Source organism: Mus pahari, chromosome 15 (genome assembly GCF_900095145.1).
Source record: "Mus pahari chromosome 15, PAHARI_EIJ_v1.1, whole genome shotgun sequence".
NCBI classification, from domain to species: domain Eukaryota; kingdom Metazoa; phylum Chordata; class Mammalia; order Rodentia; family Muridae; genus Mus; species Mus pahari.
Window position 1 is genome coordinate 25,599,718 of NC_034604.1, and position 134,713 is coordinate 25,734,430.

The 134,713-nt window shown below is 41.5% G+C and overlaps 1 protein-coding gene across 1 annotated transcript; it reads left to right on the top strand.

Moving 5' to 3' along the window:
* Positions 1–13,015: 13,015 nt before the first annotated feature.
* Pik3c3 (phosphatidylinositol 3-kinase catalytic subunit type 3) lies at positions 13,016–89,709 on the top strand. Its single transcript, XM_021214144.2, has 25 exons — positions 13,016–13,169; positions 15,225–15,413; positions 18,138–18,281; positions 23,141–23,270; positions 30,211–30,297; positions 31,856–31,951; positions 32,901–32,972; positions 33,456–33,560; positions 34,177–34,269; positions 38,257–38,442; positions 41,076–41,230; positions 41,722–41,812; positions 42,936–43,003; positions 48,952–49,057; positions 50,371–50,487; positions 54,779–54,910; positions 60,440–60,568; positions 61,132–61,201; positions 63,063–63,127; positions 64,442–64,526; positions 65,466–65,540; positions 75,818–75,986; positions 77,678–77,768; positions 85,460–85,585; positions 89,304–89,709. The coding sequence occupies exons 1-25, from the start codon at positions 13,102–13,104 to the stop codon at positions 89,316–89,318; spliced, it is 2,664 nt and encodes an 887-aa protein (XP_021069803.1). The 5' UTR covers positions 13,016–13,101; the 3' UTR covers positions 89,319–89,709.
* Positions 89,710–134,713: the final 45,004 nt, after the last annotated feature.

The following is a 134,713-nucleotide window of genomic DNA, read 5'->3' on the forward strand; positions in this document are numbered from 1 at the left end:
GGAGGAAGGAAGGAAGGAGGGAAGGAAGGAAAGAAGGAAGGAAGGAAGGAAGGAAAGGAAGGAAGGAAAGAAGGAAAGAAGGAAAGAAGGAAGGAAGGAAGGAAGGAAGGAAGGAAGGAAGGAAGGAAGGAGGAAGGAAGGAAGGCTGTGTATGAGAAAGACAGCTCTGATCAGATTATACAGCAGAACAGCACAGAGATTAGAAGCCGGTCAGAAGTGAGGCACAGCCTTCTATTTTTAACAGAGCACAGTTCCAGAAGGCTCCTTAAAGGCATGAGAGGGAAAGAAAGAGGCAGGTGGAAGGGCCCTGAGTCAAATCAAGGACAGCACAGTCAAGTGGACAGGAGAATGCAGTAATAATGGATGTAAGTGCTAAGAGAAAGAATAAAAAGGAGGAAGAGTGAAAATATTTCACTCCAGAGCCTCCAATTTCAGTTATGTGTCTCTTTAAGAATTTCCACAGACCCTGGGCTAGGTGTGGGCTTTGGAACTTCCAAGCTCAGGTCCAGAGACACACTTGCTCCAACAAGTCACATCTACTCCAAACAAGGCCACATCCTTCTCCAATAATGTCATTCCCTAGTGACTAAACATCCAACTGTATGAGCCTATGGAGGCCATTATTCAAACAGCCACATGGACCTCATCTGTGTTTCATTAAAGCCTCTTCATTAATATATACTATTGATTAATTAATGCTTTGCTCATGATCACCAGTGCTGTAACTACCAACTTAAGAAAATTTATCCAACTCAGAAATTTCTGCATAAAGTGCATCATAGCTTCCACATTTTTAAGAACCACATAAAACAATCTTTAAAGTTTGAATACATAAACATAAAGCAGGAACTTGTAAATGCACAGTATCCAATAAAACACAAAAGGGACACTTGTTTACAGAATGAAAGCTGAAGAGGGAAGATCCAGAGTTTAACCTCTGCTAAAAATGTATGATCCTTATATCTGCCAGTTCTCTCCTTGAACCTCTTAGCTTCAAATTCTCACCCATCTCTCCAGGGCATACTCCCTCTTTCCCATCTCTCTAGCACATATTTTCTTACAGGGCAGGTGCTTGGGTGCCTCTCTTTGGATGGTGGTGAGGATCCAGTATTGACAGTGTAGCAGAAGCCAGAGGCCTCAAACTGGATCAATGACTAATGATAACAAACATTTGTTTGTAAAGGGTATACTGTGTGACACTCTATGATACACCTAACCTATGCCAAGTTTTTTTTCATTTTTTCCTTGTTTGTTTTATTTTATTTTATTTTGGAGGGGGTTGCACAGAAATGGAAGGAAAGGACATCCAGAGACTGGCCCATCTAGGAATCCTATCCCATCTAGTTAAGGCAAGAACTGTAGGAGCTGAAGAGGTTTGCGACCTCATAGGAAGAATAAAAATATCAACCAACCAACCCCACCCCCACCCCCACCCCCACCAAAGCTTCCAGGGACAAACCACCAACCAAAGAGTACACAGGGGGTACCCATAGCTCCAGCTGGATATGTAGCAGAGGACTGACTTATTTGGCATCACTGGGAAGGGAACCCCTTGGTCCTGTGGAAGCTTGATGACCCAAGATATGGGAATACCAGGCTGCTGAAGCAGGAGTTGGTGGACACGTGGGGGAGCACCCTCATAGAGGCAGGAATTGGGAGGAGGGGAAAGGGTGCTTGTGGAGGGGAAACTGGGAAAGGGGATAACATTTGAAATGTGAATAAAATAACCAATAAAAAGGGGGGGGGAGAAGAGAGAGGTAAGGGGATTGGGGTATGTATGTGAAATTCATGAAGAATCAACAAAAGGTTTCGAAAAGATTGTGCAATCCAGCCTTGATGTTTTTCCATTCGGCATTAGTGTTGATTTGGGGCTGCGAATACATTTAATCATGAAGAAAAATTTGCAGTAGTAGCATCCTCAAATAATGGCAATCAACAGTATTTTTCCTCAGAAGGAACCATGATCCACCAGATGTGACCCACTAGAAGTTCTTACAGAAAAGAGAATCATGATCTCATAGGTATGGATTTATTCCATAAGCAAAACTCTTCATTTTTCATGAACAAAGCTCAAACTGCCTTGAGCATTAGATTCCTAATTTCTTGTCATTTGCAGCTTCAGAAATTTAATCCTGTACCAAGTACAGTAAGTTGCCCATGGTCATTCTGGTAATGATAGAATTATAGAGTTGCAACTTCAATACAGTTCCCATATATTTCACTCAAATGATGCTGCTCTGAGATGCTCCAGGACCTGAGTAGTTATGGTTCAAGCAACCCTGGGGGCTGTGGTTTGTCCTGGCAGTTTTTTGATTCTGTCTTTCTCTATACTTATATTAGTCAGGGCTCTCTAGACTCACAGAACTTATGAAATGTCTCTATATATTAAAGGAAATTATTGAAATGACTTACAGTCTGCAGTCCAACTAACCCAACAATGGTCAACTGTGAATGGAAAGTTCAAGAACTCTGTAGTTGCTCAGTTACAGGAGTGTAGGTATTTCTCCTGGTCTTCTGTATAAGATGGAATCCTGAAAAAGTAGGTTCCAACAGATATACTGACAAGAAAGTAAGTGCAAGCAGGCAGAGACGAGTGATTTTTTTTCTTCTTCCAATGTCCTTATGTAGGCCTCCAGCAGAAGGTATGGCTCAGATTAAATGTGTACATCACCAGGCCTGGATTTGGAACTTGTTCTCTCCCAGACTGGCCTTTAATTCAAGAGACCTGCTTGCCTCTGTCTCCTGGGAATAAAGGATTATATCACATTGCCTTGGCCTAAACTTTTCATGACCTCTACACCTCAAGATCTGGATCAAAAGCTTGTGTCCTCCCATTTCAAGATTGGGATCAGAAGTCTGTGTCTTCCAGTCTCAAGATCTGGATCACAGGTGTATCCTCCTTTTCTGAATTGTAGTTTATTTCAGATGTAGTTATGCTACATCCACTCCAGTAGTGACATTCATTACAGACCTGAAATCCTGGAAACAGTCCTGAGGCAGGGATTTTCAAGGAAACTTTGCCTCCAGGAACCTTGGCATTCCCGTAGCCTATATACTCAAAACCTGTCCCTGCATTAGTCTGGTGTTTGGATCTGTGTGCTCTCTTTCAGTATTGTTTTATTATAAGTGCCTTTAAGGATTGACTTTGACATATAGCTAAGCCTCCACCAGCGTTCCAATGGTTCCTAGAAAATCCTTGAAGCCGAACCTGAACTTGGAATTCAGTTAGAATGTTACCTATTCAGTAACATTCAAATTCACTTCTAGTAGAGACAGTGAAAATAATCAGGCATTACTATTTACTTGAACAGAGCTAGAAAAGCTCAGGGCTGGTCTGCATAGTAGTTACTTAGGACAATAGCTGAGTCACACCCAAACACAGGAATACACAATGGTCTAGGAAATAGGTAGGTTGTCACATGAAAGGGTTAGTAGAAGGGAGTTCCCCTCCTGTAGGTTTTTTTCACTAGGCCAAGAGGAATAGCATAATCAGGTATTTACTAAAGAACCCTTGGTGGCAGGTTTAACAATAGGCTAACATTGCAGCAGAGCATTCACCTGGCTCCTGTGTTTAGCTGATCCTAATTAGGGTTGTTCCTATTCTCAGTGGTAAATGTGGCCTGGCTCCCGCCATCTTTTTATGTATGCATCTTTTTGTTTTGTGTCAATGTAACTTGGTGGATGTGTTGGCCTGGCTTTCTTGTTTTTCTTCTGTATTAAAAGTCTGGTGCTCATTTGGACAAAATACATTAAAATTCAGCTCTCCCTTGAGAATTGACATCTGTCTGTCAATTCTCAGAGACCCTTGCTCACCTGCAACCTGAAACCCATTCCCTACAGATCAGAGACCCAATAGAGGCTAGTCTATGGCATAGTCAAGTTGGCAATCAGGAATAGCCATCAAAATACTTTGTTAAAGACATTTGTAAGATATCTTCTTGCATTTCTTAAATGCCTTCAAGACTTTCTAACAAGCTCTGAGAAGAGGTAATTCCATTCTTCATATGTCCTTTAAACGCTCTATTCTCTTCCAAAAATCCGTCCCCCTTTCTAATTGTGTTACTTATTTCCATAATTAACTCATTTTTTTAGCCCCCCCCCTTCATCTTCAGACACAACTGTTCCAAACTCTTAGGTATCCCTGAAATCTCTACACTTATTGATATGAATATATCTGCGCTGTCATCTTAGGTAGATGGCTGGGAGCCAAAATTAATTTATCTTTGTATTCTCCACCCCAGAACAGCATGCATATTTATTGTTGCACCTGACATCTATTAACAATTTTCAGCAGATATTTATTGGACATCTGCCACAAGCTAGACATACTGCTGGAGAAAAAGAAAATACTCCAAAATACAGCCTCTGCCTTGTCTGAGTTCAGTCGCACAGGGAAGGCAATTAAACAACAACCAAAAACATGCAGTCACGTATCAGTAATGTGGATGTGTTCTTCTGTCCTTTGCAGGCATGTCCACATACTGTCATCAATACAAATAAATAAAAAAATCTTGTGAAAAAAAGAGTTACATCAATCATTTATTGAAATCATTAAATAAAACTATATCAATGCAAGTGTTTTCCAAGTGCTATCTTGTTTCCTCCTTCTTTATCTTCATCATGTTCTCTGAACTGAAGTAGGCAATAGGGTGTTGTGGTATCTTAGTTGTAAATCACTTCTGTTTGTTGTCTTACCCACAACAGCTATGGATGCTGGAAACATGATATCACTGGATCAGGAGTAAATTACTTTACAGGTTGCACTCTACCAACTCTCATGTCTTCTCATAACAAGAGTGCCAGAGGGTTCTTTGGCCTCTTCTATATTCTCATTTATAAGTGCTCTAATCTCCTTCATGAAGATTCTACCCTCATAACCCAGTGTTTATTCACTTTTGTATCAGTACTTTGAACCAGCTTAACAGTTTTAGAACCACAACATTGCTTTCACAAAAATATGTAAACAAAATTGGTTTTTAAATCAAAATTTAGAGTTTTGTAATGAGGGAAAGTTATCAACCAAAATTTTATTATAGTATCTTTGAAGTACTGTGAAAAATAAATACCCTGAGTAACCTTTTGTCTTTTTAAGATAGGGCTTTGAGCTTGTGACTTCTTGCTTCTGTCTCTTTCATGCTGAGTTTACAGGACTGTTATCTGACACACACGAAGGAATAGATTTTTTTTGTTTTTGTTTTTCTTCTTGTTTTTGTTTTTTTTGTTTTTTGTTTTTTGTTTTTTGTTTTTGTACTATTTATTAATGTCGAGCTGATATAGAACCAAGAATCTTGGACTGACCATTTAAAAAGTCTGACAGAAGTTTCTTTGGTGGGAGTGAGGGATCACATGGATCTCAAGGCTCACCGTAATTGGAAGATCTGGTCTTAATGATGTTTGGAGATTTTCATTAAACCAAAGCAAGTACCTAAAGAAGGCAGCCAGTGTTAGAATGTAACATATCCTTTAATGCTCTATTAAGATTAGTAAGCTTTTATCTATAGTAACAAAAAAATAAAGTGACTTAACTTCAAATATAATCATGATTTACCTCATAAGAAATCTAGATGCAAACAAATGTGACATTATTTGGTGATCCCATTATGCTACCAAAGGCATAGGGACCCCAATTTCTTCCCTTCTGCCAACTCTAATTTTTAACTTGTGATATCAAATCACATCTGAAGTTCCCCATATGGCTGTCACTTTATCATGACATCCTTCTATGTGAGAAGAGAGAATGAGCACAATTATTTCCAAATTAAATTCAAGCTCTGCTAGAAAAGGAATAGAGTGCTTTAAAATGGGGGTGCATAGATAGTGGAAACTCATGTTCACATTGTGTTGAGAACTTTGGAGTTTGTTCTGAAGAGGCATAGCAAATGAAAAAGGCCAGAAATTATACAGAACGACTCTGATCCATTCTGCACCAGCCAGTCCAGGAGGCCAGACAAAGCCTTGATAGCTGCCTGATTGAAATGACCATAGTCAAGTAACTACTAGCCTTTATAGCTCCACCCCCCCCTATCTTCTAATTTTGGACCAACCAGAGAAAAGCAAGTATGATATAACATCCAGTCACAAACCATGTCTTGTATTGAGCTGGCCCCAGCTTCTGCTTGCCAACAACATCCATTCATGGCATGCTAAAAGCTTTCCTTTTTCTCAGTCTTAAACTTTTACATTTCTGGAATTGCATTTGGTATTCCACTAAGCATAAATAGAAGTGGTTAACATTTTTCGCTATGTCAAGTGCACAAAGTGCCTTTATAACCTCTAATAAAAATGAGCCTTCGCTTGCTGCCACATCCTAAAGATTTTAAGGAGTCTTAATCAGTGAAATAACATAAAGGTGCAAAGAAAAGGGTATTAGCCAAGCAATTAGAAAATATATTAGCTAGTGTAGCTGAGGATCCTAATATTATAACCCAGAACTTCACTACTTAGCAACATGAAATATATTTTTAATTTATATCAGAGTCCAGATAGGTGTTTTTGTCCCAAGCAGTTATTTAGAGATGGAGAGATTTCCTGTACTGTGGCTTGCTTACTTTTGGAGCGTTACTTAACTCTGCACGACTTCTGTATCCACCTAGTGTTCAAAACACAGATAGAGTGTGATAAATGGCATTGAGATTTGATGGCCAAGACTGCAAGCTATGTTCTTTCATTTCTCCAGATTTCACCTTCCAGATTGAGTTTCATGGCTTTATTCTGGATTGAGAAATGTGGTCTTCCAGATGCTTCAAGGAATATGATGAATTTCAGCATTTACACAATGTCACCTTTGCCACAGAAAGGCACAGAAAAAGAAATATTGGTTCCTGGATGAAAATGGAGACAAGTCAAAGTATATGATGTATATTGTGATAATGAGTCTACAATATGATCCTAGTTTTATAATGATGTGTTGGTGATAAAAATGAGGAAACTTATTTGTTTAAATGGAAACAGTTTTATAATGATGTTGGTGATAAGAATGAGGAAACTTATTTGTTTAAAGACTTAGGCAAGATAAAATATAACAAAGTACCTAGATGGAGGTGAAAAGCCAATATATGACCACAAATTTTGTAATAAGGTGATAATGTAATAATTAATAGCTGTAACCCTGTAGTGATACTGTTAAGAAAGCAACATGCAAAAGTCAGGACTGGGGAACGAGTCACAAAGTCATAGAGAAAGTGAAACAGAACTTGTACAAACTGTGTGTTCAGAAGAACTTGGGGTCTCTTAATCTGTAATTATAACCACCAGTCATGTCGTGACTTTTCTCCATGAATTCTATACTGCTGGAGACTTAATATAGCCAGAGGTGACCACATTGCACTTCTCAGAGCCTGTATTTTACCAGGGTATTCTGTTCAAAGAGAAGAAAAGAGGGCACAGTTAATCATTAGTCACAAATATACAATGCCCGGGGATGTAGATAAAACTGGCCCTGTCTCTGGTAGCTCAGGGTGTTAGAAATGAGAAGGTATGCCACTTTTGAGCCAGAAAGAGAATATGGAAAGGCAAATTATAATCAGATGGAAGCTATAGAGCATTGTAATAGCAAAAGGGATGTTGGTGTTAATACTGTTTACAGAACATGCTTAGTATAACAACTAGTGAAAAGCTCTTTATGTGTCAATTAACTAAGTGAAGAAAATAAGTGAAAGTTTCATAACTCTAAAACACAGAATTGGAGGTTTACTGTATAAAGGGCTTGCTGTTTAAGCATCAGAATCTAAATTCAAATCCCCAGGAATCATATAAAATTGGGCAAAGTATCATGTGTCTTCAAGTCTAGAACTGGAAGGGTGAAGCCAGGTGAATCCCAATGACTCTGTGGCCAAAAGAGCAGAGAGCAATACAAGGAGACACACAGCATTGATCTCTAGGTCTACATGTGTGCATACAGTTGCCACCTACAAACATATATCTCCACACATTCCTACAAAACACACACACACACACACACACACACACACACACACCTAGTAAAGCAAAATGTATATTAAATAAAAAAGTAAAACATTACTGCAACAGTGAAAATAACAAGATATTTTCCATGCTTGTTTTCAATCCTACTTCCTGGGGTCTGAGTACTAGAGATCACTCCTATATTGCAGAGAAGGGAGGCACCAAGAGATCTGTCCATAATACTCCCACACCCTCCCTCCCTCCCTTCTGTATTGTGTGTGTGTGTGTGTGTGTGTGTGTGTGTGTGTGTGTGTGTGTGTGGCCAAGTGTTTAAGTGCATGCATTTGGAGGCTGGACATCAACTTTAGGCATATTCCCCAGAATGACCATGCAGTTTAGTTTTAAAGACAGGCTCTATCATCTATGGCTATACCATGCTGCCACACCCACTCCAGTGAAGTCTGAGTGACAATTCCAAAAGCTTGGCCACAGTCTTAAGACAAAAAGTTTCACTGAAACTTGTGTCCTGGAGAGTCTCTGGTGTCCCATAACCAGATTTGTCCTTGTGATAGTCTGGTGAAGGGTCTTGCATGCTTTCCTTCAGTATTTTACTGGATAAGAGCTAGAAATCTCAGGGCTAGTTCAACAAAGTAAACTTAGAATAACAGCTGAGTCACTCCTATATGCAGGAATTTACAGTGGTCTAGGAAGAAGGAGGGTTGTGGCTTAAGGAGTAACTAGAGTATTGCATTACTTTTTTTTTTTTTACAGTTTATTTTTATTATTATTGGATATTTTCTAATACCCCTTTAGCTCCTTGGGTACTTTCTTTAGCTCCTTCATTGGGGGCCCTGTGTTCCATCCANTAGACGACTGTGAGCATCCACTTCTGTATTTGCCAGGCACTGGCATATCCTCACAAGAGACAGCTATATCAGGGTCTTGTCAGCAAGATCTTGCTGGCATATGCAATAGTGTTGGGTTTGGTGGTTGTTTATTGGATGGATCCCCAGGTGGGACAGTCTCAGGATGGTATTATTCATGAAAAGGTTAGCAAAAGCAGAAACCCCCTGGTGGTGGGTTATACAATAGATTAGAATTGTGACTAGGGTGGCAAATCCTCACCTGGCTCCTAGAATAGCTGACTTTAGATAGGGCCACTTTTTATCTTAGTTGTAATCACTGCCTGGTTCCTGCAAGTCCTTTATGTATACATTTCTCTGTTTTGTGTCATTATACATGGGATACCTTCAATGTACCTTGACTGATGTAACACTTAACTTCCTTGTTTTCTTCTGTAATATAAGTCTGATGCTCACCTTGAGAAATTACATTCAGATACAGCACTCCCTTGTGTCCATATCTGTTTGTCATTTCGCAGACTCCTTGCCCACCTGAGTACTGGGACCCTGAATTCTCCCGCAGGTTGAGGGACCGACTGAGTCCAGCCCACAGCACCACAATGAATGTGCCTGATTTCATCTGTGCCAGGCTTTCTCAGTAGTTTGGTGCTTACCAATCAGTCTAGACTGGTTAACCACCAAGCATCAGTATCCCCTGCCTCCATCTCCAAGGCTCTTGAATTACAAGCACAAACCCTTGTGTCCAGCATTTTACACAGGTTCTGGGGGTTCAAACTCAAGTACTCATCTTGCATGACAAGATGCATGCCATGTACTTCACTGGATGAGCCATCTTCCCATTTCCATAACCAAAGTCTTCTAATTATACTTTCTAGGGAAATAAATGTCATTCTATTCCTGCTTCACAGCTGAGATGTTTGCAAATCCAGGTCTTCTTTTCTCACTCACCATGGAGAAGACAGTTTCTTCTTCAAGATATGACATGATGGCAAAGGAATTTGCACTTAAGCATGATTTCATATGTTCACAATAACTCATTTTTTATCTTTACCTTTTTTATAGCTAATGTAAATTGTATTCTTGAATGGAATCCCCTGGGTCTTGGGGGTTCATTCACTAACTAGTGGATATTTATTAAGTCCATGTTTTCACATATTGTCACTTAAAAAATTGTCAACATCTTAAATTAGGGTTAGACTTTTAGCATTTCTTAGCACTATTGTATATTCTATTGAGTTATTGAATTTTAAAATACTTCAGGGTATTAAAAACTTATAAGAAAAAATTTAATTAGAGCAAAAGGATTTGTGAGTCACTCTTAATCTTTCAGTATCATAATTTGTTCATGATGCAAGCCCAATAATAGATAGTTGCCTTTAAAGCTCTAATTGCATTTTTTAAAATTATAAGCTAGAGAGAATAAATTGGATCTTGGAAATGGGAAAAAGCTAAAGTGATTATCACTGTGAGTCATGAGCAATTGGAGGAAGAGATCACAATGAACAAATTTCTAAACCATTATTAAAAACTGCTATTAGAATAATTAAACATGAAATTGAAATGAAATGGAAAACAAAAACAAAATAAAAACTGCACCTCCAAAGGAAAATTAAATGCCAGATCACATAGTCAATGGGACAGGCTATTAAACAAAGAAAGCATTCACAGCTGTAAGCTATTTCTCTACAGACAGGCAATTGTGGTTGCTTGCAGTACAAATTGTGTTGCATAATTATTAGTATGTGTTATATTCATGAGTGGAAAGAAAAAATAATTATTTTCAGAGTGAAGATGCCTGAGGCTCTTATAATCCCTGAGGATGTATCTTGCCAATTAGATGTCTAAAATCCACCAATAATCTGACTTATGTGTAGTTTAGAAGAGACACTATCAGCTTGAGTTTATGGGACCCTTACCATGCATAAATGGATTACCAAGACAATCCTTAATACTGGCTTTGCTTTTCTTGAATAATTAATACATTTAGTATTGTGTTGTGTTCATAATTATATAGGGTTCAGTTACTATTGTTTTAATTCTTATAAGCTACCTGGAGAGGGATAGAGTTAGAATTTAAAAAAACATAATTTGGAGACAAAGTAAAGCCAAATAATACCATGATTATAAAACTACTGATATGTCATATTAATTTAAATAGAAAAATGGAAGTTTCTCGGTGTAATACTAAGCAAACTTGCTAAATTTTAAAGAGCCAGTTCAGTAGGATTAGTCAGTATTGGATGCCATACATGCTGCAGACTATAGAGTTCCAACAAAAAAATTGTAACTTACTAAATTCCAGATTGGAAGATGTATATTTAATTACATCTATTTGGTTTTATATATATTTAATTATAATTAGTGTGTGTGTGCAAAATGTATACACGTATATATGTTATAATATATGAGTTAAATTTCATTATTCCAAGAGGAAGTTAATCTCTAGATCCAGACAGTTCAACTATATTCACATGCCAGATTCCATAGTGTTAGATAGAGGGCCCAGTGATGAAAAGCATTTGTTGCTCTTCCAGAGGATCTGAGTTCAGCTCTGAGATCCACATGGGGGGTGGGGAAGCTCATAATATTCTGTGACTCCACATCCAGGGGTTATGGCAATCTTTTCTGGCTTCCATAGGCACCTGCATTCTCATGACAAATACTCATGTGGACACATACACACATTTTCAAAAATAAAAATTCACTAATGTTTAAACAATATGATTCAAAACCAACTTTATAATCTCTGTCAAAAGTATGCCAAAAATATAGCACTTGTGGCTATTTGCTTTACTCTTGCACAGCTCTGGTGTATACAACTTCCTATTTTATTGTTGAAAGCATGTTTTCTGTAATTCATAAATATTTGGTGGTACTTATATCTAGACAAAAGTCAAATTTGTTCTTTTTGTTTAAATCTTCCCATTCTTATCAAACTTTTTTTTTTGTATTTTAATCTTACCACTCAAAATTCTAAATAACATGAATTTGTGACTACTTGGACATTTTTGTTTTAAAATGTGGTGCTTAGAAATAATTATACAGGGCCAGCAAGATGATTCGTTAGGTAAAGGCATTTCCTAGCCAATCTCACAACCTAAGCTCTGATTCCCAGAATCCACAAGTGGAAGGAGAAAACCAGCTCCCTGAAGAGTAATTTTCATATTTGTTCTTGGTGAACTTGCACAAGCACTCACTCTTTCTGACATAACATGTTGTGCAGGCTTTTGTGTGTGTGTGCATGTACATGTGCGTGTGCGTGTGTGTGTAAAATTGAGAAATATCCAGAAAAGAAAGAATTTTGATATAACCTATGATAATAAATTGGAATTATTAAAGTCAGTAGTATATTAGGCTCTGAGGAAACAGAAAAAAGAAACATATGACAAAATATAATTGCTTTCAAAGAATTTTTAAGTACATTTGTAAACTGAGATCATATTATTAGAGCATGTTAAACGTTACAAGAATAAATTACAGGTACTCAGAAGGTTCAAAACCACCGGGCAGTGGTGGCGTATGCCTTTAATCCTAGCACTTGGGAGGCAGAGGCAGGCGGATTTCTGAGTTCGAGGCCAGCCTGGGCTACAGAGTCAGTTCCAGGACAGCCAGAGCTACACAGAGAAACCCTGTCTCGAAAACACACACACACACACACACACACACACACACACACACACACACACACACGAAGAAGATTCAAACCCCGATTTCCAGTTATTGTTGGCAACTTCTAAGCAAGAGCTGTAGTTTTGTGCAGAATCACACATTAAATCAGAATATACCCAATACGAAACACTGAAGCAGTAATATTGGTAGTGCCAAAATGAAACTCGTGTCTTTCTCAGTCTTTGTCTAGTCTTTTTTTTTTTTTCCATCCTTTTCATGACACAAAAAGGACTTCTGCTAGAAGCAGCCAATTAATAATCAAATCTCGTTTTTAATGGAAACTAGATTGTAAATTGGCCAAAATAGTCTTGTGTTTCTTCTTTATTTGGCTTGCACCATGTGAACGTTATTACACTAATTTTCAGCCGAATTTCCCTGTCTCAATCAAAGAAGGAGAAGAAAAAAAAAAAAGTTTGGTCAAAGCAGGAAGACTGGAATGTAACCTCCTCATTTGCCCTTAAGCAAGATGGCTGGTTCCATTTGCACATGCGTCCAGCAGCCCGCCCTGGGGCTGTTCCGTCGCGTTTGCTGTCGTTACGCGCGGGGATTGCTCGGCTACGGCAGATGGGCGGAACAGGAAGTTTTCGTGTTTTGAGGCAGAGGCGGATTCTGCCTGGAGTCTTCCGCGTCTCCGGCTGTCACTGTGGCGTCTGGGCTCCGAGCTGTCATGGGGGAGGCGGAGAAGTTCCACTACATCTATAGCTGTGACCTGGACATCAACGTGCAGCTGAAGATGTGAGAGCTGAGCGGGAGGGCGGGCGGCCAGGGGCGGGGGATTGCCGGGAGAGGGGCTGCTCCTTGAAGGGAATCGGCAGAACGACCCACGGCGAAGCCCCCCGAGGGGTACGGAGCCCTTTGCATGTTCCGCTTTTGTGGGAATCCTGCGATCTAATTTTACCCAGGAAAGCCTTAGGAAACAAATCCCCCCGCCTAAGAGAGAGGAAGAAAGTGAAGGTCTTCCCTTTGTTGCGGAGATGGAAGGTGGAATGGGGAGTTCGGAAATCGTGAAGGTGGGATAACTGAGCCAATGGGTGCAGCTTTAATTACACACGAAGCGAACTTTTGGACAGTTTAACATTTTATTTTTTTATTAGATCTTTTCTTCATTTACTTTTCAAATGCTATCCCGAAAGTCCCCTATACCCTCCCCCTGCCCTGCTCCCCACTCCCCCCACCCCCCACCCCCGCTTCCTGACCCTGGCATTCCCCTGTACTGGGGCATAGAATCGTCACAAGACCAAGGGCCTCTCTTCCCATTAATGGCCTACTAGGCCACCCCAGTTTAACATTTTAAAGGCAAGAGATGTCGAGAGGGAATAGGAGACCATGTCAGTTATACAGGAATCAAGAAGGTGGGAAGAAAGAGGTTTTTAGTAAAACCTCGGGGCACCATGTTTAAAATAAAGACTCAGAGCGTGGCGGCGTTTTGAAATGAGAACCCTGGTGGGAAAGAAGAGTGGTTCCCAAAGTTGCTAACTTCAGACTAGAAGAAACATTTGCGTAAGCAGGGAAGCTCACCCTTCCAGACAAGAGCAGTTTTGCTATGTAGTTTCCATATTGTCAGAACTGACCTGTGTCATTTCTCAGGGATAGGGAGAGAAATTTGAGGGCCGTGCCTTGTGGGAGCCTTCTTGCTGGTGAGGACAGGACGTCAGACTCCTGCCTGGAGAGAACACACTGTGTATGCTTTTCTTTACTTCATTTGCTCCTATCTCCTACATGCCATTAATTAGGCTTAATTCAGGCATCTGTGTAAGAGATGGAGAGGCCACGTTGGGCACTCATGTGGTGGGAAGACAGTTGACTTTGGACTCTGTACTGGCTAGTTTTGTGTCAACTTGACACAGGCTGGAGTTATCACAGAGAAAGGAGCTTCAGTTGGGGAAATGCTTCCATGAGATCTAGCTGTAAGGCATTTTCTCAATTAGTGATCAAGAGGGGAAGTCCCCTTGTGGGTGGTGCCATCTCTGGACTGGTAGTCTTGGTTCTATAAGAGAGCAAGCTGAGCAAGTCCGCGGAAGCAAGCCAGTAAAGAACATCCCTCATGGCCTCTGCATCAGCTCCTGCTTCCTGACCTGCTTGAGTTCTAGTCCTGACTTCCTTGGGGATGAACAGCAGTGTGGAAGTATAAGCTGAACAAACCCTTTCCTCCCCAACTTGCTTCTTGGTCATAATGTTTGTGCAGGAATAGAAACCCTGACTAAGACAGACTCCTTGCTCTGGTCCACAGTCTCAGCTGTTCACTTTCCTGTCTTAGGTCATGAGCCAGAGACACACAGCACTCTGTGTAGATCTGGCTGTCTCTGCCTCCTGAGTTCTAGAACTAAAGATGTGCAGTAGCGTAAAGACTGGGTAATAAGTTGTCTATTTGAAGTCACCATTTATTTATTTATTATTTATTTATTCACAGAAGGGTTTCTCTGTGTAGCCCTGGTTGTCCTGGAACTCTCTTTGGAGACTAGGCTGAACTTGAACTCAGAGATCGGCCTACTTCTGCCTACCCCCTAAGTGCTAGTAAATCAGTAAAGTTTATCTTAAGGCCTGGATCAAGTAGGTGACAGAGTTTAACATAAAGAAGCCCAAAGATGAGAATTTTTTAATGAAGACAAAATGCGTTTAGCAGTGTTAGGATTTTCAGAGTTTCTTATAACATATAACAGTGACATTACTTTTAAACATAGGAAGGCATTATCTTCAGGTAGTTTATGGTTACTTAAACAGAGAATCAGCTTGTTAGCTCTTTATGTATCTGTGTGTGTGTGAAAGTAAACATTGTGTCTGTGCTTTCAGAGGGAGCTTGGAAGGGAAGAGAGAACAAAAGAGCTACAAAGCTGTCCTAGAAGATCCCATGTTAAAGTTTTCTGGGCTATACCAAGAGACATGCTCTGATCTCTATGTGACTTGTCAAGTGTTTGCTGAAGGGAAGCCTCTGGCCTTACCAGTCAGAACATCCTACAAGGCGTTTAGTACAAGATGGAAGTAAGTTGTTTGGGGGGCAGAGGGTTTGTTATTACTGGTTGTCTTGTTTTTGTTTTTGTTTTTTGCTGTTGTTGTTTTGTTTTGTTTTTACCATATGAAAGATTCTAGAGTGTCTTCCCATTGCCTTACTAGTGTTATAAGTACAGACAGTTTTTCAGGGATTACTATAAACATTAGGCAGACTGTTGAAAATACATATTACACATGTGAACGAAGTTGTATTGATGTAGTAGTGACTTTATGTTTGTATTTAGTATGTTGACATTTTGCAGAGTAAATATTTTACTCATTTACAACGTGAACTAGAAAACAAACATGGTTGGACTCTGTCTGTCTGTTATAATTTGAAATGGCCAACCTGCTGTTCGGATCTTTAGAAGTAGATCATATATCATATGTGATATGTATATATGTGTGTGTATCTTTTTTTCCAAATGAAACTTTATTTTTATGTTCATAGTTTATTCATGTATTTACATGACATAATATCAACACATTGTTGAGGTACAGAGTCAGTGTAAGATAACATGAAATTATGTATTATGGATCCTTGATCTAATGTCTTGATACTTCTTATCTGATAGACTTTATGGGGCATTTCTAATGTTCAGTCAGTGTACTTCTTAACAGGTTTCGTGCAGTCAGCTGTTAGTATTTGAAAGGTGCATCTGTTGCCTAACTCCTAAAATAAAATAATGGATCAGCACTTTACACTTAAACATTTCTCACTTCCATTGTCCTGTATAAGTCATTACCTACCAGAAGTAGTCTATAAACTGGGAAAAAGTTACTTTGTAAAGGACTTCTTGCTATGTTAATTTTTGTATCTCCTTGGTTTAAATCATATATTTAGAGGAACTATGAGGTACTAGTATCTAAATGTCCAATTGTGACCTGTGTGAGTTCTGGTGATAAGAAATTCACCCCAGATGTATCCAGGTCTATCTTAATCTGTACTCTTCTGCCATGTACAGTAAGATCTCCTAGTGAAGGAGGGTGTGGCTCAGTGAGAAAGGCACTGTCCTCCAAACCTGACATTCTGAGCTCTATCCCTCGAAGGAGAGAATGGTCTCCTGAAAGTTGTTCTCTGATCTTAATCACAGCTCATGCAGATTTGCACAGAGAATGCAAGGTCTTGTTTTTAGTTTTCTGTAATTCAGATTAAGAAAGTTGTTGTTGTTCCTGTCCTTTAGGCAGGGTTGTTTTGTTTTGTTTTGTTTTTTCTTTCTTTTCCTAAACAATGCTGGAGATCGAACTCATAACCTTGTGCATGCTAGGTAGGCACTCTTCCAATGAACTTGACTGCCACTTCAACTTTTTAGGCTATCGAGATTATATCTTCTTCTCTAAAACATTTGAAAGAGAGATAGCTTGGAGGGGGATATTAATTTAGTAATTTTTAATTTTAAAGTGTATTCATCTGCCCAGAGAGTCAAGTCCACTGAGCTCGTGGTGGGAGTCCAGTGTCAGGTTTTGTAATCTTTGGAGGGGATTATCACGGATCGGGCAAGCACCAATGGATGGGGAGGAAGATGACCAAACAATGTTGAGAACACACAGCCTTTGGTGTTTGAATTGATCCCTTCATTGATTTTGGAATGTTGAGAGTAGTTTTTTCATGTGTTAGCTGAAAGACCACTTCCCACTAGAGAACAGCTTGTAAAACAGGTTGAACCATAGTTGCTTTGATTTAAGGAGACCTTGGGCCCAGGAGTTAGAGAGCAGAAGACTTGAGGAGAAGGATCACTTGCTCAAGGTACTGTCTCTCAGAATGTAAGGGTAGACAACAAGATGAAAACGTCCATAGATTAATTTGGATATTGTCACTAGGTTTTCTCTTTAACTTTACCTCATGTTAATTGGCTCCATGTCTATCAACTCCTGTAGTTTCTTCATCCACAAATAATAATACTGTTCAGTATTTATTTATCAGTCTGTTTTGTCATGTGAGTAGTAATTTACTAAGTTGTGTATATTCATCTATAGCATCTCTTAAACATGCAATTTGGTTTCTTAAAGAACTTTAAAGGAAAAAAAGGTTTGATAATATTTTACTTCTAATCAAAATTGATGGCATCTCTTTTCCTGGAGTTTCAGAATTTGCAGTGGTCATAAATAACATTTTTGTTGTCTTTGAAAATTCTGTTGTTTCTTACTGATGCACATGTAGTTGATCTAGAGATATGCTGCTTTGAGAGTAAGCATGAATAATAGAATTCTGTCTGCCTTTTGAGTATTCATGGTTTTTATGTGGGATTCTTTTGGGATACTAAAAGCCGTGTACTTGAAAGAGTGGAAATAATCAAGTGAGTCCATTTTAAATGCAGAAGATTATTTACAAAAATGAGTATAGCATAAGAAATTGCTGGTTATTTCTGTATCCTGTATTATTAACAAATACACATTAACAAGTTATTTGCACACATTCTTAGGGAGCATTCAGTGCTAACAGCTAAGTATCACCAGTGCCAGTGAAATAAGTCGAAGTGCAATGATCAAAATATATTACGAAAAAAATTTAATAAAATTGAACTTGATGAGATAGAACAGATGTGCAAGTTGGTACTGTTCAAGTGTTACAAAAACAAGCAAAATTGAAGGGTTTCCACAAGTTTTAGCATATAAACCTAATCTTTTTAGAGCCTTCTCATCTGTCTGAACCATCTTTTACGGGTTAATTTGAAAGAAAGATATGTATGTATTCTGTTGACTTTGTTCCCATAGTTGGAATGAGTGGCTGAAACTTCCTGTGAAGTACCCTGACCTGCCCAGGAATGCCCAAGTGGCCTTGACTATATGGGATGTGTATGGACCTGGAAGAGCTGTGCCAGTGGGAGGAACAACCGTGTCACTCTTTGGAAAATATGGGTAAGCATTCTGCCCACTACTGCCCAGAGGGTTGCCTCTTTTCTTTCCCAGAGAGCTTTGATTATTTATGTAATGTGGTTTTATCCTGTGAAAACCAACTAGGTCCATGGGCCTTACACATCGTTGAGATTGAATCTGAAATGGATTTCCTAATATGCTGCATTAGCATTTTTTTTCATTGCTATATCAGTGACAAATTGCTGACAGCAGCACCTGATGGGATCACGAAGGGCTCAGCCCATCGTGGGTGGGGAGGGCATGGCTGCAGAGTGAGGCAGCTGGTCCCATGGCAGCTGCAGTCAGAAGCAGAGATCGGCAGCTTGCTTTCCCTCTGCCCATGTCGTCAAGGATACCAGCTTCGAGAGCATCACTGCCTACGTTAGGGTGGGTTGCTGTTGTTAACCCAGTCTTAGACACTGCCTCAACACATGTCCCAAAGTTTGGCTCTTAGGAGGTTCAACATCCTACAAATTTGACAATCCGAGTTAACTGCCATCGCAGCTAAATGAAAAGAAACACACTTTGTGCTATTCTACTGTTAGTGAATACTAGTGTTGTTTCTATTAGAAAGATGGAGTTTTGAGGCGTGAGAACCTGGGTGCAGATCTGGAAACTGAAAGCTGTAGTGCCTTTTGGTGGAACGTGGTAATGGCTCTCACTAGCTGGCTGCTACCAGATGCCTTAGTTTTTGTCCTTTTAAAGTTTAAGCGTGTTAATTTACACATCATTAAATGTAAATGAGAGTTATCATTTTCATAGGTTTCTTCACTATTTTCTGTAAATTGCTTCAGTGGTATCTTTTGCCCATTTTCTTTTTCACACAACAACTCTTTTTGATGTTGATAAGACAGGATCTGACTGTAGCCCCGGCTAGCCGAGAACTCATTGTATAAATCTGTCTGGGCTTGAAGTCATAAAGATCTGCCTGCCTCTGCCTCCTGAATGCCAGGATTAAAGGCATGTACCACCATGCCCATGCCTTCTTTTTAATGGTTCATTTCTTAGTGATGTCTGAGGAGTGTTTGTACATGGAGGAAATTGACTATTTGTGTACTGTGTTAAACAGTTACTTTGAAAATACTATGTTTCTTTTTTTTTGGTGGGGCGGGTTTGGTTCTTTTATACGTATATATGTATGTATGCATGTATGTATGCATACACACACATATGCACTAGATTGGATTTATGGAAGCATTTCTTTCATTACACCTTTATTCCTTTATATTTAAATCTACAAACTTTTGTGGACAGAGTGATCATTATGTATCAACTTTAACAACAAAAGCTTGTCTTTTATACCTGTGTCTCAATTCCTTTACATATACTGTCTTCTCTGATAATTTAAAAGAATTCTGTCATTATATCCTGAACCTCAGAAAAACAGCATAGTAAGGTAGTGGAGTCTGAGGGAGAGGGTCAAGACAGTTACCTGGATCGGGTGCGTTCTTTCCTTTTTCAGCATCTGGTCTCCTAGGGTGAGTTAGTGAATAGTCTGTTTCTTCTTCTGTAAAATGAAATCATATCCACTTCATAGTTATGGTGATTATTTAAGTATATTTAATAAGCCTAGTGAGGATTTTATTTACAAATAGTACCTGTGATAGCTCATTGTAGATGGTGCCAGCCCGGGGCAGGTGAGCCCGAGCTGTATCATAAAGTAGGCTGAGCAAGCCAGAAGGAGCAGGCTAGCCAGCAGCTGTCCCCCATGGCTTCTGCTGGGTACAGTGGCTTAATTTGCATGGGATGAGCCTGGAGGTTGTGGGCAGGTTAGTTGGGTCCTGATAGATGACGAGGGTGTATAAGGGCACTGGGTGTTTGACCTGGGCTAGATCTAGGGCTTAGGAGAGAGTCCGTGGAGGGGAGGATCAGGCAGACTCACTGAACCCAGGCAGACCATGTCTGTAATTCTTTGTGTAGCTCACTGAGTGAAAATTTCTTTGCTTCCCATCCAAAGAAAGTGGAAAGTGTGCCGACAGACAAATTAAGTCACATAGATTGCCAAGAAATTGGTACTAATTCGGAGTTAAATTTGTTTGCTTGAAATGAGCTAAGATGTTTAAATCTTGTAAAAAATCTGTTCATGCTATTGATCCATGTCCTGTGCCACCACAGTTCTGTGATTTGGGAAACACTGCTGGGGCCTTAGTTTTCTCACATGTTTCTTTAGCAATACAATGTCATCCGTGGCCTCTTCCAAGGATCCTGGTATGCCCTTACTAAAGTAGCCTATAAAAGTGTTCCTCAAAGCTTCTAATACCGGAAGATGGTACAGTGACTGCCAAGTTGTGCTCTTTCCCAACATCTGTGTTGTATATGTGAGTCATTATGAGGGAGAACTTCTTAGATAGGGTTCTAATGAATAATTCAGAGACGTTTCATACAGTAGCTCTGCCACAGCAAACACTCTTTTATTTGAACATCTAGCTTCGGAGATTTCTAAGTAGCTTAAGAGCTAATTGGTCATTACTTGAATTGGTAGAACCACAGGCAGATGATGTGCAGGTGTGTATGAATTCTAAAGCCAGGGCAGTGTTTATCACAGTGGCCTGGCCCTTCCAGCCAGAGCCGCAGTGGCAGCTGGTATTGGGCCTCTGATGGAGCTGAAGGAGGGCCTGCTGCACTGTTCTTCTCTGTCGTCTGTTTGGCTTAATTTCCCAAGTGGACGCAAGGCTCTGCACGTTGTCTGACTCACCACCTGGGGCCTGTGTAATTTTCGGCAAGTTGCCGTTAGTGTCCAGAGAAAGGATTTGATCACTTGATCATCACCCGCTCAGCATCCCCCGTCCCCTATGCCCTGCCCTAAACTTCTCTAGATGTATCCCAAGTCCCATAAATCATTTAGTAAGCTGACTTCCTGCCATCTCTGGCTGTTGGTTTTTAGTTCATTTCAGCCAGAGTGTTCACTGAGGGGTGCAGAGGTAGACAGAAGGAAGGGGACGCCACGTGCTGTGCTGCAGGGGTGTGTGAGGACACACAACAGCACGTGCTGTGCTGCAGGGCTGTGTGAGGACACGCACTTTTAGGAGTGATGTTAGTTATCTCACTGTGACCAGTTCCTTAGAGACTGCTATAAGGTTGCTCTGTGTTCTCTTTTGTTTTATTTGAGACAAGGTCTCATTCGATGACCTGCACTAGTCTAGAATCTGCGATCCTCCAGCCTCTGTGCTGTCTGATCTGTTTGATTTCAAAAGAAAGAAAACCTTACAAAGAGGTTGTATTTGCATGTTTTTGTAGTAGCCATTAATTACAACATAATGTTTGTAATAATGAGAAAACTGATATATACCAAGGAGTCACATTATTTATTCATGGTCACAGCCACACCTGCTGTAGGTGCTACAACTATTACCCAGACCCAGACAAGCTTACAGAAAAGTTATGTAACTAACAGTTTGGATTTCCATCCAGTGGTTGTGGATTTCTCTTGGCTAGAAGTGCAGTGTCTGCTATTCTAAGATGGCTGCTGAAGTGGTGTTGAGTGCTGTCCTCCCACCAGCAGACACCATTTTCATCTGGACATTGGTGAATACTCACAGGGGTCCCTGTGAATGGCCTTGTTGACTTGGCTCTCTTCTGAGAAGGAGGGTGTAGGAGCATCACTGGACCCTTTTGTACTTTCCAGCTACTTGTGTACATTTCTGCCTAAATTGTATGTGGCCTTATTTTTATCAGGAGGTGCTGGCTTATGTGCACTAGCAAGTTAACAGTCATCGGTTCTGGGATGAGACTTGCCCATGTTTAGCTGCCTTGCAGTCACCTGAGTTTCGGTAGTAACTGCTCACTTATGCTCTGAATTTTACCTTGGTCTGCCACGCCACTAGAGTCATCTAAGAAAGTGGTGAATACTTGCTTAAGTCTGTCCAGCAACGAGTTCCCTCAACAGTGATAACATGTACATTTGGTTGTATTTTATTTCTTTTTTCTTTATTTTTTAACACTATTTTTTATTAGATATTTGCTTCATTTACATTTCAAATGCTATCCCAAAAGTCCCCTATACCCTCCCCCCACCCTGCTCTCCAACCCACCCACTCCCGCTTCCTGGCCCTGGCATTGCCCTGTACTGGGGCATATAATCTTTGCAAGACCAAGGGCCTCTCATCCCATTGATGGCCAACTAGGCCATCCTCTGCTACATATGCAACTAGAGATACAAGCTCTGGGGGATACTAGTTAGTTCATATTGTTGTTCCTCCTATAGGGTTGCAGACCCCTTCAGGTCCTTGGGTACTTTCTCTAGCTCCTCCATTGGTGGCCCTGTGTTCCATCCAATAGATGACTGTGAGCATCCACTTCTGTATTTTCCAGGAACTAGAAAAGCCTCACAAGAGATACCTATATTATGGTCCTGTCAGCAAAATCTTGTTGGCATATGCAATAGTGTCTGGGTTTGGTGGTTGTTTATGGGATGGATCCCCAGGTGGGGTAGTCTCTGGATGGTTCTTCCTTCTGTCTCAGCTCCGAACTTTGTCTCTGTAATTCCTTCCATGGGTATTTAGTTCCTCATTCTAAGAAGGAACGAAGTAGCCACACTTTGGTCTTCCTTCTTCTTGAGTTTCTAGTGTTTTGCAAATTGTATCTTGGATATTCCATTTCTCAGCTAATATCCACTTATCAGTGAGTGCATATCATGTGAGTTCTTTTGTGATTGGGTTACCTCACTCAGGATGTATTTCTATAGGCTGCTCTCATTCCCTAAAGGAGAAAACAGTGGCCTGGAGAAGTTTGTGGTTTTAGCCGCTTAGCTCATTGTTGCACAAACCATGAGGGGTCTCAGAGCTTAGCAAGCATGTGTGGCATGTATTCCTTTATGATGAACTGTGTTAGTTCACTTCTACTCTGAACTTTTTTTCTCATAGCATGTTTCGCCAAGGAATGCACGACTTGAAGGTCTGGCCTAACGTGGAGGCAGATGGTTCTGAACCTACAAGAACTCCCGGCAGAACAAGCAGCACGCTCTCAGAAGATCAGATGAGCCGCCTCGCCAAGGTACACGGGCTTCAAAGACAAGCAGAGCTCTGAGCAGAGCGGATCCTAGGGTACTTGATGTTGTGAATCCTACTGGTTGTCTTGTCAATTTAAATTCACCTTTAGTAGCAGTTTTGAGATATGATTCATGTGTCTTCACTCTCGAAAGGTGTATGATCCATAGCCTTTATAGTCATCCTCGCAGTATGACTTTAGGACATTTTCACCTCTGAAAGCTCCATATACTCAGTAGTCACTCCTCAGTCTTCCCTCCCTGGGCTCCCTGCTGGGCCACTGCCTATCTGTGCACTTCTGCATGCATAGAATCACGCTCAGTATGGCCTTTTGTCTAGACTTGCATCAGATTTGGAAATGTGGGTCTCTGGTATTTTCATATCATATCTGTTTTCTATATTGCTCTTTTAAGTGGAAAAGATGGCATAAGTCCTGGGTAAATGTATTGTTTGGTATACTCTTTTGAGCTTACTTTCTCCAAATGAATAAAACTTAAGATGTGCTTCAGTTGCTCATTTCTAGGTCTTACTTGTGTTCTTACTGGGTATATAAGATAGTTCACAAGCTTTCCTTATGTTTGCCCTTCTTTAAGAGTCTTTATTATTATTATTATTATTATTATTATTATTATTATTAGGTATTTTCTTTTCAAATGTTATCCCCTTTCCTGGTTTCCCCTCTGAAACTCCCCCATCCCACCCCTCCCCCCCTTCTCACCTACCCACTGAACTACCCACCCACTCCCTCTTCCCTATCCTGGCATTCTCCTACACTGGGGCATCCAGCCTTCTCAGGACCAAGGGCCTCTCCTGTTGATGTGCAACAAGGCTATCCTCTGCTTCATATGACTCTTTAAGAATCTATTAACAGTGAACTTTGATTTAGCTGCTTCTATGATTGAACAATTAACAGATTTTTTATTAGAGTCATCCATAGTCTGTGGTCTACTAAAATTTGAAAGATTTGATTTTTAAGGATCAGAAGAATATAGTTTCACTCTGGCTGCCTAAGGATAATGGGAATGTGATGTGAAGACCAACCACTTAAATAGCCCGTACAAAAATGGTATTGGGTAATTATTAAACAGGAGATATCACCTCCTAGTTGGACTTAATGCGTTTGCTCTGATTGGTTACTTAGGTATGGAAGATAAATTCTGACTATGATATGAATAAGTAACATCTAAAAGCCTGCTTTCCAAATTTACCTCTTTAAAAACAGTTCTTTCAGAGTGGTTTTAAAGGAATACATCTCTCTAACGATTTAGACTGTTTTATAAACCTGCCTAGTTTTCCTTTGAGGGACAATGGCTGTGAGAAGAGGAAATAACACTGTATTTGCTCAGCTTAGGTCTCCTCTTTGTTTGTTTATTATTGTTTGGTTTTGTTTTGTAAATGCATATGAGTATATTATAGCTATCTTCAGACACACCAAAAGAGGCCATTACAACCCACAACGCATGGTTGTGAGACACCCTATGTGGTTGCTGGGAATTGAACTCGGGACTTCTGGAAGAACAGTCAGTGAGTGCTCTTAACTACTGAGCCATCTCCCCAGGGCTGTAGGTCTCATTTTTTATACGTTGGATTTCCTAGAGTTTTAATAAGGTACAGAAGGAAATGTATGTGTTAAAATATTCTCATTCCTACATCTTGCTTATTGTCCTTTTCTTCTCCATCTTTAAACATTTTCAAGTAGTGCTTACTTCTGTTTCAACTGATACGTAAACATAGTGAGAGGCCAGACTTAAAGACGGTCTGTTAACTTTGACCCTCTGGGCCAGCCTCTTGGTAATGGTGGCCAGTGTCTACACTGTTTCCTTCACCTCTGTTTTCCAGCTTGCCATAGTGTAAGAATTGTATGGTAGGTTGCACGCCGTCCCGGGGCATTGGATGTGATCCCTGTGCTCTGGCATCTGACGTATATTGAATCTGTATCTTGAGACTTGAAAGGTTAGCACAGAGCATGCTCTCCCCTGCCTCCTCCTCATTTCCCAGCCCGGCTGGATGCCGCTGCAGTGTGCTTTCCTTTCTGTCAGGTTGATTAAGAGGAGGCAAAGGGAAGGGAAAAAGTAGATGGAGCGTGTTTTTGGTCTGTGTGGAGCTATTGGAAGGTGTGGGGAGCTGAGCACTGAAGCCGCCGGGCGGGAAGCCATGAAACTTAGAGTGCTACATCTGGTCCCTGTGGGTTAGAGTCTGGATCTCAGGCGTAGGGCAACAGGAAGCAGAGGACAGAAGGTGAACGTGATACACAGAAGAAACAGGATGGACTAAATAACTGTCCTGACATATGCTGCCTGCACGTGGCTTGTAGCCTCTAGAAAGGCTACTTATGTCTACCTGCTGTCTGTACTTACCTGTAGTACTGCACTGCGCATGCTCTTCACATCATAACTTGGGAATGTATAAAAGAACTGACCGGAAGGCAGAATGCCTTTAGTCACACGCCTCAGTACAACACAGTGGGACATAACACTTGAAAGAGGGACAACTGTCTCAGTTAAAATCTAGATCATTACCTGACCACACAGTGGACATAACACTTGAAAGAATGAGAACTGTGTACACAAATGGGGACCTAATGAAGTGTAGACATTGCTTACAAAGAATGCCACATTTTTAAGGAACACGTGGACACAGAAAAGAGCCAATTGAAAGTACTATTAGGAAGTTAGTCCCAATATAGACTTGACTGTATACAGTAATAAATACACTGCAGATAATCTCATTGCCCTGGAATAGTAACATAGTAATGGACTTTATTCACATGAGCAAGCACAACTGCTGTCTTCTTAAACTGCTTATCTTACAGAGGAAAATTATTGCTGATTAATCAGAGCTCACAGAGAAATCCATTGCTGTACAAATGGGAACATACACTCCTGGCCCTAGCATTTAGGTGGTGGAAAGAGGCTCGTGTTGTTTCATTTACCTGTTTAGATATTTTTTAAATGACAGTATTACAAAATAGAATTATGGTAATTTTGTGGTTTGCGTGAGAAGATATATAGTCTCATATATTTGAATACTTGGTCCTCAGTTGGTGGGACTGTTTGAGGAGGAGTAAGAGGTATGGCCTTGATTGAGAGGGTGTGTCATTTGGGGCAAGTTTAGAGATTTCAAAAGCCCACATCATTTCTAGTTATCTCTCTCTTGACTCGTACTTGCAGATGAAAATGTAAGCTCTCAGATGTTTAGCACACTGTTCTTGCTCTACCATCATGAGCTCTGCCTCTCTGAAACTGTAAACCCAGATTAAATGATTTCCTGTATAAGTTGCCTTGGTCATTGTATTTTAGCATAGCATAGAAAAGTAACTAAGGCAATTGCTGTAATTCTTCAAGGCTCTCGAAATTTCTACACACCCACCATTCCCACCATGATGTGCAACCTTCACTGAAGCCATACTGGTTGCTCCAGATCTGGACATGTGTCTCTCAAGACCATGGAAAATAATGAAGGGAATGGTGTCAGCCTCTGACTGGGCATACTTTCTATGATAGGTAAATTGGGTAAATGCCCAGAAGCTGTTTGCAGTGGCCACTATTCAGTTCTGCAGAAATTTGTAACTAAACTGAGAAATATCTAGAATAGAATTTCTTTAAATATCGAGATGTCATCTCGGTGGCTATTGAATAGTCATCATAACATATGCAAATAGCTCTTGATTGTTGGAAGTCATCATTATATCTCTCTGGTGATGCATGCAGCCATGCCCAGTGTTTCTGTTTGCAGCGTTGGTAGTGTAAGCGTCCCAGTACTTACTGAACAGCTCCCACAGTTGAGGTCTGAAAGGTAATTTACACTCAGCTTTTGTGGTGGCTTTACCACAGTCACTATGGCTTCTGTAATAGCTGTTCAAAAGATTGAGACAGGTCATATTTGGTATCCAGCTAAGAGGAGGAAAAAAGGGGGGCCTAGCATGTGTAGGGAGTGACGTGTATCAGCCACGACAAAAAGTCAGCTGGTACTGAGGCTGCAGAAAGTCCCCAGTGCACATTGGAGAAGAAGTAAGCCCCACTTTAGTGTCCCCATCAAGATTCACCTCACCATTGCCCGTTCTTCCCTCCTAGCAAGTCCTTGCAGGAACCAGCTGCTGGGGCACAAACACAGAACTAATGTTTAGTAAATAATGGAAATTAGAGGAGCCGAAAGTGCACAGTGACAGTGTGATGACTCAAAGTGAGTCACAGGCAGGTGGGGGGTGGAGCCTCCCTCATAGCACTTCATACCAGCTTTTACAGTAGAAAATATTAAAGGGATATTGTTTTGTTTGTATGAACAAAGTAATAGGAGAAATCAGTTTGAATGTATATGCTCTTTAAAGAAGGGGGAAAAAAAGACACATTACAGTCTTAGTAACTATATAGAATGATAGCACCTGTAATATTTTGCATCTACTTGCATATTTGGGCACAAAGAGAAGATATTTTTTACCAGCATGGGCTCAAAAGTGACAAGAGTTTGAAAAGCATCAGTCAGTGTGAGAACCAGCTCTCCAGCTTGCAATTTGACACTCTCCTATAAATCACACTGCTTGGCCTTTGGTCCTTTTTGATTGTTTCTTCTTCTTGATGTAGCTCATGTATTCATCTGATACTTTACCAGCACTAATGACATATCTAGCCCTCTTTTTGTTAATTGTTTTAGTATGAAAAGGTCACGTGTTTCAAGTCAGCATTTCTGCACATTGTACCTTAGGCTATTCTCCCTCTGCCTTCTCTTTCACTTCCCACTTCTGACTTACTCATTGCCTCTCTTCTCCCAAGAAGATGGCCCCTTTGCTTTTGTGCCACACAGGTTCCGTTATCTTTTCTCTGCCCCCTCTCCTATTTAAAGATCTCTTCTTGTCTCAGTCCACCTTCTACTTTGAGATCTCTCTCTCTCTCTCTCTCTCTCTCTCTCTCTCTCTCTCTCTCTCACACACACACACACACACACACACACACACACACACACACACACCCCTAGATTCATCAGCATTTATCCAGATCTGTAGGATAATCTACTTCCATCCTTTTCTTGAAGGTGTGATTTCATTCTTTACAGCTGGAAAAAAATGCCTGTGTGATATATGCATATCATATTTTCTTTATGTGTTTATCTTTCATAAATGATAGATGTTTAGACTAGATCTGTTTCTTAGCTGTTATGACTGACAAAGCTATAAGCATGAATAGCAGTTACTAATATCTCTATATCTATTTTCATTTTAGTGATTACCATGAGGGAAAAACAGTGCTGTTTGCTATGCAAAAGCAAGTTGGTTATTTCTTCAATAGTACTTTTGTATTACAGTTGATCTCAAACTCCTTTTTAGAAGGTTTTGTTATATATGGATGAGTGTTTTGCCAGTATACATAGAAATGAACCACATGTAGGCCTGCTGTTCACAGAAACCAGAGGAGGGCATTGAGTTCCTTGGACCTGGAGTTATGGATGGTAGTTACTCTGTGCATTCTGGGAATGGAACCATGATCCTCTGCAGTTGCTGCAGATGTTCTTAACCACTGAGCTATCTTTCTAGCCCCAGAACCTCACATGTTTTGCATAAGGTTAACACTTTTGATTTCTGAAGTACTGCAGAGGTATGGGTGAGATGTTACCAAGGAAGATAAAGAGTCCTAGTGGTAGGCTTTCAGATCTGAGTGAGGTGTTAATTACTGGCATTATTTGCTGCCCTTGTGGGAATACTGCCATTGAGTGGGCAGTGGAGAGGAAACCGATGAGCTAAGAGAAGTGTGGATAGAACATTTTGATGTCCAGTTGCGCTTCATTTTATGAATTTGTTAAAAACGGGTTTTGATAAGTAAATAACGCTGATGTTTAGAATATACATTGTCAGGAACAAAGTGAATTCTAACCTGAGGCCCTTGCAGCTTATTGTGATTTCTCTGTGAATTGGAAAAGCCAGTATGATGTAATTTCTGAAACTTTGCCAAGATTAGTGTGTAAGACCTCGGTGGACTCAAACATCAGCAGTGTTAGAAATTTAAATCCTTTATCATTGTTTCCTAAAATAAGGCACACATGCATGTGTCTGTAAATAAGCCTTAAAGTGCAGATTTGTTGGCCCCCAAGAATTACCTTTGCATAAGTCATTTTTTTCAGAATGTTACATTAAAAGTGGGAAGAATAGATAAAAGACGATGTATTATTCCTTAGAGGATCTACTCTTACTATAATTTCATTTATGATAGTTAAAACATAAGAACTGTAAAACATGCAGGTAACATGCGGGGAGGACTTCACTCTGCTTTTGGCAAGACTGCAGGCTTGATTTTAATACCTTTTCTTTTTTTTTAAAATAATTTTCATTTTTAGAAAAAGGTTTGTCCCTTGCTTCGTTTCTTATTCTGATATAGTATGCAGTTTTGGTATGTAATAGTGCTTTCTATGTGGGAATCCTAAGAGTAGGAATCTTTCACATGTTGAGTCTAATGTCCTAAGTATGAAGATTTATGTGTAGACTCCAATGTGTAGGATTTCTTCATATGTGTAATCTGGTGTGTAGGAATACTTTGTATGTGGAATTGGATATGTAGAAGCGCTGATGAGGAGTTGATACTATAGACTCAGCATCTTTCAGTTTAGCTCTTTAGAACCCAAAAGTGTTCTGAATCTTGGCTCATTTTAGAATTTGAAGTATTTGTGTATACTTGATTAGATATCTTGAGAGTAGGCTCCAAATATAAGCATAAAATTTCACTTGTTTTTCATGTATATTATATTGTCTTAAGTAGTGTCAGAATTATTTTTAGTGTCCTGTGTACAGTGACCCTTCCTATGAGGCCGATGGGGCGTTCTCCCATTGTGGCCTGAAATGCTTTGGATTGCATAGTGTTACAGACGCTTGATTTTCACGTCAGGATTGAGCGATGAGTTGCCGTCCTCGTCCTTCTTGGTTGGATCTGTGCTGAGATTAACCCTGTTGTACTTTCCTGCAGCTCACCAAGGCTCATCGGCAAGGACACATGGTGAAAGTGGATTGGCTGGACAGATTAACATTTAGAGAGATAGAAATGATAAATGAGGTGAGTTGCTTCCTTTCTCACATCAGGAAAAATTCTGAAGGTGACTAAGCTAACATTCTTTTTTTAAAAATAATTTTTTTATTGTCAGTTCACAGTCAGATATGGACTTCCTTTAGGTACTGTGAGTTTTATAGTAATAAGTAATAAACCTGGCCTTTTTAAAGTATTAATGTCAGCTGAACCATTAGCAGGGCTACCTACCTATCATATGTGATGACCTAGCACCTCACATGTGTTGCCATGTTGGTCAAGTTCCTTTGACCTTTTGTTGAGTCTCCATCAGCAGTACTGTCTCCTCTGAGGTCACCACATGCCATCTGTCCAGCCCACGCCTCTGTTTCAGTGCTCCGTTTACTACTCCCTGGGTGTTGTAACCCCTGTAAGGACTCCATTATATATAGTTTACCTTTTCTTGACCTTATGTATTGAGCCATTGTAAATATTTAATTAAAAGATAACTTCAATGAGTCTTTAAAAAGTTGTATTTACTAAAGCTGGTTGTATTTCTTAGGTTTGAGAATACCGTAGGTTTGATGTAAGAATTTGTGACTAGAAAATGGAAACCACTTTATGAATCAAATTCCAAGAGGAGACTATCACTGTCTAGCTGATAATGACCATTGTGGTGTACACATCACATGACTTAAACCTCCACAGGTTCTTAGCAGGGGAGAAGGAAAGGGAGGAGGGAGAAAGATAATGGAGACCTAGTGTTCCATCCCCTTCTTCTTAAATGAATCTTGTTGTGTGTACAGTTGAGATCCTTTCTAAATGTATTCACATGTTTACAACACAGACAACTAGAAGAGTTAGCTTTTGCACTTTTAATAATAGATCCACGAGAAAAATAGTTTATTCCAAACCCCACTGTTTTCTTCCAGGTCAGTGCTTTGTGTAGAGAAGTAGCGTTGGGTGTGCTTCCCCGCCTTGGCTGTGTTGCCCTTCCTCTCTGCTTGTCACCACACAGTAGACAGTACTTTATGGGGCTGCACACTTTAAGTGACCTTGGCGTTGTGCACCATGTGCATGCAGTGGCAGTAGAAGCTAGAAGAGAGGATCCTGATAAAAGCTGCTAATGACAAGTTATCTTAGGAGCGTTCAGAAATTGTGAACATTTTATAAAAATTACTTAAGCCTCTTACCTTTGATTACAAACTTAAAAAAAAAGATTACTTTCCTACATACATCATAATTCCTGATATGAGTTAATTAATGTAGTTTAAAAGTGAAATTACTGAAAGTTGTTACAAGTACAAACTGGCATCTTTATTTTTGAAAAAAAAAATAAAATAAGACACTTTCAAGTTTTAAAATCATAAACTCTTAAGGTGCTGAGTAAGCCAAATGTTTTATTGAGTCTGGAGATGGTCTGCAGATGGAGTAATGTCCCCTTCTAGATGAAACAGTGGTGCTCTCTGGCTGTTACATGTGGATTGTAACAAGAGTTATATTTTAAGGAGTAGTCATTGTTTCCCATATTGCTGAGTTGTGGTGAAGACCCTTATTTAAGAAAGTTTGAAAGTTGTCATTTATCACTCTCTCTATTTTTCTTTTTTAGAGTGAGAAACGGAGCTCTAATTTCATGTACTTGATGGTTGAGTTTCGCTGTGTCAAGTGCGATGACAAGGAGTATGGCATCGTTTACTATGAAAAGGTATTTTCCTTTCCACTCTGTGCTTTCTGCTGTCAAGGGCTGGCCACCAGTGACTGTTCTTCCTGCTTAGACACATGCTTTGGTTGCAGAAGAACAACCAACCAACAGCTTTCAGCCTCAGCTGCTTCTGCATACACAACCATACCACAAAGCTGCAGCCCAGGCGGGTCATGTGGGTCTGGGCTACAAGTTCAATAAGTATGCAAGTGATTAAGAGTTTCTGATTAAAATTGTTCTGCAAACCTGTGAGTATGACACCAAGTAATAGCATTATTTACAATTATGCATTTGCACAATAAATAGGAAATTATTATGTTTCCTTGGCAAGACTTTGAGGGTTCAGGTGTCTATAGCAGTGCTAGGGACACAGTCACAAGGGATGAGTGTCGATCATAACTAGCCTATGGCAGTAATTTTGCAGAGTTGGATTAAAAACAAAAGCTCATTCGTAAGGAATGATGATGCCAACAAGGTAAGGCAGCTTTAATCCTTAACATATGTCAAGGGTTACTTTTGTCCCTGTGAAGGCTTGTTTTGTCCCCTGAGATGCCTGCCCTGTTGTTGCAATCTCTCACTGGCCAGAAATGTGACCTACACTTGAGTGGGTAACATCTGGACTGATTTAAGTTAAGATTGGACTGTTTTCTTATCCATTGCCGTAATAAACCAAGATTTAACAATTGTAGTCACAAATGATAAAAAAAAAACAAAACTGTTTGTTTCTTGATTTCATATCTTTACAGCTATAATATTTTTTTTACTTATTTTCCAAAAAATTATTAGCAATAGAAATAAAAAACAAATGTGGAATTGAAAGAAGATAAGAATTTATAAACAATGATGTTTTAAAAGTTGAATGTAACTATATTAGCATTTTATAATATTATGTCCACTTACCATCTGGATAAATGTCTTCCTTTTTTATCGTTTAAACCCTGCACTCTCCTAGGATGGTGATGAATCATCTCCAATTTTAACAAGTTTTGAGTTAGTAAAAGTTCCTGATCCTCAAATGTCTATGGTAAGCTGCTTTACACAGCTTTTAAGAATAATGATCTGTGGAATGGACACAAACCCATGTAATATATTTTAAAATTGCAATACATATACCTGACGTATCCAGACATGTTCACTTATAATAAGTGCTCTTCAGCTATTGGGGATTAGATTTAATGGATGCTTATAAGGAACACTGGCATCCTAAGAGCGAGGTCTGACTAATGCAGGAGTGGCTGTGCAGTGATGTCATAGGCTGGGAGTGACTGGGAGGTTTTGTCTGCTGAGGTAGATAATGGTGTGAAAGTGGTGATCCTTAAGGATTTGGGTGTGGGGGAGCCCGAGGAAGTCAGGTGTCATATGCATGTTCCACTACTGGAACCTGACTCACGTAGTTTCACAGCCGTGGTTCCTGGGGACTGAAGTGGCACCAGGACTTTGCTGTTTGTGACTACTGAAGCTAACCTTTTGTAAGGTTTACATTCTCTGTATATCTAAACATTTAAAGGAGAATTTAGTGGAGAGCAAACACCACAAGCTTGCTCGGAGCTTAAGAAGTGGACCATCTGACCACGATCTCAAACCCAATGCTACCACAAGAGATCAGCTAAATGTAAGAGAACATACAGACTGGATAAGAACAACTATAAGTGGACATTTTATTACAGACAGTACTGTATGTATGTCATTTCAAAGTTTCCTGAATTCTGTAACTTAATGGTTTCAAGTTTCATGCTTTCTGCAAAATGGTTTGGTTTGGTTTTTAAATTGTTTTGGGACTTTTAGTAATTCTGTCTCTGTGGAGACATAACTAGAAAATTGTAAATATTTTCACAGTTTAGTGTTCTTAGAAATGAGCTATGAAGTGTTCCTTAAGAAGGCCGGCATGTAAGCACTGAGTGCTGATTTGACAAGAGGGGGACTCATTTTGTTTCTTGTGATTTTATGGTGAAGGACATTGCCACTTTGGCTTCCTTCCTGTCTAGTTGAATTAAATCAACTCTGAAATCATATGCTCATATAGAGCACGGCCGTCTCATTGTGCCTTCAATGTCCTAGTGAGTTGCTGTGTAAATTGAAGCCTCAGCACATACTGAGCCTTAATTGCCTTCCCCCGCCTTATGTAATAATTATGTTATAGAAATATTAAGCACATGAAATAGTATGTGAAATGGAAATAGGTATTAAGTGTATGTTTGACAAATATAATTCTTTTTCTTTTATTTTAGATTATTGTGAGTTACCCACCAACCAAGCAGCTCACATATGAAGAACAAGATCTTGTTTGGAAATTTAGATATTATCTTACCAATCAAGAAAAGGTGAGTTTTTTGAATACTTGATGCATCAAATTTACTTATAGCCTTTTTTTACTAATGATCAAAGGAAAGTAAACTTACACTAAACATACAGCTATGGTCAGGCAATCTTGCTACACAACAATATACTGGCTACACTGGTGTTTGTAAGCACAGGAAAAGGTGCATGCACAGAAACACATATTCCTGTGCGTTAACTCCTAGAAAACGTCTGAATGAATTTTGAAGGCAGATTTTTTTTCAGTTTCTACCTGTGCAGTTTGTATCCATTGCACAGGGTAGAGTAGAGTACTTCATTTCTTCTTGTTCTAGTGGAGACAGCTTAGCATTCTGGATGAGACGGCACAGCACCTGTTCCATAGCATGTGCAGAGTAAACCTGACTCCTTTCATTCTTACCCTCTTCGCCTCCTTGTTCCTGAGTGATTAGGAATGCAGTCGTACTGACCACAAAGCTTGTGAATTCTTCAGACCGTGGGGATAGAGGAAATAGTGTGATGTGTAATGTGGAAATTGAATCAGTAGAGCGTCAGGCAGCTGGTTAGCAGGATGGGGGTGAGATGAGAACTGGACATTTGGTAAGGAAACTGGACGGTTAGGGTTTCTGGAGGGAGAAGTGTGATGAATTGCCAGGCCTAGCCTCCAGTCTGTAGACTTGTTCTTGTGCCCACATGGTTAACCACTGTGCAGCTTTGTAACTGCAGGCCAGTCATGGTGGATTAAAGCTCGAGTTTCCTGTACTTGATATGGGATGATTCCTTGGTAATGAAATTTATATATCTTGACATTCTTGAAGTATTCTATCTTAGAGTGAGAGCTAAAGATTTATTTAAAAAAAAGATTCATTTATTTTACTTTATGTATATGACCATTTGACCTGCATGGATGTATGCGCACCACATGATTTCTTAAGCAGCTGATGATTGCTAGGGACCTTTAAATCCACAGCAAACCCACTATGCACATTGTACATCACTGTCACACAGATCAGGATTCATTACAGAGCCACGGAAGTGTACAAGCTCCTTCTCCAGATGCTCGCGTTCATGCTTTAGAAGGAAGGGGTCAGTGAAGATCTCGAGAGCATAGAGGATTTGCAGTGGGGTTTCTGAGTACACAGGGGGCTGAGCAGAGACACATTAGGAAAAGTTTGTGTCATGCAACTGTCATCTCATGCAACTGTCACCTCATGCTGGAGAGTGAACCAGTGTGCTGCAGTCTAATGATGTGCTTTTCTACTTGGTTTAGTTTAGTTTTCTAAGGTAGAAGTGAAAATGAAGTTAGGGGACATCTTGAGCCCGTCAGCCTTTGCTCTGTCTCATTTATTGATGGTTTGGGAAATCCTTTGTGGATGCCTCTTAACTGTTACCCTTTATATCTATGAAAGGGGGATTTTATGTTACTCCAAGCTTGTTCTTCCTCCTCAGCAGCATGGGGCTTGCAATTCGTACTCTCCAGAGCATGAATTAGTTAGAACCCTGCTGTGCTAAGTGAAGGGTCGTGTGGTCACAAATCATGGCTTGCATGCTGTGGTCATGTAATCTGCATGAGAAGATGGAGACTGTAATGTGAAGATACACAGCACCAAAGTACAGGGCAGCCTTACAGAGGCCTTCCTTAGAGGAAAGGCTTGTACGGCAAATCATTTATCTTAGTAGTCACTTCCCACTGAATTCAGTCCCTTCTGGATGTAAACGATGATATACATGGAGTGGCAGGTGTCCTGAAGACAGCATCTTGTCATCCGAGATGCTGACGAAGCCGCAGTTCTCAGACCAGAAGGATCTTAAGTAACTGGCAGAGAGTACGTAGTATTTTTAAAGTGCAGGAAGGGCTCTTGAACAAACTAATGTAAACTGGCCTTGAAGTGGCAGGAGTAATAATCTCATAGCAGCCCATGTGTCCTGTGCTGATGGCAGCCATCACTGACGCACAAGCCTTCTTTTAGTCTGTGTCTCGCATAGGGATGGGCTTGCCGGGCTTTCAGCTCCCAGAGAATTTCTCATTTCTAATCTCAGGAGGGCTCTAGAAACAATTTAGTGGACGTTAGTTATTAGGAAATGATACTTAGAATTTTTATTACATTTCCTTGGTGTTATCCATCCCCTCTGGCTCTTACAGTGTTTCCTCCTCCGCTTCCATATTGTTCCCTGAGCCCCAAAGGGAGGGCTTTGATGAAGACATCCATATTTAGGGCTGAGTATTTTCACTTTCTTCACATTCTCCATGTGAAGATGATGATGATTGCTATTGACTGAGAGACACTGATCTCTGGGTATAACAGAATGTCATTAGGGGTCACTTTGGTTTTCCTCTAGGCCCATGACCTGTCTAGTTTCAGGTTCTTGGTGACCCAAGCAGTGTCAGGCATGGGTTTCATCCTATGGAGTGAGCTAAAATCCAAAGAGATTGCGGTTGGTTACTTCCCAGGCCTGTCACTATTTCACCAGGGTGTCATGCAGTCAGGTCAGCAGTGTAGATCGCAGGGTTTATAGCAGGGTTGGTGTTTTATCTTTCTCCCCTGGTAGCATACAACATACCTTCCACTACCACGAACCTAGTCGGTAGGGTTGAAGTCTCTAGTTAGGTACCAGTTGATTTTTCCATTAGTTTTGTCTTCAGCAGTAGGGCCTTATCTTCAGTTTGGAAAACAAGCTTTGGCAAGGGCCTGAGCTGTTTAGTGTTCTCCATGGGTCCCTTGTGACTCTACTAGATGTAAACCATTCTTGGCACCGAAGTTTCACTTGGTTTTGAAAGCTGTCTAGTTGAGCATTTTCTCCTCCATTATTTAGATTTCCATTTAGGTTTCTTTCATTCTCATAAATACATGTACATGTATGTATGCACATATATGTATAGGTCCATTTGTGTGTATTGTGGGCAGGGGTTGAGTGTGCATGTATGTACAGGCCAAAGGTCACACTCAGGTGTCTTCCTTGATTGCTCTCCACCTTACTTTTTGAGCCAGGGTCTTTCAGTGAGCCTGAAGTATTCCATTGGCTAGACTGGCTGGCCACGGAGCCACGGAGATCCTTTTGTCTTCACCTCCCATCCTAAGTTCTGTGCTTATGGAATCGGCACTTCTGGAAAAATTGAGTGTGGAGTTGTATTGAAAGAAAGTTTGAAAGATTAGAGCTATCTTTATTTAAGAGTTAGTCTGTGGATGACAGATTTCTAACAGAATGAAAAGAGCTTTACATTTTGCCTAGGGTGCTGCCAGGAGACCTGGCTTTAGGGTTTAGTGTGAGGAAAAGAGGAGTGCGCCTTTCTGGAGTGAGTTGTGTACTGTTTGTGCTATCAGGACTTGACCTCTGCCAGGCAGCCATGCCCAAACTTGAGGACATGGAATTGCCAGAGAAGTAAGAATCTGGAAAAATCCTACTGTCTGCTGCACAGATTGTCTGTGGCTGCTTCTGTACCTACCTCTCTTGCTGTTTGGGTTTTGAGTGTTAGGGTATTCTTTTTGCTTTTGTTGTGTTTTAGCTGCGTGTCTCTTTAAGGAGTCGCTTCTTACAAAGGCATCCTGGTGTCTGATCTCTCTGAGCGTGTGTATTAAAGCTAAGGAACTGGCCCTGATCAGATGCCAATGAGGCCAGGTGTGAGACTTACCACGGCTTGTTGTAGTTTCTTGTGACACACTGTAGGTATTGCAAAGCTAAGACTGTTTCCAAGGCACGTTAATGTTCTTGGGATTTGCCTTGCCCATTCCCCTGTCTTGAGGCCTCCAATATTTTAAAACCAGAAAAACAGATTAAAAAAAAATTATTGTGTTCTACAATTTTTTTTTTATCCTGAAAAATATAGTTACAGGGAAGGGTTTTAGTTTGGTTGGGGTTTTTGTTTGTTTTCTGTTGTTTTTTGTCCTGCACTGCTGCTCTAGGACCTGGATTCTTCTGTCAAGGCCACCTTGACCTCTGTCTCTACCAGAGCTCTTTGACCTGGCAATCGGATATAGTTCCTGACTGTCTATTTAAATCTTTTCTGACTCAAGGCTCTGACGAAGTTCTTGAAGTGTGTTAATTGGGACCTACCTCAGGAGGCCAAGCAGGCACTGGAACTTCTGGGAAAGTGGAAGCCAATGGATGTGGAGGATTCCCTGGAGCTGCTCTCCTCTCATTACACCAACCCAACTGTGAGGCGTTACGCTGTGGCCCGCCTGAGGCAGGCCGATGACGAGGTACATTATTGTTCAGTACCCCTGTTGACTGTTCTGTGATACATTTAAAGAATCTAGTCTAAGACTATTCACTGGTTACTGAGAGAGCTACAAGAGGGAGCATATAGACCAGTGGTTCTCCATCTTCCTAATGCTGTGGCCCTTTGATACAGTTCCTCAGGTTGTGGGGACCCACCCATAAAAATATTTTTGTTGCTACTTCATAATTGTAATGTTCCATTAAGAACTGTAATGTAAATACCTGACATGTAGGATATATTATATGCATCCCTTGTGAAAAGACCACTGAATTCCCAAAGGGTCCCAGCCCACAGGTTGAGAACTATTGATGCATGCAGCTAGACTAGTTAAGTGTCTGGAAGCATTTAAAGTATTTCTGCAAGGGCTGCTATGAGAGGAGAACTGCACTCCAGTTTGTCACAGGATGGCCTTCTCCCCCAGGCCTTCCACTGGTACCACAGCTTCTATCCCTCTGTCTGGAGAAAAGGGCTCTAATGAAAAATGCTTTAATGCAGCACAACTAGGGAGTAGTTCAGATCCATTCCAACTCAGTGTACAAGGGGCCACATTAATCGTAGCCCTGCAGAGCCTGTAAGCCTTTGAAACAAAGAGATGCATGGCCATAACTCTCTTCCAGCCCCCTGCCTTAAACTTCAGCTGCTGGCAGTTGTGCACATGTGTAAACTGTCCCAAGATGGTTTTACATCCTCTGGGTACCCATAGCAACTGTAACCTTTATGCTGAGCGTCTGTAAGCACCCGGCGCAGCTGAGGAGGGACAGTAGTTGACACAGGCATTGTTAGACTTTGCCTTAGTCATTCCTAGTGAGGTGGACTAATCTGGCAAGTTTTCTTGTTTTATAGAGTGAGTGTGTTCTTACTAGTTTATGCTAGCCCAATGGGACATAAAACACAATGTGAAACCGTATTGTAAATTGCTGCTGAACTAGTGGAGCAGCTATTATTAATGGCACCTTAGAGGTCATTTTTAATTAGAAATGCCATGAATTTTCAGAAGCACGTGAAACATTATGATTGAAATATGTGCATATTTTATTGAAATTAAATAGTATTCCAAATGGTTCCATAGAATTCACCTGTCTTGAGCCATCGTCTACAACACTAGTCTCCATCACAGTCTCCCTAGTGGATTACTGGGGATCCCCCCTGACACCCATTTACACCTCCGTGGTCTCTTTCAAATTCATGGCCTCATTTTTCATTAATTGTTGTTACATGCATATCCGTGTGTGTGTGTGTGTGTGTGTGTGTGTGTGTGTGTGTGTGTGTGTGTATGTACATGTGCACACGCTCCATCTGTATAGTGTTATATTTTTGTATGTATGTTTTCAGGCCTGCCCATTTAGTATTGGATAACCAATTGTTTTGCTTTTCTCTTACCAGCTGGCTATGAGTTGGGTTTTCCGTGTTCAGTTCCTTAGGATGCGTGACTCACATGACTTACAGAACTGAAGAACACACTACTGTCTATTGCTGGTTAATTAGAAAGGGTATTTAAGGGTATCCTTGTGTGAAGCCCTGAGCCCGGAGCTTCCATTGCCATGGAAGTTTAGGTGTAGCATTGTCATCTACATTCTTCATGCTGTTGTTTGGTGTTCTGGGCACTTCCTCACATTGATATGAATAATGAAACCATTGGTGACTAGTAGCTAAAACTGCCCCTTTGGATAGGCGGGTCTAACTTTTAGACATTGATTCTTTCCACAATGTTTAGAGTAACTAGTTTTATGAAACCTTCACAAGAATTGTAAACTTAAGTCAATGTAAGAGACAACAGCTTTATGACGTTGAGCCTTTTTGCCTGGGACTGTGATTTTATACTCAGGTCTTTTATAAAGTTCTATGTAGTAGTTTTAGATTAATTACATCTGACAATTGTGTCGTTATTACAAAGTATTCTTGCATTCCTCTTATTATCATTAGGTAAAATGCCTATTTGTCTCTGTCCCTCACTGTGTCTCCTTCTGGTTCTTATACATACTTCTTGGGCTCTCACATCTCCTAGGCATAAGGTGATACCAGAAAAGCTGTGCCTGTTTTTCCAGTCTGGACTGCTCTCCTCTCATTGCAACCAAGCACAAATAATGTCCCAGCTCTGTCCTGCTTTCGAATTTATGAGAGTGTATTAAGTATCTTGCCATCTGATATGTGTTTAATGGTCATTTTATTTAATTCTTACTAAGTTCAGAATGGTTCTTTTTGTGTGTGCTTGTGTTCTGAGTGTGAGAGCATAAATCAAGAAAGCCTATCATGTTCATCTGCATGGGCTCCCCCCTCCCTCCTACCTTCTCCACTCTCCTTTTCTGCTGTTCAGACAAACCTACTGAACAGAAATCACCCATTGACCACTTACTGTGGCCTGCACACTCGCCACTCCTTTTTTAGACTAACTTATTTTATGACTGTGACTGTTTCTGCAGCCTTTGCTGTGCTGGTCTTTTTATAACTAAGGACACAAGGATGCACCCAGCAGCTCAGCAGCTTCATGTCGTGACAAAGGCAACCAATGGACGACGTGCAAGCCACATGTCCCTGACCGCCGGAGATAAGCGCGGTTCCGCTCAGTGCTTTGGATTTTCTAATTCCCGCTTCTTTTCATTTGTTTATTTGTAGGATCTGCTGATGTACTTACTGCAGCTGGTCCAGGCTCTGAAATATGAAAACTTTGATGACATAAAGAATGGTTTGGAACCTACCAAGAAGGATAGTCAACCGTCAGCATCAGAAAGTCTGTCAAATTCTGGAGTCAGTTCTGCAGAAATAGATAGGTATGTCCAGGGAAGATAGTTTTTTAAGATAACAATTTCTCCGTTTTCATGTTAGCATCTTTTCCCTTTCTGCTGTGCCACATGTATGTATATGTATTCATAGATTACTAGAGTTTAGTCTCCTGCTCGCTGCCTACTTAGAAGACCTGAGATTCTCTCTCAGGTCTGCCCTTTCCTTTGTTACATACTCGTTTACATAGCTCTGCTTTCACATCTCAAAGTCAGGCTAACAGCCTGGTGTGGTGGCGTACATCTTTAATCCAGTGCCTTGGAGGCAGAGGCAGACATATCTCTGAGTTTGAGGCCATCTTTGTCAACAAAGCAAGTCCAGGACAGCCAGGGTTTATTACATACACATTGAAAAACAAACAAACAGGACAAGCAACAACAACAACAACAACAATCAGGATGACAATAGCTCCTTGCTTGCAGAATAAAAATGACTACACAACATTTTACATCTTGGTTATCTCTCCTTATTATGTTTTCAGCTCCCAAATTATAACCAACCCTCTCGTTCCGGTGGCCTCCCCTCCTCCTGCATCTAAATCAAAGGAAGTTTCTGATGGGGAAAATCTAGAGGTCAGTAAAAAGCTTTTCAAGATTTCGGTGGAAGAAGAATGTCAGTTGACATTCTGTGTTGGTCTTTAAGACCTTGGTTTGATTAATAAACCGACCATTGTAATGTTGTTCAGTAACGGATTATGGTACATGGTTATGACATTTCCCCTCACTTAATGGGCCGGATATTGCTCCATTTATTTTATTGGTGCTCTGGGCATATGAATGGGTTTAGATGTAATTTAAAAATAAGCTAAGTTCAAATATTCTATTAGGTAGACTCAGGATGTTCATTTTAATATATTAATGTATGTTAGTACAGTTATCAGTATTTGTAATTTTACTATAGAAATGTATGTTTCTATAGAATCATGTACTAAGCAGGTATTTTTTAATTCATATAGACTGGTAAACTCATTTTTGAAGGGAACAGCTCTCCTAGACTAGTAGTTATCTGAAAAACAAAACAAAACAAACAACAACAGAAAACACCAGCTACTGTGTGTGTGTTAAGGACATGAACATGGAAGAGCTGAGTTCTGAGGGGGAAGTAGCTGGTCATTGGTGTAGGGCCCCCAGGTCATCCGTGGCTTTTCTTAAAGCTGATGAAATAATTGAGGTGGAGAGCTTGGCAGCCTTAGCTTCTCTGGGAATGCTGTGACGTGACCAGATGTCACCTTCCTTACCACCTGGCTTTCAGCTGTCGGTTGAGCAGTTTTTAATCTCCTTCTGACATTTTTCTTGGGACTGATAAACTAACCTTTTCTAGCTGATTAGTACTCACAGAGTTCAGATAACTTAAACCTTCACAGAAAGGTGGGGATCCTTCTGAGTGTTGACCCCTCCCTCTTAGGCAACCTCAGAAAAGTAACAGTATCTTATAGGCCATCAGCACCTTCAAGTTGCTTTTCTCGGTTACCAAATAATTTTGGTCAAGAGAACTGGGAGTTCCATATCCTCTGTGTGCTGTCTTAGTTTGTAGTCAGTTTGGTGCAGGTGGATTGTAGGATGGATGCAAGAGATGGATGAATGGATGAGAATCTCTACTGTAAGTTCAAATGGAAACTGGTCCAGCTTAGGATCTCTCATTGTTTTCTTCCTGTTAATCGCTGATGGTGATATGTCTTTCTTTGAATTTTTTCAGCAAGACCTATGTACGTTCTTGATATCAAGAGCCTGTAAGAACTCAACACTGGCTAATTATTTATACTGGTATGTGAAAATAATTTGGTTTTGTATCACCCCTTTGAACTATATTTCTTATGCTGTAAGCACAGATGATTTAAGATGAAGGCCACCTCCATGTGCCTAGGTGCAGTGCTCGTGCCTCCTGTCTCCTGCTGTGATCACAGAAGTCAGTGCAATCATAGTCTTTCTAACGCTCAGCTAAGATGTAAATGACTATGGAGGTCTCCATCTCCCCGGGTGGATCTGCTTTCCTTTCCTGCTACTTAAGTAGTATGTAACACTTTATAACTTTTCAAGAGTGCATTTTTACATTATTTACCAGACAACTAGAATGCTACAGAAATAGAAAATTGAAGTTAAAAATGACCTTCTCTTGTTTTAAAGATGAAGAGGCTGAGGCAGAAGGATGCTGCAACTGAACTTGGCAGGCACTTGTTAGGATAGACACTCTGCCATTTCTAGAGGAGTCCAAGCAACCATTTCCTCTCTTCCCTGTGTAGTTACATGAGATAAGGATAACCAGGATGGTTTACGTGAAAAAAAAAAAATGAGGTACAGAGAGGCTACTTCTGGTACCAAGGTAGTAGGAAGTGTGGCCATATTGTTGAGTACATTGAATGAGTGGAAGAAGTCACTGGGATTATGAACTGACAAGTGAGTCCTGTTCACTTTTGCAGAGGATCTTAGGGCGCAGCCTCCTGGGCGAGCCTTCTGGAAACCTGAGTTTTTAACTATAGAGATGATCTCTGACTTTGTCTTATACTTAATTTATGGTCTTAACTTAAATGGCACAAATTAATAGATGTTCATTCTGAAAATTCCTTGTCTTTTAATAATCATAAGACATTTTACTGTTCTTAAGGAACTGAAAATGCCATCTTATTTCAGACTGGGTCTGAAAAGCCTGATGTTTTAGGTTGAATCAAGCTTCAGCTCATTCTCCCTTTCTCAAAAAGAAATGGAACCTGAGCACTCGTAAAGAGTACAGATGTCTGGTCTGCAGAAACAACATTGTCTAAGCCTTTATGGTTTTTTCCTACCATGTTGATAGCGATTATTTTAATGGCATCAGTCGTTTTCTCCACTGTACCTGTGAGTTTTCCACACGCCCAATGGCTGAGCTTCTAGAAGCAAAATATCTCCATGTGTCTACTTCAGCAGTTGAATGTAATATTCATAAAAATATATTCCCCTCACATGAAGCGTTAGGATGCCCTTGAAAATGCATTACAGAACACTTTGTTTAGTTTTAAGTACCAGTTTTCCTTCTAAGAGTTTACTTACAAATTCTCATCTTGCCAAATTGCTATTTTGATTTAATAGAAACCTACAGTTAATGGTTTTGCATTCCTATCTGAATTATTTAGTGTGCTTCTGTTGGCACCATTACAGAAAAAAAAAATTTCCTTGTGAAAAGCTTAAGTAAATAGTAAAAGACTCAACGACATAAAAATTACAGGGAACATAAAACACAGACAGCCCCACTGTGCATTCTGTCAGACCTGGGCTCCGTGTGGTTCCCCTGCTCTGTCTCTGATGCACTGAGTAGTCTGTTCATTTTTGGAGGGCTAACTAGTCTTTCCATTGCACACTCTATATGTCACATATTAGAAATATTCATTAGTGAAAAAACCATCAATAGTGATGCTTGGCTTTGATATTGCTATTTTATAGAGTGTAGGGAAATTATATGAGAAATTATTTCTAAGTTTTCCTGAGGTGATCCAGCTTCCTGTGAACATGAGCCAAGTCTCAGTGAGGATGGAGAGCCTCACTGAGCTTTCAACTGTCCTGACAAATGAGGTTAAATTTCAGGCAGTTGAATTTCATAACTTTAAATTTAACTGATCCTGCTGTTTTCTTCTGAGCACCCTAGGTTTACTTTGCCATTTTCCCCCCTTTCCAGTAGTTTCAGTAATATTCCTGCTATCCCTAAGTCCTTGAGGGGCCAGTAACTGCGCACACAGCCCCTTTAAAATGGATAGTGTCAATGTTATAATACACAGAGAGAGGGGAGTCATGTCTCTGGCCTGTAAATGCTGGCACCGGAATATATAAATCCGTGCAGTTTTGTGTTTTCGTAGTCCTTGCTGTGTGTTGAAAGTGAAGGTCAACTGTGGATGCTGTAACGTGTTTTCTCTAACCTCTAAGACCTTTCAAAGTCATGAACGGTAGACACCACTCAATGAAATTGTCACGGAAGAGTCAGCCTACTGGTGTCATCTTATGTTGAGTACTGGATAGGTTGTCACATTTTCCCTTCAGAGGACAGCTCTCCAGGAAACAGCATGCAGGGCTCCGTAGACTCTCATGTACAGGTGTGAGCATCAACATGTGAGATGCTTAGACTCCGGGGCTTTTAATCCTCATTTGACCATGGAGATGATGCTTATGTGTGTGTTAGATGACTCATTTCTTACTTAGCAGAACATTGGCTTCAAATACTAGAAATGTGTTTCACTATGGAGATCGCCCTGCATCCTCGAGCCCTGGAAGCTTTAGTAGCTGTATATTTATTTAACAGTGAAGTTAGGGGTTACTGAGTAAAGTGCTGAGCTCTGTGGACATGGTCATGCTCATATGTGAGTGAGTTTGCTACTTAAGTGCATAGGAAAAGAAACAGAACATACAGTGGTGCTGGGGACCATCAGCAAGTTTAAGCAGCCAGGCTTAGGCTAGTGTGAACACACTGATTTTGAAGCTTGCAAATTTGTCTGACAATACTATGTGCAGTTATCATGTGACTGCGCCTTCTGAAGTACCATCAGAGAAAATACAAGTTTTCTTGTTTGTGTCCTTGCTCGGTCCTCTAACCTTGCTCCATAAGTGATCCTCAGAGCTCTTCATCTGCCCTCTGTACCTGGGATGAAACACTGAAGTGTGAGTCTAATCTGATTTATTATTGCTTTTGTTGTTTCTTGAGAGAAGGTCTTGTTTCAAAGTCTGTGCTGGTCCAGAAGGCAGGTTGCACCTGTCTCAGCCTTCCGAAGTGATGGCATTATAGGCATATGTCGAAATACCTGGTCAATTGGAATTAATTCTAATTTACAGACAATCGTGTGTCCAGTGATGGTTGTAGATGCTCTGTAAGGCATCTCTAGTCCTTCATACCTTTATTAATTTTAGTTTACACTCTTGTTGAGAGATGATGTGCTATATCTAGGTCAGGGTTCAATCCCTCACAGCACTTTCCCGGAAACTCCAGGCCTCAAGCACATCTGCTGTGGTATAGCTTAGCCTGGGACAGGGGAGAGAGTAAGACTTGCCTACTTCAAAGCAGTTATTCGTCTACAAGATCACATCAGATACGACAGCAATTTCTGAAAGCATTTAAGGTGTGACACATCCATCAATGCGAAGAGCTAAACGTATGGATCAGTGACAGACAAGGAACTATCGTCAGTACAAGTGTCTGGAGGATCTCACTTACAGAGGAAGTCCAGGAGCAAGGTACACAGACTTACTTCCTGTGAGTGGTGAGAGGGTGGGAGGATGAAGAGACAGGAAAGGGCAGTATCTTTAGCACATGCTACCATATTTGCCAAATCACAAAGTTGGTGCTTAGCAGCATCAGAGAGGACTGACCTGCTTGGAGTATGGGCGTATGCCCAGGGGTGGTGGGCTCGGTCCTCAAGCTTGGGTAAGCACAGTTAGTCTAAGGAGTTGAAAGGGAATGTGTTTATTGTGTAGTTGAAGACTTAAGATGTTCTTGTTAGGGCTGAAGACGTGTGACGCTAATGTGGAAATCCCCGTAGTGGCAGTCTGACTGGGGCAAAGCCATCATGTGCGTTCAGTGGGCACAGTTAGCAGGCTGCATTGAGTGACTGAGCACGTTAGGGACAGGTGGAGGGCCACAGGCAGAGCACGCATCGGGGTATGTGAGTCAGCCCTGGGTGTGGGGTACCTAGGGCTTCTGCTCTCTGATTGGCTGTGTCATGCCTCAGCCCTTTTACTATGTGATGATAGAGACATGTTTCCTGCTCACTTTTATGAAAACTTAATTTTTGTGTATTTTATTTATTGTGAAAAATTTCATCCTAATACCATGAAGAATTTATTGATAGAACATTCAGTAATTAAAGAAAGGTTCAATTTTATATATTTCATTTTAAAATACTGTACTGTCTTTTTTAAAGGTTCTGGTGCTTGAAAATCACTGTGGATGAATATGAAACCACGTAATATAATAAAATGAAAACTATACCTTACAAGAACAAAAGATATATAAATTCATATTGTAGAATTACCATTATTGGGATTTTGCCTAAATCAATGGCATTGAAGTCAGACAGCGATAACGATCATGTACTCCCACCAGGCATGAGCCTGCTGGGGTGTAGTGGAGAAGAGAACACATGAGCACTGTAGTCTTAGGCAGTTGTTGATCCTCTAGGTGGCTTGATGGACTCTTCTAGTGACAGTATCTATAAAGGATAACAGCATGTGTCGGTTAAGGAGTTTCTTCTAAGTTTCTTGTGGTTTGTGGCGTTGGAGTAGAGTTGAGTAAGCTTGGCAGAATAGAAAGAATTCTTCCAGAGCTGACGAGATGCTCAGGGTAGGGCATTTGCTCTTCAAGCATAAGCTTGGATCCCAAATACTGACATAGAAAGCCAGGGGAGTGGAGGACACTTGTAACTGCCGTCCTTGGGGTGCGGAGAGGCAGATGCCTGAAGGTCAGCAGCTCCAAGTTCAGTGAGAAATCCTCTCTTAAGGACAGCAGCAGAGTCATCCTCTGACCTCCATAGACACACAAATGCACGTCTGCTAATACATGTACATGTTCCTGAACATATTTGTGTGCATGCACATATGTATTCACACACATAGGCATGCACTCACACATGCGCTCACGCATGCGCATGCGCGTGTGCACACACACACACACAGGGTTGGGGAGGAAGCATGAGTATGAATATATGGATCCTGACTTGGCAACCACCCCCCCTGAGTCAGCCAGAAGTGCTATCCTGAGAATATGTGCACTCTCCCGGTGTTCGCTGTTTTGAGTCAGGGTCTCATGGAGCCTAGGCCAGCACTGAGTACCCTGCTTCCCAAGTGCTGGAGTTAGGGTTACACACCCTGCCTCCTCTTCAGGTCCACTGTTGATAAACAAGCAGGTTGACGGGAATGTGTTTCTCATGGCCCACGGAAAGTGAGCTAAAGCTTCTTTACAGTTCACCACTGGTAAACAAGAGAGAACTAAGAAATATTAAGTCCTATAGAATAAATAATAAGAGAAGTAAGAAATATTAAGTGCCACAGGGGTTCTCGTTTTTAATTAACTACATCTATGTTATGTGTTATGGTTTGTTACTATCAAAACATTTCAAAACATGTGTTACATTACTTCTCACCTCAGCTTACTTATGTATGCGTGATGTTTATAATCACTCAGGAAATTTCGATTTAGGAAAACTATTTTATTAGCTGTCTAAAACAACTTTTATAATAGAAGCATTGAAGATTTTATATGGGTTTTTGAGAAACGGGTAGATTGGATTAGAAATAAAAAAAAAATCAATTTAAACTGTTAGTCTTCTTGCAAAAGATATGTCAGAGAAAAGGTAGCTCCAGAGGGCCTTTCAGTGTAAGAACACCTTTTCTTGCCCAAGCATGAGACAGGGGAGTAATAATGTGTGTTGTGCAGTTACTTGGTGGATATGTAAGTTTCACTGACAAAGCGAAAAGGAAGGCATTACTGTTTCCCGGCATTTCATATCGTGGTGGAGCATGGTTCCAAGGCATCACTTAGAAAACCGTGGAGCCTAGCAGACTGTTGCTATCCCTGCTGATATCATGGTGGGTGCCTGCTTAGTGCTCACTTCTAATGGGGTGGAGCTGGAAGTTATCTTTACTCCTCCTCAGCTCTTATAACCGTGTGTTAATCTATTTTATGAAGCAGTGCAAGTACTGACAGGATGAATCCTAGTGTCTCTTCTCATCACGCTAGTATCTTAACTGTGTTTTTGAAGGTATGTGATAGTGGAGTGTGAAGATCAGGACACCCAGCAGAGGGACCCAAAGACTCACGAGATGTACCTGAACGTCATGAGGCGCTTCAGCCAAGCCTTGCTCAAGGTACTCAGATGCTGCAACTGTCTGGTGTAGGGCTGGTGAGATGGCTGCTCTTCCAGAGGACCGAGGTTCAATTCCCAGCATTCACACATCTCACAGCAGTCTCTAGGTTCACTTCAGGGGATCTGACATGCTACCCTCTTCTAGCCCGAATGGGTGTCAGGCTTGTTCACATACACTGACGTTCAGGCAAAATGGGCGTCAGGCTTGTTCACATACACTGACGTTCAGGCAAAACACTCAGACAGAATATAAACAATTAAATCTATGTTTTAAGTTAAAAATAGGAGATTGATGTTTCTGGTACATGGAAATTTGGAATCTCAAATTCAGTATTTATAAATTATTGGAAAATAGTTATTTACTTCCTAGTGTGTGAGACCTCTTTGTTTGATACCCATAGGTGAGTCATTGCAACAGGTTTTTGTTCTTAAATATCTATCTTAAATAAACCTTATATTAACCAAACAATGAGTAAATCCATGCTCCATTAATTTTACTTTTTCTGTCCTCCTTTTTTATCTCAACTCTAGTAATAGTTCTCTTGTAGATATTTTACCTGACTTCAAAAACATCTTACAGGGTCATTTTCAGCTGCTTTTGCTTCTCTAAAGCAGTGTCTATGTCTGGCCAGCAGAGGGTGCAAGAGAAAGAAAAATTGACAATGCTACTGAAGTATTTCCTGGTATTTCTTTACTGCATCTGCTGTTTTATTTTTGAACTTAAGAAGCTAAACTACTGCTTGACACACACTTTTAGACAAAGCTCGCGTACAGGTCCTAGAGCAGTGTCAGGCCAACTAACAGATGAGCCCCGTGGCTTACCTTAACCATTACAGCCTTGCACTCTCTCTGAGCCTAAGTATTTTAAGTGGGAAGATAGTATTTTCTCCACTGCACTTTCCAGGAGACTGAGGAATGAACTAGAAAGTGCATTGTATAATATTTTATGAACTGGGAATTCCTACATGGATGGTTTCTGTGTACTAAAACATCTACTCAGCAAGTGTTTGTTGCATTTGGGTTTTTCTTTTTTCAGGAGATTTTTACTTAAGCTTTACAATCAGGATCTTTTTTAGCAAGTAGAAGTGTTTTAGGGTGAATAAATCCTGTTGTGTCACATGGTCATATGCACTAACAATTGCTCAGGACCCTGGTAATTTTCTACCCTATCTATTGGTTGTGATTACCCTAGACAGCAGGTTTCTCATTACTTCTGAATCAAGGTCTTTTTCAGTTTCACCTTGAAGGTTAAAAGCAGAAGGGAAAGATCCCACTGTGAAAGCAGAGCTGATTGTCCTCACTTTGCTCCCTCAGGGTGACAAATCTGTGAGAGTCATGCGCTCCCTGCTGGCGGCACAGCAGACCTTTGTGGATCGCCTGGTCCATCTGATGAAGGCAGTGCAGAGAGAAAGTGGGAACCGTAAGAAGAAGGTGAGCCACAGGTCTGGAGTGACATCCCATCCTACAGTCCTGACCGTTGACGTTGTCATATACACAAATTAAATTGGTTGCTTCCTTTGTAGGGTCAGTTTCTTACATGGTCTGTAGCCTTGAATTCATCCTCCTGTCCCCCATCGTCAGTGCTAGGTTTAAAGCCATGAATGAGCCACTATGCCTGACTCTAGATGAACTGCTAATAGGTAATTACAGTTCCAGGAGCCCATGGCCCTGATGATGTGGGGTCCTGTTTTGTAAGTTAATACATGTTGACATGAGGTGGTGCTGAGTGGCAGGTTAGAGGATTAAGGGATCAGTTGGTCCAGTGTTGTAGCTCTAGGAAGGTTTGGAACTATTTGTCCTCAAGTGTAGTCTCATCTACACTGCATTGCTGTCTTTATCGTAGAATCATAGTTGTTTAGAGACGTTAGATCCTTTACGTGTACATTTTGAGAAAACAATGGACCAGAGTGCCTTGTAGAACCAGTCCCTCCTTATTTATGCTCTGACTAGCAGCCATCTTTCTCCTAAGTGGGAAACTTCCACATAATAAACAAAATAGCTAGGTATCTCCTCTGCAAATGCTATTTTTTTTCCAGGCGATAACTTTAATGATATGAAGGATTTACATGGTGCCATCCCTTCTCCTAATCCTGTAAGATAAAAATAGGCGGATGTTTCTTGGTGGCTTTTGTCAAAGACCACAACCCATCTGAGAAATATAGATATATAAGATCAAAGATAAAACAGGAAAAGTTGAATTGCGTCAAATCTTAAAAGGCAAGAAGTAAACAGGGAGATGATCAGGAATGTTGTTCATCTGATGAGAGAAGAAAATTGGCAGAGCAGAAATCCTTTTTATCAAGTTTGCATTTTCTTTATTGTTTAGAAGAATCATAGTCATGTTCAAATAAATTCCTAGTGCCATTTGCCCATCACCACACCCTGCCCCCAGAGCTCCCTGGGTGAGAAGCAGACCCTAGTGGGGCCCCAGCAGTGGGTGTGTCTGTAGGTTGGATCTTTGATCTTATCAGCCATTCTCTGGATAGTCTGATGAGACTAGGGGTGGAACCTGAGGACGAAGGTAAGTAACAACAAACTTGGACTCCTCAGACAGTGGTCCACACCAGCAGTCTGCCATCCATCTTCTGAAGGATTGCTCATGCCCCTTACTGAGAAACAGAAAGAGACCTGTACCTGCTAAGAATTGATTTTAACCTCAGAGGTCTTGGAGTCTTACTGAAGGGAAATAATCTTGTGCTTGGCAGTCCTTAAATACTTGTTGACCATATAGTTTTTAAGTGATTCTAGAACTTCCTCCTCTGATGCATATATTGTAATTGGAGTGCTTTATCTCTCTGGGTATGGAAGTCTGGTTTTCCTCCGTAAAGCGTGGATATGCCAGCCTGTTTAAAGAGTACAAGATTCTGTTGGCTTCAAAGAAAATGGACTATTTGAGGTTGGGTAGATGAGCTTTAGTGGGTGTCAGAGATGACTTGGATTGCTCAGATTCTGAAATCCCGGTTCTCTCCAGTATGTCTATGAGTTTATCAAAGTGAGAATCAGAGGTAGTGGGTAGGTAGCAGCTTCCTCCAAATGAATTAAACTTTCCTCCTAAACACTTAAAGGATGCATTGGGGTAGCATAATGGAATACTTGGCTAATATTTGGTCATGCAAAAATTAAGCATCAAATACAATTATCCTTCTCTGTGGCTTCATAAGTCCTTTGGACAAAGAAATTGAACGTTTAAGTTCCACTTCACTGTGTATCCCTGACTCTTCTTCAGCTGCAGTAAGAAAGTGCGTTTTCTGTCACTCTGGAAGGAGTCTAGGTTTTCATAAGGAGGCGTTTCTTGAAGGCATGCTGTTGCTGTTGCAAAGTGGATTATTTATAAATGATTGTTGCATATATATATATATATATATATATATATATACACACACACACATACACACTCTGCTTCATGTTCAAGTGACACACACACACACACACACACATATATATATATATATATATATATATATATATATATATATATAGTCTTTTTTTATACATAAGCATTTTTAACTGTAGTAAAATCACTTCCCTCTGCCCTTGCCTCCCTCTAGGCCTTCCCAGTTACCTTCTCTTGATCCCTTCATACCCACCCCACATTCAAGTGTTACATATATACATCTTTGGTGGTGTGTATAGGGCTGACCACTCTGCATTGGACAAAACCAATAAGGGGGCTCAGTGTCTTCTCCCAGTAGTAAATAATTAATTGCCTCTGGTTCTGTAGCTAGGCCCGGGACTTTGTGATCTTGTTTTTCTCCTTCTATGTTAATATATCCATTAATCTTACTACAGTTTCTGTCTTACTTATATAACCGTTTCTAGGACAGACTGTTTCATAGCAGACTCTCTGGTGTCACAACTCTAGCTCTGGAGGCAGTACAACCTGGGAGGACGGAACCGTAAAGGATGCAGACCCAAGTCTCATGCAATAGCCAGCCTTACTCAGCACCTCAGACAACTTATACTCTGAGAATAAGAAGGTCACATGAGTGAAGTTCTCATGATTTCAAGCTGTATACATCACAATAAGTAGCATGTGGCAAAAGCATGTTTTTCCATACAGACATAATTGAATAGCAACAACAAGCAATAGTTAATAATGTGAAGTAAACTCACTCCTATCCACTACATCTGGAGGAATATAAAACACATTCCAAGAACAATTTCTTGTTTTGAAGGAAGTGAGCTCATGGGTCTCTTGCTTTTTTTCCTTGGTGTTTTCTCACAAGTACTCAGAACTCTCCATCCCTGGACTCTGTTCCAGCCCCTGGTATCGGTCCCTACACGTCTATCCCCTCTTCTGCTGTGTTCACTGAGCCAAAAATGCAGATGCTCTGGTGTACATGCATCCGTTGGGGCCGGGCTCCCCACGATCACTTGGGCTCCGCATTGTGTTCAGTTGTGAATTCTGTGATGACTGTTCCATTTTCTGGGAAGGGAAGCTTTGATGAGGAGAGTTCTTACCTGTGGGTATAAGGAGAAGATTTGGAAAGTAGCAAGGAATTATGCTGGCCTAGCAAAGTGGAGGTCGTAGATGGTTTCCTAAGGTGGATGACCTCGCCAGGCCAGGAAGTCGGTGAGGTTCCCAGTGTGGGCATGGTTTCCATCCTTTGGAGTAGGCTGTCAGATTGAGTGGATGACAGTGTTTGCTCGCTGCTGCAGGGTGAATGCAGCTTCTCGGACCTCTGTGCTCGTCCTGCCATGCTGGTCATTGTGGTTCAGTTAGGCAGGAACTGTAACTGCTTCCCTCCCGTGGCAGCTTGCATTGTATCTCTTGGAAGCGTGAAAGCTAGACCTCAGGAAAGAGTGTTTAGGTCAGTTCAGCCTCAAGGTGAGTCGTTTATCCTATGTGTGGGGTGTCTCCTGCAATAGGGGCAGAGGACAGCAAGAAGGTTTGACAAAGCCTCTAAGGACCATAATCTTTTCTTTTTTTTTTCTTTATTCACTTTGCATTCCGCTCACTCCCCCCCTACAGGCATTCCCTTCCACAGCCCTTCCCCCATACCCTCCTCCCCTTCTCCTCTGAGTGTGTGGCCCCCCTTGGGTATCTCCCCACGATGGCACTTGAAGTCTCTGTGAGGCTAGGCGTTTCCTCTCCCACTGATGCCAGACAAGGCATTCCAGCTAGAAGAACATATCCCACATGCAGGTTTTGGGATAGCCTCTGTTCCAATTGTTCAGGACCCATATGAAGACCAAGCTGCATATCTGCTACATATGAGCGAGGAGTCCGAGGGTCCAGCCCTGTTCTTTGGTTAGTGGTTCAGACTGAGAGCCCCAGAGGTCCAGTTTAGTTGACTCTGTTGGTCGTAGGAACCATATTCTTTTATATTTAGCTAAAATTATACACAATATATCAGTATATGTATAAGCACATTTACATAAGCGTGTCTATGTGTATGTGTGTTTATGTGTGTATATGTGTTTGTGTGTGTGTCTTAAAAGACATTAAGTTCCCTTGTCTGACAGTACTCCCTACAAGAGCCATAGACTAACAGAACCTCCAGAACCAGACATAAGAAACTGCCTTGTAAAGGGCGAGAGTTATCCTAGCAACTTCCTTGGTTGTCTCTTGGGTGGAGGGCAGGCCCTCGTTGCTGTAATTTTTCAGGTACTTTTTTGTGCTTTGCAGATGATGTTAACAGAATCAGTTTTATGCCATTATTATATGCTTGGGAACGATTCTTCCATTTCCACCTCATTACTCCCCTCTAATTTATTCTAGAATGAGAGACTTCAGGCATTGCTTGGAGATAATGAGAAAATGAACTTATCAGATGTGGAGCTGATCCCATTGCCACTAGAGCCACAGGTGAAAATAAGGGGAATCATCCCGGAAACAGCTACATTGTTCAAGGTGAGTGTGATGGGTCCCCACTGTGTGTGACCAGAGCTAGTGTTTACAGCCAGAGCAGAGCTACCACCATAAGAGTGTTATGCCTGCCGTGTATATATGTGTACTGCCTGTGTACCTGGTGCTCGTGGGTCAGAAAAAGGTGGTAGATTCTCTGGAACCTGAGTTGCAGATGGCTGTGACTCACCATGTAGGTGTCAGGAATTGAACCTGGGTCCTCTATAAGAACAACAAGTGTTCATAACTACTGAGATATCTTTCTGGCCTGTTATTTTAAGATCTTCTGTTACAATTACAGAGACATTTCTAAAGAAAGTATGTCGCCAGGCGGTGGTGGTGCACGCCTTTAATTCCAGCACCTGGGAGGCAGAGGCAGGCAGATCTCTGAGTTTGAGGACAGCCTGGTTTACAAANTGAGTTCCAGGACAGACAGGGCTATACAGAGAAACCCTGTCTCAATGAATGAATGAATGAATGAATGAATGAACGAATGAAAATATGTCATATTTTTATCTCCGGAACTTTATTTTTAGTAAATTTACTTTTTTAAACAGTAGTTAGAGCTACAATTACTTTTATTCATATGTATTTTTAAAGGTAAATTTCAAAACTTACATTATATATTAAGTGCACAAGTTCAAGTCTCTAGCTATGAGGCCTTTTTACTATTCTTTTAAACATATCTAAGTCCAATACTCATTCTATATACTTTATTTTTTGTTACATTTTTAGGTAGTAGTTCTCTTTATGCTTTTTCTTATTAAACTTTTCATTGATGCTTTGTGAGTTTCACATCATGCCCTGCAGTCCTCCTCATCTCCCCGCCCCTAATCTCCCCTCCTTTTTGCCCTTGCAGCCTCCCCAACACAAAAAGCAGTCAAACAAATAACAATAAAATCATAAAACAGAAAAATATCTCATCCTGGAAGTCACAGTATTTCATGGTGTTTCCCACAGTGTAGCCCTCTGTCTACACATCTGCAAATGTTCATTGCAGTGAGTCATTGGTCTGGTTCCTGACCTCTGGCTTCTATGACACCATCAATTTTGGATCCTCACCTGGCCGCCTCCTAATTATCCTGCTGTTGTCCTGAGTTGTGGAAATCCTGAAGGTTTGGGTCAGCTAGACTGGCTCCTTCACAAGCTCCATTTGTAGATGATACAGATTTTGGGGTGGGCCAACTCAGATAACTGGATCTGGGCCTAGGTGGTAGCTGTGCGTTGGTCAGCATGCCAGCTCTCCCTTATGCATACCACCAGGGCAAGCTCTCCAGCACTGCTCCTGCTGGGTCACTCAATGCTGCCCTTGATGGAGGTAGGGTCCGCTTTCCTGCTCTTCTGCCCTCAGGGACAGCTGACCCCGGCTCCCATTTGTCCAGTGCCAGCTCCACTTTGCTGCCCAGTCGGGTTGCAGGGCCCACTCTCCAAGGGCCGCAGCTTAGCCTGTGAGAGGCTAGGCCAGCTCTTACAGCCTTAGGACTGGCTCACCCATGTTTCTCTGTCAGGGCCAGCTCCACTGTGTTGCTAAGGGGAGGTGCAGAGCCTATTCTCCCAAGTGCTACAGCCAGTGAGGGGGCAGGGCTAGGCAGCTCTCAGGAGCTTGTGCACTCAGGGCCTGCTCTCCTGACTACCCAGGTGACAAGGGCCAGGGGAAGGCATCACCCTGTTCACACAGGCCATTTCACAGCAGGTGAGTGGCCAGTGGCAGGGGCCAGCGCTCCTTCACTGTCCTCAGGGTTGCCTCACCCAGACCACCAGGGTCAGCTCTGCTTTGCTGCCTGGACAGGTCACATGGCCCACTCTCCTGGGTGCCACCAGTGAGAGATGGGAGCAGCTCTTCAGTGAGGGGTGGTGTTAGTTCTGCACGGCCCCTAGACATCCACGTGGTCCCCAACAGTTGCCCTGACATATCCCTGTCTCCTCTAGTGGTACTGTGAACCACAAACATTTGACACCCACCCTGCTGCTGTGTTGCCACAGACTTAGATATGGCCCTCAGTGGCAGCTTGGGCTGGGACAGCACCATGGCCCCAGGTAGCAGGGCTGACCACTCACAACAGACAGTTCCTCCCAAGGTTCTAGTTTGTTCTCTGTCAGTGACGCTCAAGCTGCCCCACCTGTCTTTCACTCCCTTCAGACCAGCACATTGTGGTGGCTCCTATTGTACGTTGGCTGCAGGCTGGCAGTCCCCTGGGGCACAACCTCTGTCCACACTGCACAGCTTGGCATGGTGACAAGACCAAGGGCAGGTCTGTGGGCCGCATGGCGCTCCACAGGTCTTTGTCTTTCTTCTGTCCTCCTGAGCTGCACCGCATGGTGATAGGCGGGGCTCTGTGTGTCTATGTCCCTCCCATGCCGTGGGGCAGAGGACAGGTCTGTGGGTATCTTTCCTTGCCCACATCATGGCATGGATGAACTCAGGCCTTTGTCTGTCTTCCCTTCCTGCTCTCAGCTGCCTGGATTTGATTTGAATTTTATATGTCATAGGTATTGTCAGCATTCTGTTTAAACTGCACCCCACAGTTACCTGGCAACAGCCAGGCAGGCCTGACCCACTATAAAAGGAGCTGCTTGCCCTCTCCTCTCTCTCTTACTCCCGCTTCCTTATAGGGCTCTTCTTCCCCCTTTCCCTTCCCCCCTCTTTCCACGTGGTCATGGTCAGCCTCTACTTCTCTACTCTCTCCCTCTCTTTCTGCCTCTACTGAAACTCCCTCTTAACTCCCCTCCCCATGCCCTGAATAAACTCTATTCTATACTATATCGTCGCTGGGCTGGTCCCTAGGGAGAAGGGATGCTTTGGCATGGGCCCACCCGGACACCCTTCCCCTATACCTCACCACACCCCCATAGGACATATCTTAATATTCCTTTATCTTTTTATAATCACAACAGGTATAAAACAGATTTGGCCACCAAGCCAGGCATCAAGCTAGGACGAACAAAGAACTGCCATCTACTTTGCCCCTGACTGATATAAGAAGCAGTTCTCTTTATTGTTAAGCAGTGTGCCACATACTCTTTTCACCGTCTACTGACTGTACAGGTAGAACTTAAGTCAGGCTAATCAGGCATCCTGCAGGATGATCTGGAAGAGACACCACGGTTAAAGTGTTGTGATTCTAGGAGCACACAGCATAAACATCACTGACGTCCTTTTACGTCAGGGAAGGGAGGACTTCGAGAACACGGAAGAAGAGACCACCTGTGGGAGAACAGGAGCGTCCCAGAGGTGTATCAGAGCATCTTGTTCAGATGAGCTCACACAGATACACAAGAGTGTAAGCACACAACATTACCACACTGGTAGCGTCTATTGTTTCAAAATGTGTTTTATGTGTGCATTGCCCCACTGTATCTTAAACAGCATGGTGGGGCGGTGCTCTGCCAGTGAGCTACAGCTACAGCCTTTTGACTGCCTTAAATTTTAAATATTTCCTTCAGCTGATGTAATTGGTTTTGAAATTCTTTATTAATTTACAATCTTCAACTTAAAATATTGATTTTATAGCCTATAGTTGAAAAATACAGGTACACACATGGCTTGAGCGTTACATTCTGCTAGGAGGTTCAAATACAGACACACGATACATGAACAGTCTGTGTTTGCAAACTGCATTCATTTGGAATAACCAAAACCTATTGTCCCTTTTTTTCTAAGAACCAGTCAGGAGTAATGAGGTAGTAAGTGGTGACTTCCACAGCACTAGAATAACTCCTGGCCACTTCAATTCATTCAGGTCATTGATGCCACGGATCTAGAAAGTAATGACTGTGCCTCAGACTAGCAGCCCTGTACTAAGCATATATTGAAGTTTGAGAATTTTGTATCTACTTGCAGAGGGATTAGAATTCCTATAATATTTTTATAAACATCTTTCAGCTTGGAAGGGTAAGGACTTCTCTTCCCAAGTTTTTAGAGTTTTCTGTAGACCTCATCCTGGTAGCAAAAGCTCCATCTTGGTAGCATGTAGACCACTCAGGCACTGGGGTCGGTGCCAGGGGTGCAGTGTGTGTCCTCGCTTGGTAGATTTCACTGCTCTTCCTGTTCTTCAGTTTAGTTTTATAACAGAGGTGCCCTGCCCCTAGTCTGCCCACGCCTTTCAAGATGGCTCTGGGTCCTTTTCTTGAGCTGTTGTGAGGTCAGCTGGAATTAATGTACAAAGACATTTCAGCAGGGCTATAACAGGATGCCCTAAACAAAGAGGTTGTCAGTCCACTGGTGTTTCTGGGTTCTGTAGATTCTCAAAAGTGTTTTTTGTTCTTCTTTGGTTGGTTTTGTATTTGTTTGTCTGGTGGCTTTCTCGCCAGTTTTTGTAGGCGGTTTTCAAGCGTTCACCACGTCACTTGGGTTTTCCATGACAAGCTGAGTCTATGCTTGTTCTGTCACTGGTGTTTTCTTGTTTTCTTGTCCACTCAACTGTGCTTCCCTCTGAGATTTTTTATATTGCTGTTTCTGTACTTTCTCATCTAGTTTGATTATATATCTCATACATTAGATCAGACTCACTTATTTGTTGCGTTATAAATCTCTTCTTATTTTCATTTTGTTTATTTTTCCTCTCAGTAATAAAGATCCATAGAATCTCTCAGAGTAGTCTTCTGACCAGTTGTCTCCACTGTGGTGGTCTTCGGGTGCCTTTGATGTGATGTGCTGCATGATTCTCCCATTTAAGGTTTGATTCGTGTTGACTTAAGCATATGGCTAAACTAATCTAGACGTTTTACACAGCCAAGAGAAAATTTGGAGGAAAGCAAATAACTATTTCTCAATAAGGTTCAAAGATATTTGCAATCTCAACTTAAACTGATTTTGAGTTTCAAAGATAAAGACATAATGATACATAATTGCCATTAAAACCCAGCATCGGGCTGGTGAGATGGCTCAGTGGGTAAGAGCACCCGACTGCTCTTCCAAAGGTCCGGAGTTCAAATCCCAGCAACCACATGGTGGCTCATAACCATCCGTAACAAGATNCGACGCCCTCTTCTGGAGTGTCTGAAGACAGCTACANTGTACTTACATATAATAAATAAATAAATCTTTAAAAAAACAAAAAACAAACAAACAAAAAAACCAGCATCGTTGCCTTAGATCTCCCTGGTTGGGAATGGCATTCTTTCACCTTCTTGTTTCAGCAGGTCACGGGTACAAAACAACATGGCGAACATGTATCCAGAGTCAGCTCTATGTCAGGCAGCACAGGTGTCAGGCTTGGGCCTCGAGGTTTTCTACTGTTTTAGAGGGGTAACCTGCGTTCACAGAGGAGGAAACAGCTTGAAAACTCTCCACGGGTCACGGCTGCTACTGGGCAGCCCTGCATTCCTGTGCAGTCTGGTCTGATTCCAGAATCAGACTGTAGTCTCACTCTCGGTTCCTGCACAGTATCCTGCTTTTCTTTCTGACAGCCAGTTCATTGCTTAAGGTCCTGTGTTTCTGTGTGGGCAGCTGAGAGGCGGCATCCCCTTCTGTATGCGGTAGAACTTCATTTCATTAGCTGTCATCTGTTTTCAGTCAGTGTCTTTCTCTTACAGAGTGCTCTTATGCCTGCCCAGCTGTTCTTCAAGACAGAAGATGGAGGCAAATACCCAGTTATTTTCAAGCATGGAGACGACTTGCGTCAAGATCAGCTTATTCTTCAGATCATCTCCCTCATGGATAAGGTGAACACAAGTCTGCATTGGCAGGGACGTCACCTCACTTTAGAAACTGCAGTTTGTCATGTCCATGTTCACAGAGCCAGAAGCACTTGTGTCCTTTACTCACAAAGTTCAGCAGTCTCCACTCGACCTTAACCAAGCTTATTTCTGTCACTGCAAAGTGGCTCTAATGGCAAGTAGGTTTGCACATGCCCATACAACATTTTTTTTCTCTGAAGTTTCATGGTGTTGTCAGATTCTTGCTGACTGCCATTCCTGACTTTTAGAGAAACACAGTTTCTCTTTGCCTTTCCTAGCACTTCCTGTCTGGGAAGGTGAGCATGAAGCATTAGGAATAATAGTGACATTTATTGGCAGAGTGTAACATAGTCAAAATAGATGGAACCTGTCTTATCACCCAAACAGATTGGCTCACTCTAACCCTGAGAGTTAATGTGTTGCCCATAAGATTGCTCCTGTGTCTGTATGGTATGCACAGTATGTGTGCATGTGCAGAGGTGTGTGTCCACCAGCCTGCTTCCGATGGCCATTACATTCATTTCCTGTGTTTTATCTTTCAATCAAAGCTGTTACGGAAAGAGAACCTGGATTTGAAATTGACCCCTTACAAGGTGTTAGCCACTAGTACAAAACATGGTGAGTTCCTTCTGCATCCTGATTGCCTTCTTCAGATTCCGGTCAGTAACTTTGCCTTTTAAATTGAAAAATAATTAAGAAAGTTAGAACATGTGCGAGCTTATTCAGAGAACTGAAGGCATACTGAGTTGTCCTTCCCACCTTCCTGTCCCCACACCTCCAGCCCTCCTCCCTTGTCCTGTCGTATCCCTTCCTTTGTTCATTTCCTCTGTCTTCTTCTGTTCCTTGCATCTTCCCTGCCCCACTCCCCCCTCTTTGCTTTTTGCAGTGATACGAGGTATGTTTGGAAGATACTTGCACATGCACATCGGAATAACACATCTCCCTACCTCCTGATCTGCTGTAGTTCATAGGATTTTCTCACAGCTACCTGCACAGTCCTTGGTGTGTTTCTGTGGCCCAAAAAGGCTTTAAACCACATTTGCAAAAGCCACTCGACGAGTGTATAGTTGGCTGTGTTTACAGTATGTACACATGAATGCATATGTACGCATTTGAACACACACGTAACACATCTGTAGGTCTTTGTGGTACTGAACAGCACTTCCTATGTGCTTTACCCTCCCTTCCTCTCCCACACCTTTTGGGATGTGTCAGGAGAGCACCCTTCAGCCTCTCCTTGGAACAAGATTCTGAAAGTACAGTTGAGTGGTTTTGTGCCCTTGTGCTTTTCTGCAGCAGTTTATTTCTCACCTTTATTTGCTCCTGGGACAAAGACAAAGAGGAGGCCACCTAACTGAGTTGTGGATTGCTGTCAGGCCCCGGCATCTGTGTCCAGCTTTTTCTTGGCTACTGCCCTACTTTCGTGAGGCTTCGGTTAGAGTAGATCCCTTGGGCTTCTCTAAGGCTCTTTCAGACTGAGCTTTAAGGTGTGGGATTTTTATCTGACCCTTCATTTCCTATTACGCTTCACCTGGTACTGCCCCACTTCTTAAAAGCATGGCCCAATTGCATTGTGGCCTTTGATTCCTGTGTAACTTGGATCTCCCTCCCCAACTTCGTGGTCTCCTCTCATCTCTGCTTATTTCAGTAAAACTTGAGCTTTAAGTTACATATTTGGAGATAAGCATCTTTTCTTTCATATGTGCCATAGTTTATGCTACATGATAGAAAACTAATAAATGCTTGTTGAAGTGAGTGGCTGTAGCTTTCCCTCCTCTTTGTACTCTGCAGGTGTGCCCTGTGCCCATAAGGTGTCAGGACCACTGAATGTGGGTCCTGTTTGCTGAACCCAGAGATGCTGCCTCACTCGCTCACTCAGATTTGCGTGTTTGTCGGTTTATACTCTTCTCGTTCCACGTTGACCAGCCTTCTTCTTACTCTCACTGCTTTGCACACCGCACCCTTCTGGGTCTTGGTTTTGGTGTGTTGTTGTTGTTGTTGTTGTTGTTGTTGTTGTTTGTTGGTGGTCTGAGGAGTTTACATGCCCCTTCTCTGCCCTTCAGGAGATGATAGAACGTAGAGTTAGTGGTCAGAACTCCACATTTCTTAGAGTGATTTTTACATTTTTACTGTTGTTAATTCCTCTTTGTTTTAAAGTTATGGAAGGTTTGCTAGGATTGAGAAATATAGTTTTTTACTTTGTGTTCTTTGTGCTGATAGAAACACAACTAGCGTATAAGTAAATCAAACTCATTGAAAAAGTTGCCTAGTAATTCTGTGACCAGCATAGAGTTAGCACTGTGGCCACAGGCCTTGCTCTGCAAACAGAAGAGTGCACGGCTACAGGGCAAGGTATGGCCATTAGAGCCTTGGCTTCTCTGGCTAGCCAAGCCAGGTGGAGTGAAGAGCATCAGCCTTCCTGATGGGCCTGGGTGTGGCCAGCATGGTGTTTAATGCATTCATGTTTCTTCCCATGTAGGCTTCATGCAGTTCATCCAGTCAGTTCCTGTTGCCGAAGTTCTTGACACAGAGGGAAGCATTCAGGTAATGATGTCATTATGTAAGACTCACAGCCGATGAAGACGGACTCTTAAATTCAAGTCTCCTTTTATCTTGTTTCTGCAAGTCTTTGTTTTCTTCAGACCTAAGAGTTGCTTGTAGTTGGAAGTTATGCCATTAGTTGGTGGATGCTCAAGCCTTTGAACTGTACATCGCACACAATGGGCTCAATATCTATAAACACTGAAACGAAACCTCCCCTCCCTCATATGCCATACAGACTAAAGCTTAGACTTGTGTTCTGCTCTGAAATGCAGATATACTATCATTTAGCCATTAATTGATGAACAATTTTAGTTATATTTAAGAATGTTCATTCTTAAAACAAGTTTACACCAAAATTTTTCCTCAAACATCCTTTGTATAGTTGTGCCCATATTGTGGCAAATTTTGAATTCAGGGAATTTTTTTCTATTTTCTTTTCATTTTTAGAGGTCTTGTGGGAGAACTATGCTTATTTCATCTCCTTAAAAGAAAGAGTTGTCTTCCACATCACTTTCCCATTTTTCCATCCAATCATTTTCCCGTGTCCACACTAGTCATGCGTCTCTGTGGATCCCTTAGCTATCAGACTTCGTGCTTGTCTGTGATGGTGTTGCTCGAGTATGCTGCCTTTGATGAGAGTTTGCTGTAGTAAAGATTTCCTCTGCTGAGTCCACCCACAGCTAATGTTTATAGGAAGCTTAGCAGCTCATGTCATTCATTTTCAGATTTGATTGAATGTAAAGGTTGCATTCACAGTAGTCTCACCTTTCTATCTCCACCCCTGCATACCTGACAGCGCCCATCAGGAAGCTCTCACAGGCTCCTCACAATGACATTTCTAGCTTTCAGAATCTCAGTGTAACTTTCCTCTGTCTTTTCTTGATTGAGTATGTGAGAGTCCTCCTGCAAAGTGCTCCTTCACATCACAGTGTCCCTCTGGGGTTGTTTGCGTTTTGATCAATGTGTATGAGTCACCCACATATTCTAGATACAGATCTTTCCACACATTCATGCAGTGTCAGTAAGCTGAAAACAGAAGGCTGGGCCTCAAGTGTGCTACGGAATTTCCAAGTCATGTTGTGTGCTTAAGGCTCCCAGTACAAACGGCTTACCTGTGAGTGAGCAGGAAGTAACAAAAGGTCTCCAGGTTCTTGCAACAGCATGTATTACCGATCCCTGCCATTGCTTTGTTTATAGCCTCAAATTGTCTTTTGACTCCATTTTAAACTAGTCACTTGGCCATTACACAGAATTGGGTAATGCCTAATTGTATACCTGTGTTAATTGGTAAACATGCATATCCTATCTTTGCAGAACTTTTTCAGGAAATATGCCCCCAGCGAGACTGGACCCAATGGCATCAGTGCAGAGGTCATGGACACTTACGTTAAAAGCTGTGGTAAGCGTTCTGGGCTGTTGGTTTTGTGTGGGTACATTTGAAGAAAAGCTGGCAGTCTTGATGTTTCTGTATTAATTCATAATTACAACACGTTAAGATTTAAACATTTTATAAGAGAAAAAGTAAAAGGTGTAGGTGGTGAAAGGAATGCATGGACTTTTGAAATGGTCATGGTGACATCTGACTGCTGTTAGTCACAGTGGGTGCGGGCTTCCTCACTCAGCGCACTGCTCTGCCATGCATGATTAGCTCCAGCTGAAGACAAAATGTTTTGAACCTTTATCATTAACTAAAGGATATGGAAAACCTCAATCAGAAATAATATTCTCATTAATGCTAAGCAAATCTAGCAGTTCTGCTTGGATAGTAACTCTTGTGGCCTTTGAAGCTATTTGTTCTCTGAAGAAAGTAGGACCATGTTTTGGGGTTTTTTATAATTTCCTATCATGTGTGTCAATCACCACGCAGCTTGTATTCATGAGCACTAATTTTCCTTAAGATAATGTTTTATAATGATACTTTTAAAGGAGAGATTAAAAAGAGATGATACTAAGCTGGAGTATTGGCCAAAGAAACCAGTTGTACATTATGGGATGATTGACAGTTTACCTTATATGTATTAGTTAGATAGTCACCTGTAGCATATCAATTTCAATAACAAGTTCTAAATGAGTATTTCAGCTAAGCTTCATGAAGCTTAAGTTACTTAAAAAAAAAACAGACAATTTAACAAAAATTCTTGAAGATTTGTTGTTGCTGCAAATTAATTTCTCTAGTGTTCAGGATATAACGGGGGTTGGGGGGCTGCAGCTTCCTTAAGTTGGGCGAGAAATTGAAGATAGTAAAAACCACATAGAAATTAAAATAACACATATCATTCTTATGGTCAGTGTGCAACCTAAATGCTGAGTGCATCTTTCCCAACTGATTATTTTCCAGCTGGATACTGTGTGATTACGTACATTCTTGGAGTTGGAGACCGGCACCTGGATAACCTTTTGCTAACAAAGACAGGTAACAAGTCAGAAGAAGATGTATTCCATAGTGGTGATTTTTCTTTTATTCTAGAATCAACCTATTAACAAATAATTTGCATACTTATTGGTAAAGTACAGGTCCTCTTAAAATTTCTAATTCATTCTAATTCTGTATGCATATGTGCATGTGGTAGTACATGTGCCACGGTGTATGTGTGGATGTCAGAGGACAACTGTCAAGAACCAGTTCTCTGCCTACTGTGTGGTCCAGGGCATCCAAGGGAAGCCGCTGGGCCCACGTGGAAAGTGCCTTTAACTGCTGAGCCATCTCACTGAGCCAAGGTTTTTCTTAAGTCCCTTGAAATGGGGCACACGAAGGACACTTAGGGGAAACCTGGCCTGCATAATAGCACGTTCGCAGGGAGCCTGTGAGTGACCCTGGAACCCCACTCCGCATTCGGGGCTTCTGAAGAGAGCAGCTGCATATAGGAGCATCTCAGGCTGAATTGGTCCTTCTCCTGCCCCTGCCCATTTCCTCAGGTCAGCAGCTATCTCAGGGCTTTCTCTCCCCACGGAGGACAAGGAATAGCCATTCCTTTCTCCCTTCTTCCTGACAGCTTATTAACCCATTTGTTTGTTTGCTCTGAGATTTCCTTCCTCAGCCTCCGAGGTACTAGGATTTCAGGTTCCCCCACCCACCTGACCTTGGCTCAGATCCTTACATGCAGTGTCTGAACCTGCAGCTCTACAAGTCACTCTGTCCATTGCTTCAGCTTGGAATAGCCACTTAGGTTGGCTGCCCTCTTCCCTGGTACCTCCCTGCAGCCTTGCTCTCCCCTCCCTTCCCATCAGCAGGTAGCTTCCCAGTCCCTGAAGCCTACTGCTGTCTTTCTCCTGCTCCACCCTTGTTAGCAAGTCTGTTCCTCACCTCCGGGACCTGTCAGTAACATGCCAGCTCTGTATTTTCACTGTCCCTTGTTGAAGCGACCAACATAAAATACCCCCCCTCACACACACACACCTCTATCTTGTTAAATCACTGCTGCCTCAAGGCAAGCGTCCTCTTTCTGGAAAGTTCTGTGCTCGGGTCTCTATAGGGCACACTTTGGTTACTGTCTGAGCTGACTTAGGACGTCCTTAGAAAACCTGCAGTTGTCTGACGTCTGCCTTGTCCTCTTCCACTCTGTACTTCTCACTTCATTTTGCCTTTTTGATGTTGGTTGAAGGTGTTGATTTACACCAGCAGGTATGTTTTAAGTACCTGTTAGATGCAAGCGTCCTTCCTGACTGCTCATCAGTCATCCCCAGTCAGGGTGCAAGGCCTGTGGCAGCCGAGCCTTGTCTGTCAGCCAGCAGCATGTCTGTAGAGTGGCAGCCACACTTAGCTAAGAGAACAGGAAGGCAGGTTGGAGCAATCGAGTTAATCATCAATGCTCTTCCATGTAGTCCTTTCTGTAAAATAAGTAATCAAAGTTTACTGAGTCTTTTACAGAAACTAGGTTTTCAAATTGCTGTTTAAAGCCATCTTTTCTTATAGGAAGATATATCTTTCTGCCTTTTAGCATTCCCCCAATTAGGATAGCAAGAACATAATGGAATAGTTAAATGTAGTCGGACCCATTATTAATATACTAAACCCTGTTAACTTATACTGTAATTGGATTTCACATACTCATTTGTGAAACATATTTGTGATTGAATTTGTGTCTTGGTTGCCATGTTCCTCTCAAGGCCAGATGGTGTCTCTCATAGACAAGCCCATAGGACACTATCTGGTTGTCACAGAGGCTCTTGGCTAATGTAAACTGCTAGGATGTGTTTGGAGTGTTCTCATGTGGAAGAAGGTCTCCTGTGTCTCTTCTTTAGCTTTCTTCCAGAACTGCAGCGTTCCTGGCAGTCCCGGCTTGAGCTGATGTATAGCCATGTGCAATGCAAGACAGTTATCTTGCTAACACCACAGCACACAGCTTATCCCTGTTTTGTTGTTGTGGGTTTTTTTTTTTTTTATGTGCCTTTTGTTTTGGTATTTTTTTTGTCTTAGTGATTTTCTGTTTTTGTCTCTTGTAAAAATGAGAGAAGAAAAGATGGATTTGGGTGGGTAGAAAGGTAAGGAGGAAGGAAGACTTGAGAAGAAAGAGTATGATATGTAAAAATATACTGTATGGTAAAACTTAATTAATAATGAAGACATGAAACCCCTAGAAGAAAACTCAGAGAAAAAACCTTGAAATAAAATAAAATTGCAGTTTTTGATAATATAATAATATACCTTCTCCTGTTACATTGTGGGAAGTGATCTCTCTGGTATGTGCTCATTTTAAAAGTTAATTTGGAGAGTATAGTCACCTACCTGAGGGTTTTTGCTTGTGTTTGTTTTTTTTTTTTAATTAATTATTTTATTTATTTATTGGCCTAGGTTTCAGGGGTCTAGAAATCAGATTGTGAATTTTTACAGTTTTAGGCCTGTATCAGTTTCCACTAGAGAGTGCTTCAAGGCTGCCTTTAGGTACCAGACTTTTATGAAATATGAATAAAGAACATTCTTTTTCTTTCTAAAGAGTAGGATTGATTTGTTTGGTTTTTTTTATTCATCTGTCCATAAATTATTTTATCCAGCTACATTGTGAAGTAAGCATTTTTAAGTCTTCTTTCTCAGAGAAATTAATTAAGAAATAAGCATAGGCAAACCTACGTCTGGCTGAGCATGGTAACTCACACCTCTGCTTCCAGCACTGGGAGGGCTCTGAGGCAAGGCCGGCTGTCTGGCTGCAGGGTGGCTGCCAACCCAGCCTGCTCTGCAGTGAGATCCTGTCTTAATTAGTTCATTAACTAGTTAATTTAATAAAAAATAATTAAAGAGAATGCCACAGAACTGCTTTCAAAATTGACAGATTAGGGAGTGGATGGTAATATTTCAAGACAGTTTCATGTTATGTTATCTATAAGTATGTCATAGCTGAGTCTTAACAAAGTGAATGCTTACTTTACCATTGGCTCACTGCCGGAAGTATATTTCACTTCTTTTATTCTGAAATGCTTTGTTTTAATCCTCTTGCTGTGTTTATTTTGGCCCATTAGGCCCCGAGCAGGAGTCTTATACCATCCATATTAGAAGTTCAGAACTTTGGGTTCTCTATGTAGCTGTTGTCTCTCAACAACGGATGCAGACTGTCTCTCCTCTTGTGTTCTCATTGCCAGCGTAGCCAAGGTCAGGGGATGCTCTGCCAATGACAGTGGCTATGCTGTGCGTAGTCAGAGGTCCCTGCCATCTGATTGAGAGGCCAGAGGCTTCAGATGCAATTTATAGATGTCCCGGAGAATATAGGTGGGCTAGGGAAGGACTGACTGTGGACTCTAGGCATGTGGAAATAGGTGACCCACTTACAGTGGGAATTTAAACGTGTGTAAAGACAAAGTGCTGAGACCAGGAGTCTGAGTTGAGATTCATCCCTAAATTTCATTTCTTGGTTTGAGTACTTTTTTTTTGGGGGGGGGGTTTCGAGATAGGGTTTCTCTGTGTAGCCTTGGCTGTCCTGGAACTCACTTTATAGACCAGGCTGGCCTCGAACTCAGAAATCCGCCTGCCTCTGTCTCCCAAGTGCTGGGATTAAAGGCGTGCTCCACCACACCCAGCCCAGTTTGAGTACTTTTAACTTCTGTGCAGTTTCCCTAGTTGTGCAGCAGGGGGCACCGTATATCCACCATTAAATTGAAGGCTTTATCAGAAGGCCTTGTAGTCAGTTATAAGGGTTTTTGTTGTTTTTTTTGTTTTTTGTTTTGTTTTATCTTAATGGGTTGGAATGGAGTTTCACTTGTTACTGAATTATTATACTACCTCAGAGAGAGCAGGAAGCTACAAATTTCAGCTGGCATGAGATTGAAAAGAGGATTTTTGTTATTCAGAGTTGATGTCTGTGGATGAAACCATAGTTTAGTCAGGGTGACCAGTCATGGTAGGACTTGTTTTAGTTGTTGATCTATTGCTCTGATGAAATACCAGTTATGAAGCTCTTAGAAAAGAAAGCGTTTAAATTGGAGCTTGTTTATATTTTCAGAGGGTTTTTAGCGTGGTGGCAGGGAGCAGGGTGGCAGGGAGCAGGCTGGCAGGGAGCAGGCTGGCAGGGAGAGAGCATGGCACTGCAGCCAGGCGCTTATTACATCTTGATCTGCAGGCAGCAGAGAAAGAGTGGGCCTGGCTGGGCTTTTGAAACTTCAAAGCCCATCCACAGGGACACACCTCCGCCAACAGGACGACACCTCCTCCAACAAGGCCACACCTCCTGATCCTTTCCAGACAGTTCTAACTGGGACCAAGCATTCAAACATGAGTCTGTGGGAGAAATTCTCATTCTACCACCATGGAGCTAAATTAAATGTGGCTTTCAATGAATCATTTTTATTTCTAAAAACTAGAGGCAGGTAATCAAAATAACTGAAGAACTCCTTTGTTGCTTATGATATATAATATAACAAAGCCACAGAGATGAACCTGAATGCTCAGGATCTTGACTATGGGAACATACATACAGGTTCTCAAATAGCCTGTCCACTTCTGTGAAACCAGTGGTGCTTGTATCCATTTCAGATTCTCAAAGTGACCAGTTTGAGTGACACTGGTCACTGCTGACCTAAAGGGACAGTTATTCAGAACATCTCCTTTATTATTCTTTAGTTTTATGTGTAATTAACTTTGTTAAAAATTCTGAAAAAAAAAAAAGGCTGACATAGCAGTTGAGGGACCTGTCTCTGAAGTAAGTCTCAGGACTCTGGCCTCTTAGCCTAGTCTATGCCTCTTAGCTGAGAACAGTAAGCCGAGATCCTTGTGTTGTGTGCTTGTGTGAGGAGGTAGCATAGTTCATGTGCGTTGGTGCTGTGAGCACTATGGACTTCCCTTAGGGGTAAGCTGTGTTCTGACTGAGTAAGAGTGCCCTTTAGGCTCATACTGATAGTTGGATGCATAATTTTAAAGATAAGAAATTACCTGATATACTTGATATTTCCTTTTACCTGCTGCATTTTTGAATGATGCTTTAACAAGAACTTGATGGTTTATGAGAAAATTATTTATTCTGATTATTTAGTGTGATCGTTTCTATGTATCAGATAAGGTACACTTCAATTTTTCAAAACAAGTAGAGCGTTTGTTTAATTTTCCTTTGTCGGGGTATAGTGTGATTTTAAGGTTTTTTTTTTTTTCTGGAGTGGGACTTGATTGTGGAGTCAGGTATACTATCCTTGTTACTGTTTGTTTCCTTAGTTTAATCTTGTTGCTTTTTATAAGAAGCTCATCTTAGGTTGAAGGGGAAATGATTAGCAGATAATTGGGATGTCAGTACTGATTTGAATTTATTTATCCAACCCTTTGTTAGAAAGCCATTACTGTAAACATGGTTCCTTGGCCTTAGCTGTGTATGAGACTCCATCTAACAAGCAGCATTGGTATTGCTACATTGGTTATGGTGGGCGTGCAGCTGGCCTAAGTCTGAGGTTCATTACAATGGTGTCACTTTGGGCGACGTTTTTGTTTCTGAGTTTACTGATAAAACAATCAGAAAGGTATAGTCACATAGGAAAGAAATGAAGGAATTAAGGGAAAATGGTAAAATGGTTGTCTACAGAAAGAAGCTGAACTAACCATGGAGTAGAGTGAGAGAGGCAGAGTTGGGATTATAGGGATCTTAGGAGGTTAGAATTTTCAGAGCAAGGAATGGCAGAAGATAGGCAGGGAGCGAGTGGGATGCCAAGCGGGGTGGGACAAAGTGGAAATGACTTTCAGATTGTCTGCCATTAAATGTTTAATTTTAGTAATGTGTGTGTAAGAACAACGACACATCAGACCTAGAATAGGTTGGTGTTGCTCAACACCATTTCTTTAGCACCTCATTTACTATGTCTCGTAGGGACAGAGGAGAGAATTACCGTGGGTGGCGGCTTTGCTTTGTGCACACTTTACCGCTTGCTTGTGTGTGGTTATGACCATGCTTCTTGAATTTCTTGATTTTTTTTTATTTTATAAGGTGTACTTTTTAAATTTTCTTAAAATTAATAGCCGCTTAAAATACATGGCTCTTTGAACTTATGAAATTTAACAACAGTTTCACTGTTAGAGCCGTACGGCCCTTGCAATTGAGTCGTAACCTCGTTCTGTGAATTTTCTTACAAGAAGGATAATAATACAACCTTCATTTACAAGCAGTGATAAACAGCAGACCTTGAAATTCCAGCAGTGCTTACAAGGAAATGAAGAAACTGGACGAAGTGCTCCTTAGACAAACCACGACATTGTTGAGGAGGGAAGATGGGGGTTGGGCATCTGCTCCACCCTGAGTCCCAGGAGAAATGACACCATGAACACGTCCATATTTTTGTGACTCGAACAGTCTTTAATACTGTGCTTATCCCATCTCTTCCCCCTGCTAGGTAACATAGCTACCATAAGAGCAGAGTGCCTGGACTCGTGCATCCTAGCCAGGCAGAGGGCGGCACTCTGAGGCTAAGCCGTGACATCCTTATCATGATGCCCTATACCCTTGGATTGTAAGGGATTAGTAAACATGCGATTCCGTTGAGCTGAACAGATTCCAGATCCCTTATTTTGCAGTGGATTGTCATACTGTTTGAAAAATAGCCATATTTAAGAATTTTCCAAATCCTTTCACCCTACTTAGAGGGGAAGGAAGTCTATTTTGGTATTCTTAAAAGGCGGTGTCTTTTTGTTTTGTTTTAGTGCTGGACTTAAAGCCTTGGGTCTTTAAACCTCTATGCATATACTCTGCCACCAAATCCTAGCCTCTAAAAACATGTTCGTCAATCCTGAGAGTTGTTTTTATATAAAGTGGAGATGAAGGCTTCACAGTGTACAGCACAAACTTGATATTGACGTCTTGTATGAGTAGTTTGACATAATTATAAATCATTTATTTATTAAATAAATATTATGAACTAGTGAAATTTAACGTAATGACATTAATGTGTCAGTGAATATACTTTTGAAGCCATATGCTGTCCAGTGTGACTGGGTGTGGATTTGGGCTGTCCTGTCCCTATAAAGATGCTTAGGTATATGCCACATGAACCCCTATAGATCGACTGTCTGTTCCAGTGCTGCCGAACAACTGGAATGAAGTGTGAACTGTCTCTGACTGAATATAAGTGATGTATAGTCATTAAAAAGTACATTTTGAATGTATAGTTGTATGATTCCCCTCATTTTCTGTGGCAGCAGCAAAGAGTCACAGCTCGCAGACATCTGTGTGACCCTGAAACTAAGCAGGTGGTCCTCTGTCCAATGGGTGACTGCCAGAGTGTGGGGTTGGCCAGCTGGGTTCAGGGAGTGAATTATTTTACTCCTCACATTTTCATTTCATGGTGTGTTTGCAGATTTGTAATCATTATAATTGAAGGAACATCTGGATAGCTGGCCATTCTGTCAGTATCATTAGGTGGAAACATCTAGAACGGCTGTGCTGTAGATAAACCCTCAGCACAGAAATCACAAGGCATATCAGTGCAGTAAACAGTACCATGGCATTCAGATGGACTCAATTGTCTCTTTAATACAAGATCAAGGAAGGGAAAGAAAGGCATTCAAAACATCTCCTAATAACTCTCCAGCCTCTATCAGCAGCATTTACCATTGTCTGGGCTATAACCGAATTAAGAGGTCCTTGGTTTAATAAATGCAAAACAGATACATTGAGAGTTCCTGGTACTAGGGAGTTTCCAGGTTTCAGGATAGTAACAATAGAATATTACTCTTAATTTTTAGCTTTTATTGGCTCATTGTAAGTAGAGTAGGGGAGAAAGATAAGTGAACATGCTTTAGTGTAGTCTTTATCTCTAATGTGGTAGCAACTGCTCAGGGCAAGTCTGTTCTGCTGTAGCCTACAGAGCTCATGAGCTGTTAGCACAGCTGTTTTTGAAACAAAGTTTGCTCCTTTCTCTGGGGATATCTGGGTGTCTTGGTCTGTAACTTAGTCCTGTCATTGGAACCTTTAAACAAGAAATAGCCATCAAAAACCAAACCAGTTCCTGCATAATTTGACCATTTCTTTATTTATGGAAAGGCTTCGTGTGATGACTCAATAAAAGCAAAGATTGCTTTTCTGTGTAACTGTTTCCCTGTGAGAGCTGTTTGTTGTGTGAGCCTTGAGGTAATTAGGATAGCCATCCATTCTTCCCTGGCCTGCTCCCTCTGCTGTGAGGTTTCCTCAGACTTGGTGTTTGCAGCTGAGCTGTTCAGGCAGTTTCCTTATTCCTTTACCTGAAAATGTCCAGCTTAACTAATCATTTAGTTTGTTCTTTGGGTAAAGATGCTGTCTCAGTGAGGGTTTTACTGCTGTGAACAGACACCGTGACCAAAGCAATTCTTGTAAGGACAATATTTAATTGGGGCTGGCTTACAGGTTCAGAGGTTCAGCCCATTATCACCAAGGTGGAAACATGGCAGCATCCAGGCAGCCATGGCGTGGGAGCTGAGAGTTCTATATCTTCATCTGAAGGCTGCTCATAGAACACTGACTTCCAGGCAGCTAGCATGAGGGTTTTAAAAACCATACCCACAGTAACACACCTACTTCAACAAGGCCACACCTACTCTAACAGGGCCACACCTTCTTATAGTTCCACTCCCTGGGCCAAGAATATCACAGATGCCTAAAAGTTACAGAAAGGGAGGTGGCATCTCTAGCTGTATCTAATTTCTGTCATCTGTAATCTCAGGTACAGTCAACTCTCGACTCTCAGACATCTTTAAAGTGGTTGTTATTACCATTTTATTATCATTTATGTATTTATTGGCTGACAATGCATGTGAAGGTCAGAGAGTACATTGCCTGAGTCTGCTCTCCCTTCCTCCATGTGGCATTCAGTGATGACTCTCAGATCACCAGCCTGCCAGCAGACACTTTCCCTGCTGATCAGCTTGCCAGCCTCAAGAGTTATTTTTGAGAGAAGTTCAGAGTTTAATTTTTACATGTTATTTGAAATGCTTAAATATGTATGAGCTACTTGAAGAGACTTGACTATTGCATGGTAAATGGCTTGATTTAATTTTAAATAAATCCTATCATTTTAAATTGTTTTCTCCTTTACAGAACAAGTTAAGACTTTAATCACCCCCCTGTCTTAATGTCTTTTGTTTGTTGGTTTGGTAGTTTTCTTGACAATCTCCCTGTGTGTGTGTGTGTGTGTGTGTGTGTGTGTATTAGAATGATAGTGGCAACTGGCTTTTCAAGCATTTACTGAATGCAGTGCCAGGTACTGTGTTTCAGTGTTCTCTTTTGATTCTACATCTGAGGTACTTGTCAATTATAGTTGACATAAAGGTATCTATCACTGTTGCATATCTTTCAGGGAGAATGCACTTACTGTGATATACACAATGTGAATATGACTTCAGTGACTGTATATCAATGTGCAATGACTGTGACATATAAAATATACACATTTACACACTATACACAATGACTGTGACAGCACTCAGGAAAAGCAGTGAACAGGAAGGCCTGGCTAACATCTTGATTAGCAGTCAGCGTGGAATATTGGCTTGCACAGGGTCCCTTGTGCTCATGAACAATAAACTTAGTACTCTGAGGCAGGGCTGGTACCCTTGATGGGAGAAATAAGGTGATAATTCTGAGGCAGCAAGGAACAGCACTGAGCCCCAAGGCTCTGCCCTGAGAATTCATCTTCAGCATCCTTGCTTCATGCAGCCTGTAGATCACTAGATGCTTCATGGTTCCCATGGTGAATCACTGCTAGGTGGGATGATCCCATTCCTGTGGCTCTGCTCTGAGACACTATAAGACTTTTCTCGGAGGAATTACAGCTCTTGGCAGTCCTGAGTACGGTGTTCAAATCCCCAATCTCCAGCTAGGGAACAGGTAGAGGAAGCCAACCATGTAACTTGAAATTTGAAGGATTTTTTTTTTTTTGTAGTTATAGTTCCATAGCAGTCATTACAGAAAGAGCAGTTTACCTGAGCTTAATACACAAGACAATTTCTTCCAACTTTGTTGCTGCCGATTCTTTTCAGAGTTATTTGGGTGTTTGCTCCTTGATTCTGCACTTCTAAACCTGAGATTTTATCTTTTAAATTAATATTAACTGGGATGGTTTTAAGGGTTTTTTTTTTTCATGTCCAAGCATTGAACCACATTGTACTTTGAAGGGCAGATTTAAAGCTATAGAATAATTTAATGAATTAATTAATCTTTCTCAAAAATGCATTTTGATGAATTGTATATGCAATCTCCTTCCTGGTTTGAAATAATAACTACTGTGGGACTGACTGAGTTTCTTGTTCACACCCAGGCAAACTCTTCCATATAGATTTCGGGTATATTTTGGGTCGAGATCCGAAGCCCCTTCCTCCTCCAATGAAGCTGAACAAGGAGATGGTGGAAGGGATGGGTGGTACACAGAGTGAGCAGTACCAAGAGTTCCGAAAGCAATGTTACACAGCCTTCCTCCACCTGCGAAGGTAAGGGTTGCCTGCACTAGCTGTCGAAGTGTGCTTGCTACCATATCTTTCTCAGATGATGCTTTTGAAATACACTTTTGCTACATAGACTACAACGCCAGTATCCAAAGCTATCTTGCTTTCCCACCTAATTGTCACATGTGTAACCCCCCAGTTGAGATGCTGGCGTTTTGTGAGTGTGAGAGTTGGCTAACCAAGAGGAGCTTCACTCCACCCTTTGTCCTCGGAGGCAGTAGAGATGGACATGGCAGCCATGGCACTGGCTTAGGGACAGCTGTTTTGTTTTCTAGCACTTTGTCCAGCTCACCTTTGGATGCTGTTCAGGACCATCCAGAAGTTTCCTTTTGTTCTCCTCACTGCCTCATGACTCACAACTGCTCTGAAGAAGGTTGATTTCACTTGTTCTTTCTTCTTCAGTGTCACTCTTCCGTCTTTCATCATGGTTTGATTAAAAAGACTAGATGACTTATGTTATCAGAAGAAAAAGCATGTACTTGTGCACGAACTGAGCTCTGACGCTTAGTCAAAAGTGACAGATCATTGGACTCTTAGGGTATTTTCCACCTAACTATGCAAAAGGAATTTTCCTAGTGCAGCAGAAATTCTATTGTAAGACATGCCTGCATTCCCTCTGAGGGTGTGAGGAAGGTGGCTGTGGTCAGCCTACATGATCTGCGTCACTAACCTCACCATGTTCTTATAGTATGATGACATCCACAAATACCAGTAGTTTTATTTTTGATTTGTATGTAATTATTTCTCTTGACTTGTTCTGTTAGTTAGAGCAGCTAATACTAATTAAACAAGAGCAGTGAGAGCAGACGTTCCTGCCTTGGATCCTACCTACTACAGTATTTAGTCTTATGAAATGAAGAACAATGTTAGCTGTGGGGTTTGGTTAGATCTTTCAGTTTTGTCTATTCTACAGTGAGCTATGTGCTAAGTGGGGGTTCTATTGACTTTTAGGAGGAGTCTTTAGGTGACTAGTCATGAGCCATGTGACCCTGAGAAAGAGGGCAGGCAATGCCTGAGAACACACTCACTGAAAGCAGAAGGAAATCAGTGTGCTTTATACAGTGCTAGTGGACCATTGGTAGTAGGTAGGTAGAGTGAGAAAATAGAAGCAAGTTACTAATGTAGAGCTGAGGTTCGAATTCCTTACTAGAAACATCACAAGGACTGGATAATGTCAGTGCGTGCATATACCAGTTGTCTCAAGGAAAAGCTGGAGTCTTCGTGTTATACATTTCTAGATCTCATACCATGGAATATACTTTTAGAGTTTCCATTTAAAAATGGCATTCCTCTCATTTTCAGAAAGTATATTCTTTATAAAGAACAAAGAGGGATATACTCTCAGTTCAACTAGAGTTTTGTAACTGAAGAGCTGTCATTTTCAATGACAAGTATCTGCTTTCTATGACTACCTAGGTTGTTACTTCTCAAGAGCTAAATCAATGGAAGGGAAATAGCATCATCCCACGCCGACTCACTTGTGAGAGATCCCAGGGAGTCGAACAATAATTTTAGCAAGCACAGTAACAAGTGAATGCTTACTCCTGTTGTCTTTTCCTTGGAATTAATAATAATCATAAAGCTACAGTTGTCACAACTTTTCGGGGTGTTCTTGATAAGGCAAAGAAATCTAAAATTCTAACTCACTGATTTCATTTTCTTTCTTGCTCTTTTAGGTATTCAAACCTGATCTTGAACTTGTTCTCCTTGATGGTTGATGCAAACATTCCAGATATTGCTCTTGAACCAGATAAAACTGTAAAAAAGGTAATTTTGACTTCTTTTTTTGTATATAACACAGTTCATATTTAACATACAAAAATGGGTAAAGACTTAAACAGTGCATCCTTCTTTTTGTCCCAGCTCTTGGACCAGTGGTTCCCAACCTTCCAGATACTACAGCCTTTAGTAGTTCCTCATGTTGTGGTGACCTCCCACGCCAAAATTACAGTTGTTTCTACTTCGTAATGGTAGCTTGGCTACTGGGATGAATTCTAATATAAGTATCTAATAGTTCGCAGATAGGGGTCCTGAGCCACAGACTGAGAACTACTGCCATAGACTGTTGACTATTAGCAGAGTCTAAGGGAGAGTCTTCTCTGTACGTTTAGTCACATTTCAGACCAGCAAACTCTCAGGTCTTCTGTGGCAACCCTGGTCAGTCCTGTCGGGACTCATCTCTGTACCCATGTGCGTAGCTCTCCCTCTACCATTGCCAACAAGGTGCCTGACTTGGTGGATGCAGGTGGAACATGCTGAGGCCGCCATATGTAGATGAAGCCATCCCCTCTATAGTCCCATGAGTCCCTCTGATTTGGACTTTACCGGGTCACTGTAGAGTCCTGCTTTTAGTTTTCTTTGTAAACAACCTATAGAGATGACAGGTAGAATCCGCCACATGTGAGCAACAGCAGTCGACCATCTATCTGTCATAACTAGACTTGGACCAGGCCGTGGATTTGAAGCCTTTCCTTTAATCTGGTTTCTGGTAGTAGCTTCTGATGAGAGCTGATAGAAGAGTGCTTTATGTATCCAAAGGCAAAAAGATGATGGATCATGTCAGTATTCGACTTCAGAGAAAGACTGTGCAGCATATTAACTTAGAAAAGACTAAAATCTCTGAAAGACATTCTCTAAGATAGAGGTGCTCGGGATTTGAAAGCGGGGACTGACATCAACAGATCCTATGTCTAATGGAGTGGGCTGTGGAGAATTAAGTTCACTCTAACTGAACCAGAAGGAGATCAGTTCTTTCCTTAGGTTGCAGGCTAAGAGGAGCTTGAATGGAGGTACTTTATTTAGTCACTTAATGAAATAAACTCTTAAAGAGTTTCTGTTTTATTCATATGGATGACGCGTTGGCCTTTCTGTTTTTCTTCAGAATTTGGAATTTTGTTTTGTTTCAGGGGAGATAACCTGAGTTTGTCCTGGTTTTTGTCCTTTTATTTTCACTTTACTGATAAAGGCCACCCATCAGGAAATATAACTGATTGATGAAAATTATTGAGCAGTGAAGGATGCCTGCACCAGGCTTCAAGTGACTCAGACTTCCGTTTGACTCTGCTCTATCAAGTATCTCTTCAGGAGTGTCTTTAAAGCTTGTTTATATGCTCTCCATCGTGGTCACTCTTCCCTGAGTGTGGACGTTCAGAAGTCATCTGTGAGGTGGCAGGCAGGGTTTGTCAGTCAGGGATTAGACAGTGGTTTCATAGACAGTGGTGTCCTTGGCCAGTTCTAGTTCTCACTGCATCCTCTCTTGTGCCACCACCTATTTCAAGAAGTCACGCGGCTTCCTTACCAGATATCCTCACAGTGCTGTTTTAAAGCATGAAGCAATTCCCTTTATGAAAAATGAGCCAAAAAAGCAAATCTGTTAGATATTTTCTAGACTGGTAATTCCTACCACTTTGTTTCAGTTTAATAGAACTTTAAAAGGCATTTTGCCATATTTTTTCAAAACTATATTTTATAACAGATGTCTTTGTTTTCTGATCTTTTATCCAAATGTGAAATACTCAGTTACAACACTTGAAATTTATGTGGTAGTTGACTAAAATTTTTTGCATATTAGGTGAATTGCTTCTTTGAAAAGATGTAGATTTTTGCTGAGGTAATGGTGGCCACTACTGTTTCCTTGCATTACTGATTAAATAGTGTACTAGCTATGGGATCACAGAGTGTGTAAGAGGATGTTTGTTCACAGTAGTGAGGGTCAGATTGCCTGAGAGGTCCTACCATTTTCTGTGTTTAGCTTTGAATAGGAAGTAACAACTTTTATAATTCCCTGGGAAATGATTCCTTGCTCTTAACAGTTTGTTATTCAGATTGATATGCCTGAGCACACGATGGCTCTGAAATCTGAAATGGAGTTAACAAGACTCAGCCCCTAAATATGGGCCTTGACCTTTAATGAAGCAGCCGCAATAGGAAGGTCTCTGGTGTGGACCTTCAAGAATTCACTGATCTTCATCTAAAGTAAATCATAAAACCCTCAATTCAGAAAGCCTACCACAAACGGGGGATAAGAATAGAAACGGGACAGAAACTAGGTTTGATCAGTTTCCTTAGGGTGCTCTGTGTCTACAGCAGACTGGAGGTGAAATACGTATAGGTCCTCCTGTCCCATTGGGTCATCATGTTCTGAAGGAGGGTGCTAATGTTACTGAAACATTCTTGTTCTGGATAAACATGTATGCCTTTCTGTTAATATAAGCATTACATGTTATGGATAAACATCTACATTCCTGATAGTATGAACATTGCATATTATAGATACATGTGTGCACCTTTCTATTAATACGGATATTGCATGTGATAGATACATGTGCACACCTTTCTGTTACTGTGGGCCCTGCACAAAGGTTACCACCCTGAAGCTTGTATTGGAAAGCTTCCTCTACCTGCAAGCCAGGAGTTAGCATCCCATCGTCAGCTGTAAACAGAATTACTGAGTAGCCATGGGTCAGTCTGTCAAAGAAAGCTCAGTTGGAGGAAAAGCTCGCTCAAAGCTGTCATCATTCTTCAAGCCAATTACTTCGAAGAAAGACTGTCAGATAGTTTAATAAATTAAAAAAATGTATTTTGATAAAGTTAAGTATTTTTTATTAATATAACCAAAGCTTAGTGAATTAAATTCCAGCAATGAATAAATAGATCCTATTAGTTGATTACATAAGCATAATATGTTTATTTATAAATATTAAAATGTATGTGTGAAATACTGAAATCATAGGAAAATAAACACTTTCGGAATAGCAAGAAAGTTGAATAGGTAAAGTTATTTGCCATCAAGACTGTCCTGAATTTGATCCCCGATACCTAAATAGTAGAAGGCAAAGTTGATTTTCAGAAGTTATTGTCTGGTTTTTCACAGCTGCATGCCCATACACACATACATACACACACAAATGTGGGAGTGTGCTAAAATACGTAAACAAGCAAATGAACACACATACAAGCTAGAAAGCTGAGGCAGAGGGATTTGAGTTCCTAGCCAACATGTGTTACATAGCAAAATCTATGCCATGTGGGTCACATAGCAAAACAATATCTTAAAAAGGAAAAAGAGTAAGTAAATTAAAAACTAAAAGTACATAAAACACGTGTATTCACTGTCTGTTTGGCGTGTGTTAAGGACCTGATGTCTGTAGATCTACTTTTCTGAAGTGAGCATGGCTCGCCTGCACCAGGCTGCTCCAGCGCTCTCCTCATTCCCTTCCCCACTCTGCATACTGTGAGCGGTGCTGGTTTGTTGGTGAGGTAGTCCTGGTGTCTGCCTGATAGAGATTAGTAGCATCCCTTTCCCTGTGCCAGGGAACCTACCTTGTAATCACAGAATCCGACAACAGACAGGATACAGTGCATAAAGTTCCAGCTTACCAGATGATGGTGGAAGCTTCAGGTGAGAGAAGAGGGTAGGGCAGCACACTGAGCCGGCAATGATGGTGGTGATGTTAGCTGTGAGAAAGATACACAATCTTGGTGAGGAAATTGGGAGGAGACATTTCATAAGCCTGCAGCACTGAAATAGAACTTCTTATTACAGACACTTACATCACTTAGACAAAACTTGTACTCCCTAACAGGACTTAGCTCTGTGACTGGGGATGATAGGTTGAAAAAGATGACCTTATCTTCTAGGAGTTTGAAATGTTTGTTCCTAGCTTTTCAAACGTATCTTTTCAACATGTCTTTAGTTGGAGGGAGAGGACACCAAAGTGAAGATATTAATGGATTCGCATATAAGCATGCTTAACAGCCTTGTCGTCCCTGCTCCCTTTATTGCAGTAATTAAAGAGAAACCTCTAAATTCTGATGCTGAGCCTATTACAGAATTTAAGGTACTGATTTCTATTGGAGGATTTAATGGAGACATTCTTTCTTTAAATTGATTTCCTCCTAAACTTTAAAACAAAGAAATTATATGTATTACAAGAAGCCATAAATAGATGACTGTATTTGAGATGACCTTTAAAATTAAATTACCCCTGGTTCCTATGAGGTTGCCCATGGCTCCTGTCGGATCAGCCTGTCGGCTCGGCAGCACAGGTTCTTTTGCAGTTTGAAAGGCTTTCGATGGCTTCTATAGCAGCTTGTGTCTTTGTAAGCAGTTCCAAGCACTGGCTCTCCTGTAGCCATGATTAGGTGGGGATTTGGTTTTCCTTTTCTTTTTTTTTTTCAAGATACTTTTTAAATCCTTTTCTATTACACTAAGGCGTTCTGGGTTGTAGATAGCACAAATAAATGAGCTCAGCAAGAAAATAAGTTAAAAGCATGTCCTTTCATCTGGATGAGTCAATTGTGTTACTTAACCCACCTTTCTGAATAAGAATTTAGCAAGGAAAGTCTAAATTGCTTTTAATTGAATGCTGCTGTGTGTGAGAAATCCTGAACATTGGTATTTTAAACAAAGGTCTTTCTATATTAGCTTGTGTGAAATTGAAAACGTAAAAAATACTTAGTTTAAACAAAACCACCATGCTTCTTAATATGAAAATGTGTTTCAGTGGTTTATTGGAAATTTCCTCCAAATTTTGTGTGTGTGTGTGTGTGTGTGTGTATGTGTGTGTGTATGATTGAATATGGCAAACTTAGGCTAATTCTGGTATGGTATAAAAGCTTTTAGCTAATCTATAGACTTTATTTTATTAGATTCACATTTAATAAATTGTTCTCCATAAATAAAAGGCAAAGTTTTCTTGTTAGTAGGAACAGGGGAAATTCTATCATTGCTCAGAGCTTCTTAAGCAGATTGCTTGTGTGGCCTGGTGCAGGTTAGTGGTAGAGGAATGCTTTTGAGGTTGCTAGGTGCATGCGTCACTGGGAGAGGGATGTGTGCATATCCCATGAAGGCAAAGACACTAAGCCATTGGCCTTATTACAGTGAAGGGTGACTGCATAACTCCAGAGCAAATGGGGGCCCCATGCTTAATTATCTCCTGTGCTTTGCCTGCTTCTGACCATTGACAGGGGGGGGGAGGGCGTAGGACTCTCCATTGGTACAGTTACTGGAGACACTGTTAGATGTGTGGCCCATTGTTGACTAGAATGTCAGTGTGGCACACAACCGAACTTATTTTGGTTCACTTATGCTTTTAGAGCGTTTGAGCATCTGGTGATGGTTACATCGACTCCTCAAAGCATAATTATCCACTGCAGAAGTGTTGTTGCAGGCTAAGTGACTGTTTCAGAGAGGTTGCTTGTTTCTTGCAAGTAAGTGGTTGAATGGATCTGCTGTGGTTCAGGTCACAAGTAGATTTTCAGGAACCAAGCAATGCCAGCAGTTCCAAAATGAAGAAGCACTCTGAATGTACAGATGTCTTTTCCCTGTTCTGATATAACCCCTGGACTGACCGTTAGAGTACCCTATTTCACAACAGTGACCAAGAATGCCAGTGGCACTTACAAGACAAGGTACAAGTACACAGAACTGAGTTTCTAGCATCAAACATAAGCAGACTTGTTGTGTAGCAGTGGATAAAATTTCAGTTTACAATTTTTTGCTTCTAGGCAATTTCCAGATTGTTTGAGTAGGTATAAGTAGGTAAATATGCTTTAAACTAAGCCAAGTGTTCAGCAGTCCTTAGGGTTCAGTGTAACCTTGACCAGGTTAACTGCCTGCTCACTAGGATGAACCTTCAGATCAGTACAACACAATTTACTGTCTCTCTCCATACCATCTAGACTGTATGTTAATAAGTATGTTAGTGGATAGGCAAATGTGACACAAAGCTGGAGAACACAGAAGCAGTGTTGTCTCTGCAGTTGCTGCTGCACATGTGCACACGCTTAAGGAAGAGACACCCGAGGAGTGCAGGACTGCGCATGTGAGTCCAGCAGGAAAACTAGAAAGGAAGACCAAGGACAAAGTGAAAACCAGAGCTGGAAGTGTGGCCCGAAAGTGTCAACTCCACAGCCATAACAGCAAGGTGTGTGTTGTGGCAGTTTATGGAGTTACATAGACAAGAAGAAAGGCTGCAGGCTACAGCTTGACGAGTTAGCTGACTCTTGCAAAGCCAGAGGACAATGACAGGTGGCCTACCACAGCCAGGGAGAGCAATGCTGACTGACTGAATGCGTATAAACCTCTTTAAAGAAAATGTTTCATATTTGATAAAAAGCATTTTATGCCAAATATATGTTTTCTTTCTTCATGTAAGTACTTTAATTAAGTACACAAGTTTGATAAGGTAGGCTAGAGTTTTATTTTGATCCATTTGCTTTCTAATTATTCTTAATGTTGTTGAAATAGTTCTAATGTTGTCAGATATCCTGCCACAGAAAACTGTGAAGAGCAAAGACTCAAACTCGAGGAGACCCACATCAGCCCTCCAAAGTGCCAGATTGTCCCTGAGTTTTGCATGTATTTTACTCTCGCCTTTCTCTCTTGGGCTGGAGAATCAAATCACGTGACATGCCTCCGTGTTTCAATGTGCTGTGTCTGTGGGTAGTTAAATCTTTCCTAATGAACTCAGTGAGGCACCAATTCTCAAACCAAAGGACCAGAAAGACACAGGGTTGTAGAAGAGGATTAGGGTACTGCCTGGGGGGGGGGGCAGTTTACAGGAGTGGGTGGCAGCTAAGCAGGCAGTGGAGGGAAATTTTGATGACTATGCTGTGCTGACAAAATAAAAGGAAATACAAAATTGAGTAGTCTTGTCCACTTGGAAGTCTTAATTTCTCCCATTCTATGTTGAAGGAGTATATGTGAGTTATTTATAACAGGGCAGTAAAGTGCAGAGATTATGTGCAGGGCCTAAGACTGTCTAGAAACACACACCCCTTTACCAGTTAAGAGTTCCTGTGGCAAACCCCACCATCCTTGGCTTCTGAAGATAGACATTGTCTTTTGCAGCGCCTTAATAAAGTCAAATAAGACTTTATAGACTGCTGACATAGGTTTTAGCCAAAATAATTCTCCAGTCACTGACTTTTATGTTTTAAGAAAAACACAGGTAAACTCATGCATGCATATACTTTATTCTTCTAATACTGAATGCTATTGAAAATGAACAATGCTTTAAAGTATGAATTAAAAAACTCACAAGCCCATCTTTGGCATTGTAGACCCATTGAAATAATCCCTTGCCAAGGTCCAAGGGGCTGCTGTGGGAAAGGCTTTTTTAGAAGCTCAGTTATTTTACCAGTGGTTGATGTACTTGCTGTGCACTAGGACCATAAAGGTGCATGCAGGTCAGGGTGATAATGTAATATGCTCCCACCTTGCCGTGTCTATTTCTGTTACATAGTAGGTCTTGAGCTAGAATGTTCAAGCAGAAAATGCAACTCTGAGCTAAAGTTATAGCATTTCTAGTTTTAAAAGGAGTTGGTGTCTGATTGAGAGAGAGCATTCAGAGCTCCTTATGGGCATAACTCTTGGCATCTTAATGATGTCTCTTCAGAGCACATTCCTGACTTGTTTCATGAAAGAGCTTGATGTTGTCTCTGGTTCTGTCCAGGTTCAGGATAAGTTCCGTTTGGACCTGTCAGATGAGGAGGCTGTGCACTACATGCAGAGTCTTATCGACGAGAGTGTCCACGCACTGTTCGCTGCCGTGGTGGAGCAGATCCATAAGTTTGCCCAGGTACGTCCCAAAGGCTTAGGGTACTTTTGGGTGGCATTTGGTCTTAAACAACTTCTCTGGTGAAGCCAGCTTAGGCGAAAGGGCCAAACGCCAGCTAATGTCTGTCCAGGAGAGAAAATCAGCTCAGGTAAGGTCTGTTACTCACCTAGACATGTGTTACCATTCATGCCCTTTCTATAAATAAATAAGTAGAAAACAAAATGTACACTAATTTTTGAACACACCGTTAAATATCCTAAGTAATAAACATTTCCACAAAACCTCTTTGTGAATTTATTCTAAAATTACCTGCTGGACTTTACTCCAGCCGAGGCTGTGAATGGGAACAGAGGGAACTGGTCTGTTGAATCCTGGCCGTTCCTCTTGTGCTAAGTAGTAGAGATTTCTCTGATGTTTATATTTTGTTTTTAATTGTGTGACTTAGCATAATATTCCCTTTTGGGAAATATATATATATTGATGAGTAAAACCCGATTCTACTGGTTGTATTAATCACACTTACCATGGAGTTTGAAGCCATATAACTGACAGTTGTTAACTGGCCACATTCTCAGCCAATCACTATCATCCTTCAGGGTGCCCGGTGCCCTGACTCCTTGTATGTAGTTCTCTCTATCTCCTCTGTAAAGAAGCAGCCTCATTGCGTACAATAACCAATCTGTTTGAAACCGGAGGCATCAGCCTATTTTCTTTCCTAGATGCAAATGACTCTAAAAGACAAGCAGGAAATGCTGTTGAGAGTTCTCATTATGTGGTTCTCATTTCATCATTAAGATGGAAGAATAGGAGTATACAATTTCTCCTAGACAAAATAAAATACTGAGTTCTTTTTCCAAAGAAAGTCTTCACTAAGAGCCACTTTTTTGTACATTTAGATATTTTCTGAAGAGCCAGATGATTCCCTAAGCAGTGGCTTAAATGACTAAGATTTATTGTTGTGTGGCAGAAACAGTGGTATGTCAGCCCGTGTCCCACGTGTATTCCCAGTGCACTCAGCAGTACTCATATGGCTGAGAAACAGTAATGATGGACCCAGCAGCCACCTATCGGACATCTATATGTGCCAACAGTGATGTGGACTCTGTATTACCTTGTGTTGCCTGTGACATACATTCCCATCTGGTAAATTGAGGCCAATAGGTAACAAGGTCTGGGTCCATAACTGTCACTAAAGTTTTTTCATGGCTATATACTCAATTGAGTGTTATTCTATTAGACCTGAGTAGAGTTTGTTATGAGTAGGTGTTTGTTATTTTTATTATTTACTTATAAATAAAAAAAAAATTCTCATCTTTTCCATCCTAACTTTCTGCTCTTCAGAAGTAAAACTAAAGTATCTGGCATGAATTTGCATGCCTTCAATCTCAATACTTAGGAGGCAGGAGCAGGTGGATCTTTTTGATTTGCCTTCTTTTAATCTCAGGACTTGGGAGGCAGAGCAGGTGGATATTTGTGAATTCAAAGCCACCAGGACAGCCAGTGCTACATAAAGACCCTATCTCAAGAAATAAAGAATTTAAATTAAAATTTTTTTAAATTGCTCAAAAAAAAAAATCACAAAAAAATGTAATATACACATGAGTTGCCCAGAATAGTTAATCAGAAATAAATAGTATAAATGCTGACCACCTTGGCTTCACCTGATGGGCACAGCCTATCCTGATGGGCACAGCCTATCCTGACTGTCTCTGGCCCGTGCTCTTCTCTGGACTGCAGTCAGCTCTAAAGCTCGGCTGCCAGTCACTTGGTACATGGCGGAGGCATTGAGGTCTTCCAATTGCATTGTTTCTGTGGTGGCAGTCCCCAACCTGATAGATGCCTGCTAAAACTCCCTCAATATTATTTTTCTTTCATACATATTCCACTTAACTGTGTAAGAAAGGTTTTTAACACTTCCGTCCACATGATCCTAGAAATTCCTGTCCTCTTTTTTTTTCCACTGTTATTTTATGCACCTATTCAGTCTATTTAGTATTAATTATATGTGTGTTTTCAAAGCTGACTGTGTGACAATCAGTTAGTATATTCTTCCTTGGGGATGCCCACCTCTCCTGAGTCCAGTGTTCCTCAGTTGACTATAGTTCTTGGTGTGGGCTAAGGCCTCGTTGGCTTTTTTCACGTGTTTGTTGGCTTTACCTTATTCAGGTCATCTTGTTCAGGTCATGTTTGGAGTCAGACTGGTAAGACATTTTGGGTGTGACTTCTGATATTACTAGAAGACACAATCTCGCAGCATACTCCCTGACTCTGTTCCTTCTTCTACAGTGTTCCCTGAGTCTTACTTAGGTCTGGGCTTGCTTTGGCCCTCTTTAAAATAGTTCTTCAGGTGTTGGGAACTGAATGTTTGGATCCAACTCTCATGCTTAGTATTCTCAAATTTTTCCCCCATAGGCAGACACTTTTGAAGTGTTTATGATAGCATTTGAGACCATCTGTTCAGTCCCAGGATTTTTCTCACACACACATAAAAACATACAGAAACACGCGTGGGGATTTTACTTCTGGAATGCTTCCAGGATCTTCAGACTGCTAGCATGTCAGTGTGGGTCCTTTACAGTTTACCTTTACCAGCATTTTCAGTATTTATCACGTGAAAGCTTTCTGGAAGAACACTGTAGGCTTCATGACAGTCCCTCTCTTCAGAGTCTCCCTGACTCCCGTGCTGTGCTCGGAGTACATCTCCTGCTCGTGAGGACTTTAGGGATATGTTCTTCTTCTGGGCCGCCTTGTCTGGCCCAGTGGAAAAGGAAGCATCTAGCCTCAAAGAGACATGAAGTGCCAGGGAATGGGGATAACCAGGAGGGCTCCCCACTGGCTCAGAGAAGAAAGGGGGTGACCTGGAAGGGGGCAGTGAGCAGGATGTAAACTGAATAAGTAAAAAAGGAAATAAAAGAGTTGATTTCAAGAGTATCAGGACCTCCCTGTTGGGTCTAAAACATCTGCCAGTATTACCCACTGACCATAACCTGATTCTTGCCTTGTGATTTTATGTATATCAAGGACCATTCTTTAGAGAATTCATTTCTTTGATGGATCCATTAATGAAAATACTTAAATTGCTTCTGAAAATGTAAATTACTTCTTTCATTAGCATAAAATAAACATTTCACCATATTCTTACTTAAGTTGATACTTTAGCTTATATCAGATTAAATTCAATCGGAATCGCGGCAGTAGGTGTCTGCACACTGTAACTCTTGGCAATAAGATTTCTCGCTGTCATTTCCCACGAGATGGAGTAGATAGGCATGAAGGGTGTTGGTGATACGGATGCACCCGTCTTGGACTCAGCTATTTGCTGGTTTTGTTCTTTCACAATTGCTTTTGCTTTGGTTTTCAGACCAATGCAGAAATCAGCACTTCCATTCTGGAAGACATAGCAGCTAGTCTGTTGTTGGCAGAGCGGGGCACGGAGAGCTAAGTATACTGTTTGCAGTGTGATTCAGGATGACTTGCCTTCCCGTGCTGGGTGGAGCTCTGTTTTTCTCTCCTACATAACAATTTGCCATCTTGGGCTTGGGCTTACAGTGAGCCAGCAACTCTTCCCCCGAGCATTTTCTCATATAAGTGATTCCTCAGCAAGCCTCAGGAACCCCATAAAGAGTCACACAGTCCCGATCCTCTTGGGAGGTTTAGCAAATCTTTTATTGATCGTTGTTAAATCTTTCTTCATAAACAGAAAACTAAATTATTTTTTGTTTGTTTTTAATTTTGATAGTACTGGAGAAAATGAAAGGGGATTTGACCTATCGTGATGCCTGGCTCAGTAAGAAAACACGGGAGAAGCCACTGCTGTGTAGTAAGGACATCAAAGGAAGAACAAGAAAGAGAGGGTGTCCAGAAGTTACGTTGTGCCCGAGCTTTGTGTCCTTGGATGCCACTGCTTAAATCTAGACCAGAGGGTTTGTTTAAAGCTGCTGCAGACAGAGTAGTCGCTCATCTCTAATTCCAAAACTCTGGAGGCTGAAGTGTGAAGAGTGACACATTTTTGAAGCCACCCTCAGCTACATAATGACTTCTGGGTCAGCCAAAAATCACTGTATATATTTGTGTTATAGTGTATAAAGATGAAAAGAGGATTATGTATATGAAACAGTAAAGCATTTTAGCCTCTGAGTCTCATATGCCTTGTTTTTCCTGGCCATAGCCTACTGAGCATTTACTGATCTTTACAAACTCAACATATGGATAGATGCGTCGATCAAACAGGACTCAGGAACTGGTTTTGCACTAATAGGAAGTTCTGTACAGGCAAACTGCTGAGTAAGGCTTGCTTGGGCGTGGCTCTACCAAGACTGCTTCCCTACTGCCTAATGTTTTGTGCAGTAAGCCAGACCTGATGTCAGCCTGCCTACAGCCACTGTCTGTCTTCGGAGCTGGGCCTTTATGCTCAGTACCTGTCCTTCCTCCTAGGCCCCAAACAACCTGTTCAACTTAGTTTTAAAAATTAGGTTTTGTGATTTTTAAAACTTAACATCCTAGTACTGTCTTACATTTTGCTATTTCCTCTTGAAAATATATCTGCACAAAGACTTGAATGTCAATGTTCTTTTTAACTTTCTTTTTTCTTTTTCTTTTAAAAGACTTATTTATTTATTATTTATATGAGTATACTGTAGCTGTCTTCAGACACACCAGAAGAAGACATTGGATCCCATTACAGGTGGTTATGACCTATGGAGGAGCTCTTAACCGCTGAGCCATCTCTCCAGCCCCCAAAACAAGTGTGAGTGGCCTTGTAAGTGCTGGGATTTGAACCTGGGACTTCTGGAAGAACAGCCAGTGCTCTTAACCGCTGAGCCGGTTTTGTTTTTATGCTTAGCTTTTTGAGACAGTTTCTCAGTTAGCTGGAGCTGGCCTGTAACTTTCTTCATAGCGTAGGCTGTCCTCAGGCTTTCTATCTGTGTTCATTATTTTCTGATGCTGTGGTAATAAGCATAAGGCACAAGAGTCGTGCTTCAGTTCACACTTCCAGGTACCTTCTTCCATGCGGGAAGTGAGGGCAGCAAGAGCTTGGAACAGCTGGCACTACATCTGTACTCAGAAGAAAGCAACCAGTGCTCCTGCTAGCGCCCAGCTGGTCAGCTCTGCTCTGGACTGTCCAGAATTTAAATCAAATTCTTTGCCTTTCTCAAGAATGTGAGACTTAGAGCATCATAGAATACTGACTGCTTTAGTGGTTATTTGGGCGTGGGAAAGTCATTTCTTTTCAGTTGTGATCACTGGAGAACCATCGTTGTAGTAAGGCATTAATAGGAAGGCATGCTGGAGATGGAAAATCCCAGGTGAGTAAAAAAGTGGCAGCCATCTCTTCTATTCAGGCTTGAATTTGCTAAACAGGGAACTCTGGATAAAAGAAAAGCTGCTCTTGTAGAAGGCTTCAAAAGACTCAGGTTATGTGAGACTCTGCCAGTGCCTGACAAATACAAAGGCAGATGCTCCCAGCCAACCATTGGACTGAGTGTGGGGTCCCTGATGGAGGAGTTGGAGAAGGAACTGAAGGAGCTAAGGGGGTTTGCAGCCCCATGGGGAGAACAACAGTGTCAACTGGCCAGACCTCCGGAGCTCCCGGGGACTGGACCACCGACCAAAGAATATACATGGAGGGACCCATGGCGCTGGCCAAATATGTGGCAGAAGATGGCCTTGTTGGACATTAGTGGGAGAAGAGACCCTTGGGCCTGAGGGTGTTTGATGCCACAGTATAGGGGAATTCCAAGGCTGGAAGACGGGACTGAGTGGGGGATTGAGGGAGTGGGTGAAGGAGCACCCTCATAGAGGCAGGGGGAGAGGGAATAGAATAGAATAGGGGGTTTCTGAAGGGGAGACCTGAAAAGGGGAAAACATTAGAAATGTAAATAAATCAAATATCAAAAAAAAAAAAATAAAACCAGAAAAAAAAAAGATTAGGTTAGGTGTGGTGATGTCACAGGCTCACGGGCAGAACCAAATCAGACTTGGCCTGCCAGATGTTTCTACATTTGCTGTAGAAGATTCAGATAGTGACTTCAGGGGAAATACTTGAAGAAGAAGGGCTGGGATGTATGTTCGGGCCCTTTCAGAATGTCAGTTTTAAGGCTAAACGACAAACTAATTTTGACAATTGAAATTCTAGGTGACTGAAGAGCCCAGCAACTGGAATATCACATAGGTTCTTGGTGAGCTAGACAATTTGATAATATGCTAAGAAGACTTAATGATTAGCTTGAAATTTGTGTGGTTTGTTTGTTTTCTCTGCAAAATGGAACAAGCACTAGAGTTCAAAAGGCAGGTAGTTTGTTCCAATGTCTTTAGTTTGAAGTAATTTTGACAGGAACCTCCAATTACATCTGCAAACAGTATTTGAACTATTACCTAAGATATATCCTAACAGGTCTATTTTTGGGGTCAGAGGAACATCTTTTCTTTGAGAAAAGATGACCTATTTTGAGACCTATTTGAGACCTATTTTCTACCAAAGCAGCAAAGTGACTTATTAACCTATAAGGCAGCTTGCTTTTTCAATTTGCAAAATCAGTTACCAGTCTACATGTAAGAATGTCCATCAAGGTGACAATTACTATTCATTTTGCATTTTATAGTTTTTTTAATGTGACAGTAATCTATGATTAAACTGGCATTGTGAGATATTTACTACTGTGGTATTAATATAACATCCTTAAATATTTGTGTTAGGTGCATAAGCACATTTTCCATAGGGTATAACTCCTCTTACACGTCATTGAAATGTTCACTTGTTTCTTATATTTTTGTTCTTTGAGAATTACTCACATGTGTGCTTTGATTGTATCCTCCCTCCCCTCCAGTTCCTTCTGGAATCCCCCTCCAGATATCATGCTGTCTTTTTATTTTCTTTGTACTTCTGAGTCTTCTGTATGTATGGTTGTTAGGCGAAACCTACAGTGACCACAACCAAGAAGAAAATGACTCTCCCACGTCCAAAGAACCATCTGTTTCCGGTAGCTTCTCGGATTGTCTTCCCACCCCAACCCCAGTCCTTGCTGGACTTTGGACTGGAGGGTCCTCTACAGGTAGTTGCAGCTACTGTGAGCTCATGAGAGCAACAGCCATGTCATGCTGGGAAGATAGCATCCATCTCATGCTCCAGCTCTCGCCTCCTTCCACTTCTAAAATGTTCCCTGACCTTTGGAGACAGTGATGCAGAGATCCCATTTAGAACTAAGATCTCACGGTCATTTAGTCTCATCACCTTGGCTGATTGAATGTCCATTGTCTGTTTAAAAGAAAAAAAAAAATCTCTGACTGAAGTCGAAAGCCTAAACTTTTGCTTATAAACATACTTAGAAGGCAGTGTGACAACCTGACCATTTCATAAAATAACAATAGTAGACCCTACCCCCACCAGGACCTACCTATGGGCTGTCGACTGGGTAGATAACAGTAGAGATTGTTTATTTAAACAGATTTATTGCTCCAGCCTCATGGATGGTGGTGAAGATGCAAGGGGCAATGATGCAGGGAGTAGGGCAAGTGCAGGAAGGGAATCTGTAGAGAGTGGGAAGTGCCAGCCATGTGGAAGAGTAGCTCTCCCCTGTGAAGAGAAGGCTCTGGACAAGCCTCCCTTCTGGGATATATAAGTGAAAACAAGATACAGGTGTATGTGGAAGAAGGAAAACTGTGTCAGCCCCCACCATATCCAGGTGGCCATGAGAGCAGGTCCTTCTGTCCAGTGTCACCCAGTAGATAGCATAGCAGCTGTGCTCACCATCCCAGCCAGTCCAGTTTCTTGTCACATACAAAGTACTTTTTAACCATGACATGATCTGTCCCTTCTCTAATGACCTTGTTTTGTACACACTCGTGCTCAGACACACACGGGCAGGCACATGCCCACTGCTTATGGTAGCCAAAAGGAAAGGGAGCCATGTCCTTGTAGAGCTGTGGTATAACTGGGCTTCACACAGGTTTTATGGCAGAGCGCACAGCCTCTGCTTCCTTGCCCTTCCCTGGGTACTTTTTCTTCGTTAACACAGCCTTCCCATATTCTGCTTAATTGGGAACACTTACAGTTATTACAAAGGGCTTGTTGCCACTGAAATTCATCACACAAGTAAAGTTCTCCCCCATATTATCTAGAACTAACCTTTGCTGTATCATTGAGGTTTTAAGTTTTAAAAACACAAGTATTGCATCTCCAGAGGAAGAACAACAGTATCAACCAACCAGCCCCCCCACCCCCAGAGCTCCCAGGGACTAAACTACCAATCAAAGAGTACACATGAAGGGACCCATGGCTTCAACTGCATATGTAGCAGAGAATGGTCTTGTTGGGCATCAATGGGAGGAGAGGCCCTTGGTTCTGTGAAGGCCCTGTTGTAGGGAATGCCAGGGTGGGTGGGTGGGTGGGGGAACACCCTCATAGAAGCAGGGGGAGGGGGAGGGGGGTAGGAAGTTTCGGTGGGGGTAGGGGGAACCAGGAAAGGGAATGACATTTGAAATGTAAATCAAATATCCAATGGAGGAGGGACCACAAATATCTGGATGAGGAAAAGAGGACATTTAAACTCTTGATTAATAACTATTCTGACGGCTCTTCATAGTCTGCTTAACTACAACAGACAGGAAAGTACTCTTTAGGCCTAAGCAAATGTTTTCCATCACTGAAAGACAGATGTAATTGCCTATACCCAGCAGGGAACTGAAGCCTGATCAGACACAAAAGCCTCAAAATAAACCCAGAGGGTCTTGGTGAATGAGCGGTCCCCTGGGTACGCAATGTGGCACTAGCGACTTACACTTAGTCACATAGGAAGGAAGCCCTGCCCACTGCCATTCGCTCCATCCTGGGTGACTAAGAACATGGAGAAAAGGTAGCCGGGCAGCAAATGTAGATGGTGACACCTGAATGACATCAGCTGGAGAACAGAGAAGGTCTGAGAAATTTGGGTAGCAACAGGTTGGTCAAGTATAAAAATGAATGGGGGGGAGGGGTCTCTTTAGCAGGGATGGTCTATTATAGGCTACTGACATGCCATTGGCCATCGTTGTAACTTAAAATGTTTTAAGCATTTTTTCTGCTTAGACTTTGTGATCTTTTGTCCCCCTCTTCTTCAATAAAAAATTCTTTGACGGACTTTGTTCTTTATGAAATGTGGTTTTAATCTGCCCATCTAACAAATGACTTTATAAAATTAAGGGTGTGGTAGGTAATGTGTGATTGATAGCTTAATTGCTGTCTTTAATGTTGTTTCCTTGGGACTATCATTGAACCACAGCATCTCTCCCTTCCCTTTCCTCTAAACCTTTCCGTCTACCCTTCCATGCTCTCCTTTAATCCCCTGGCCTCTCCTTCGCTTCATTGTTGCTGCATGCATATATGCATATGTCTATACATCTATATTCCTAGGTATAACCTGCTTGGTCTGTGTAATGTCATTTGTATGTCTGTTTTCACGGCCAATGGGGACCACCTCTGCTGCTCCCAGGTTTTCACAGTTGCCTGCAGTTCTTTGTTTAGGGTAGAGGCCTCATGGGGGTTTCCCTAAAAGGAGAAAGCTCTAAGCAAATATACAGTAATGTGTCTTCACAGGTGGTTGGGGGTGGGAGGATCCTGGATGTCTTCATTTTAATTTTCTTATTCATATTTTCTTGTATTTTATCAAAAAAAAATACAACTTTTGTAACAAAAACCTTGTAACGTACTAGGAAATCTTAAACATGGGGAGAAATCAGTAGTTGAAAACAATAGAAGTGCAGGGCTGGATTAATGGCGGCACCAGGACTTCTTCCAGGAAGCCATAGTGGCCCCACTGGGGTTCGAGAGACTGGGTGAGGGAGCAGCCACAGCAGAGCTTGGTGGTAGGAATGTATTTAGGTCACTAATCTTTAAACAGCATGATGAATAGTTTGGAAGGAAATTTTAGTGAGAGGATGTCACTAAAAGCTATGCCTTGGGCTAAGGAAAAAAAAATGATTGCAGACTTAGATTTATGTATGTATTTATACATATATATGCATATTTTTTTCATACCCAGTCAATTGATTTTTAAATATCAGTGACTCCATAGGACTCTGTGTATGCAGATAAAGGGTTGCATATTCTAGCACAGGAAGAGAGACTCATTTCCATAAGAACAAGTCATAAACTGACGAAAGTATTACTACTGACCGTGTCACCGGCTTGACTTTGACAAAATATGAAACACTGATTTCCAAGACATCAGAGATCCTGTGAAAAGCAGCCGCAGCAAACAGGAAGTGCAGGCAAGGATTCGTTAGGAACTGAGATGCCGACTGTGTGTCACCAGGAGCTTGAAAAATTAGCTGGGCTGCCAGAGAAGAACATTTGTCTGCGTATGATGGATAGAAGGGATCAAAACGCCAGTGTTAGCGGAGGTTTTTGAATCTAAATAAGCTGCTTAATATTGCTGAGCAGAAAAATAAATCTAAGTATTTTAAGCTTTCTCCTTAGAAGGTTCACACAAAAGGGAAAAAAAGATGAAAAGTAGAAACATTGTGTGGCCTGCATCTGAGTAAGGGTAGCCGTCATAGGAGGAGCTAAAGACTTTTCCACAGTTGTACACATGCAAGAGTGCACACACACATGCACACACACACACACACACACGCACGCACACACATGCACACACACGCATGCACGTACACACACACACATGCACACACACACATGCACACACACACGCACGCACACACATGCACACACACATAGTATTTGGATCATTCTCACCTTTTCATCCTTCCTTCCCCACCAAATCTGCTCTTCCCTGCAGGTTCCACTCATTTAGTCCCACTGTTTATCTGTAAGGATGCTTCCCGGGCCTGGGGTGTGGTTAGTTACTTGAACAAGAACAACTTTACCATGACTTCACCTCAGGAATATGATCCCTTCATTAATGAGGCATTGGCTGCCTGTAGCTCCCCAGGAAGAAGCAGAGGCTCATGAGCTCATTTCATTCCTGAGGGATTGTTGAGTGGCCTGGATGTCCCACTCTTTCAGCACCCTGTTCTTTCTTACTCCCTGAGCCATGGGAAGTAGGAGGGGGAGGGTTGGGTTAAATGTCCCTGTTAGGATCAAGCATTGCAACTGCTCATTTTCATCCCTTTGACCCATTAGGAGTCTCTGCAATCAGTACCAGTCACTGCAAAGAGAGGCTTCTATAACCGAGACTGGGGGTGACACTATTTGGGTATAAACAAATATTTAGAGGACAGTTTGAGATGTTTACTTCTAAAACATGAGTAGTAGCTTGCCACCTAGGACCAAGAACCTCCCCAGTTATGGGCTTATAACCAGGTTTAACAGTATAAGTTCTGCCATTACTACTTGCCTGAAATCCAATGAGGAAGCAGTTATCCTCTTTAGAAATATTCCACCATGTCACCAGTGGGAACACCTTTCCGGGCAGTTGGTATTTTAGCACTCAGTTTCCACCCCTGGGTAAAGACTGTTGATAAATTCTCCCTTCCAGAGCCTGAAGAGTACTTTCCAGCACGGAGAAAGCTGACCAACAAGGAAGAAGTTTCCAGATAACTATAATTATTAAGCTGGATCTCTCCATGTCAGTGGGTCTTCCCATCTGATTTTGATTGGCAACCAAAAGCAGTGACAGTTGCGCATTTATGGGGAATCTGACTCTGGCACTGGGATTTTTGTTTAATAGCCTATGGTTTCCTGGAGTACTATTATCCACTCAAGCAGCGTGTTTCTCGTCACACTTTAAAAAGTTAATTACATTACAAACATCATTTAATCACCTTACAGAAGAGTAGATTTCTATAGGTAGATTTTTTCATGCACTCTTCATGATAGTTCTTACCCACTTCCAACCCCACATAAACCTTTTCACCCCAAGTGTTCTCACCTACTTTCATGTCACATATATTCTGTCCCCTCCCCAATGATCCTTAAGTCCCCTCTCCCCACCTCTATGTTCCTTGCCTCTATAGAAGCCGTTCAAGTTTGAATAATGCTTTTTTTAAAACCTTTTTTTTTTTTTTTTTTTTTGCAAAACACAGGAAAACCAAGAAGGATGACCATCGTGTGGATACTTCATTCCTCCTTAGAATAAGGAACAAAATACCCATGAAAGGATATAGGTACAGAGACAAAATTTAGAGCTAAGATGAAAGGATGGACTATCCAGAGACTACCCCATCTGGGAATCCATCCCATCATCAGCCACCAAACCCAGATACTATTGCACATGCCAGCAAGATTCTGCTGAAGGGACCCTGATAGAGTGGCCACTTATGAGGCTATGCCCGTGCCTGGCAAACACAGAAGTGGATGCTCACAGTCAGCTATTAGATGGAACACAGGGCCCCCAATGGAAGAGCTAGAGAAAGTACCCAAGGAGTTGTGGGGGGCTGCAACCCTGTAGGTGCAACAACAATATGAACTAACCAGTACCCCCTGAGCTCGAGTCTCTAGCTGCATATGTAGCAGAAGATGGCCTAATCAGCCATCATTGGGAAGAGAGGCCCTTTGGTCTTGTAAACTTTATATGACCCAGCACAGGGGAAGGCCAGGGCCAAGTAGTGGGAGTGGGTGGGGTATAGGGAACTTTCGGGATAGCATTTGAAATGTAAATAAAGAAAATAATAATAATTTAAAAAACCCTTTTTTTTTTCTTTTTTTTAAAGAGAAAATCTGGCTCCGTAGGGCAATGGCTCAGTATCGAGGTAAAGCACTTGCCTAGCATGAGCAAAGCCCGTAGTTCCACCCAGCACAAGAAAGCAGGGAAGCAAGTGGGTGAAGCCAGCATTGGCTCCATCGTCAATATCTTTTAGAACTAGTGATTGTATAAAGGTTTTCTTCTAAACTCTTTGAGTTGTCAGTACAATGCCTCAAGGGATTTACTTTGCTATCACTTCTCTAAGCAGGGATTAGAAAGGACAAGGCTGCTAATCTCTATGGAGAATTAGACGTGGGAATTATACAACTTACCATTTATGGTAGACTTCTTCAAATTTGGGAAATATGTGATAAGTACTTAACCTGATGAGGACAAAGCTCTTCTGGCATCTTTACAATCTTTGGAGGAGACTCCAGAGCTCAATGCCTCTGGCTGCTGGTGCTTCCACATTTCACCTGCCTCCACATTATGTCTATCAGGGGTGTTCAGACCTTTTGATAGTGTGAAATGCTGTCATTAGGCCCCATTCACAGACATTCCCCCCTTGTGGGACTCATCGTGTCCTCTTCAGACTTCCTTGAACTGTTTGTTCCCCTGCCTCCCGGCCCCCCTACCCCCATGGTCATGACCAGCTCCATCCTCTCCAGCAGGAAATGCTCATAACTGCCAGCCAGAACCTCTGCTCTCTGAAGCTGACCCTGAGCCCCAAGCCTAGTGTGCAGGGGCGTGATCTCGAGGCTTGCCTCGGTTCCAACTGCTACTGTGCGTAATAGGGATTTGTTTTAAAGACCTAGGGAGTATAACTCCTGTCTTGCTTTCCACCCAGTAGATAAGAAACTGATTTGCAAGAACCTCAAGATCATGCCCGAACACACACTAGGCTTGGGCAAGAGGGTTAAGTATTAGATTGAAGAAGAGCCAAACTGGAAAAGTTTCGTACTAACTCAAGCCTGCATCTTAGAGGAACTGAACTTGCCCATGCTGTTGTGAGCAGCGAGAGCGGCAGACTTCCAAGAGGTTGCATCAGCTGATCCAGAGCGAGCTTTCTGAGCATCCATGGTTGGCAGTGGCTCTCCATTCCAACAGTTCCACACGCGCAAGTACCATTTCAGTGGGACTGTGGGAAGGAAGGAGGGTGACTTGGTGGCACGAATGGCCTGTGGAGTCCTGCTTCCTCACTCCGTGACTCTGGGCTCTTTTTCTAAAGCAGTTTCTTCCAGATGGAAACATTTCCTCACGGAAGCAGGGGGTTGGGCATAGCGGGCAGCTTAGGAGCCTTGGGAAGTAAACAAACTTCACACATCTAGATTTAGCTCTGAAAACAGGATAAGCACACTTACTAATTAAAATATCTATAGGAGCAGTATTAGTGTGTGTTCTAAAAATTACAGCTTTGATTCAATACAGATTTGATTTAATCCCCTCTCTAAGCAACGATTACACTCTAACCTCTTTTAGTATTTTTGAATAAAAACAAAATCCATTTTTCATATTTAATTCTAAATTTAAGTTTGTCTGAATATTTCATAGATACTTCAGGTGGCCAGAAGTCGGCCCCTCCCCCGCCCTGTGTAAATCATGAAAGGGAAAAGGTCCGAATGGCCAAGAGCTTAATCGCAGTTCTGCAGCTCTCTGCTTTGTGGTTTGGGCTTTCTATCTTGTTCTCTCAACCACCATGTTAAGCAGACAAAACTCCTGGCCTTAACCAAAGGGACAGTGTCATTTGTCCCCCTCTTCCATTTATTCTTGCCCACTGGTTAATTTTTCTGCCACCCTTCAATGGCAACTTGATACATCTCTCGAATTTTCCTGTGTAAGTTACAACACTACTTTCCAAGCACACATTCCATGTCTGTTCTCACTTAGTTGCCAGTAGCAATTAAAGCATCCGTTGTCACCCAGAGTCAGGGCTGTTGTCCTCTCACAGGTGACTGGCTGACAGAGTCTGCATAGACAGTCAGGGGAAGGCGGGGACAGTGAATGTGACGTCTCTCTACTAGCTTGAAAAGTTGCAAAGCTGGAGAAAGGGAAGAGGATTTGGTGACTTGAGCGCTACTGCTCCGAGCCTGAGCCTACTGCTCCGAGCCTGAGCGCTACTGCTCCGAGCCTGAGCCTACTGCTCCGAGACTGAGCGCTACTGCTCCGAGACTGAGCGCTACTGCTCCGAGGCTGCTCTGGTGTTTGCTTGCAGAAGAGAGCTGAGGCTAGTCTTTCTCTTATAAGTGTTAGAGTGCACTTTGCCTCTACCAGTGAATCCCTTTATCCTTGCCCTGGGCCCTTCCTTGGCAACTTACTTTATAACCCTGTTTGCTGGAACCCATTATCCTTCCCTGCATGAGATTTATACGTCTCTGGACCTGTGGTCCTGTGCTTCCATTCTCTGTGTCTTTGTCTCTCTTTATTCTATCTCTATGTCTGTCTGTCCATTTCCTCAGAATAGATATAGTTTCCTTTAATTAAAAAATATGTGTATGCATGCACATATTGTCTTGTCTGTGTATGTCTATGCGCCATTTACATGTCTGGTTCCCCAAAGAGGCTGGAAGACACTATCTGATACCTCGGAACTGGAATTATAAACAGTTGTGAGCCACCACCTGGATGCTGAGAATTGAACCTCGGTTCTCTGTCGAGTACTCTTAACTGTGGAGCCCCCGACTCTAATTTTCTAAATAGAGGATTGCAGAGACCTTTCAAGATATGTACAAGGAGAATAGTCACAAGTCTACCTTGTAAGATTCTATGAAGGGTGAATGGCTTGTTGTAAAGCTTGGCACAGGGTGGCATGCAAGCATTATCACGCACAGCTACGCAGGCGACCACCCTGATCTATATAGTTCTACAGAACAGGCAGAGTGGGGCTGGGGCTGGAGAAACAGAGAGGTTTGTGACCTTCTGCTTCTCCACTCTACTACTTGATAATGTTGTGTTTTATAAAAAGATAAACCTATAATATGTTTGGTGGTGACACGGTATGGTATGGGGGAAGGGGGTGACTCTGCAGGCCCATGCTGAGGCATCCATTCCCCCCTCTAAGGAACTAGCCGCATGATGGCATAGTAGAGAAGAGATTATATTATACAGGGCATGAGGAGGGGAGGAGAGACAGAGACAGAGACAGAGACAGAGACAGAGACAGAGACAGAAAGAGAGCCGGGGTGAGGGGAGGCCCATCATGAACATGTTTGGGGGGAGGGAATAGGGAGAGAGGAGAGCAGGATCAAGAGCAAGAAAGTAAGAGAGAGAGGAGGGGGCAAGCAGCCCCTTTTACAGTGAGTCAGGCACACCTGGCTGTTGCCAGGTAACTGTGGGGCGGAGCCTAGACTAAATACCAACAAATAGTATGTGGCTGAGGAGAAGCAACGTCACTGCCATTTCTTTGCATTGGACTTCAACTACAGGAAACACAGAAATACTGGGTGGCAACACAAAAATCATACATTTGGTCAAACTGAAAGAAATAGTGGACCACACTGCCTTGGTGAATAGTGGCAGTAATCTATAGTTTAGTCAGTGAAATTGGTGAACTTCTAAAATCCATGTGTAAATGATTTGGCTGAAATTTCTAATGGAATTGGAAGATCAATAGGAATGAAAACACAGAATCATTTGCCCACAGACTGCATATGCTTGTCAGCACTTACACGGTTGTACATTTCAGACATGTGTCTGTGTTCTTAGTGTATCCCAACCTGAGCATGCCTGGTTGCAAGGGCTCCACGAATCTGAACAGATGCTGACATCTGTAATCACCTGCTGGGTTTCACTTCCCTCATTCAAGAAAGGTCCTGCCTCCCTAAAATATGAGGGAGCCACATTTCTCTAGGTTTTATAAAGCTTTCTCAATCAGAGGAAGCTTCATTCAAGTTGAACCCAACAGCACAGTTACCCATATTTACTGACCCTCCCGATTCTTCCCATTCAGGTACAGGACTGCCTCTCCCCATCTCTGGGGGCCTCCCTGTGGGCTGGTTCAAGTTCTTACTGACCAGATTAGATATGCCTCCTCTCTCTCCATAGCTGCGTGTAAACCCACTGTCACTGAGCTACGTTGATGTCATTGATGCCACATACTCTGGACTTGCACCACTTTAACTTAGCCTCATCAATGTCTTCTCACAAATCATGGAGCCCTAAGCCTCCTCAGATGGACATTATACTCTGACCATTGAACCTTTGATCCTGATCATCCTTTAGATGCTTATTCTCTCTTGGTACAGTACAGTGATGTGGAGAACATCACTTGGCACTGTACAGTGATGTGGAGAACATCACTTGGCACTGTACAGTGATGTGGAGAACAGCTCCAGGAGGGGAAGAGGAAGTCATTGTTCATGGAGACAAGAACAAGGAATTATTAACCTGAACCAGCTCCACAGCCTGCCTTTGGAAATGTAGAGCCAAACTATGTGTCAGCTCCCCACTGAGGGATCTGGCATGACCTGGACTACACGAGAGCTGCTTTTCTCCCACTTCTCTGTTTCCTTGCCCCTTGTGTTTCCTGAAGTCAGAGATAGGAATTCTAGTTTGCTAATAATGAGTCAAATTGGTTTGGGGAAAGCATTGTTCCCCAACTTACCTTCTCACTTAAAACCATCGCGATGCCTCAAACTAGTCTGCACTCAGGTTACTAACCCGAGCAACAAAAGGGATGGCTGATATCTGCTTAGCACGAGATAACACTGAGCAATGCATGCAAGGTGAGCTCTGGCTTGTCCAATGTTATCTTATCGTTTTTCATTTTAGTTGGATTGTTTAAAAATTATTTTTACTTAATACATCCAATGATATATGTCTTAATTGCATTTGCAAAACTAGTCTGATATTTTTTAAAACATCCTATTATACTTATGTTTGGTTTGTACATGAATGTAAGTTAGGGTTGGAAGTCTATGAATATTATAGGCAATTTGTGACCATCTGTCGAGCTGAAAATGAAATAGACTTTGTGTGTGCAGGGGAGAGAGGGTAAATGTGTAGTGTGTGTGTGTGTGTGTGTGTGTGTGTGTGTGTGTGTGTGTGTGTGTGAGTATGTGTGTGTGCATACTCTTGCAGGAGGAGGATGAGGAGGGAGGAGAGAGGAGAGGAAAGGAGAGGAGGGGATATCTTCGTGTTTGCGTCCTGTTTTTTGGAATTTAGAGTTTCTGACTTGTCAACATTATAAATGATACTGTATATTTATAAAGATATTTGCATATCTTTTATCAGATGAATGTTCTTGGTCAGCTTATTCCAGATATTACTTGGAAAATAAATTACTATTTTAACCTAAGAGGAAAGCTGAGGGGCTTTGGCTCACTGTTAGTTCTGGGTCCTCTGGGCTGTAGGGCTGTGACCTTTAAAGTTAGTGAGGCATGTCCTTAGAGGAGCAGTGCAGAGGCTCTCTTTTCTTTTTTGCTACACACCCATCTTTGTGTCTACAGTGTTGCCAAATCATCCCGGGCTCTGCTACAGGATAGCTCTTCAGATATCAATCTCTTGTCTGTTTTAAAGGTACCCATGGAAGCCCTCAAACATGCAGATTTAAAAGAGTAGTAATCTTTGCAACAAAAGAAATATGGCAAAGAGTTTTTGCATATTTAACATTTCTGTCCTTCTCCCTTTCAGCCTTTCCTTTCCTCCTCCACCTTCTTTCTCCCCCTCTTCTTCCTTCCCTACCCTCTCTGTTTCCTTCTCTTTCTTCCTCTCTCTTGCTCTCATGTTGAGAATGAATCCAAGGTCTCACACATTATAGGAACGACATCTACGGTGGCTTTGTTTTCTAAATCACAAAACTCCCATCTCGGAGAGAATAGGTTTCATTGTATACACTGTGCAGGCAATGAATTGACAAGAGATTGAAAGGATTTATTTCATCGCCTTTGAAAATGTTTCTTTGTTTAGATCTGCCCAGTTTTTAATTGGGTTGTTTTTTTTGATGTCCAGTTCTTTGAGTTACTCATATATTTTGGATATTAGCCCTCTATCAAATGTGTAGTTGGTAAAAGAAAAAAACAAAAAAACCCAAACCCCCTTTTCCCACTTTTCAACTTGTCACTTTATACAAATGATGGCATCCTTTGCAATACAGAAACTTTTCAATTTCCTTAGTTCCTATTTATCACTTGTTGATCTTAGTGCCGGCGCTATTGATCCCATGTGCCAGTGTGTTCAAGACTATTCTCTACTTTCTCTCCTATCAGATATTGAATATTTGACCTTATGCTGAGATCTTTGGTTAATTTGGTAAATTTGGATTTGAGCTTTGTGATAGATGTAGATCTATCTGCATTCTTCTACATTCAGTTCGACCAGCATCATTTGCTGAAAATGCTGTCTTTTTTTTCTCCATTGTGTATTTCTGGCTGCTTTTTTTTATAAAAATCCGGTTTCCATAGGTGTGTCTGGATCTTGAGTTTGATTTCGTTGATCAACGTGTCTGTGTTTGTACCAATACCACGCTGTGTTTATTAATATTTCTCCAACGTAGAGCTTGAGGCCAGGGATGGTGGTGCTTCCTGCCGTTCTTCTATTATTCGGGATTGTTTTAGTCGTCCTTGGTCTTTTGTGTTTCCATATGAACCTGAAAATTGTCCATTCAAGTCCTGCAAAGAATTGTGTTGACATTTTGACGAGGCTTACACTGCCGCTGTGGGTTACTTTGGGTCTTTTCACTGTCTAACACCTTTAATTTCTTTCATCAGTATTTTAACATTTTTTACCACATACGTCTCTCACTGCCTACTTGGTTAGAGTTGACCCAAGACATCACACTGGCTCACTCTCAGCACAAATCTGACTCCAAGTCACAGCTGGAAAACAACATCTCGACACCAAGAGGGAAGGAAAACCCTGTTCTGAAAAATATTGACACAGTTCCGAAACTCCCCACCTCATCAACTAAGCTTCACTACTAAAGCATACCACCCCATTAAATTTGTCCATAAAAGACTGGCAGAAATTTCCAGAAACGCAACTCTTACTGTGGATACACACTGCTGTCCTTCCTTGGGCCTTATTTTTTATTTCCTTTCAAAAAGTAAATTTCATGAGAACTTCTTTCATGACTACTGCATCTACATCACTTGCTACCCTCCCCCCCTCAGCTCCTTCTGTGTACTCTTGCCCTTCCAAATTCATTATTGTTACATATATGTACATATGTGTATATGAAACCATATATATATATATATGGTTTATATAAACCATATATATAAACCATATATATATATACACACACACACACACACACACACACACACACACACACACATATATATATATATATATATATACACATACATACAACCTACTGAGTCCACATTGTGTCCATTAACCACTTAAGATTGGACAACCTATGCAGGAGCTCATTTATGGAGGATCATATTTCTCCTTTTCTCACAAGCCATTGACAACTTATAGCTATAGGCCATTCAGGTGTGGCACCATATTGGAATTCTCTGTTCACGTTGGCATGTCAGCTGGCATTATCATTTACGGGTCTTTCCTAGTGCCTCTACTTTACGTCTAAGCACATGCTTTCCCATAAGAATAAGCTCTGACTTTGCTCCACACTGACTCACCCTAAACTTGTCTTCATGAACTCTCATCTGCATCTGTGCAGAGCCCTCTGCAAAGAAATCATGTGCACAGCAGCAATGCAGAACTGCACACCAGCCACCTCGGACACCTTCATCTCCCTTCCTAGTAAACTGGCCAGATTTTATAACTTAAAAGATTCCCACTCCCCAGTCATTAAACATATTTGTCACTTTGTAACTTGTGTTTTAGAGAAAAACTCTGGGTTCCTGCACCCCCAAAAGGGTCAGCCACCTATCACATCTCAAACTAGGAGATGTGTGTAATGGTGAGAAGCAGAGAGAGATCATTTAAACAATTGGGAAGAGATAAAAGGTATTCATGAGAACCCTCTTCAGGCTACTGACAGGAGGAACTAGGAATGGGGCGGGTAGTAGCCATGGTCAAAGCATGGTCTGACTGATTATTATCTCCGTTTGGGTTCTGAAAGGTGGTCAAAGACGGACTATGGGGACTAATTTGCTTCCTACAGAATGATCACTTCTGCTCTCATCTGCAATCAGTCAGATGAGCATCAGTCATTCCTGGGATGTGAGGTACCTTCAAGGTTAGGAAAGGAGCTTATCAGTGTACTGTCATTTTCAAAGGCGGTGGGTAAAGGAGGCAGGTGGCAAGCCCTGAGTGGTTAACATGCCTATCTTGTCAAGCAGGAAGCAGACAGGACATGAAGGAGAAGACAGTAACCTTTCGCCTGTGTGTAGTTACCTTGTTGGTCTAAGTTAACGGCTAGTGCTCTAGTACCTGTTGTTATATGAGCTCTCAACTTGACGTTGTGCATGAAACAGAACTACAGGATCTTGTGGACAAACCCTGGGCACTCCCCTGACCTGTGTCACTGAATTATTAAAGGGCAGTGTCTAACAGACTCTAAACTCACAACTATGGTCACATCGTCCACGGGAAGCAGTACTCCATGGCCTTATCTGCTGCTGGAAAGCAGAGTCACTGATTCCATTTTTTGCTACTATTTGTGTGTGTGTGTGTGTGTGTGTGTGTGTGTGTGTTTACATGCATGCGTGTACACATATATGTGTATATGGGTTTGGAGGTCAGAGAATGCTGGGGGGGGGGGTTCCTCAATTGCTCTCTACCTTACTTTTTGAGATAGGGTCTCTTTTCTATTAATTAGTTAACTAATTAATTACTTTATATCTTGACCACAGATGCCCTCCCACCTCTCCTCCCAGCCTCCTCCACCATCCATTCCTCCTCCATTTCTCTTCAGAAAAGGGCAAGATATCAACCAGAGCTAGCATATCAAGTTGCAATAGACTTCGGTATACCCTCCTCTCCTATTCAGGCAGCCCAGTAGAAGGAAAGGGCCCCAAAGGCAGACAACAGACTCAGAGACAGCACTTGAAGACCAAGCTACACACCTGCAGCATGTGTGCAGAGGCTCCCTGATTGGTGCGTCAGGTGCTGTGGGTCCCCATGGGCCCAGGTTAGTTGGTTCTGTAGGTTTTCTTGTGATGTTCTTAACCGCTCTGGCTCCTACAAACTTTCCTCCCATTCTTCCTTAGGATTCCCCAAACTCCACCTAATGGTTGGCTGTGGGTCACTGCATCAGTTGCTGGGTGAAGCCACTCTGACGACAGTTATGCTAGGCTCCTGTCTGCAAGTAGAGCAGAATGTCACTACCTGCGTCAGGATTGGTCTCTCATGTCATGAGTCTCAAGCTAGACCAGTCATTGGTGGGCGACTCCCTCAATTTCCACTCCATTTTTACCCCTATACATCTTGTAGGCAGGACAAATTGTCAAGTCTTAGGTCTTGTGGCTGAGTTTTTGTCCCAATCCCTCCATTGGAAGTCTTGCTTGGTTACAGGAGATGGCTGCTTCAGTTTCCATATTCTCCATTGTTAGGACTCTTAGTACGGTCACCCTCATTGGTGATGCATTTTGTAAAGCCAAGGGTATGTTTTATAGAGTGCAGAGTGCAGTTTGGTGTGGTGGGAGGGGTTAACTCAGCAGGCCCACGCTGAGGCACCCCCACCCCCCAGGTAGAGTTTATTTGGGGAGTAGAGAAGGGAGTAGAGGCAGAGAAAGAAAGGGGGCAGGAGAGAGAGGAGAGAGAAAGAGAGAGGAGAGAGGGGAAAGAGAGAGGAGAGGGGAGAGAGAGAGAGAGAGAATGAGAATAAAGAGAGTCAAACAGTCCCTTTTTAAAAAGTTTTATTTTTATTTTTTTTTGGTTTTTTTCAAGACAGGGTTTCTCTGTGTAGCTCTGGTTGTCCTGGAACTCACTCTGTAGACCAGGCTGGCCTCGAACTCAGAAATCTGCCTGCCTCTGCCTCCCAAACAGTCCCTTTTATAACAAGCCAGGCCTACCTGGCTGTTGCTTGGTAACTGCTGAGCAGAGCCTAGAAGGAATGGTAAGGTGCTAACAGTAGATTCCTGGGATTTTCCGTTATTCTCAGTTTCTAGCTCATCCTAGAGATGCCTGCCCCAACTCCAGTAGTCTCTCCCATTACTTTCCTTCTTTGCCTTGCCCCAACATGATCTCTCCTGTTCTTGTCCCCACTCCCATCCCTATCTAGTCCCTGTCCCCTCGATCCCTACCTTGTCCACCCACAGCTATTCTCTTTCTGAGATGATGCTTCTTACTGACTCCAGAGCCGCTCATTTGGTATAGATATACAAAAGGTCCTTGGAGAGGCTAGCGTGCTTGCTAGGGGACTCCAAGGACCTATCTACCATCTGCCTCCCCAGCATTGAGATGGACACACTTCTATCCCTGTGTCTCTTTACAAAGGGCCTGGGTATTCAACCTTAGGCTCTATGCTTGAGTAGCACTTTATTGACTAAACACCAGTACCCCAATCTCCTGTTGCTGTTGCTTCCCTCCATTTTACAGGTGGAGAAAAATACAGCCCAACTGCAAGTTAACTTGGTCAGAGTCACACGGTTTGGTGTGACCAACTTGGGGTCTTTCTAATCTCGTTCGACAAAGAAAGAAAAGCAAGCTGTGTCATTGATGCAGCTTTTTACCCCCTTAAAGCACAGTCCCCAGAGAGTGGGCATTTGGGTACAGATGGGTGGATTGGGCAACAGAGAGGCAAAGACAGAAACCCTGGGATAATACCCTCCCTGTTTTATGGCTGTCATTTAGGCAGCTGCATATACAAAAGGTGCTTAGAGAGGCTATAAAATAATTAATAGTGCATGAGAGGAACATTTATATTTCAATTGTCTACATTTAAGAAGCACTTTGCATTTCTGTTCAAGGCTTCCAATCATGGTCCTGAATATGAATGAGACAGGAGGAAAGAGAGGAGGCCCAGCAGCAGAAAAGCAATTAGAGGGCCCTGGACAGGGAAAACACACCGGTCCCCAAGTCACTGTGGAATCCAACCATGACCTCCATGGCTGGTTTGATGTGGTTTCTCCGTGAGAATGGCAGCCTCCACAGAGGCTCTGGATTGCCTCAGAACTCTGCTCTCCTAATTGGCCTGTGTGGGCCTCATGCAGTAAAGGCTGGTGGGTTCCCGCTAGCCACTTCATAAACTTTCAAACGCTCTAATTAGGTTTGTATGCGCTGCAATAAGAAAAGGAAAGCAGACCAATAGCTTTCGGCCAAATTTATCTCTGTTCACAGGGCCTTGAAATTTCTTTTTCCAACGGTGAAAATGAACTCGTGTCTCTGTAGTGCAGGTCTGACAAATAAAGATGACTGAGGCTTTGTGTTCCTTCACCTTTATTAACCCCAGGAGCTGAAATGGCATAGCATCCTCCACCCTTTTACAGAAGCAGCTGTTGCTGAGTTAGAAAAAGCTCACCAGCTGACGGAACAGAGTAGATACAGTACATGTCCACTAGATGGCAGTGCGTACTAAGTCAGAGCAGAAGCGTGCCTGCTAGGCCAACCGCCCAGATTCTGTAATTGCAGGCTAGAAGCTCAGAGCATCTTCTTTGTGCCCCAATTGTGTGCATTGGGAGCTTCTAGGATGTGACATCTGTCAGCCATAGTTTAGCCCAGGATCATAGGATAGAACCTGGCCTTCCTGGGATAGGCTTTTGTGTTTGAAATAGGTGAGCCATATTTTTAGGGCACTACAAAGACGTTTTCTTAAAATTAGATTCTTTAAAAATGATCACAGAGGCTACAGAAATAAAAGAGCCTGCTTCCTGGACAACATATTGTCTTAAAGAAACAAAGCCAAGCACTGAAAATAATCCTTGACCAGAGAGTCATACCACTTGGGTAAGGTTTTGATAACAAGAGTAACAACTCAGAGGCCAGCAATATTGCTTTGGAGTTTCATTCTCTCCGATTTGCATCCATGAGGAACAGCATCATAGCATGCTGCAATCTTCTTTCTCTGTGCTCCGTTAATATGTGTTCTATTCTAATTCAAGCCAGTGACTCACTGTATGTCATTCTTTTCTCTGAAGCCCTATAGCCATGACAGACTGTGGGCTTAATTTCTCGTGTGTGTGTGTGTGTGTGTGTGTGTGTGTTCCCCATAACTGTGCACATGTGGAGGCAGAGGTCAATAGCAGATGTCATCCTCAAGTGCTCTCCATCATACTTTTTGAGACAAGCATTCACACTGAGTATGTAGCTCGCTTATTGGTCTCACTGACTGGCCAGAAAGACCAAGGATCCCATCTCTGATTTCCCAAGACTGCATATGGTACCAGGCCAGTTTTTTTTTTTTTAAAGTGGGTTCTGGGAATCCAAATTCAGGTCTCCTTGCTTGTGGACAAGCAATTCCATAAATGAACTATCTCCCTCCATTGACAAATACAGACATCAGTTGTAATCTATTTAGTCTAATAAGCTGCTTCCTCTTTGTTCAGGATAGTGTATGTAATAAATGTCTTGCATTAGTGCATTACATTTATTAAAATTGATGAAAGAGTACTGATGTCCATTAACTAAAGCTCATAGTTTAAGTGGGCTTCAGTGTCTGCATTGTTTTGTGAGTTCTAATGATTACACAGTCACATGTGTTTGCCATCTTATGCCATGAAGAAGCCCTTCCTTGCTTTAAGTTCTTGGCACACAGCATACACATTCTTTATTTCCTTTGACAATTAAATAACAGCCTTTAACCACATGGGCCTCTCTCCTATGTTAACACTTCTATAGTTGTGCCTTATTCAAACTATCACACAATTACAACCGTAGACTTTTTAGTCCTTTTATATTAGCATACTTTATTGACAGCAATTTTTCATGTCTTTTCATGGTTCATAGTTTATTAAAAAGTGCTTTGCTACTGTTTGTTTATCCATTCTCCTATGCAAGGATAACTCAGTTGCTGCCAGTTTTTAGCAACTCTGAATACAGTAGATATAGCAATTTGCATGCAAGTATTAAAGTGAAAAAATTCCACTTTATTTTGAAAATAGATTGACAAATTGTACGATATCAGTATGTTTAGCTTTGCAAGAAACTGCTGAACTGTATTCCAAAGTGTCTGTGCCATTTTAAGGAGAGCGTTTGTAGCTCCACATTCTTCCCAGGACTTGGTGTTGTCAGTATGGAATGGTGGCCATCCTCATGGGTATAAAGTGATATCGGTCTGTCTGTCTGTCTATCTGCAATCTATCTATCTCTATCATCTCTATCTATCTATCTATCTATCTATCTATCTATCTATCTATCTATCTATCTATCTATCTATCATCTATCCATTGTTACTACTGATAAATTAATAAGCAATTTTCTAATGCTGAGACCAGAACCTAGATTCTTTTATATACTAGGCAAGTATTCAAATTCAGATTTATATCTTCAGCACTTTTTAAAAATATTTATTTAATTATTTATTTATATTCTTTAATACTGTTCACAGTCCAGTCTTCATCTCTGAACTTCAAATATATATAGTAGTCAAGAAAATAAATATCTACCATGGGTAAATGTATGATATTATAAGTGGACAACTGCTCAACCTTAAAAATAGTCAAAGTGTGAATCTCCAAGGAGGCAAAGAAGACGCGATGTTGGAAAAGGCTTCTGTCATATGTGCAAAGACCCAAAAACTCTGAAGCCTGGAAAATAGTTAACATCGTTAGATTCTCATGGTGACCATACAAGAGACATTGTATTATTCATCAAAACCCTTGTAATGCTTAGAATATTTCCTTGATTAAGATATCCACATTTTATCAACTGGCTCATCCAAGTTGATTTAAACAAATTTTTTGTCACTTGTTTTCATATTGTTAAGATAATGTGTTTTAGTAGATTTCTTTTGAAAATACTATCTCTAAACCTTGTCTTTTAGTCCTCTTTAAAAGGTTTCCTTCTTAGGAGCTATCTTATAGCTAACAAGAAAAGTTGATTTCTTACCTTCCTTCCTATAGTTTCCTCTCTCTCTCTCTCTCTCTCTCTCTCTCTCTCTCTCTCTCTCTCTCTCTCTCTCTCTCTCTCTCTCTCTCTCTCTCTCTCTCTCTCCCTGTGTGTGTGTGTGTGTGTGTGTGTGTGTAAGACAAAGACAGAGGTCAGTGATGGGTGTCTTCTTCTACTGCTCTTCATCTTATCTTTTGAGACAGCATCTCACTGAGCCTGGAACTGTCTGTCTTGGTTAGACTGGACGGTCAGAGAATCTATCTGCTATTTCCACTTCCACCTTGCAGTGCTTTGGTTACAGACAGCAGCCTCTATGTTTAGCTGCTTTTCCTGGGTACTAGGGCAGCAAAATAAGCTCCGCACACTTGTTTAGGAATTGCTTTCACAACAAGACACCATCCTGGGTCCCCATGACTTCCTTGCATCTCGGGGATCTCTGAACTTCAAAGTTGACTCTACTTCAAGACACAGAAGTTGCCTTATTTCTAAAGTTCTTTCCCACTTGACTGTCTATCATTATTTCTGATAACTGAAGAATCTCAACAGGCTAGGCCTTTGGAAGCTGAATTTCATTGAGGAACTAGGGTTTCTGTATGGAAACTGGGATTCTGTGTGTGAAACCTGAGATTATTACATGTGGAAACTGAGATGCTGTGTATGGAACTCGAGATTCTGTGTGCAAAAGTTAATTTTCTGGGTAGAAGCTGAGATTCTGTGTGGAAATTTCCGTGTGTGATCTTTACAATTCTTCACAGAAACTGATGACACAAATGGAGATTTCATCTTTCTCATATTGAGTTCATCTCAGTCTTAAAATGTGTACAATTCTATATTTCAAAAGATTTAATTTTTAGAATACTGCACTGAAGACTATCACATGTTCGGATAATGAGATGGAACCTGTATTAGTGGGGCTGAAGAAGGAAGCCCCAAGGATACTCAGAAATGCAAAGTTGGAAGATTTTTTCCTGGAATCAGCCCAGACAATAATATTAGCATTTAACTGCGTGATATTTTAGAAAGAAAAGAGTGAGACTTTCTGCCCTTCACCCCACTAATTCTGAGGTTGTACATCATAAGAACTTTTGGGATAGAATTTGTCTTAATTAGGATTTTACTTCTGTGAACAGGCACCATAACCAAGGCAACTCTTTTAAGGACAACATTTAATTGGGTCTGGCTTACAGGTTTGTAGGTTCAGTCCATTATCATCAAGGCAGGAACTGGTGGCATCCAGGCAGATATGCAGCAGGAGGAGCTGAGAGTTCTCTACATCTTCATCTGAAGGCTGCTAGCAGAATACTGGCTTCCAGGAAGATAGGATGAGGGTCTTATAGCTCACATCCTCAGTGACACACCTACTCAAACAAGACTACACCTTCTAATAGTGCCATTCCCTGGGCTGAACCTATACAAACGATCACATTCCACTCCCTGACCCCCCATAGGCTTGTTCAAACACATGAGTCTATGGGGACCATACCTAAACATAGCATAATGCAAAATACATTTAGTCCAACTTCAAAAGTCTCCATAGTCTATAGAAGTCTTAACAATGTTAAAAGTTCAAAGTTCAAAGTCTCTTCTGAGATTCATCTAATCACTTAATAGTAATTCCCACAGCAAGACAGGAAACCATCTGGGCAAACTCCAAACTCTGTATCTCCATGTCTGATTTGAAAAAGGTCTTCAGATCTCCAACACTTTTTTTCATCTTTGTTGACTGCAACAAACTTCTTTCTCCTGGGATGGTTCCACTCCGTGTGAACAGCTTTCCTCAGCAGATAGCCCACCGCTCTGGCATCTCAACATCTTGGGATCTCCAGGGCAACTTCAATTTACAGCTTCATATTTCAGTGTCTGGGATGGATCCACACATGACTGTCTGGGTTCCTCCAGAGGGCTGATGACACATTTGCAGCTCTATTCTCTGTAGCACTCTAAGCTCAGGTTGATCCACTCTTCTGCCACTGCTGTTCTTGGTGGTCATCCCATGGTATTGCCATCTCCAATACGATGGGGTCTTCTGGTGCAACTAGGCTTCACCAATAACCTCTCCTAGGCTCTCTTCATGGTGCCAAGCCTCAAATCCTTTACATGACCCCTTCAGTCCTGGGCTACAACTGAAGCGGTACCCTCACCGATGACTTTTTATAGCTTCTCACAGTATCAAGCCTCAGATGCTGTTCACTACCCCTTTATGCCTTCAAAACCAGTACCACCTAGGTGACTTACTCTTACACATTACCAAGTATAGCTGCAGCATGAGATACAACCTTGGCTATCTCTGGAACACAGCTTTTGTGTGCTCTCAGAAAACACTTCCCAGATCTCACCTCAGTGATACTGGTCTTTTCTTTTCATCACTAACTTCTTAGCTCCAGCTAACCAGCATCAATTGTCCCAGTTGTCCCCTTTATTCTGGACTTTAAAGCCAGAGCCATGGGTCCAAAGCTGCCAAGTTCTGCTGCTTGCAGGAATTGGAATGGAATGGAACATGGCCCCCTTATTCTATTATCACCAGCTTTCTGTTTCTGAACTCCTTCACTGCCTAAGCTTGGCTGTTCTGGAACTTGTCCATAGACTGACTTTGAACTCAGAGATCTGCATGTCTGTCTTCTAAGCACTGGAATTAAAGGTGTGATACACCAAGCCTGGATTTAAGTTTTTCTTCACCTAGAACTTGCTCTGTTCTAGGCTGGCCTTGAACACAAAGATCTGCTTGTCTTTGCCCCCTGGGATTAAAGGCTTATACTACTATTACTGGACCTAAACTTAGCTAGGTGGAATCTTGCCCCAAGAACACTATTTCCTTAATTCAGTTTAATATCCTTGAACACAAGGTTCAGCTCCACTTCACTTCCTGGTGTCCCTTTAATACCCAAACTATATATTTTGTATTTTCTTTTTCTCAGCTTGCTATGTTTGTTCAAAATGTTCTTCATTGGACTTAACCAGGGAACAAAGTCTATGTTGGGCTTTTTTGAGACTTCTTTTGTTGATGCCATAAATATAAATCTCTTTGCCTTAGCCTTAGGTAAGACTCTTCAGACAATGGCAAAAAGCAACCATGTTCTTCACCAAAACACCACAAAAACAGTCTCTAGGCCACACATGACAGTCCTTCTCCACTGAAACTTCTTCTGCCTAGCTCTGCACAATTCAAGTCACTCCCAGTAACAAAGGATTCCATATTCCTACTAGGATAGCCTATTAAGCCCCATTTAAAGCATTCCACTGCTTTCCAAATCCAAAGTCCCCAAATCCACATTCTTCCAGACAAAAGCATGGTCAGGCCTATCACAGCAGTACCCCACTCCTGGTACCAACTTGTGTCTTAGTTATGGTTTTACTGCTCTGAACAGACACCATGACCAAGGCAACTCTTATAAGGACAATACTTAATGAGGGCTGGCTTATAGGTTCAGAGGTTCAGTCCATTATCATCCAGGCAGGCATGGTGTAGGAGGACCCGAGAGTTCCACGTCTTCATCTGAAAGCTGCTAGCGGAACACTGGCTTCCAGGCAACTAGGATGAGAGTCTTAAAGCCTACACCCACAGTGACACACCTACTCCTCAGAGCCACACCTTCTAATAGTGCCACTCCCTGGGCCGAGCATATACAAACCATCACAGAGTGAGACCACACTTCAAAGTCAAAACACAAGAGGCAGATAGGACAAAGGAGCCCCATCATGCATGCAGGTGCCTTAAGGTTTCTCCAGGATTGCCTTGTAGCTGACCACAGTGCTGCTTTCTAGGATGACTCCCACCTCTAATGCCTGCATCTCTTCTTCTCTTCCGACTCTCTACCACCTATCCTTCTTGATTCGATCTCAGTTGACAAATTTTATTTTGTGGAGATACAAACATATTTTTCTGATTTTCAAATGTGCAAGTGTAGGGTGGTGTGCATATGTGTGTGTATACATATTTACATGTGTGGGGGCACACATGCATGTATGTGTGTGTTCATATGCATGTGTGCATTCGTGTGTGTGCACTTGCTCCCATGGGGAAATCTCAAGTATAATGATGTCAAGAATCATACACCATTACTCTTCTTCATACTTAATTCCTTGGTCAGGGTTTCTCAATCACAGAGTTTGCAGATGTGGTATGTTTGTACAGCAAGTAGCTTAATCAAGGAGCTACCCAGCCCAAGAGGCTAATGCCTTTTTCCTGTCTTAGCTTTTTGCCCTTCTTTTCAACACATTTCTTGGCTTGACTAGTTCAGCCAATCTCAGTTGTTTCTTGGGGCTTTTGCTGTAACTCTTGCAAAAATATAAAAACTTCCTCTCAAGTCACTTCCTTGAATAAGTTTTTGCAGACCTCATGAATATTGGTAATTGACATTTCAAGCAAGTATATCTTCCTTTGGTAATGTTTCCAGTACACCAGCAAAGCCCAAACATTTTTTAAAACCACCTTCACAGCTTCTTTTGACTTTTGTTAAGATTTTGAGCTTCCTTTTCACTTCTACTACAGTGGGAGTTACATATGTTATTTTGCCTTCTGGTGTTGCCAGTACATTTTAAGTATGTGTACTTAATTCAAGATAGATTTAAAATGTGTTGTTTTTTAATGGTCCTGGAGATTGAATGGAGGGTCTCCACAGTAGGGCAGGCAAGAACGTGTTACCAAACAGACATAACAACTGGCACGGCTGAGTAAGCTCAGACCTCAGGAATCTCAGAGACCTGAGACTGATAGGAATGGAGCCATTCCCTATCCATGTACCTGCTCTGGAACAAGTAATCACAACACCCCACTGAGAAGACCATGGGCAGCCAATCACATAAAGTGACACCAGGAGTTCTTTTCAATGCTAAGGAGGTATCTAGATAGCCTTGAACCTTTAGCCAGTGAGCTTTCCTTCTTGGGTAGTCCTTCCCCCCAAAAGATATATAGTCCTTGACTCACCCCTAATAAAGTGTATGTATTATATCTACTATCAAATAAACCACTATGAACAAGCAAGGATGCTCAGAGAGCTGCTTCCCTAAGGATCCTCAACCAAAGAGCCACGCCTAAGACTCCCAAGGAAGGCTTTCTCCCCTCCAGCCCCTCACTCTCAATCAGACTGGATTCTGCTCATCCCAGGCTATGGTCTGATATAAAGGTAGACCTCGGATCCCTGGTTCCCGACTCCCTGCCTCAGCAGATAGACCAGCCGCACCTGGGTGCCCAAAGAGGAGACTGGGAATCACTGTGAACTCCATTTCAGACTTTGTCCTATATCCCAAGCCCCACAACGGACAGGCAGGACATAGTAAAGCACCCCACATGTTAAGCAATCTACCCTGAGCTATGTCCATACCTAAAGCCTTTCCCAAAAGACCCACCCCAATACATTCATCATTACCTTTTCTTAATGCTCACACATACTTATGTTTTCAAGGCTTATGTTGTGTTGGTTGTAGCCTGCATTCTGCTTCTTCCTCTGGGCTATAATTAGCCTCTTCTGTTCCTTTCACAAAGTCATTTTATTAAGGGTTTGCAAGTCGTTTGGCCTTGGAGGTTTTGTATTCCTGAAAATGTTTTGCTCTGCACCTTGGTTCTTTTCAAAATCTGTTCTGCTATTTATTTTCTATCACTCTTGAGATATTGGTTTTTCTGTCTTCTGTACTTTATTATTATTTATACAAATACATAAGACAAATTGAATTATCATTTCTTTTTAAGAAAATAATAGGTTTTTTTCCCTGATAATTGTGGAAATTTCTCTTTCTTCTCTTTTGTAGATTTTGTAGCTTTACTAAATAAATGTCTAGTAATTTCATGTGTCTTGCTCAGAGCACATTATGCTTATTACATCTCAGAATTTAGATCTTTCAATGGTTATACTCTTATCTCTCATTTTATGCATATATTGCCCTTCTTTTATTATCTTTACTTTATGGCCCTAAGATTATAGCTAACACCATTACTTACAAGCCTTATTTTTTTTTCCTAATGTAGGTGATTGACACTACAAATTTCTATGTATCCTTCTCACCATAATTTCATTAAAAAATGTACATGTTGTTTTTGCATTTTTACTCATCTCAAAGTTCCAGTTTTCCTTCAAATTCTTGTTTAATTCACAACATATTAAGTATTATTTAGGATCATTCTTCATTTGTGAGACACTGGGAAGTATTTTCTTCATGCTAAAGTAGTCTCCACATGTCATAGTTAGTTTCAGTTGTCAACATGACAAAAACCTAGAGTCACCTGGGTAAAGGGAATATAAGCTGTAGAATTTCCTTGATCATATTGGCCTGTGGCCATACCTGCAGGATACTCTATTAATTGCTAATTGATGGAGGAGACCCCAGCCTACTAGGTGCAGTGCCATCCCTAGGTAGGTAACCTGAATAAGAAAGCTAGATGAGCAACTCAGTGCCAGTAAGCTTTTAATCTGTGTTCCTTTTCTTTGGTTCCTGCTTCCAGGTTCCTGCCTTGGGTTCCTCCTTGGCATCTATCAATGACAGAATATCACCTGTAAGGCAAATATACCCTTTCCTTACCTGACTTGTTTTTGTCAGTATTTTACTACAGTAACAGAAAAACACAGTATGACACCTCTCCGATTTCCATGGTCTGAATGCTGCCAACTTCCACGATATCTGTGGCTGTGGTCATGTGAATAAGATTGGCTCCCCTAGGTTCACGTATTTGAATCCGTTGTCACCAGGGAGTGGAAACTGTTTTGAGAAGGATTAGAAGGATTAGGAGCTGTGACCTTGTTGGAGTAGGTGTGACCTTTTTGCAAGAAGTATATCAATGGGAGTAGGCTTTGAGGTTTAAACAGCCCATGACAAGCCCAGTGTTTCTTGCTCTGCCTGATCCCTTCAGATCAGGACATGAAGCTCTCAGCTACTGTTCCAGTGCTATACCTGTCTGGTTCTCATCATGATGATGGACTAAAACTGTAACCAAGCCCCCAATCAAATGCTTTCTTTTATAAGAGTTGCCTCCATCAATTTGTCTCTGTATAGCAATAGAGGAGTTAACTAAGAAAATGACCCAAGTTTCCATGGTCTTCCTGCTTTTGAGTTCCAAGGTCTCCACAGCCCTGGCTTCCATGGTATTTATTACTCTGCCTTCCAAATTCTCTAGGCTTCTGCCTTTAATGGCCTCCATGCCTCTAGCTTCCTTGGTCATTGTAACTCTGGCTTCCTGATCCCCAGAAGTCTAGATTCCAAGATCTCTATGCTTCTGACTTCTGTGACCTCTTAGCCTCTAGCTTCCAAGTTTTTGTGATTTTTGACTTTCATGTTTTTCATGTCTCTGATTTCAGAGCCAATATGGCTCTGCCTCTGTGATCCATATTCCATTAGCTTTCTTTATGTCCATGCCTCTGATTTGGTTTCCATGTTTCATTTTCCATGCTTCTGACATAGTTGCTAGTCATTTGGCTTGGTCTCCGTGCCTCTAACTTGGACCCCATTCATCTGAATTGGTTGCTATACCTCTGGCTTATAGACTCCATGGCCCTGGCTTCCCTGGTCTCCATGTCCCTTCCTTGTTTATAAGATCTCTTATACTATTAGTTTACTTTTCTTATTCTTTTGACATAATTTTTTGTTAGAATGTAAATGAATAGTAGTGTGTCCATACAACAGAATACAACTTACCTGTAGAAAGAAATTGAGTACTAAAGCATGCTACAATATACAGGGAGGGACTTTGATAACAATAACAAGAAACCAGATACAAAAAGCTATCACAGAGCATATGAATACATTCCTCTGATATACATAGAAGAGGAGAATCCACAGGGAAATAAAGGCTTCTAAGTATTGATTGAGGGGAAGTGGGAAGCAACTTTCTATTGTGGTACAGGCTTTGATTTTCAATGATGAAAATGTTTCTGAAGAGACAGAGCAACGACCGTACAATGTTATGATTGTACTAAATAGCAATGAATTATTCACGATAAGATAGCTCATTTCATGTACTGTAAAACTTACAAGCTTAACTTGGACAAGGAAGTCCGAATAGAAGTTACTGGTCTCTTATAGTGGCCAATGAGAGGTCACTATTTTCTAGGCTGGGGAAAGGAGAGCAGCTAAATACATCTGTGAAGTTTGTGTATGAATAAAGAAAAAGCAAATGGGACGGGCTACATGACATTTATTTTGACTTTCTAAAACACTTTTAATTAATAATTTCAGTCACTTAAGACTCCGGGAAGGAAGATATTTGAGAGAGGTGAATTCTCCTACACAGAGAGCTTCAGAACACCCACTTACAGATGTGCTAATGTGATAATAATTTAAAGACTACAACCAAAGGAGAGAAAATATCTGAGAAAGTGATATTTTAAAATGTTTGAGTATAAGGTAATAGAAATGTCTGAATCTGGAGTAATATGTATTGAATGATTTTTTGAAAACAATGTAAATTCAAATTAAAATAGGTGGTGAGCCCTTGGCAAAGGCAGCAAGAGCCACGCCCTGCAGAACCCATCTCTGCTCAGAGCAGAGGATGGCTCTGTGCCTGTGAGTGCTTGGGTCTGCATAGAAATATGCATTCTTCTAGAGCTACAGTGGGAAGCTGCTAAGGAGCTGAGCAGCCAGCAGTAGGACCATTCCCACCTTGGCTCTGGAGCCCCCAGTTTTATTATATGGTTTCTGGAATATGACTGTTGTAGACAACTGTCTTTCTGAGCAATTAAATTCCCTGTATCCCCATCTCAGATGCTGCACAAGGAAGTAAATAAGAAAGGGAGGCAGCGGCTGGGGGAGAGGGGGCTTCCAGGTTATTTATTACTTTAATAAATCGGAGCTCCTCCCAGCCCGCCTCAGATTCTTGCTTCTGTCAAGCTCCGAGGACAAACGATCACTTAATTGTAGAGTTTGTGGGCCGAGGTGGGCTCCAAGCACAGCAGTTTATTGTGCAAGAAAGGCTCTTAGTAGGATGAGATGATAGTGCCCTGGCCAATAAGTCATTAAACAGAAATTAAAAGCAGAAAACTTCTGAGCGCCTTTTTCTCTAACTTGTGTTAACCTCTTCAAAGCTGAACGGAATCTCTATAGGACTAATGATAAGGCACGGGCCATGGGAGGTTGTTTGGTCAGAAAAAGAATTTGGTGTTAGCTCCATCATACAGCTTGGCTTCTGGGTAAGGGGTCATCCTGAGTTACCTAGTCCCATTAACAGGGTCAGACCTGCAGAAGACCTCAGGGCAGTGTGTCCTCACAGTGTGTCCTCATCTTATATTATGTCACTGTAACATACCAAGCAAGTTATTATCACCCAATATAAGCCACCAGATCACTCTGATCTGAGCTAGGTGCTGTTTCAATGGGAGCAGAACTCCAACCTCAGGAAATCTACCTCAGCCTCTAGCTGAGTACTCCCCCAGGGAGCATGGTATTCTCTCGGTACTGAAATGCAGTCTTTACCTTTGCAGGTAAAGGTTAGAGTAACCGCAGAAATCTAATAGAAGCCATTTAGGACGGTGTAGCACTGAGGCAGATGCAGTGCTAGCCATGGAAAGGAAGTGGAGAGCCTCAGCTCTCTTCCGCTTCTATGCCCGTCACATATCCATCTGCATAGGCACCAAACCTTCTGTGTGCAAATCCATTTCCAAAGTGTCAAGTCACCCAATGTAAGTCACGACCAGAATGCTGTTGACCCGTCCTTAGGAGAGACCACACTGAAATAGAGTTTATTGCATTCTATTGTTGTAACCTTCCTATGGGAGGCCTGGAGAGATGGCCCTGTTGGAAAAGTGTTTGCCCTGCCCGACGAAGGATGTTAGGTTGTTTCAGAAAACTGACATTTAAAACATGTGTCCTGGATTATGTTGTGCTTGTAATCTCAGCCCTGGAGAGGCAGACAGGAGGACTGATGGGCTCATTGGCCAGCAAGCTTAGTCTACTCAACAAGCTCCGAGTCAGTGAGAGACCCTGTCTCTAGTTTTGAAAAGAATGGTGGACAGCACCTGGGAACAACATCTGAGATTGTGCTCTGGTCTCCTTGTGTGTGTACATATATGCATGTACACACACATACACACTTACAACTATGCACATATGCATATACACAATAATTTTTCTGTTTCATTATTAGCTATTATTAGTCTTACTCCTAGTGTTAATGTATGTTTAAGTTCATATAAAGTAGACTCTTAGAATAGCACACCCAATTTTACACACACATGAGACTTTGCATGGAAAATGAAAGCCTGAAATGTTTATAAAGCAGGTGGATCAAAGAGTGGCATTGTGGAAAAGAAACCGCAATGCAGGAGAAGGCCAGAGAGGCCAGAAGCTGTTTTATAAGGTTTCTTTTCAAACAAGCCTTTCTCAGCCTTTAGTTCTATCTCTGGTGAGAAGAGACCTTTTCTCCTGGTACGAGATGGGCAGTGACCTTGCTTACCTGTTTGTTTGTTTGTTCGTTTTGCTTTTTGTTTTGTAGATGCCACTTAGTTCAAAGCAACCCTTATTCTGAGTGAAGTATGCTGGGTGAATGTTCCTCCACCCGTGAGGGATGTGTACTCATGGTTACTGTATTTCACGGTATTGTTCCATGACTTTAGAAGTCTCCCATGCTCCAATTTCACGCTTCTTTTCCCCAGCTCCTGGTAATTATAGGTCTTGGAACATCGCCATGATCTGTGTTTCCTAGAATTCCATGCAGTTGGACTCATATTGTATTAAACTTTTTGGTTTGCCTTTTTTTTACTTAATAATATACATGTAAAGCAATTCCTTTTATCCCCATGGCTTAATTGCTCATTTCTTTATAGTGCTGAATTATATTCCATTGTCCATCTGGGCCTTTCTGACTATGAGAAATAATTTTTGTTCCAGACCCTAGCTTATGACATTCTATTATATTAAAAACTGACATGTACAGTTGGAGTATGGTGGTTAATAATGTAAAATTGACAGGATCTGTAATCACCTAGTAGACAAATCTCTGGGTCATGATGTTCCCAAAGAGATGCACAAAACCCTCAAACTATCAGAGAATACAAACCCTTCTTTTTGAAAGTTGCATTTATCAGGCATTTTGGTCACAGCAACAAGAAAACTGATCCAGGGATTTTTTACAGAAAACTAACAAGCTGCCCCAGAGCAACTGCCATGCTAAAGCTCAACCAGCATTGAATGCAAGTTTTTGCTGCCTTCGATCTTCAACATTCCAAGCTATCCGGAATCAGGATTCCAGATTAGTTGTTCTAGTGGCTTAGTAGGGCATGATGGTTTTGTCTGTCTCTCCTAGTATTTTTTTTGTTGAGTCACGACCTCATTTCTGACACGTTCTTTTTTCTTGCCAGCTTCCTTTTTTTACACCCCCAACCCTTCATTTTTGTCTCCTTCCCAATAGTTTATTCATGCTCATCCAAATCTGTCTTCTCTTTCCTGCATTTCTTTACCTTCCCCCTATTTCTTATATTCAGAATGAAATTGAAAAACAAGATCCGTTTTGACTATATGTTGGTGGTGTTGGACATATTAGTTAGCTATTTATTAAAAACAGCATGTGTTGACCATTTTATATTTCTCTTAGGGAAACAGCACCTAATAAATCAAGTTCCTTCCTGTATACAGTTCGTGATTTATTCTTTTCCTATGGAGTCGCTAAATCTCAGAAAGGATTTCTTCCTGACTGCTCACTCCACTATTAGTCTATTTGAAACCCACAAGGGTTTTAGCAAATGGAAAAAATTGATTCTTAACATACTTCTGATCCTGTATATTGTTCGGATTGGAACACAATCTTACCTTCTCATTTCTAATCCATAGCTGAGGGTGTTGTTTTTCTTCCACTACAGTTGTGTGGGCTGTTGAATAATGACCTTGATCCCCTCACTCGTTCTATAATGATGTTTGTTTCAAATGTTCCTTTCTACTTGTGTTCTGTCATTGTTAATGATGATTACCCAAAATGTGAAAATAGAGTAGAATGATCCTGTCCTTCCAATGTCACCTAAAGTACTCTGTAGCAAACACAAGCCACCATCTCTCATGTTAGACAACTTCCTTGAGTTCATTATTTATTTTTAGATTAGGCTTTGCAGAGTTGGATGTCAAGTCATGGGTGATACATTACAAATGATTTTTGTTAAGTAAAACAAACAAGCAAACAAACCCTAAATATAAGTTTCTACTGTGTTGTAAGACACTGATCAATTTGAATATAACTTTGAAACACCACCACCTCCTCCTCCTCCTCCTCCTCCTCCTCCTCTTCTTTCTCCTCCTTGAACAAATAAACTGGATATTTTTAGGTAAAGATTAATTTGAATGAAGCAGCTGATGGCATGTAAGATAATGCCAGAGTAAAATAATAGTAACCAGGAAGTCCATGTCGAGGCACTGCTCGTTTCAGGGGTCACTACTTGTGATGCCACCTGTCCTTTTTCTTCACCTCCTCCTTGGTACTTGGCTTCTTGTGTCTAGCAAATACCAGAGAACCCACTTCATTTTTGTTCTCCATCTATTTCCTAAGTGTTGAAATCGCAACTATGTATCATTGCACTCAGCTACAAAATCTTAGACTTTTATTTCACTTATGTATATCAACTTCTCAATTACTTTTTAAAATAACTCTGCCACCATTGTGATTCTTTGATTAAAGATGCAAAATACATATTGATGCACATGTCTACTCATATGGGATTAACCTGGTGAAAAGTACCTTGTTCAAATTTAGCCCAAGTGACTTGTTGGGGCTCCTCTGGTCACATCTGCAGCTTGTCTTGCCTTTCACAGTTTGTCGAGTTGATTTAAATGAGTTAGTATCTCTCTATATTCTAAAAATGTATTTTTTTTTTACAGAAAGAACCTACATTTCATACTATCTCTTTAATAAATTCTTATCTATGAAGCAGAGGCAGCCTCCTTACCCATTTATTGGACTGAATGTCTCCTTTTTTTTTTTTTCCGGCAAAATGGCTACTAACAATAGCTTCATCTAAAGAAAGCTTTTGTGCTCACAGAGGATTAGTTATTGCCAGATCTCCACTTGTGTCTCATGAGATTATTCATTTCTACTTATCACTGCCTATCTCTGACCCAATTTGGGAGAGCTCTCTTGGGAGTCTCTCGGTAACAGAGAATGTTAGAGGCACTCTCTTTGATCTCAATGACACATCATCCAGGTTCTGCCTTGGAGTGATGGGTTAAAATCAGTCACATAATTTCTTTCTCATTTATAAATTTATTCACAATTAACTAGGTACTGCCTGGGGATTAAATAAAATATAACATTTATGCCTTTCCTTTTTGTTTTCATATACTGAAACTAATGTGTCATGGTGTAGATCCAAACAGATGGGGAAAGGTCAAGGTTCCTTTGTTGCTAAGTATGTTTCTATGGCTACATCTCTTGTTTGGCTGCTGGTAGCTCATTAGAGGAAAGATGAACTCTGCATTGATGGTTCATTGTGGTTGATTTTTGCTTACTTAACTTTTCATCTTCATATGAGAACCACGGAGATAGTTTGGAACACAAATAAAGCCTATGTCATTAGGTAAAGTTTAATCTAAATGAAATAGTCAAAGGCATGTCAGATACTGTCTGAGTAAAACGCTGACCAGGAAGTTCATGTCTAGGCTCTGCTGGTTTCAGGGGTCACTCCTGGTGGTGGTACCTGTCCTTTTTCTTAACCTCCTCCTTGACACTTGACTTCTTGTGTCCAGAGAACACCAGAGAGCCCACCTCAGTTTTGGTTTCTTGGACATTACTCCACCATGCCTGTAATGCTCTTGTTGTTTTTTACATGTTTATTTTTTCCGGAGTCAGCACATTCTGAAGATCATTCTAACCATGTGAAGTCCTGAAAGGCTGTCCAATAAGTCTGCTATGATTCAGATTTAGGATGCTGATGTCCAGGGAAAGCAGAGGATGATCCTATGACCACTGTTGGTGGTAAAGCAACAGTGTCATGATGCAACAGAGAGAATGGGTATCCATGAATACCTTGAAGCGGGCAGTATTAGAACTAGAACTGACCAGATCCATGCTATGAATGTGATCTGTGGTGAATATGCTTAAAATAAATGTATGAAAACTGAAATTTAATTCTAGAAGAATACAAGAGATTTTATGGGCCTCAAATGTTTCAGGGGGTGTTTGTCTATTTGGTAGAAGTCATATCTATCAGGAAGTCGGTCTGGGAGGAGACCAATCAATGGCTAATGATTTGGGGCAGAGGTTCCTTTCTCAGGAAGAGAAGTTGACAAGGTATGCTTTCAGAGACTTCATATAAAGCAAACTTCATTTCATGTCCATGTTTTTGCCCATAGTGAGTACAAGGGCACCCATGCCACATCAGATAATTAGGTTTCTGTCCAGCAATAAAAACTCTGCAGCCCAGCGTCAGTAGATCTATAGATCCACTGCTTACTTCAGTGGAGAATATATAGTACATCTCTCACAGACCTAGGAGTCATTTGTCCTTGCATTCCCAGTGAGTTTGTCTAGGGGAACTGTGATCAGTGAGAGCTGACCATGAAGAGTCAAGAGATTTTCCTTTATGAAAGATGGAGGAGGCTAAGCACTAAGAGCTTCCATTGTCTGCGGAGAGCACTTTCACTCTGTTTCTTTCCTGTTCTCTCCTGTGAATGATGATGTCCTAGTTAGCTGTAACTCTCAACTTGATATGGTCTAGACTCATTTGGGAGGAAAATTGCTATTGAGAAATATCTGGATCAGATTTGCCTGTGGATATGTCTGTGAGATGATTGCTTTGTTATTAGTTGATGTGAAAGAGTCAACTCCACAAGGTGATACCATCTCCAAGCAAATCTTGGGTTGTATACAAAGTCTAGGCAAGCATGAGCACGCCAAAAAACAGTGTTCCTCCATGATTTCTGCCTTGAGTTCCTGCTTGTACTTCCCTCATCGATGGACCTTGAAGTGTAAGCCAAATAAATCCATTCATCCCTTAAGTTAATTTTGATAAGGGTGGTTGTCATAGCAATATAAAGAAAATTAGTGTATGAAAACAGGGCTACTAGAGTTCCAAGAGTGGCTCTTAGTCTACTTCCGACAGTGATGCCTCAGAATGGTCCTCTGACTTGTCTAGGCTTGAGCATCCTTCACCTGACTCCTGGTGGACTTACCTTCTAGGCCTTCACAGCCCAAACAATGATCTTCAGACTGTGCAGGCTGCTTCAGCAGAAAAGACTCAGGTCGTTTATTCCTCTTTAACAGAATATTGAAGACTGGATAACTTACAAAGAACCCAGATGATTCTTTCTAGTTCTGGAAGCTGGAAATTCAAGATTAAAGAGCCAGGTTTCTCCTTCAGAGGTAGAACATTGTTTCTATTTTTTCTTCTAAAGGTGCTCCCATAGAAAGTAGAGGTGACAGAGGATCCTACCAAGCCCTTTATAAGATATTAGTACATTAATTGACTCAATGCCTGCCTGCATATTTCATATGTACTTAACCTGTATCATGTAGCTGGTATGATACATGATTGATACAGTACACTAATTACTTGATTGGTTTCCAGAGATATCCTCTCTTACTACCAGTGTACCTTCAGCTCTTTAAAGTGGGTTTTGTGAGGGACACACATTTAAACCATAGCAATTGCTTAGAAACAGGATTTTAAAATGAAATGAACCAGTCCTTAGCTACCTTCAAGTAAATAAAAAAGATCTCCTCCCATCCACCTGATTGATGAGGAAAGCAACCCCATCTCTCTCACTTCGCCTGCCGTTGTTCTAGTCTGGGACACCACCTTTTTCAGTCCATGTTTATTAGTCCTGTCTTGTCTGACTAACCAGTCTTTTCTCCTACATACCAACTCATGGCTGCCAGAATTCTTCTTCTTAACTCTAACATTCGTCTTCTTAGAAGACTACTTTGAGCTCTACCACCTACAGGATAAAGAATAAACTCATTAGCTCTCAATGGAAAGCCACACACAGCCCATCTGTATATCCTACCACCACTGACAGAAATCAGATTGACTGGGCTCTTTTCTTCCTGAATGCTGGTGTTCTCATGTGAGTGCCTATGTGGTGGTGTCTTTGTATGAAGTGTGATCTATATCCCTACCTATTTGCTTATCTTTTCCGCATCAGTTGATAGGTCAGGAATGTGTCCTCAGTGCAGGGTGGGTTGTGGCTTCTTGCCTATCTAGGGGCAGGCCCCTTCTCTCCTGTTCTTTATGGACCTCCAGTAGACGTTAAGTCTGACACAGCTGATGTTGGGTTATTTTACTCTTGTTATTTCTCATTTTTGCACTTCATCAAAGCTTGTTTTGCTTATTCATTTTCTACTTTTAAATTTTACTTTTATTCCTGCTTATGTGTGTAAAATGCCATTCATGTGTAGGTAGGTGACCCTGGAGGCCAGAAATGGGTGTTTGATTCTGTATCACTGTAGTTACAAGCAATTGTGAGCTACCTAACATGGGTTCTGGGAATCAAATTCATGTCTCCTCACCTCTAATCCATCTTTCATTCATGTTTATTATTATTTTCATACTATATTTTATTATTATATTCACATTATATTATTATTCTTGTCTCTGGGGGCAGTCCCACGCAGGACCTGCTTGGTAAGTCCTTCAGCACTGAGCTGCACGTTCAGCCCAGGAGTCTTCGCTGTACATCTTTCCTCCAATCCCGTTCATTTCTCATGACCTACTTTCTTTCTTTCAAGAACTGTCAAGTACATCACTTCTGTCGTGAAACCTTGTACAGTTTTTGTCTTTATGTAACCTTCATTGGAAATGTTTGGAATGAAGCAGGTGATTCACAGAACCCCAGGTCACATTCCATGCCATCAATATGTACTTGTGGAATAAATATTGGTAATTCATATTGCTAAAAAGTCCTTTCAGTCCTTTCACATGAACCAACAGAACAAGAATTTTACAAAGTCAGGGTAGGTGATGTTAACCTTAAAAATGCATGAAAAGATTGAGATTCACGTAAAATAAGCTGGCAAAGATCATAGATTCCAAGGGAGGAATGTCAAATTTGAAATCTTTATTTCTGATTTGTACTGAATTGTCTTTTTGCTATTTATGCAACGAGACAAATGTCAGTTCATCCTCATGGATCCAGGGATGATGCTTCCAGGCTTCCATGTCTTTGCTGGCTTAACTTTCTACCAGATGATCCAGTCAGCAATCCATCATATGGAAAGAGAGCTGATACTTGCTAAATCTGAGGAAAAAGAATTTCATGTTAATTACATCACTGCACGCAGCTTCTTCTCAACTACTCATTTATCTGTATATGTGTGCATGTATATCCATATGATTGTATGTAGGGGATGCTTACATATTCCCATGTATGTGCACATAGGTAGATGCTAGAGGATTACTAGGTGTTATTCTTCAGGTGTCATCTACATGTTTTTATTTCCATGTCTCTCATCAGTCTGGGGATTGCCTGAGTAGTCTGCACTGGCTGGCCCATGAGCTCCAGGAATTAGCATTAGCCTGTTTTCTCCCCAGTGTATGGATTACTAATGTGTACCATGAAACCAGGTTTTTCTTCTTGTGGCTTCTGCATCTTGATTAAAGCTCTTATGCCTAATAGCTTGCACTTTACTGATAAAGCCATCTTCTAACCTAGCAACTTATTTATCAAGTTAATCAATTCATTTAGAATGATTTATTAATTCTTCACAGGAGAGTGAAGACCTTTTTTTTTAATTTTTTTATTATTATTTTCTTTATTTGCATTTCAAATGCTATCCCGAAAGTTCCCTATACCCCCCCCGCCCCTGTTCCTCTACCCACCCACTCCCACTACTTGGCCCAGGCCTTCCCTGGTGCTGGGTCATATAAAGTTTGCAAGACCAAGGGGCCTCTCTTCCCAGTGATGGCCGATTAGGCCATCTTCTGCTACATATGCAGCTAGAGACACAAGCTCAGGGGGTACTGGTTAGTTCATATTGTTGTTCCACCTACAGGGTTGCAGCCCCGTGAAGATCTTTTTAAATGAAGAATTTTTAAAAAGTGTGTGTGTGTGTGTGTGTGTGTGTGTGTGTGTGTGTGTGAACACACACATGAGTGAAAGTGTCTATGGACACCAGAGGCATCAGATCCTCCAGTAATGATAGTTATAGTGATTGTAAATAACCAGATATGGGCACTAGGCATCAGACTCAGGTCCTCTGAAAGACCAGTAGGAGCTCTTTAATGCTGAGCCAACTCTCTAGCTCCCAAGGGGTTCAAGTCATTAGCTGATGTTTGTATCAACCTGTAAGTAGGAGAGGCTGAATTCAAGACTCATTTTCTAGCTTAGATTATGTGGTATTTTCATGCACATCTAATACAAGAAAAGGGAGAGGACACCACTTACACTTCCTAATAACAACATCTGAAAGAAGTCTTCTTTTGTCTACCCTTTAGAATTCTTCATCATCTTCTTTTAAACTAATTATCAGCCAACCAAAGAAAACCAGGGAACATTCTTTAGTTCAATTTGTTCTTTATAAACCCAGAAAGCTCTATTTTTTTAAAATCAGAAAGTTACACAATATGTCGTTTAAGCACATAGCTCACAGATAACTTTCAGTGCTACAAACGCCATGTTCTTAGATAAAGCAGAGCTCTCTCTAGGGAGAAATGGCAGGGGAGGAAAGAGTTTGTGTGCTATTCTTTGTACGCCTTCTTCTGCTACACGTTGTCTTGTGAAGATAAAGCATTGAAGGGAAGGGGTTGGGGGATAGATTTTTCTCTAACCATAAAAAAAAAAAAAAAAAAAACTAGAGTGTAACATTTGAAATGAAAAAGCAAGGGCATTTCAAAGCTAACACCAGGGAGCTGACGGAAGTCAATAGACAGACTGTGTTAAAAATAATATTGTGCGCTATGGCCAGAATTATTACACATGCAGATCTTCCATGGACCTGGAAAGCTAGTCTGTCCATGTGGTCACAAAAGACTCAACTTTAAATAAAGATTAAACAGATGTTCCCTGGCTTAGAGATGCTTGAGAAATGAGAAAAATCCTAGCGTGGGGTAATTGTTTATTTAAAAAGGTGCAGAGGCTTTGTAAAATATCCTGGAGAATTCCATTTTTTAAAAACACTGGTCATAGCCTTTCAGTCAGGTATGAAATCAATTCAGTGTTCAACATAAATAATGTCACAGAACAGAACTGAAAGAATAAAGTTGGCATACACAATGAGACTGGGCATTATTTCTTGTTATGTGACTTAACATTTATTTCCTATGGTGAGTTATGTTGGATATTTAAAGATGTTATGTTAGACCCAGTACTTGGGAGAGTTGGGGAAGTATGCATTTTCTCATCCCCAAATGCGTCCTGTATTTGGAATTGGGCCAGTCTGAGAAAGAATTTCATAGTGAGACTACTTAGGATCAAGATAAGGATTTATAGTATGCACACTAGATATAGTATTGTTGAATATGTTAGTATAATGAATCAGTGGAGATGTGCACCCAGCATTGTGGTCTGTAACTCAGATCTCCATAGACTTCAGCTACAATTACTCATTGTTTACTATTTAATTGTTCTTCGAAGGTTAACAGAGCCCATCTTATAATACGTGTGTGGAGGGGATAGGGTTGTGAGTAAGTGTGTGTGTGTGTATCTGTTTGTGCACATGTGTGTGAACATGTGTGTGTACTTATGTGCATATATGATAGTGTGTGTGTTTGTGTGTGCATGTGTATATGTGGTTGTGTATGTGTACAGGTGTGTGCATGTGTCTGTGTGCATGTATGTGACTGTGTGGATGTATGTGTACTTGTGCAAATGTGCATGTGTGTCTGTGTGTGCATGTGTAACCTTTTGTGTATGTGTGTTTCTGTGTGTGTGTGAGTTCATGTGTGTTTTTGTATATGTCTCTCTCTCTCTCTCTCTCTCTCTCTCTTTATATATATATATATATATATGTGTGTGTGTGTGTGTGTATGTGTGTTTCTTTATGTATGTGTAGACTTGTATGTGTGCGTGTATGTGTCTGTGTGTTTGAGTATGTGTGAGTGTAGTGTGTTTCCGATTTGACATTCAGTTATCTAAATATTTTACTTTTCAAAGAAAGTTTTATCAAAACCTACAAGTGGGAAAGCCTAGTGAAGCATAAGTAGAGTTCTTCTACCAACTCTGAAGCTACTTTAAATTCTAGTATAGTCCATTTACCGTTCTTTCCTGCTTTCCTTAGGGAAAATCACTTAAAGGCAAGGTAGAAACATGCTACTGTTCCTGAAATGTTTTTCACATTACATAGTATGTAGATGTTATTCCGTGTGAGCTACTTACCACCTTAGATCACCGCATGGGTCCTTGTGGAGAACAGGGCAAGGAAGCAGCTGCACAGTTTCTGTTAATTCAGGCATGGGGAGAGGGATGCCTGGGCCATGGGTGGTGGCTCTGTCTGCTAGTTTGGAGGGTCACTAGAGGCAAGGGTGTGAGCTTTCAGGGATTACTGAGCATCTCTGGAAGATCTGTGCGGCTAGAAACAGACTGAAGATGATATGGCAGAGGGTAAAGACAGAAGTTTTGTGCAGTGTGATTTTGTTAAACACCTGGCTTGTACTCTGCATTTGTAGGAGAATATGCAAGAGGTAAGTGACATCTTGAGAGGACAGGTGGCCACAGCCTCCTCTGCGTTTCCTCTGCATATCTCTAGCCAGAAGGAAGCTAACAGCCAGCCCTGGTCGAGACTGCTCATTCTCCAGGCAAAGTGCCATGATCTGAAAAATCTTTGCCAACCCTCCTGCCCCACCAAGCTGCGAGAACACCTGTGCCTCATTCCCAACCATCACACTGCTTCGGGACTCTGCATCTCTCTTTGGGAAGTGGATCCAAATCCAACCACTCTGGACTTAGTTGCGTGGAGGAAAGCCTAACGTGTGGGTTCTAGGGCTTTTGTTTTTAGTTCTTTATTCTCCAGTATCCAAATGAAGGAAAGAGAGCATTAGTATGGTGCAGGCTCAAGCTTTCCAGTGCCAGGAACAGATGGATGTGGATGTGGTTTAATAGAGGAGGGTAAGAAATGAAAACGCAAGAAACAGGAATCAGAAAGCCTGCACATTAATCTTGACTTTTCATTGAATTGTCTCTGTAATATTTATGGAACTCACCCAACTTTAACAAAACATGTTCCTCTTCTTTTAATCATAAATGAGACTAACCTCTCATGTGTTCTTCAGAAGGCTATTAAGACAACCCAGCAACACAATAAAGCAAAACCGCCTTTGAAATTATAAAGCAGTATTTGAACACAAAGATATTTGCCAGCATTTTAATTACTTGCACATAGAAGGGTTCAATAATTGTTGGAAGAATGCATGAATCAATGAGTGAATGCATTTAGTCTTTTAAATATTCTGTAGCTTAAGGGGCTTGTGCAATCTTTCAGTTCTTCAAATCCTTTCTTCTGTGTAGTTTCTTGTTGATTAAGTTCATATTACCTTCCCTTTCTAATAATTAGTTTTCACACTGAATAGTTCTGGGCATAGCTTAATCTACCAAATTAATGAATGGTGACCAAGAACTATTCATGAACTCTAAAGTTTAGCAAAAACACTCCCCTAAAAAAATCCTCTAAAACCTCAATGTAGTCTTCCTGAACTAATCATTCCCCACCATTTCTCCTTCCACAGTGAGGCAGATTTATTTCACCAAGCTTGGCCAATATATGCAGAGTCCACAGGCAAACAGATTTATCAATTCAGAATTCTTCCAGCAAGAGTGTCAGCCCTGAGGCCTACCTTATCTGTTTATAGATATAGCATCTGAGGTTCACAGAGAGGAAGAAATCTAAGCTCTGCTTATGCATCTGTCAGTGAGAGAATAGCTAAACCCTGAGTGTTGGGGTTGCGAGAGCACTGGCTGGTTGTCTATAATCCTGAGAGAAGGCAGAAGAAACCCAAACGGATGATTTGTAAAACGTTTTTGTAAAACTTTTAATTTAATTAAATTAATTAATTAATTAATTATATTCCAAATGTTGCCCCATATTCTGGTCCCCTCTCCACAAATTCTTCACTCCATCCCCATTTCCCATTGCCTCTGAGAAGGCGCTCCCTTCCTCCCCCACTCATTCCCACCTCACCTCACAACAATCCCCTTTCCCTGGGGCATCAAGTTTCTACAGGATTAAGTGGATCCTTTCCCACTGTGACCAGACAAGGCAGCTCTCTGCTACATATGTAGTGGGAACCATGGACAAGGCTATGTATACCCTTTGGCGGCTTAGCTTCTGGGAGCTCTGAGGGGTCTGGGTTAGTTGATATTTTGTTCTTGCTATGGGGTTGCAATCCTCTTCAGTTACTTCAGCCCTTCCTCTAATTCCTCCATAGGGGTCCCCACCCTCAATCCAATGGTTGGCCATGAGTATCTGCATCTGCCTCAGTCAGCTGCTGGTAGAGCCCCTTAGAGGACAGCAATGCTAGGCTCCTGTGTGTAAGCACAACATGGCATCAGTAATAGTGTTGGGGTTTGATGCCTGTTCATGGGATGGATCCAAAGTTAAGCTAGCAAAGGAAAGGTGAATTTCAAAATTCATAGTGTTTCCACCAACCAGGTTTTGAAGTCCCTTCTTTAAAACCATTGAGAGCATATCAGTCTTTGGGTGCTGTATTCTCTGGAAACTGTTTTAGACTTCCTTCCTTCCTTCCTTCCTTCCTTCCTTCCTTCCTTCCTTCCTTCCTTCCTTCCTTCCTTCCTTCCTTCCTCCTTC

Excerpts from the sequence above, each read along its gene's own strand:
- Pik3c3 (XM_021214144.2), top strand. The coding sequence starts at position 13,102 with ATGGGGGAGGCGGAGAAGTTCCACTACATCTATAGCTGTGACCTGGAC. Across the intron at positions 15,414-18,137 it reads GCGTTTAGTACAAGATGGAA|TTGGAATGAGTGGCTGAAAC; the intron begins GTAAGTTGTTTG and ends TTGTTCCCATAG. Across the intron at positions 49,058-50,370 it reads TCAGCCAAGCCTTGCTCAAG|GGTGACAAATCTGTGAGAGT; the intron begins GTACTCAGATGC and ends TTGCTCCCTCAG.